This window comes from Artibeus jamaicensis, unplaced genomic scaffold, assembly GCF_021234435.1.
Source record: "Artibeus jamaicensis isolate MK-2021 breed Jamaican fruit bat unplaced genomic scaffold, CSHL_Jam_final contig_477, whole genome shotgun sequence".
NCBI classification, from domain to species: Eukaryota; Metazoa; Chordata; class Mammalia; order Chiroptera; family Phyllostomidae; genus Artibeus; species Artibeus jamaicensis.
Window position 1 is genome coordinate 3,969,528 of NW_026521854.1, and position 144,179 is coordinate 4,113,706.

At 44.5% G+C, this 144,179-nt stretch overlaps 2 protein-coding genes and 1 pseudogene across 3 annotated transcripts; 1 reads left to right on the forward strand and 2 right to left on the reverse strand.

Moving 5' to 3' along the window:
* Window positions 1-472: 472 nt before the first annotated feature.
* SLC39A14 (solute carrier family 39 member 14) lies at window positions 473-41,352 on the reverse strand. 2 transcript variants are annotated; one of them, XM_037152617.2, is made up of 9 exons: window positions 41,190-41,352; window positions 14,217-14,494; window positions 12,449-12,635; window positions 9,397-9,566; window positions 7,340-7,462; window positions 6,465-6,653; window positions 6,169-6,376; window positions 5,065-5,249; window positions 473-3,582 (listed from the first exon to the last, which is right to left on the reverse strand). In XM_037152617.2, the coding sequence occupies exons 2-9, from the start codon at window positions 14,478-14,480 to the stop codon at window positions 3,436-3,438; spliced, it is 1,473 nt and encodes a 490-aa protein (XP_037008512.1). In that variant the 5' UTR covers window positions 14,481-14,494; window positions 41,190-41,352; the 3' UTR covers window positions 473-3,435. The 2 variants fall into 2 exon arrangements, with proteins under 2 accessions (XP_037008512.1, XP_037008513.1); XM_037152618.2 differs by lacking the exon at window positions 9,397-9,566 and adding an exon at window positions 11,514-11,683.
* An 8,960-nt stretch (window positions 41,353-50,312) lies between these two features.
* PIWIL2 (piwi like RNA-mediated gene silencing 2) lies at window positions 50,313-113,290 on the reverse strand. The gene is made up of 21 exons (XM_037152849.2): window positions 113,255-113,290; window positions 112,975-113,113; window positions 112,029-112,235; window positions 111,318-111,428; window positions 105,028-105,145; window positions 104,201-104,325; window positions 103,306-103,386; window positions 102,891-103,004; window positions 92,225-92,413; window positions 91,556-91,640; window positions 90,828-90,917; window positions 87,237-87,377; window positions 86,094-86,207; window positions 84,705-84,893; window positions 82,600-82,701; window positions 81,916-82,032; window positions 81,310-81,398; window positions 80,272-80,377; window positions 53,771-54,024; window positions 52,785-52,892; window positions 50,313-52,164 (listed from the first exon to the last, which is right to left on the reverse strand). The coding sequence occupies exons 1-21, from the start codon at window positions 113,265-113,267 to the stop codon at window positions 52,008-52,010; spliced, it is 2,649 nt and encodes an 882-aa protein (XP_037008744.2). The 5' UTR covers window positions 113,268-113,290; the 3' UTR covers window positions 50,313-52,007.
* Window positions 113,291-131,609: 18,319 nt separating this feature from the next.
* LOC119054728 (heterogeneous nuclear ribonucleoprotein C-like) lies at window positions 131,610-132,511 on the forward strand (annotated as a pseudogene).
* The last annotated feature ends 11,668 nt before the right edge of the window (window positions 132,512-144,179 follow it).

Genomic DNA, 144,179 nt, shown 5'->3' on the forward strand with positions numbered 1-144,179 from the left:
GAAGGAACGAGCAACAGGCATTGGGGAACCTCTAATCGATGTGGTAGTAAGACTGCATTAATTATTTTGCCTTACTACTTGTTTTTAGTGTCAGGCAAGTTCCTGGTCCTATGACTAGAGAGAAATTAGAATTTAAAGTCTTATAACAGGGCTTTTGCCTGTAAGACATACAGGAGAAGTGGTTCAGAAGAACCAAATGTACTTCTCAAGTTTTTATTTTGGATTTGCAACAAGGGGGAAGTGCGATGGAAAGCTCTTCTTAGGAAAACACCAATTAATGAAACCACAGGCCTTGTAAAGATAAACTAGTCATTTAAAGTGAGTGTTATGATATTTAAGGTTCTTCCTAAAATCTCTCCAAATATAAGCTGTTCAAGTGAAACAGAGCCTCTAAGGCAGTGAGACACCACTGCCACCGTGTGTCTAACAGGCTTCACTGCACCCATATCATTACAAAAGACCACACTTAAGATTCAATAGTTACAGAATATAGCTTTATTTATAGAATCTTACAAATAAAACATTTAAAGTTCATATAACTTATTTTCTTTTGTAGTTTATCCTCCTAACTCCTGAGTTATTTTTAAAAATACTGTGATGGAACTGCAGAATTGAAAAAGGAAATATGAATAAAAACCTGACCCCTCCTGCAAAAAAAAAAAAAAAAAACCCAAAAATCAGACTTTTTGTTTTTAAGCATATTTCCTGCATCCTACCATCTCTTTGGAAGAGGACTTACTAAGAACAGGTCTTGGGACACCCGAGCAGAGAAGCCTTCTTTATCCAAACCCTGGAGGAAGGATCCGGGAAGGAGCCCCAAGGTGACACGAGGCACAAAAGGCCTGTGGGAGCAGGGACGGGAAACAACCTCATGGCAGGGTGTGAGCTGCAGCGGAACCCTGATCCTGGTCTGGGGCTCCTTCGAGGGACACAGACTCTCCTAGCGATTGTTAATAGGAGCTGGTCCATCTGGAGAGAGAAGGGTCGAAGATGCAAATGTCCCCAAAACGCTCTACCCCTTAGACTTCTAAAACATGCAGATGCTTTTAAACCAGCAAATTCAATGCTTAAAAGTCCAAAAGAAATTGCCACACTTTCAACTCATGAGGCAAGCTGGTTGCCAATGGCCACATACAATCAGCTGCATGAACTAAGTGTTTCCCCCCCTCCTCAGCCCCGGCCCGGACCGGCCTCTGGACTAAGGACAGTTGACAGAAAGTCTCCCTTTGAGGCGGCTGTCTATGAAAGGAAGGCTCTTCCTACAGATGTGCACGGAAAGGGAAAGCATCCTACTGTTTCATACTGTACTTTTAATTTGCTAAAGATTATATTTTTGAGCTCTTCTAAAACTAGAAACCAACTAACCCTAACTTAGTACTTTACTCCAAGAATAATTGTATTTGTAAGGAATGGTCTATAGGGAATGCTAAAATTATAAATTTAATACATCAATGTGAATTAAGGGAAGCAAAATCTTCTGAAGCCGTAAAGATTGAGTGTTATTTTCTGCTAGCTCCCGAAAGCAATTTGAGGAAAATAAAACAGAAAAGACACAAAATCAGTAACAATAACAATGATGATATAATACAAAGTTAGATTCCAACATTCAAGGCGTTGGTTCTTTGGTAAAACTGGACCATAATCCTATCAGGAGACAGTCCAGGTACTGAATCTAGAATCTTGAGAACAGTTTTTCTCCTTCAGCCTGTTCTGAAATCTACCCAAGTCAACAGGCCTGAGAAGGAGAAAAACTTACAAAGCATTACCAGCAGTTTTCCTGCTCGTGTTCTTTTCAAGAATATTCCTGTTTTGAGGGATGTTTTCCAAGAAGAAAAAACAAAACCAAGGCTGCTTTTGAATTACTGAGTAGTGAGAAGTGTCTGGGAAAGGAGGGAAAGGCTCACAGGTGTTGGCGAAGAACCAGCACTCATCAGTCACGCACACAGTGCAGTTTGCAGCTGTGGGCACCACAAAGAAAGGCTTCTGGAGAGACGGGCTCCCCAAAGTGGCTAAAGAATCTCACATTATCAATATGATAGTAATAAATCAATTCACCTAGTGAACCTGGAGATTAGTTCCCCCTGAAGCCCAAGTTCTGAGGAGAGGGCTCTGCGGCACCTGAGGCTGGCCTACAGTCTCACAGACAAGTCTATCCGCCCACTTTTTGAGGAGAGTAGGCAATTAATATTCAATACAGGAGCCGCCCCTCCTTGTCTGGGGTGAGGGAGGAAGGGTAACCTAGACTGTACTGCCGAAAACCCACCCGCAGCGTCATCAGTAGGCCCCCTGTTCTGCACACATCTGCAGAGCCCAACCAGACTTCTGGACCTTACACCTCAGAGTTCTATTATTCGTATTTTTACTCATGTAATTAGCAAATCCTAAATGGCGTCTGCACGGATTCCTTTCCTGGCACCACTGTCAAAGAGCACAAGTTGCACTCCAGTTCTATAAGTCCACCTGCCACTTTGCAGCAGACACGTTGGCCAGGGGAGGTAAGTGTGCGAGGTATCCCCTCTCACTCCAGTTTCGTGCATGTGCTCAGAATGTGCTTCTAGGGAGGCAGCCAAGAAGTCTCAGAAGGAGGGAGTGGGGAAGGGGAGGAGGGAAACAGAGAAACCCTCTCTGCCCTCCGCTCCTGTTAGTGTTGTTCGGAGAGGAACGGCGTGGGGGAACGGGGAGGGGGTCCGGGCCACTGAACCGACACACCGGCTCTTCTGGATGGCCGGGAAACACCAGGTGCAGCCACAAAACTGACATCAGCACCCCAGTGGGCACGGGTGACCATCAGGACGGCGGCACACACGGGCCTCACTTCCCCTCTCACCCCGCTCAATCCGCCCCCTCCCGCCCTCTGTCTGCTCCCACTTTCAGCTCTCCTTGAGAGAACAGGCAACTGAACAGACTGAACAAATGGGAGGAACTCCTGTCTCCTGTACCTTTTCTGTAAAAAAATAGGTGAAGAGGATCCATTTTAAAATGGATCATCTTGAGGTCCAGGATACACAGTTAGATTGGCCCCAAACTATAGATTTGCGTCTGCTATTACTAACCAGGTTATGGCTGCTGCCTATATTTTTGCATTGTAGGGCAAAAGATCCCAAATTTCCCAGCAATGGTTTGAAGAGAAAGGGGCCAGGGTAACCAGAGAAAAAAATTAGGTTTGTCTTCTAAGCTGCATTCAGGTCCCCGAGCTGCTCTGAGAAGGAGGGAGAGGAAAGGGAGCGAGGTACGACCTGGAAGCTGTGACCAGAGCAGCTTCTTACTAGGACAGAACATTTAAAAAGCAGCTGACGTCAAAATGCAGGAATCCAGTCCGTGCCACAGTTTTTAACAGAACTGCCTCTCCCAAGGCACTCCGGGGCCGCTGAGTCCGAGGGCCAGGGGTCAGACAGCCGAGGGCCGACGTCCACTTGCTTGGATCCCTGCAGGGCCCTACCCGATCTGGATCTGTCCTGAATACATGGTGAGAAGCAGCATGATGGTGAAGCCGGTCAAGAGACCCAGGTTCTGGATGACAAAGGGGACCAACATGCTGCCCTTCCATTCGTCCTCCTGGCAGACTTCATTCATCTCGGGGAACTGGGAAAGGAGAGAGGACAAGTGCGCTGCAGCTCCTTTCTCAACCTTGTGAGCCCAGGAGGACTCAGTGCCATGTAGACGTGATACCTAACACCTGTTCTCATATTGACTCCGTTCACATTTACACTGCAATTAATATATAGCATATGGCTACTATAACACTTAATATTAATGGGGTGAAATTATATATATCTGTCTTTATGAAGAAAAGTCACAGCCATAGTCTCTGGAACTCAACTGGAACAGCCTTTCTCCAAGGTGGCTACCACTGAAGCTGACCCTTGAACAACATGGGGGTTAAGGGCGCTGCCCTCGTGCACTTGGAAATCTGCATGTAACTTAGCTGTCCCTCAGTATCACAGGAGATTGGTTCCAGGACCGCCCCCCTGCACCATGGATTCCAAAATCCGTGGATGCTCAAGTCCCCTATGTAGAATGGCTTAGAACAAGGCATACAGTCAGCTCTCCACACCCTTGGATTCCCAACCACAGACAAAAAGCAATACAGGATTTTATTGGGAAAAAAGATCCACGTACACGTGGACCCACTCAGTTTAAATTCTGTTGTTCAAGGGTCAACTGCACTTTACAGCTACAGAGGTAAAACAAAGTACTATACATGCATATACTCCTGGATGTGTTTAGATACTGGCTAAAAATAACTGCTTGGATAAAATAAACTCTTCACTGTGATCCTTAAAAACACCTGCAAAGATCTTTCTGCCATCAAAATGTTACAGTCCCGTTTGGGAAATCGAGCAATTGTGTAAGGGGCCACAGAGCGGCGCTGTGGCTCCGGGCCTCTTGCTGCCGGCTGGCAAGGCAGGTGAGAACGAGATCTTCCAATTCAAGTGCTGCAAAAAAGCAAAAAACCCCAGCCACGGGGACAGCGCCCCACAATAAAGGAGAGAATCTAGAATCTAGGCTGGATCTTGGTGGTCTACTCTTGTCATCTCATCAAAAATATTATTTTCAAAGACCATAGAAAATAATTCATGCAAACGTGCCAAAGAAAAGGGCATGCCCACTAACAAGTTCAGTTACACCAAAGATGTGACAAATCAGGCAATTCATGAGCAAACTCAGATCTACTTACAGGTTACACCAAATGTTAGCGCACAGCACAATGTGCATGTTCAGACTCCTGACAATGCCACTCACTGGTCTTTAAATATCTGTCCTGTAATACTTACATTTTTAAGTAAGGACCCTGGACTTGAGTTTAGTAATTGTTTTCTTTAAAGACATGTGCTAAAAGAAACATTAGCTTTTTGTTCTCTAAAATCTAATGTCCTTCTAAAAAGTATGGATTTGTTCACCTTAAACAAATAAATGGTGTGGTATGCGAGCGACCCCTCCATGAAGCTGTCATCAAAACCCAGCTAACTAATGTCTCCTCAGCTGTCCCCCACCCAGTGACTTCAATGACCTAGTCCAGCTTGGTCACGTGCCTGTGGAATAAACTGTGGAAGACAGACTTACCATGTCAGCCAGAGAAATGTACAAGAACATTCCTCCAGCCAGTGCAAAGATCCAGTTGGCAGAGAAGTGGCTGCCGGCCACGATGCCAAAGGCCAGACCCACATAACAGCAGCAGGCAGAAAGGAAGTTGAAGAACAGCGCTTGCTGGAGGCTCATGCCAGCATTGAGCAGGATGACAAAGTCTCCTGGAGTGGGGAGGACAGAGGGGCGGGTAAGGACGGGCATATGAGGGCAGACTGCTTCCAAGTCTGGCCAAAGTCGGGGTGAAAATCAGGAAGCCCCAGATAGGAGACAGCAGTGACTGGACAAAGGTGCCCCTCTTTGTGTGTGGGAGCAGGCTCATCTCTGTTGGCAAAGCTGGCCATGTACATCCAGCTGAGCAGCTGATGATAATACAAAATAACAGCCAATGAGCCACAGCCCCGTTTCTCATCTGACTGACAGTGAAATAGAAGGTGCTTCCCTCCTCACAACCACAATGAAGGGTATTTTTAGGAAACAAAATTGAGACTGAGGGAAGTTAAGTAATGGGCCCACAATCACAAAGCAATAAATGGCAAACCCAGGACTTGACCTTGAGTCTCCGAGCCTCCAAAGTCCAGGCTTTTTACACTCCCTCTGATAAAATGAAGGACCTCCCACCCCGCGACCTCTGGCTCATCAACTTCTTCCACCCACCGGACCTCTGACACACATCTCAGTCTCTGGGAGAGTCACAGGATGTCAGAAATAAGGTGCACTAGGCACTTGGAAGAATAGTGTATGGCACACAGGAAGTCCTTTCCACCGCTTCCCCTGTTCATTCTCATGATAACCCTACACGGCAGGTACTGGTATCGCTAGTGGAGAAGTGAGGAAACTGAGCCACAGCACAGGGCGCCACAGGGAAACAGACATCCTTGTAAAACACTCCATTGTTTTCAATGACCAACTTCCTATGATTAATTCAACTGTTAAGAATTAGTGGTTAGGGTTCACACCACGTAAAGAACGTATAAATGAATTACAAGCACGTTGAAGGGGAGAGGAGTCGGCCACAGGAAGGGTGCCGGCACCAATAACGAGGCAGCCGAGCGGCCCGGGGGTGGGTGCACGTGCACTCACCCAGCTCGTGTGGGAACTCCTCACAGAGAATGGCCACTGAGGTGCTGATGCCTTGGAAAACGGACACGGTGAAGGAGGCTCCAATGGCCAGGCCGTCGATGAAATTGTGGAGGCCGTCGCTCAGGGTGATCATCCAGGCCAGAGTGCCGATATCAGAGTAGCGGACGCCCTTCAGCCAGTAGCAGGCACTTTGGGAGGCCTGCAGGTCCTACAAGGAAGCCAGCTCAAGGTAGACCTGAGTCATCAAGACCACTGCTGCCTGAAGGTCCCCACCCAGCGCCAGATGGCCCGCTGACCTGGACAGAGAGTGAGCCCACGATGACTTTCTCATCCATCACGGGGGCCTTGCCGTCCAGCTCACTGCCACAGTGCTGAGGAATCATGTGGTCCAGGTCCCCATTCTGCAGCTTCTCCGTCACCCCCTCCTCCTGGTCCTTCTTGGAAGGAAGTGTCTCGGGAGCATAATGACTATGTCCGTGATGATGCTGGAGGGACAAGGAGCAGTGAGCGCAGTGCTCACCCAAACCATACAGCTTCCTGAGATCTGCTGAGCCAGCGCACCAAGCACCAGCAGCAGAGACAGCGCCAGCGGTGGCAGGCACAGAACCCTGGGGACCGTTGTTGGCACTGAACCAAGGTGAACACAAGGGCCTGGCACAGGAGGGAGACCAGAGCAGTGACCGCAGGGCCCCTGCTCATCCCAGAGAGGCGGCACTGCTCAAAATATTTACAGCTCCTCCTTTGCAACAGCTCATTTTATTCAATTCAGCAACTATTCTGGGAATGACTGCATAGCACGCACATAAGGCATCTTCCTGGGTTTATCCTATAATAACTGGCCTTATTTCTGTGTTGTCATACTTCATACACAGGACTGGTCCATACCTCTCCTTAAGTATGAAAGTATGTTAAGGAAATCATTTGGAATAGAACAGAAGGGATACGTTACTGCCTGGCAGAAGGCACACAGGCCAGGTCTGGTTTCTGGGCTGCCCTTGCCCCCTCTCTTACCCTCATGAGGTGAAATGGGGTGTTGACTCATGAAATCTGGCTCTGCCCCCCCCCCCAGCCCACCGCAGCAGTAAGGAGCTGAGCCCACCACAAGACACAGGCATTTTGGAGACAGACACCTTCCCCAGAAGCATCTTCTTTAATAACAACTGAGCCTCACCTCATCTTTCTGCTTAAGGAGCATCTTCAAGATCTTCTCTGTGAAAAAGAAAAGATAGAAACCCCCAAACACCATTGCGGACTTGGGGACGTAATAATCCTCCAGAGGGTTGAAACCAAACGCCTGTGAACCCAGGAAAAAAAAATGAGTTTAAGAAAACAAACCACCTCCATGGGTCCCCTCTTGTCTCTCAGCCACTTCTGTGGCTGTGGGAAAGGGCACGTGGGCACAGGGGGTGACTGCCGTCTCCCATCTCCTTGCCCGAGAATGCTACCTCCTGATGGCTCCCGAATGTCCCTTCACCAGGCCTGCCTAGGTTCCCTCTCACTTAGTTTCTGATGCAACAGACAGATCATCTTCAGAACTGTACTGTCAGGAGGACAAGCTGGAGACGGCTCTGTCTCTGCTTCTCCATTTGCTAGACACTGCTGGCAAACGCCAAACTTAAAGAGAAGGCCCTTGCGCCTATTTGCACCACTCTCTCCTGTCCCTGCGTGATCTGCCTGTAAACACGAAGGGAGGCAGTGTAATTATACCTTCTAAAACGGGAACTCTATTCCCCAGTTAAATACCGAGAATTGCGGCATCTTCCTGACCGCAGACCTCCTGGTGACCACAACGCCAAGAAAGCAGACAGTGTTCCTGCACACGTCAGTGTGGGGGTTTGTCTTGGGCTCCTTCTGGAAACCCTACTTATTATGGGGGGGGGGGGCGGACAGAACCCACTGCGGAGCGGGCTGGAGTAGAAATCAGGAGAATTCCGCTCCCAGGGTTGCTCCGGACTGGTGGCGGGGCCATGGGGAAGGGTCCGGTGACCCACAGCTCAGCTTTCTGACAAAAAACCCCTCTTCAGGGGTTGCACTCCAGCCTCCTCAGGAACAAGTCCCGGAGAAAAGTGACTGTCAGAACCAAGAACTCCGGGTTGCCTAAAAGGTTAGTGTTTTTCCTGTGTGCTTTTAAGGGACAAAATGCAATCTCTACGCACTAGTCTAGTTTTCGAAGAGACACAAAGGGCAGCAAGTTCTGGAGCGGAAACAACACACGCGGGCCGACTCTCCAGGACAGTGAAATCGTCTCAGGGAAACGTGGGAACGTTTCCTACGGTGCTCCACGCAAAGCCACGGCGGGCGCAGGGCAAGAGCTGGCTTCGGGAATGGGAAGCCTGGCCTCCCGGGTGCAGGCTCTTGGCCAGGTCAGGGTCCTCATCTGGTCAACGCGTAAAACACACTTGTTCTCCTGATCTCACAGTTTATCTAAGGATCAGCTACGAAAACACAGGCCCACATGTGGGAAAACAAAACGTAGGCAGCAGCCTGTGGCGTCACCCGTGTCCTCCCACTGCGGCTCTGTCCTGGCCTGTCGGTCACCTGCGGAGCAGGCCGCCTACTTGCTGCACGAGCCAGTCTCCCGGAGACACCACCAAATCAGATGCAACTTCTCCGGGGCCATCTGCCTAACTGATGCAAGGCCTGCCCTTCCTCCTCTTTTGTGGACGATTTTCTCACTAAGCTGGGCTGAGGGACAAACGTGCCTTCAATGTATGTGACGCCAGACGGTTCTATTTGGGTTGCCTTTGCCTCAGAATGCCCTAAAGAGGACGGATCTTTTTATTGTGACCTACGGAATCTGTGGAGATGTCTGTTTGCTTGTTGTGTGCTAACAGCCCTCAGTCAGAGGCTGTAAGTGATCTTCCTACACTACACCTGCTCCCCAACAGCTGGACAGCACTCGCCAGGCACCAGGCACTTCACGAATGTTACTCACGCAACCCTCACGGCACCCCCGTGAGGTCGGGCCCACTGTCGTCCCCATTTAACATGATGAGCACACGGAAGACAGCGAGGTGAAGGGACTCTCCCGGCTCACAGGTCTCGTCCACAGGAGAGCTGGTGTTTGAGCCCAGCCCTCAACACTGCGCTCTGCCTGTCTCAGCACCACTTTCCTAAAGGAAAGGGCGTCTTCTCCCTGCCTTCTGCCGACCAGGAGGGTCCTCCCGCTGTGCCCGCTGTCCCCAGGAGACGAGGTGCTCCTGGGCGAGGAGCCCTGGCTTGCCATACCTCGGGGATGAGCTGGAAGAGGGCGTTGGAGTAGAGGGTGCCAATCGCCAGAGCTATGAAGTAGAGCAGCAGCCTCTTGTAAAAGGTCTTCTTCATGAAGGGCACCACGCTGGCCCCCATGAGGGAGCAGAGGGAGATGACGGTCACGCAGAGGAGACCGTATCCCCACACTGCCGTTGGGGGAGAGCCAGCCCCACCCACAACAGGGGGAAGGGCGAGCGCCCCGTGGCGCGACACCCGCCATTGAGGGGCAAGGAGATGGAGGGGATGGGGAGACGATGAGGAAGGTCGGGGTGGATATTAACAAAGGTGACAAAGAGAAAAAATCAGAGACAAGGAGGGAGGGAGAGAGAAATAGAAAATTTGTTAGTGATTCAAGTCCAGTGAAATTTCCTTCAATCCATTCAGAGGAAATGAAGAGGAAGTCAAGATGGCCTTGGAACTCTGTGGCTCCTGCCCCCACTGCCCTCGGGCCGGTGCGCCTGCCAGCTGGTGTGACTGGCAGGGCAGGTGCTGCTTCGTCACACAGCCAAGGTGAGTGCAGGCTTATCCAGAAGCTGCCACAGACAGCAGCCGGTGGAGCCAAGGGCCCTCTTTAACAGGAAACAAGAGCAGCCGGAGAGAGACTGATCACTGAGCTGCCGTGTTTGCTTTGTGTATCCGCCCTGTGCCGGATAGGCAGGCGCCTGCACCAACACCTGCACCGGTCTGATGTCTGTGCAGGAAACAGCAAAGTGCAGGTGAGGTGGTAGAGTACGAGCTGGGCCTGAGAGCCATGAAATGCAGATTTTTAACTTCCCGAGGCTTTTTTGTTTGTTTGATTTTAGGGAGGGGGTTGTGTCCTTTTGTTCTGAGAGGGCTCAGGAGCAGACAACAGAGTTCCAAGATCACCCTGCATAGCAAAGGTTTCCTCTACCATCTCCTAGCATCACACACTCCAGCCTGGACAAAATGAGCCAAGACGAGATGCTCCCGGTGAGCCACAGGGCTGGAGTGTGAGCAATTACTGTATTTCCATTCAACAGGCAACAAGGTATTTCATTTAACTTAATTATAAAAAAATTAATACATTTGACTTTTGGAGCTGAAAAAAAAATAGCCCAAGATGAGGCCTCCTCTGAAGAGTGCTCGCTAGGTTCATGGGGAATTTTGAGGCAGCATGGAGATGTTTACCTGAAACTGGATTCCTTCCCCCACTGCTGGGAGGGAACAGGCAGGGCCTGGGCACAGCACTGGGTGCCTCTGCAGGCAGAGTCTGACTGGGGAAGGCAGGGGGCTGCCACGCGGGCTCCCTCTGGCAGGCCCTGCCCCCACCCCAAAGGAGGCCCCCCACGTAATCACCGCCCGCCTGTCCTGACAAGGGTAGCAGACCGTCAACTTGGGTCTTATTTTTTTTAGCTCCTCAGTGGTCACAATTAAAAAACAAGATTAACAAACATTTCCAAATAGTCAAGTAAGGACACCAGGAAACCAGTCCCATCAGGAGAAATTCAAGATGCAGGCCTGGCAGGAAGGGCATAGTGTCCCCTCCTCACTGATCTCGTTCTTTTCATTTAGTTTGTTTTTGTGGAAAGCCTTCTAGGTTTGGCGCTCTCTGCTATGAATTATGGCCTGCTTCAAAAAAAGAAAGGATCGCTCATCTTTTAGGCCAGTTCTACTTATCAGCTGGCAACCTCTTTTCCTTCCACCACCTCATTCCAGAAGCATCATCTCTCGGTGGCTACCCGAGCACAAGAAGGCCTCCACGTAGCTCAGAGGGGCACAGAGGCCAGGGGTGTGGAGAGAGACCACTGCCGCAGCTTTCCTTTCGAGCCCTGCCAACTGAGCCTAGGAAAGGCACTGAGGCGGAGAGGCTGAGCCTCTGCCAGGAAGGCAGAGGTCAAGAGCCTTGCACCTGACATCACCTGAGGAGGCAGAGGTAACCTGGTGCCCCAGGAAGGAGCAAAGGCCCTTGAGATCCAGAGTCAGAAGTCATTGGTGTGCCCTGAGACGAGGGAGAAGTTAATTGGTCAGGCGCAGTTGCCAGAGGCCCTGGAGCATGGGGTGGAGGGCGTGTGGGCAGGACGGCTCTGCTGACGCCCTGCGGAAGGAGGCCGCGCACGTGGGGTCTACTGCACCTCTGGGATGAGCTGGAAGAGCGCGTTAGAGAGCAGCGTCCCGATGGACAGGGCGATGAAGTACGTGAGCACACGGCTGAAAAACGCCTTCTCTGTGCACGGCAGGACGAGGACTCCCAGGAGAGAGGCCAGGTTAATCACTGAGACACTGAGGAAACCAAAGCCCCACACTGCGGAGGAACAAGAACAGACGAGGACCCCCATTACCGAGGGCAGGGTGCTCCTGCGGCAGGGGCACAGAGAGGTCTACCAACCCCTCAGTAAATACGTCTTGAGTCTGTCTCTTGCAGGTGCTGTGGAGAAGCCTAAAAAAATACAGCACAGTTGCTGTCTGGAAGAAGCTCCCCTTTTAGGTGGAGGCAGGTGAAAACAGGAAAGGTTAGGGGTTAAAGGATGACAGCAGGAGGCAGTGAGGCACTGCACAGGCAGCCTGCGCCAGGTGGCCAGTGCCGGCAGCTGCACTGCACCGTGGTGTTGCAGGAGGACGGCTCTCGTGAGAAGGGGACAGGTGCACTAACAGACCACGGTGGGTGTGTCCACTGGCCTGGAGCAGAGGGTCCAGGAGGTGCGGGGGAGAAGGATGGAGTGGGCGGATGACAGACCCTGTAAGGTCTGAAATGTCAAACTGAAAAATCAAAGCACTGGCCACCTGGGGGTTTCATGAAAACTAAAGTGGAAAAGTGGCCCTGAAAAGCAATTGATAGTCAGACTGGTCCAAGAGCCCAATAATGAATATTCAGCAGCAACTTGTCCCATTTGATGACATGCTGAACCAGTCTTGTGGTGCGAAGACACGGGTGGAACTGTCACTTTAACTGATCCCCCCTGATGTTGATAATGTGGTCACCAGTTAAACACTGAGCAAGCAGCACTATTGATCAGCCAAGGGCAAGTGAAGACAAGCATGGACACCAGGTCCTCCTGCCCCGGCTCACCTTCCACCGGGCTCGGCCCCGCTGCTTGCGTCTGCTCATCCTCCTTGTCCTCCTTATTCTCAGAGGTGCAGGCCTGGGAGTCCAGCTGCTGGAGGATGGTGGGGCAGAAGTCCTGGAATTCACTCCTCCCGATCCGGGACTGGTCACTGAGGTTGTGGGCAGCAAAGAGGGCTCCAGAGCTGAAGCACTGAAACAGAGACGAGGGGCAGAGAGCCTCTGAGAGCCCGAAGCCATGCCTTGCCCTGGGCAGTGACAGACTCAGCCTTCCAAGGAAAATAAAAGAGGACAGAATTGTCCCCATTTCCGTAAGACTAATCTCCAGCAGTAAGAGCAAGGTAGTCCTTCAACTTGAAAAACTGATAAGTTATCTTGAAGACTGCCAGCGGTCCTTGAATACCTGACATACAACATCTGTAAATGGCCACCCAGAGCAACTGAGTTGCAATAATTACGAGCAGGATGTGGCTTCTAGAAAACATGATGCTACTACACACCTGAAGATCAGGCTTCACAGAAAGTCTGGCTGCACATCGCAATTGCCCAGGGAGCTATTATACTGAAACACAGATTCCAGATACTTCTCCAGAGCTACTACTGGGCACCGGCTTCCATGGAGCATGGGTGGGCCGGCCAGAGGACATGAGCCCTCAGTCCCCTTGGAAGGCAGCAGGGAGTGGCTTTCATACACCGTCCTATGAAACACGGCCGCTTTCCTTCTAATTATACTTTATATACGTCAGTCTTCATCTGACTTTGGATTTATGCAGGTCTGTCCCACCGTCAGCCTTCTGGGTTGTGCAGCCAAGGGAGCTTCCCTCCAAAGCTGAGAGTTCCGCTGACCCCGACACTGCTGTGGTGCTGCGTCGGCCCCTAGGGCAGCCTCCTCCCTCACGCAGACATGCCCCACGCCGTGTGGCTCTGCACCCAGGCCACATGGGCCCCTGATCTCTCCGAGCTCCACTCTCCTTCAAGTGGGAGCTCCAGGACACCTCCCCAGTGAACCTCCGGGGACTCACTTCTGAATCCCACAATGACCGTCCAACCAACACTTAATGCTTCACTTCATGTCAGCTAATTTTGTTCCTGGTTGATTGAGTCCCCCATCTTGATAGTAAACCCCCTAAATGTGACTAATTTTTTCTATATCTCACAATACTCAGCACAGCAAATGAAGCAGAGATAAAGAGCCGCAGCTGGCTGACTTAGAGCTGGCTGCTCAAATATCTTCAGATTCAGATAAGCCAAGATGATAAGGAAGAAAGAACAAGAACTAGGAGCCAAAAGCCCTGGGCCTTAGTCCTGGTCCCTCTAGGACCTCACTGTGGGACCCTCAGTGTTCTATCCCAGAGAATGAAAATTTTCCACCTGCACCTACGGGTGCTGGGAGGCTCACCTCGGGGGGGGGGGTGGTGAAGGGCTTTGTCATCTACAAACTCTATTAGAAGCGGTCAAGGTCCTGGGATCTCCAGCTTACCAGCAGCTCCAGGGGATCCCAGTGATCCCAACTGTAGGGGAGAGTCAGGAGGACTGAGGCCCCCCACTTCCTGGCTGCCCTTCAGTAATGGCTTCACAATGCCCATGCAGGACAGCAGGCCTCGCTGCTGGAGACTCAGACTTGCTGACCCAACAACAGGGTAAGAGCTGGCTTCTCTGGTCTGTCATCAGGGCCTGCCCACCCCAACCCTGCCTGCCCCGAGCAGCTCCACCCGGTGAACAGCTGGACTGTGGACTGAGAGGACAGAGTGCTGAGCAGAGCTGTGAGCCTTACCGTGGACAGGTTCCTTGGTCCCTCTGGGGGCCAGGTGGCATTGTCCCGGCCCACCCCCACAACCAGGTGGTCGAGCAGGGCTTTCAGCTGCTGCAGGGTGAGGCTGTCCCCCTCCCCGTAGCGACGCATGAGGTCCTGCAGGAATGAGGTCGCATTGATGGCTGGCGTCCCCGTGGACACAGCGTGAGTCTCAGGAGTAGCTGTCCATAAGCTGAGCAGGGTCAGCAGGAAGCAGCTAGGGAAGACTGGGTGGAACAGCTTCATGATGACGAATAAGCCTGTAAGAGCAAAAAGCCAGGTAAGGGTGGGGCTTAAAAACCCACCTCTCCTTCCACTGTCCCACCTGCTGACTCTAAAAGGACGTGTCTCTGCTCAGACTCTGAATCCGGTCAGGGTCAAAGCGGACTCCTTACCCCTCCTCCAGCGCCTCTATCTAGCTTTCCAAAAAAAGCCTTCTTTTGCAAGTAGAGCATGCAAAAAGACAAATTCAACAGGTTTGACTAAATTTAAGAAAGTAAAAGACTATGCAGCTGGGGTTTTTTAATAAGCCCTTATCTTTTAGAGATATTGAAATAATCATGTAAATAATATCTGGGATTTGCTTCAAAAAAACCAAAGGAGAGTTGTCTGCATGAGAGTGCGGACCAGGAGGCCACAGGGACAGGAGCTGGTGGAGCTGGTCACTGTGGAAACCGAGCAAAGGGCAGACGGCAATTCACTGCACTCTTCTTGGATATGCTTCAAATTCTCCAAAATAAAATATAAAAAATTAGTATCTTTGGTCTGTTGAGAATCCAGATGGACCAGATGGAAGATGCTACTGTGACTTACTAAAATAGCAAAACAGACTTTGCACAAAAGATATAAAACCAAATGTTAGTGAGGCTGAACAACCAGATAAGATATGGCCGGTGGCTACATAAGTAACCTGGCTCCTGAAGTCGTAACAGAAGTATTTAAATCCTCTGAATCTGTAACTGGACTTGTAGAATTTACACCAACAGGAGCAATTCAAAAATAAAAAGGCAGAAGGATGTGTTACGGTGAGGCGAACTAGAACATATCAACTTCAGAGATTACTACGCAACTCTAAAAAAGGAGACTCATGAGCTTAATGTTAAGCAGAACAATTATTTAAAAGAATTAAGAACTGAGAAAGAATGAGAAAAATAAAACCTTTAAGATAGTAGGGCTGACGATTTTTCTTTGTTAGCCATTTGTACAGTAATAATTTAATTAGCGAAATAAGTATCAGGAAGGGAAGGAAAACACGACTCCTGTGAAATCCAGAGGCAGGAACCTAGCCCCTAAAGCCCATCCCACGGCCCCCGGGCTTGAGGCCTTGCCACGGGGGGCTCCACCTCTGGGCCTTGGCTCATGATGGGGGGGCTCACAGGGGAGGCTCAGGCTCATTTGCATCCTGGCTCTGCCACTCACCAGCCGCCCCATCTCAGGCCAGGTAACAACCGCATCAGCCTTCTAGAGTCACCGAGAGCAGTGCCGGCCCTCAGTGTCTGAGATCTGGCTCAGATTTCCTCAGTGCTGCTTACCCAGTGTGCCCCTGGCCACGTGACTGAGCTTCCTTCTTACCACACCTCAGTTTTCTCATCTATAAACCGCGGTCTCATCTGTAGCACTCACTGGGTTGCTGCGAAGACTAAATGCCATGAGCCATGACAAGTCAGTCACTGAGTGCCTGGACTACAGAAAGCACTTGATAAAATGTGACTACTACTCTAAGACGTATTAAGAGCAAAGCTCTTCTACTTGGACTCCCGCTCAGTGCAGAGAGTGAGCTGCTAATGGACCAGTCGGAGACACCCCTGTGGCTGACTCCACCGACCCCAGGCCTGTGGTACACCATCATACACGTCCCCAACCACGGACATGTCTGGGACATTCCAGGCGGCATGGGGCACGCACAGGCCTGGGGACATGAAACATGGCTCCTCACGGAATATGCTCTGAGTCACACACATGGATGGATTAGGTGTCAGCAAAAACAATGCTTTGTAAAAGTGTCACTTGGAGACTAACAACTCTCAAATCTCCACCAAGAACCAAAAATTAAATTTTGGTATGCAGGCAGGATCTTAGTCCAAAATGGCTAATCCCACTGTACAAAGAAAGCTGTTCTCTGCCTGACCACACTCATCTGCCAAAGGCCCAAGCTGAACTGTCAGAGTGAAGAGCTGGGTGGGCTCAGAGGGGAGAGGCAGAGAGACGATGGGGACAGCTGCTAGTGTCACCCTGGCGCACCCTGCTTGGCCCTGACAGTCGAGACCCCCTTAGGGGAAGGTGGGATGCTTATCCAGGTCTCCTGTATGAGGAGACGGGGTTCGGAGGTGAGGAAACAGGGCCCACAGTCAGCGAGCAGAGCAGTGAGGTCAGAAACAGAATTTTTCATGACAGAAAGCCAGGTCTGAAGGACATTAAGGCCAGGGCTGTCTTAACCACTGTCCCCACTGGGTGGAGACAGAAAAATGTACGTCCTGGGTCCCTGGAAGAGCCACCAAACCCTCCACACCTCTGGGCAGGTGGTCCCCAGATTCTGTCCACCCCAGCAAGGCCCTGTGCAGGGGGCCACAGGCACACCTCAGAGGCTGGCTTCGCCCTGGGACTCCTTCTGTAACATCACTTCAACAACTGCCCTGCCTTCGCTGTATTTCTCAACTATATCTGCGGTGACTTCGGAATATCAGAAAAACAAACATAAAAATACTTAAAGTTCATAAAATATGAACTTTAGCTGGATCTGGACAGGCATTCACACCGAGGTTGGCATTTATGAAGTACCTGCTCCTCACTGACACTGTGGCCCGTGGGCTCTGGCGAGGGGGCCTGGAGCAAGCGGACCGTCCTGCCTGGGCAGCACGCTGGCCCCACCCCCTGGGGTCTAAGAATCATGGGGGGCGTGGCAGCGAGAAGTCCTGGTCCAGGCACCTAGGGCTTGCTAAAGGCACTTCAAATCCAAGTGACCCTGATGTTTGGCAGACACAAAAGGGGAGCTTTCTGCTCTAGTGCAGATTTTTCTCCCCCTTAACTAGAAGTTATTCTTAGAAAAAAAACCTTCATAAATGATTCTTTGGAGGAAAGAACAAAGAGAGGAAGAAAGCCTGGTGCAGCTGATGGCAAGGCTGGGTAAGTCCTCTCGGCCGGTGGCTTCGGCTGCAGGAAGAAGCCGCTTCTACTAAGGCCATGGAAGTGGAGGGTGGCATTCGAGCCCTCCCGAGGAGCTGAGCCAACTGCCCTCAAGAGGAGCATGTGGGGCCGGTCCTCAAAGCGAGTCGGAGGGACACAGGCTCGAGGGTGCCGACTGACGGCTCAGAGGACCGGGCTCCTGCTAAGGCGAAGCTGGAATCTCTCCACTCCTTTGTCCACCTGCGTTGGTTCGAAGAAGTAAATTATTTTAGTGTCATAGTTCTGTCTCCCAGGCGCCAGGCCCAGCCCTTCCAGGGGAAAATGAAAGACCCAGGAGGAAGTCCAACCCTCTGCAGAACTTCCAAAGTCTCCTCGGTGTCCTGGAGGCTCCCATCAGCCAAGGCCAGCCCTTCCCTGGGCCCAGAAGGGTCTCATCCTAGAAGCAGCACTCTGTCCTGTGGACACACCCGGATGCTGCACTGACCACCCTGCACCTGTTTCTGGGCCCGCCTCCCCTCTCAGAGAGGGACGGTCACTTCTCTGGGGTGACAGAGCAGTGCTGTGCCATGATGCTTGGTCCAGAGGCTGGACACGGATGTGAGTGGAACAGACAACAGGGCCGTGGAGCCCAGGAGCTGCTAGGCCTCCAGACACGTCCCGCCACCCTTGACCACCAGGCAGCCCACCCTTCTCCTCCACTGGGGTCTCAGGCGGCAGGGTGGCAATCCACGCAAGGCAGTCTGAACCGGGTTTTAACAATGCACTTTATTTAAAATTGAGAAAATGCTGATTGCCACACCAAAGAATGAGCCCAGGGGGTGGAGGGGTGGACAAGGTGTTGGGAGCGGGTGGGGGGAGGGGGAGCTGTAATGTCAGGAAGATGCTGAGCACCAGCCGCTGCTCACTGGCCTCAGTGAACCTTCTTGAGCCTTCTTCCCCTCAACTGTCTTTATCCCTGCCTGACACCGGAAGGGTATAAAAAGAGGGTCTAGTTCTTTTATATTCCTCTCTGACAGACAGCACGAGTCCCTGAAGCACCTGTGGCCTCAGCACATCCTCCAGGGCTGGGCCCATCAATGCCCCAACTACCAGGCAGCTCCCAGCCCAAGAGCTTCAGGAAGACTGGCCTTTCCCCAGTCCCCCCCCAACTCACCAGAAGGCCAGGAATTATCAACCTAACAGGACCATCTCCCCAGTGGACATCCCCAAAGGCAGAGGGGCTCTGAATGAGTCCAGAGGCAACATTTCTGAGCCTCCTGGAGGAGGGGTGCACAAAAATTCCTGAAACTGGCAGAAAACAGACAAAGCCAGGTCTAAGGGGGAGGGAGGGGCGTGGCCCTGAGGAATCCAAACCCCCTGAATTTGTCTTTGATGCAGGGGGTGCTACTAACAGGGCCGTGCCGTCCTTGGCAACAGGACAGTGGAGTTGGTGTAAGAAGTCCGACTCACTGGTCTCACCAGGTCTGTTTGCTCCATTTGGAAAGAAGAAAACAACCTGTAATTTTATAAGTATTAGGGAAGATAAAGTATGTTGAAACACTATAAAAATAAAGATTTCTGAGTTAAGATGGAGAACTGAAATGGAATCAAAATTTTCCTTCCCCTGGTAATTAACACTTGAATACAAAAAAAAATAGTATAAAACAAGCAAGCAAAAAAAAAAAAAGCCACCTAGAGCAGCCCAACAAGATAACGGGCAAACCGTGATGCAGTAACTTCAACACCATAGGGGAGGAGAGGAATGTGGGAGGCACCTGAACGGCTCATCTCCCAGGCTGAACAGCCACAGTGGGGCAGGGGGTGGGGAGGAGCCACAGTGATGAAAACAGAACCAGGAGAATCCTCACTAACTCCCCCCTAATCTGGACAGTAGCAAATGGCCAATTCCTTTTCCTCCCCAATACAGGAGTGGTGGGAAAGCTGCTGGGAAAACGACAGGCGGGTGCCATTCAAAGAACAATGGGCTGACTCTCTGAGAGAAGGCTGGGCTCCGAGGTCACATACTGAATTGGGGGAAACTGCCCAATTCCAGTGAGTACTCTCCCCCCTCAGCAGAAATGGAACGCGACGAAGTGAGTGGGCTGAGCCATACCACGGGGGCTGTTACCCAAACCCCAGAACAGAAGCCGCCCCACCTCCCCACCCCGTCTGCACACCATCACCGTTCCTTTAGGCTGCGAAGAACAGGTCACAAACACCCAGCTGTCAGCACTGCTGTGGCTGGGGTGGGGACAATCCTCCTCGGCAGCGTGGCGGGAAGAAAGGCACTGCCTTATTTTAGAGGCAGCGGAGCCAGAGCCAGAGAGCACTAGCAGGAACTGGAAAAGAACAGCAGGCTGGCAGCACAAAGGCCACCAACTAACTCCCAACGGCCGCGCACACTGCAGAGTGACTTAATCAGCACACCAGATGCCACCGACCAGCTCGAAGACAAAATGAGGTAACAGGAGATGCAGGCTTGCTAACAAAACAAAATCACTGAAGAACTAAACAGTAAATCATAGTAGGCAGAACAAAATCCTGTCAGTAATTTAAAATAAAAGCACTGGCACAGGAAGGTTTGAGGCCACCACAGCGGACGCAGAAGTCTGAGACAAATGAATGCAAATGCAGCCACGCACCACCTAGCAACAGGCAGTTTCGTCACGGTGTGAACGTCAGCGTGCGCTCACACCTACCCAAGAGCAACAGATTGCTCGGCAGGGAGGGAAAATCACTTCCCTGTACTGTCTGGGTTCTCGGCTGAGACACCCTGTAATAAAAGACAAACTGACAGAAGGGAAAAAAAACACATAATCTGCTGCACACATGGGAGAGACCCAGGAAAACTGAGTAAATCACCTAAAATGGGGGAAGGCACCACCTTAAATGACCACCTCCAACTGAAGACAATGGCGGAGAGTCAGGTACAGGCAGGGAGGTTGCCAGGAAAAGTGTGGTAAACCAGGGTCAGGTTGTTAAAATTGTTATGCAAATTCAGGTCTCTGCCTTGTACGCTGGTGAGAGTTTCTGGAGATAAGCGCACATCCGCCCCCCACTTCCCTGTACAGTGAGGGAGACACCCTCACCAAGGCGGGCTTCGCTTACAAATGGGAATGTCTTTTCACAGAGGGTAACTTCTACTTGGTTCTCAGAGCTCGTTTCTCCTGTGCCTGCTGTTTCCTAAAATTTGCCAGCCTAAAATAATCGTTATGCCACGCCGACAAATTTGTGGGCGAAAGATTCTACCCCCTACAGCTCCTAGGCTATAAACCCGCACCGCAGGTTATTGTACTGAACACTGTACTGCAGGCAACTAACTGCGCTACAACGTCAGGAGGTTCTCAGCTTCGTTACAATCCTATGGAGCCACTGTCGTACCTTCGGTGGGGGGTTGGCTGTAAGGTCACTACTGGGCCGGGGGCTGTAACCAGACAAAGACACCCACGTGGGGCTCACCGGTGTTCCTGCAGCAGAGACCCTGAGAATGAAGTGGAGGGCATTTCCTAGATAAGTAACACAAGCGTTCCCTGAAAGGGAGAGAACAGAATCTGAGACTGAAATAATACGCCATATTCCGTATTAACAAAAACGTGAGGCCGGATGCTCCACACAAAGTTCAGTGAAGCTACTGAAATGTTAAGAGACTTTTTTTTAGGTATCCAGAGGATACTTTTTTTTTTTTGCACCGAAATATTTTATTATAAAAATTGCTAAACATACTAAAACTTCTTTCCAGTGGCAGAAAACTCAGGATGCCCTCACCTTCCTCACGGGGACATTCAGTAGCAAAAGAAAATGCAACAATGTTTACACAATTCTGAAAGAAAGAAAATACGAACCACAGAGAAGATGCCCATCTAAGATGCCCTACGAATTTGATAAAGACAATAGGCAAAAATTCCGAAGCATGACAGTCAGAAATAGTCCCCTTCCAGGGTGGGGGCTGGTGGAAGGAGAATGACATAAAATGAAATGCAGCTAATTAATAGAGAGATTGTTTATTAAAAAAAATAAAAGAGCCCAGAAATGCAGAAACCATGGTAAGACAACTGATGGTAAACAATAAGTTGCTTCAAATAAAAAATAGAAAACAAACCCTCCCAAAATGACAACAACAACAAAATATATATATACATATATAAAACAATTATGGGGATTATGGTTATAAGGAAGAATCTAAATGTTATAAAAATGGACAACTTAATAACAATTAAAACAACCAAAAGACGGGACAAAAGGAGACTGAAGAGGTGAAAGTGGGAATGTCCTAATTTTTCATGGCAAAGTCAATCCATACTGCTGAAAATGGAAACGTGGTTGATTTTATAATCAAGGCGTTAGAATTTTCTAAATATGGTGCAAAACTTAGAGGTGGTAAAGGCAATAATTAATAAAGTTAAAACCAAAAAGTGCCAAGTATTCGACAGCTAATGAGTGCATTCGCCATGTTGCTGGTCACCCAGCGACACGGCCCACCTGCCTCATGAGCACGGTCCACAGGCCTCTCTCCTCTCCGCCGGGCGGGGACAGCTCCAAAGCCCAGCCAAGCGGCCCAGAACTCAATGGGCCCTTTCTTCACCCGCCTCTGCCGGCCCCCCCACCTAACTGCTCTCCAGCATGCCCCAAAAGGATGTGTTCTCTTCTCCGGACCCCACACCCAGAACCTCAGCCTCAAGCTTTGGCCCAGGGTGGGAGATCTCGACAGACAGTACAGGAGGGCTGCCAGGGGCACCTAAAGGCAGCAGTCCACTTCCTCTCCCCTCCTGAGACCTCTCATTGCTGGGAGGGATGGGACGAGGAAACATAAAGAAAACACTGGTAGTGACCAAGAAGCAAGGAACAAAATTAGAACCAGCAGCCTGCCGGCTCACCGATCATATTTACGGAGCCCCCCACTGCGCTGTGACAGGGAGGCTGGAAAGGGGAGAGGGGGGTCAGCCCAGGGCAGCCAGCGCAGACGGCAGGGACAGCTGACTTAGCCACCCGCTGAGCCCAAGCGAGGACCAGCAGGGGGGACGGGAGTGCGGCAGCCTGGCTCCACCGTCCTAGCTGGAGCCCGAGGTTGACGAAGCAGAGAAGTCTTCCAAAACTAACTGACTGAGTCAGGCAGCCCAGCGGGCGGGAGCCAGCCAGGGCTGCCCCAGCCAGGGCTGCCCCACCCAGGGCCTCCCTCTCCACCAGAGGCTCGGCAAGAGCCACCACTATTCTCATCATTATCCAGCAACATTTCCCAGACACCCAGTTGCAAAATCTGAGCTGCTGTCCCTCTAAGTCCATTCCTGTTTGTCAGGCCACGGGGCCCAACATGTGGATTAGGAATGATGGCACTACTCACAACTACCACTTACATCACCCGCTGAAAGCAAAACTCCCTGACTTGCTATTCAGGGTCAAAAATAATAAAGTGAAATGGATGGTCTAGTGGCTAAATCATCAGACAGTATGGCAAGGTGGGCAGCCCTGGGGTTTAAACGTGGGGCCTGCCACTAACTTGCCCTGTGTCCCCAGCACAATTACACTGTGCTCCGCCCAACCTGTGAGGGGACTCCGATAAATGAGAGGGCTCAAAGGTCAGTGTACAGTGCACACACTGGGTCTGTTCCTTCTGTTCCACGTCCTCCAAGTTCTCAAGCCTACACCCTCACCTACACCTGCCTATTCTCAGTGCAGCTCAGTTACCTTTTCTTCCAAGAGGCCTTCCTAGACCATTCTTTGAGCTTTCTTCTCCAACTACTCTGGACTCCTAACTACCTGCTCTCCCATGGTGCCCCTCCAACAGGTTTTTGTTCTTTGAAGGCAGGGAGGGCCCTCCCCTCCCCTTTCCTGGCAACACAGAGGGGAGAAACAGAGAATTTCTGCAGGAAGGTTGGAAGGCTAACCTGTTTTTGAACTGATGTCTGTCTGCATTGCTCCCAGGGTGTGCTGAGCAACAGGGAGCTCAGCACCCCCCCCCCACGGGCATTCTAACTCTCCAGAGCCCACAGACCAAGGTTAACCCTGGAGGGAGCAGGACCCTTATTATTCTCTGCTTCTTGAGACAGAACAACCTCCATTCCTTCAATGTGACTTATACTCATTGAACTAAAAGCTGGCTACACCTACCAGCCTTTTACAAACTCAGTCCAAGAGTTCATTCCTTTAACAAACACCCCTGCCTGCCCGTTTCACACCGGGAATTGTGCAGGCGCCCTCGCAAGGCAGGGCCGGTGCCAGTTCAACAAGTGACTTGCAAGGACGAGGACAACAGGGTTATGCTTTGATCGGGCTCAGTCAGGCATTCTGAGCAGGAAGGAACTTCGCACAGGGTAGCGAACAGCTTTGAGAATCATCAGGAAAGCTGGAGAAACAACCTCTAGACTGAGCTTCCAGGAGCTGCTCCCCAGGTCCCAGTGCAGAGCCAGGCTGCTGAGGAGCCAGGGCCCTGCCACCGGCAGGAAGCCGAGGCCCAAAGAAGTGGCCTGCTGCAGAATCGTGCTGCCCCGGCTGCGATCCGCACCAGCAAAACGCCATGTCCCAGGGCCCATCTGGAGGAAGGGGATGGCCACCCACTTCAGACCAGGTTAAGGGCAGCTAACTGGCAGAATCCAAGCTGCCTTGGGAACTTTAGTGCCAGGATGTCTAGAAAGTAGAGTTTTCGATTTTCCTTGTCTAGTCGGCTGCACTATAATTTATTACCCACAGTAGCATACTTGATAGTGAAAGGAGGCACTGTTAATACACATGCCAGGACGACAAGAGTAAACGGCACAGCTTCCTGCATGTGGGCGCCTGGTGAACAAGCCCACCCTCCCCCCACCACCCCCGGATTGGGATGAGGCGGAGCACAGGAAGCTGCGGAGAACACAGTGGGGCAGGCAAGCCTAGTGCCAGGGGGTCAGGCGCTAGGTTCTTTCCTCCCACAAGACACATCTCAGCAGATACCTGAAGGGCAGTAAAGGTGGGCCAGGTGAGTGGACAGTACGGGAAGAGGCAGCTATGTTTGGAAAGACTCAGTGAACATGCGCATCTGACAACTTCAGAGTCCCGTGCTGCCAGGCAGACGCGAGAGGATGTGGCAGGCACCAGGGCAGGGGTGGCCTGTAGGCCATGGTCAGGTGACTGGACTTCATCTGGAAGGCAGTGGGGATCACTTTCAGCGGAGATAGAGTAACCATGTGGCTGCAGCGTGGAGAACAGACTCAAGGTGGGCAAAAACAGAAGCTGGGACCACCCAGGAAGCTCTGCGGTGTCCAGGTGGGGAACACAGCACCCGGCGTTGTCTGAAGAGCAAGGCTTCTTCCTCCCAGCTTCAGCCCAGCCTGGGGCGCCTACCCTGCCCTGCCCTGCCCCGCCCCAGCCTGGGGGCTGAGTTTTCCATGACAGAACTGAATAGGCTTCTCTTTAGTGGCTGCAAGGAGAGAAACAAGCCCCACCACTGTTCTCAAGACCCAAAGTATCAGAGTGAGTTTGAGAGAACCAGTCCACCCCCATCATTTCCTAAATCAGGCTGAGACAAGTCTACGTACCTCTCTTTCTGTAGCAGGAGGGCCATTTATAAATGCCAACTCCAACGCCTTGGCAGCAACACTCTGGGGGCATCTGCCAACAAGGGCTTCTCACAAGAAGTCTTTCTGTGCTCCCTTCTTCCCAAAACAGGTAAGAAGAATCCCTGAGCCCAGGCTCCCTCTGGGAGGCCCTTCCTGGACAGTGGACGTGATGAGACGTGAGCGCCAGCAGGCAGAGGCACGCCTGGCTCCCCGGCAGCAGCGAACCTCCCTCTCTACCAGAAGCCAGGCCCCAGGGCAGCCCCACAGCTGGACCTGCAGCAAAGCCTCCACCTGCCCCATGGCCAGCCCACCCACGGCCACCCCCATTCCCCCTCCCCTGCCTCAGAGCCCTCCTGCACCACTACCTCCCCCGTAGCTTTCCCAACCCTAAGCCAGCTCAAGCCCCCAACTCCTTCTCGAAGACTCTGACCACAGCTGTCTCTGCAGCTGAGACGCTGAGTTCTCTGCGGTTCTCTCTCCAGGGAAGTGGTTCTCAAAGTGTGCTCCCTGGACGGCAGCACACCGCCACCTGGGACCTTGGGAGAGCAAATTCTCAGCCTCGCCCAAACCAGCTGCATCAGAAACTTGGGGGTGGAGGCCATCTGGGTTTCAGAAAGTGCTCCGGGTGACCGTGGTCCCCACAGAAGCCTGAGGACCACTGCTCTCAGGGAAGACCTAGTGCTTTCGGGAGAGCTCTGGGCTTCTTCACCAAAGACGGCAGCGAGGGCCCTGCTATCCAGGGTGGCCGCTGCTCACCGGCGTGTGGCCGGGGCCCTAAGGAGAAAGGAATGGGCTGCACTTTCAATTTCTCAGTGACCATAAATATTTACCAGCAGAGCAATAAATGGGCCTGATTCCCATAAAGGTTACTGGGAAAAAGAGAGAAAAATACCAGATTTCCAAACTGGAGTGAGAGAGATGGCAGGAAAGGGCGTTGAGTAACTGCATGCCTGAATCATAATTCCTCCATTTCCCTGCCCCTGTCCAAACTTCCCAAATGGCTCAATCTCTGGCCCAAGATCCCTGGGGGGACCATCCCTGCCCCTCACTGTGGGCCTCCCTAAGTGACCACAGCACCCCCCTCCCTCGGATTCCGGGGAAACCACTACAGCCACTGTCGGGTGCCACTCACACCCAGTGCCACACCCCTCCGGTCCACGCCGCACTGCGGGATGAAATCACTCTCCTGCTGACACACACACCGCAGCCCTCGGTGCTGTGGGCATCAGAAACACTCCAAAGAAATGCATCACTCCCGTCCACCTGGTGGTCAAGCGGCCCTCCAGCTAGGCTCCTGCCACCCTCCCCTCTGACCTGCCGTTATTCTCCTGCCCTGGACCCTGGGCTGCATCCACAATGCCCCACTCCTGCCCTTCCTGTCTCCACACCCACCCACAGGACTAGGACGTCCAACTAACATCTGTTAGAAGCATCTGGCAGAAAGCTGAGCATTTCTGCATGTGTTCCAAGCACCCTCCCCACAAGTGTGAAGGGCCTGGATGTTTAAAAATAAAAAAGGATGACCTGCAGAAAGAAGCACCACCTGACCTACCCCGAACCCTCCCTCCCCGGCTCATGCCCCGCCCCGCCTGGGAAGGAGTCTCACCTTCCTCGGAATCCTACCACTCTGTCTCAAGGGTGTACTGTCTTAGAGCGACAGTTCCAACACTTCCAGCTGACTTTCTCGGTTGTTTCGTAACAAGCCTAGGAGGCTGGTAAGGTCTAAATAAGTACTTGCCACATGAATCTGTAAATATAAATGCATGTAGAACAGATACACCATGCTTTCTCTAGAGGCTGCAGAACGGCTGGGACAGATCTCACTGCAGGTGCAGTACTTGGGGCCACGGTGCCTTCCCAAAGCTCCTCCTGTCCAAGGTGCAGGGAGAGCACGAGGACCTGAACCCGTGCCCTGCGGGCCCTCCCATCTCTGCCACGGCCACGGCTCTGGAGAGAGGCTGTCGAGAGTGCTCACAGGTGGATTCCAGAGCAAAGGCATCTAGGTCTCTGGCTCCTGTCACAATTGGATATGGAACAGGGCCAGAAAAAGACCCGCATGGGCAGAGGGGCCCTTCCTCAGCCCAAAACACCCGGTCAGGGCTATGGGCACAGCGGTGCAGAAGCAGCAACTCCGCTAACAACACAACAACTGGTGCCACATCTCCACTGCCCTGCCACTCCCCTGCCTCCTACGAACTGCTGCCTATTAAAACCGGATGAACATTCTCCCCAGACTTAAGGGCTTGCCTCCCTGGTTAACACCGATCCCCAGGGGCAATCAGAGTGCTACCTGGGAAGGGTTTCTGATTCTCGCCTGCAACTCAGAATGCTCTGCTGGGGGTGACTTTCTCCCCAAACAGAGAGAGAACTAGAGATGCACAGGAGAATTCTTATGGCAGCACCTTGCCCAAGACAAAAGCCTTGCAGGCAACCCGAGAGCCCACTGGCAGGATAGCAGGTGAATAAGCGAGCCCGTCCTGACGTAGGAGTCACATACGACAAAGTGAACAAACTGAGGCGATGCTGACAATGAACTCAACTCATTCCTCACGTCCTCTCCTCTGGGAAGGTCTGGGAGCAACTGCAGTCTGCAGGGCCTGAGGACGAGAGCCCGCTCCAGTCTTCCTTGTGCAGCTGACAGACCACACAGGGCCTGTGGACAGAGGCCATGTTGAAAATCTAGCTGAAATAAAATCGCTTAACCAGCCTTCCAGCTTCCACGGGCACCTACCCCCACACTGTCAGGGCTCCTTCTCTGTTCGTGTAACAGAGACATGTGTGGAGTGCCCGAATCTTCAGTGGAGCCTCAACAGCAGTCATCCTTTTAAAGCACGAATCTGATCACAGCACTTCCTTTGCTTTAAACCCTCCAATGGCTCCCCAGTGTAACTGGAATAAAATCTGATCTCCTGTTTCTGTCCTCTAAATCACGGTGACATCTGGTCCTTGCTGACCCCACTGACCTTCTAGTTGAGCCCTCCCTCCCTGGGGCCAGCTGCCCCGCCATCCTGCTCACCCTAACCACACAAGGGCGTTCTGACCCCAGGACCTCTGCACGTGATGTTCCCTCTGCCTACAGTGCTCCTCCCCTAGGCCTTCATACCAGGTCTCTCAGTGCAAATGTCACCTCTTCCACGCAGATGGCCACCTGGTTAAACAACAACAAAAAGAAAAAAGAGCCCCATTCCCAGTCATTCAGAATCCCAACCACCTGGGTGTATTTTCTTCTTAGCCTATTAACACTTTCTAAAATAGTATTTTTCTTTTGTTGACATAGTTGATATCTGTCCCCTCCTACCAGACTGTAAGCTCCACAGCAGTGGAGATTTGGCCTCTCCTCCCTCCTGCAGGGCCTGGAGGAGGGAGATCTGCTGAGCTAGCGAGTTAATTCCCCTGCCCACCCCTCAGTTTCAACGTTACCATGCTTTGCCCCTGCCCCCAGCTGAACTACAAGCACTCTCAGGGGGCAGGACCCCTTCTCCTGAAGCTCCAATAGAATCGATGACCCCGGAGAAGCTGGTCTGGAATTGGGGTACAATACATAAGGTAGAAAAAAATTAAAAAAAAAAAACTTAAAGGTGGCGTAGGGGTTCCAGGAGGGAGGTGGTGGCAGAGGGGCAGGCCCAGGCAGGCGGCCTCCCCTGCCCTCCACCCTGAAACCACAGTGCAGGGACAGGCAGCCCTCTGACAGTCCTGCCGAAAATAACACACTCACTCTCCCCTGGCGGCAGGGGCAGGAGAGGAAAGGAAAGCCCCAAAGAACAGGCTGTTTCTAGAATTTCTCAGCTGCTCATGGAAACTCTGAGTCCTGGTCGCACTGCTCACAGCCTCCCTCACCAATGACACACATCCTGAACCGCCTCGGGGCGGGGCTCCCAGGCTGCTGCCCAGAAGGGGGAGTGGTTGAGGAAAGCCAAGGTCACAGGCTGATCTGGCCAGCAGCGCTGTGCACACACCAGGGTTTACCCAGGGTCAAGGCCTCTGCTGTGGGAGGTACCTCTGCTGTGTCTGCTGGATGTTGGGGGCAGCCCATGCGGGGGTGGGGGCTGAGGGGGAGCAAGGACCGGGACAGAATCCCTGTTCCTGCTGCTGGTCTGGCTGCCCTACAGGACGCCCTGGCCAGTGGCCCGAGTCTGGGGGATGGGTGACTTTGTGCTTGTTGCACCTTTCTGGGAAAGCTGATGAGAACAGCCAGGGCTTGCTGCCCCAGGGACCTGGTCTCCCGAGACCTTGCAGGGCCTCGCAGACGGAAAATCTCCAACACTGGGGAAATGGTCAGCACAGAAATGCGTATCTGCCCATCAGTGTCCCTGGGCCCCGGCTGGAGAGCTCAGCACACAGCACCAGTGAGCCAGGGAAAGGAGGACAAAGGCGGCATGGGACGCCGGGGCCAATCACCTGTGGCTCACCTCCTGGGAGGAAAAGCGGGGCCAGCTGCCCCGAAGGAGAAAATGACAGTCCCTTAGGCCTGGCCCGGAGGCTTCCGGCTTCCAGGAAAGGACAGCGCAACGGTTCGGCCTGCTCCCTGTGATTTAAAGGACTCTTGACTAAAAGGACGTACACATGCCACCCTGTTTCTCTCACACGAGCCTACCTTTCAGGCTTCCAGTAAAAGACACAGAAGAAACAGTGGTTTGGGAGGGCAGCCCAGCCGTCCTGGGGGTGGCGGGAGCCCTCCAGGGGAGCTGGCTGCCACCCCCGCGCCTCCCAGTCAGCAGGGCACAGGGAAAGGCCCTAAGGGGTGAGGGGGTGAAGGGGATCTTCCCAGAAGAAGAGACTGAGAGATCCGGGAGCAAGTTGGCTGGGGAACAGTCCCTGCCCCCCAGGGCAGCAAATGTTCCCGAAGAACTTACGACACAATTTGCTAAACTATCCCCTGAAGGTCCGACTATTTTAATAATCCCACTAGCTGTGTATAAGGATGCCCGATCCATAAGCTCCTTGTCCACGCCAAGTACTGAAAGTGTTCCACACTTGGCCACACTGGTTACAAATGACTCTCGTGATTCCCTTAATCGACATTTCTCTGACCACCAGGGTGACTCGTCACTTCCAGGTTTGCCGACATGCACAGTCCTTCCACAGTTGCCTGCTGCGGTCCTTTGCCCATCTTTTGCCACCATACATTCATTTTTCTTACCAGTATGTATGAGTTCACTGCATGGGCTAACGAAACAGTAAGCTTCTGTCACATATTACAGGTATCTTCCTAATCATTTGCCTTTTAATTTTGTTGACTGGTTTTACTGAAAAAGTTTTTAAAGAAATCAGCCCTGGCTGGTGTGGCTCAGTGGCTTGAGTGACAGCCTATGAAGCAAAGGGTCGTCAGTGTGATTCCCAACAAGGCACATGTCTGGGCTGCAGGCTGGTTTCCAGCTGGGGGTGTGCAAGAGGCAATGGGTGCATCTCTCACATACCAATGTTTCTCTCTCCATTCCCTTCTAAGAATAAGTAAATGAAATCTTAAAACAAAAAGAGGTAAATATATTGCACTTTTAAGGTTTCTGTTTTTAGTAGCATGACTGGAAAAACTTTTCCCACCCTGAATTACAGAAGTACACGCACATATTTTCTTGCCTTGAAAAAAATGTAAACTTCTAATTCACGTAGAATTTAATTTTGGCACAGTGTGAGAAAGAGAATCTAACTTTTTTAAAACAGCCGATTCTCAAATATTGTTTAATGAAATGTCAATTTTCCTTGTAAACCTCAACTGTGGAGTCTATAAAAGGTCAGAAATAGGGGTACAGGGCCCTGGCCGGGGGCTCAGTTGGCCAGAGAGTCGCTCCCCGATGCACCGAGGTTGTGGGTTTGATCGCCCGAGTCCGGGCACATGTGAGAAACAACCGGTGAACCAATGAATGGGTAAATAAGTGGAACAACAAAATCGATGTTTCTCCCTCTCTCTGAAATCAACAAATAAAAATAAAAAAATAAAAAAGAAAGAAAGATAGGTAAAGTCGACTATGTCCTTTGCTCCCAGAGGCCACAGGTAGCTGGTCCAGCCACTGCCAGTAAGTACACATCATGGGTGCCACCTCTGTCCCTTCCTCCTTCCTGCTCAGAGGTACAGGCTGCAGAGCAACAACCATGAGAACAAAGTCCACTGTGTGAAGGACGGCACGGCAGACAGATCCGCTGGCGAGAACCCGGCTCCTAGAGGCTCACTGTGTGGGAACACGGGCCTCCCACGCTGCTGTACAGGCTGTCTCCCCACCAGCATCGCCCAGATGCTGCTGTTTACACCCAAACACCCCTGGAACTGATCCATTATCTTTTCGTCCTTAATTGTACGAGAACTGCCAGGATTACTACCGCCTGCCAGGCCCTGTGCTGAGCAGTGTGCCTCCGTATCTCAGTTCAGCTTCTCAATGAGTGTGAGAGACACGTTCTGCAATACTGCCCTAACCATAAGCCCCGGCGACAGCTTTCGTGAGTGGGGAAAGCCGCAGTGTCCATCAAGGAGACACCTCCCTGTTTCAGAAACATTCAAACAAAAGGCATGTTAACATTCAGCAAGTAGTTTACAAACTACAGCAAGTAGTTTACACTGAGTCTAAGTAGATTTCCTCAAAATCCCACAATTGGTAAGAAATAATACCACTGTTGGTGGCTCTACACATATTGAGGTATGTTTTTGGATGTCTCTGCTGTGTTCCACTTATCTATCCGGTGCCAACATCGCACTTTATTTTTTTAATATTTATTTTTGATTTGATTTTAGAGGGGGGAAGGAAGAGAGGTGGAAACAGAGATGTGAGAGAGAAATACTGATCGGTCACCTCCCACATGCGCCCGACCAGGAACTGAACTGGTGACCTTTTCCATTTGTGTGATGACGCCCAACCAAGCCACACTGACCAGAGCTATTTTTTCTTTATTACTGTTTTTTCTGTTATTTAAACCAATTCCAACTTCCCTACTCTCTTTTTAAAATTGATTTTGGCTATCCTCGTGCATTTATTCTTTCGGTGGGGGGGAACCTCAAGTTTTAAATCACCTCCTTAAGTCCCAATACTTCACTTTGGGAATTCATCCCATGGAACTGATCTGAATGTAGGAATTTGGCTTTAACAATGTAGGGACGTGAATGCACAATAACAAATACCCATTGAGTGCCAGGGGGAAATGCAGTGAGCACCACAGACAACAGTCCCTGCCCACAGAGTGTGCCGTCTCGGTGCTCCCCACAGTGAAACCTGCAGTGGGAGGGGTCGCTAATGCCAGGTGACCCTCCCCCCCAGCTACACCTCTTTGAGAAGAGACAGCAATTCAGGCTCTGAGTTAGGCCCCAGTGTGAATCCTGAACCCACACTGACCAGCTGCAAGGCTTGGGTCAAGACCCAACCTCAAAAGGATGTATTTTCCTAATTTAGAGGAAAAAAAGCTACTAACAGTTCCTTCCTCACAGCAATTAAGGAAATTAAATGAGATGCTGAGTATAAAGAATAGCACCTGATGTATAGTAATTGCTCAGCAAATGCTAGTCACCTGGAAAAACGATAAGGAAAGTCGCCTGTGTGCTAAATGAAAAACAAGAACTTACGAAACTCTGTACAGTAGCACACCTTTCCCTAAAATGTGTGCATTTACAGAAAAAGGCTAAAACCTGTATGATACACTGTTAAACCCACAGTAAGTTTAGTGATTCCTTATCTTTTTATTCATCTGTATTTTCTATAATGAGCATGTAATGCTTTCGGAACAAAGTTCATCTTTGAACCTGGTTAGGAAAAAGGGAAGGCCTGACGCTTCCCATAAGGACCTGCACTTGGAGTCTGGAGTGGAGTCCAGCGCTGACCTGGCTGCCCCAGGGACAGGGCCCCGTCTCGGTTCTTTTGAATCAGACCTTCCTGGGTGAGATCCAGTATCTGTACTGCGATCAGCCTCGCACTCCTTCAGGGCACTGGTCTGACATTTCAGCGCTGCTGGACTAGACACGGGCCACCTACAACATCCTGTGACCTATCCGAACTCTTTGAAGTCAGCTCCCCCTTTCCTGTGAATGGGCCCAGCCTGCAGGGAAAAGGACACTCACCGCACAGAGGCAAGCTGCTGCTGTCGCAGGTCTGGACCCTAAGGCAGGGCCTCGGGAGCCAGCTTTGTAAGCTTTGTATTTCTACCTACTTGCTTCTCAGATCTGTTTCAACATGAGGGGAGCAGGCAGCCTGAGGATAGGCCCTCGGCTCAACAGCAGCCAGGCCTGCTTTCTGTCTTAGGTGTAAAAAGTAATCTGCCACTCTGGCGCAGCTCCAAGAACCAGTTTACAAAGGCCGTCCCCTAACACCCTGAGTGCGCTGGGTTGGATAACGTTCCCCGAATCCACATCTGTCCAAGACTGCAGAAGGTGATATTTTTGGAAACAGGGTCTTTACAGATATACCTAATTAGTTAAGATACCAGTGATTGGTATCTTCACATGAGAAAGGAGATTTGGACACTAACACACAGAGGAGAAGGCCATGTGAAGACAAAGGCGAAGATGTGGGGGGCGGGGGGGGTTCCTGGTACTGGCCAAGGAACACCTGCAGCCACCCACCAGAAGCTGGAAGAAGGGAAGATTCTCCCCTAGAGCTTTTGCGGGGGGAGGGGGGGTACGGCCTGCTGGCACCTTGATTTTGAACTTCTGGCCTCCAGAACTATGAAAGAAAGAATAAATTTCTACTGTTTTAAGCCACCGGGTTTGTGCCAATTTCTTCAGACAGCCCCAGGAAACTAACATTTTGTGCCAAGATGAAGACCTTGGATCTCATGCAGCAGTTGGCAGAATCCTAAGATCACCACCAGTGACCCTCTCCCTCAGGAGTAGGCAGGACCCATACGTATGAGATATCGCTCCTGTCATTGTGTTACGTTATCTAGCAAAAGCATTCTGCTAGTGTAAGTCCACCAATTTAGTTGACCTTCAGATAGGGAAATTATTCTGGATGGGCCAGAACTCATCAGGTGAACCCTTAGAGGCACAGGCTCCTCCTGGCAAAAGTGATCTGAAGCATGAGAAGGATTCAACTGGGACGAGAGCAGCAGCTTTTCCAATATGAAAGCCCAGTGGACACCAATTTGACCAAGCGATCCACGAAAACAGCACCAGGCCTGAGACACACTGACACCCCGCATGCCCCGATCCAATGCTCTGAAGAGGATGCAACACCACTTTTGTGATAGTCTTGCCAAAAATGCATGACCTCATTCTAAGAAAGAAAGCAAGAGGGACTGTTATAGGTCGGAGGAGACTAAAGATAAACAGTAACTGAATGCCGTGTGGGACTGTGGATCAGATCCTGGAACAGAAAAAGGATATTCATACAAACACTGGTGAAATTTATTTATTTTTTAACCCCCACCTGAGGATGTTTTTATTGATTTTAGAGAGAAACATTGATGTGAGACAGAAACATTGACCATTTGCCTTCCACAGATACCCCGACTAGGGACTGAACCTGCAACCTTTTAGTGTACGAGAAGACGCTCCAACAAACCAAGCCACCCAGCCAGGGCGAAATATTGGTGAGATTTAAATATGGCCCGTGGCTAATGTGCTCGTGCTGATTTCCTGTTCTTGGTAACTAACCTATGGGTGAAGGATAGAAAGGCACTCTGCTATGTTTTTTTTACAATGTTTCTTTAAGCCTAAAATTAGTACAAAATAAAACATTTACAACCAAAGGAAATGGCTGAGTAAATTAACAGAGGTTGCTTCAGGGTTGAAGGATCACAGATTTTCTCTCCCATGCTTCTCTATATGCATCTTTACAGTCAGTGGGCATTGTTTGATGACCAGAGGGAAGAGGCTGGAACAGGTGGGCTGCTAGTGCAAAGGGTATTGGTCTGGGGCCAATGGAGCTGCTCTCGGGGGGAACAGTTTGGACCCCGAGACAAAGGGCTGCTGAAATAGAGCAACAAGTCTTCCATACGGAAACAGACACTCTTGGTACCTTAGACCCGAGCCCTTCAGAGTTGCTGGACCCAACCTAAATTTCTTCTTTAAAAAAATTTTTTTAAATTTGTATTTATTTTTACAGAGAGAGGAAGGGAGGGACAAAAAGAGGGAGAGAAACATCCTCATGTGAGAGAAACATCAATCAATTGTCTCTCACGCACCCCCAACCAGGGACCAACCCACGACCCAGGCATGTGCTCTGACTGGGAATCAAATCCGTGACCTTTGGGTTCACAGGCTGGTGTTCAACCCACTGAGCCACACCAGCCAGGGCCCAACCTAAATTTTGAGCCACATCACTTGTCCCTCTACCAGCCACTCTGGCCAGGAATGAAGACCACCCTTGTCTCAGGAATATACATCTTTATGTAGTTCATTAGTCACACAACTCTTGTCAGGACTCCTGTCCTCCTTCTCTCTTTTCCTCCTAGCTTTCAAGGCTTGGCTTAATTCCACCTCCAGGAAGCCTTCCCACACCACTCCTGTCCCCGGTGGCCTTCCCTTGCTCCAACACCCTTAAATGTGTCTTGTCTGTCTCACTCAATGGAATGAATGCCCCTAGACAGCATTAACTTCCCGTGTGTACTCAGCTCACCTCCACACGTGTTTTACAAGCAGCTTTGGAAGAGAGACAGTGTTTTGAGGCCTTCGAAGAGTAGAGGCCATCTCAGCTGAGCACCACAGGCTGGACAGTGCCCCCAATCCTCCTGTACCTCCCCGCTGTGCACAGCCCCTCTGCTGCCACGAGCCGAGAGTTCACTGACTGGGGGGTCTGTGCTGCCTGTTCCCCAGACTTTAATGCCACTTCTGCTGGTTTTATGATTATAAGTAGGTTCAATAGTAAGAGAAAGAGAAATGCAGAAAGAAGTTTTGGTTTGCAGGCCAGTGCTCAATCCACTGAGCCACACCAGCCAGGGCTTGGAAAGAAGTTTTGACTCCCACAAAATTAAAGGAAGTGCTGTTATGCCTGCAGTGCTGAAACTGTGATCTGGGACGCATGATGACACCTGAGTCACCAAGGCCTGGTCAGGGGCCTGCAAGGCAAAAGCGGTTTCTATTATTATATTAAGGTGGTAAAAACTTTTTCATTCTCACTTTTCAGAAGTTGCCAGAAGTGGGATAAATGTGTGCCACATAGTCTTTTGAGTTTTCTAGAAATTTATAAGATAGAAGTTTAGGGTATAAATATATGAACTAAAGGGGGGGAATGGTGGGGGAGAGGTGTACAGGGTGGAGGGGAATGGAGGGGGGGAACAGAACAAATGTAATGCCATAATCAATAAAATAAAAAAATTTAAAAATTAAAAAAATGTTTTTAAAAGAAAAAAATATATATTTTTTCTTACAGAGATTAACTCATTTTATTCTCAGGAATTCAACTAAGTGTTTATCATCAACTTTCCATCATACCTGTTATAATTCTTTTCATTATCTACCAATAATTATTTTCAAAATCTTGAAGATCTATAAGTGTAAAAACTTTATTTTGGAAGTTATTTTTCATAAAAATATACTTTTTTATGCTAATATGCAATGACCTTATTTTTGTTATTTTAAATGAATGAATATATATTTTTAAAGATTATTCATTTTTAGAGAGAGAAGAAGGGAGGGAGAGGGGGAGTGAAACATCAGTATGAGAGAAACATCAATTTGTGGCTGCCTCTTGTACACGCCCCGTCAGGGGACCAAACCCACAGCCCAGGCACTTGCCCCGACCAAGATTGGAACTGGCGACCTTACGCTTTGTGGGATGACACCTAATCAAGCCACACTGGTCAGGGCATTAATAACTATTTTTAAATTTGTTTTAATTTTTAGTATGATAGCCCTGGATGGGTTGATCAGTGGATTAGAGCGTTGTCCTTGATACACCAAGGTTGGGGGTTCGATCTTGGGTCAGGGCACATAAAAGAATCAATCAATAAATTCACAAATAAGTGGAACAACAAACTGATATTTCTTTCTCTCTCTTCTTCTTTCTCTAAAATCAATTCAAAAAATTTTAAATAATTTTTAGCATGATAAATATCAATGGGTATATTGATATACCCATTGTCTTTGCCACATAAGCAAAGACAACATTAAGGAATCCTAGGATCAAAAAGTTTAAGAATTGCTCACCTAGAAGGATGTGTTACAGAGGGAAAAAAAAGGATTAAGTTAGGTTTGTGTCTTACAAAATTAGGATTCTGCATGTGGGCTAGTTTGCAAATGTCTTGTGAATTCTTGCTTTATTTATTTAATGAACATTAACAGATGTATAAATCCTTTCCCCAGCATTTCCACTTCTGCAATTTCTTCTTCGGTTACATTTGCACACGTAAGAAACACCAATTGTGCAGTTTTCACTGCAACACCGTAATGACAAGAGCCAGGAAACAACCCAGATGAGGGGGAGAGGGAGGCGACAAAGCTGATTAGAAATAGACTGTACTTCCACATTCCGGAATCACATGAAGTTATAATGAAAGGATGATAAAAGTACTCCATGTGCAAATATGGAAAGATGTAATATAGTCGGTATAGTTGGTAGGTAAAAATAAGATATGCTAAACAATGTGTCTGAAATGCAAACTTGTAGCATGACTAAGATGTTTCACTGAATAGTGTATGTGACTTTTTTTAAAATCCTCACATAAGATATATTTACTGATTTGAGAGAGAGAAGGAGAAAAACATTGATCAATTGTCTCCTGTGTGCACCCCAAAGGGGGACTGAACCTGCCACCTATGGGTGTATGGGATGGCGTTCCAATCAACTGAGCCACCCAGCCAAGGCATGTATGTGACTTTCTAAACTTTTACACTGTTAGCCTTTTCATCTTTGAGCTATGTGAATATGTGGCCTACTGGAAAACATGTAACTAAAAAATGAGAAATTAGCCCTGGCTGGTATAGCTAAGTGGATTGAGCAAGGGCCTTCGAAGCAAAGGGTCGCAGGTTCGATTCCCAGTCCGGACACACACCTGGGTTTCAGGCCATGCTCCCAGTAGGGGATGCATGAGAGGCAACCACACACTGATGTTTTCTCCCTCCCTTCTCTCTAAAAAAATTAAAATTAAAAAAAAATGAGAAACTGCAGGTGATACACATGGTGTGATTTTTATATACAATTTTCAAGTCTCATTAGGAGATGTGGAGACCCAAAGAAAAGGCCTTGGCCCTGAATCAAAGTTTTGGCAAATAAAAATATATGCACACACTTTAAAGGTAAAATCAATTATTTAAAACATGGACTTTTCTTTTTATCCCCGACTTTCGGCTGATGTTTATTAACTACTAATACTGAGTACATTGACTAAGAGCCCCTAGGAACCCCCAGTAATAAAGTCAGGACAGTCGCCTCATTCCAGCAAACCCCCACCTCGCCAGGGCCTGACGACAGAGAAAGGTAGGAGGCCTTGGAACGCAGTCAGATCTCCAGTTTCCAAGGCAGGGAATTGGTTTCCCATGGCTGGTCATGCCAAGCTCCCTCTCAGGCTGGTTCTGTAGCCGCCCTTCCTCCCGGCTTGGTGGGAGGCCCAAGAGCCCACAAGGATCTGTGCCTCTGGATCTCAGCTGGGCCCAACAAAGGGCCCCCCTGGGCGCCCCGATTGTTACGGTAAGGGTGGGGATGAAGCAGCTGAGGCGTGGAGACCGTGGCGAGGCTGCCCTGCTTGTCTCCTGGGAGGAGAGCACGAGGCCCCAGCTGGCAGCAGACTCTGGACTCCTTATCTGCCGGCACTCTGCCAGCCCACCAGCCTCGAGGTCAGAGAAGTCCTCTCTAGACATCTAGTGAGTCCTGGCTGGGGTCCTGTGGCCTGACCCTTCCTCATCCACACTCTCTACCCTCCCAGGTCCCCAGGGAGTCTGGAAAGAGGAGGAAGTAGAGGACTTCTCCCGGAGAAGCTTCTGTAAGTGGCTCCTTCCTCTTCACATGTTCAAAGAAAAGACTAGGATCATCAGCAATTTCATTTTTAGGAATCAAAATGGACCCTTTTTTTGGTCTTTGCCATCAAGCCTCTTGGCCGCTAGCAAGCAAGGTAATTTAGGATACCCGTTAAACTCTCCAGATCCCATTTCTTTGGTTGTAAAACACTCGAAGCTTCCCAAAGTCCCTCCAGCTCAACATCCAATAGTCTGTGGTTCTGCGAAATGCCCCAGCATGACTGGATTCAGGCATCGAGAGCAAACAGGCTGAATTATCCCAGAAGAGTGGGGAGAAGGCCCCCATTCCCACACATATTCACAGCACTACTAACGCTTAGTTCCCAAGATCCTATAAACACTGGACAAGGATTAAGATTCCTCTCGGAAGAGAGTAGGTTGAAGCAAGGAAGGAAAGACAGAGGAGGGAAGGGCGTGAAAACAGAAGCAGTCCAGTGACTGATATATATTGCACCTGCTCACAGTCAGTCCTTCCTGCCTTTTTATCAGCCCCGAAGAGAAGTGTTTCCATTACCTGAAAAAATGAGAGTAGCTCCCAAAACTTAATGGTGGTGAGGGGACAAAAAACCTTTTTCCTTTGCCCAGCGAACTTGTGGAACAATCCCGGCAGGCCACAGAAAAGAGGCTGACCCAGCAAGTCAGTGAGATGGACCGCCCTGCATCCCACTCCTACAACCCAACACACTCTCTCCTTCTGGACTCCTAAGTCAGCTACTCCGCCCAGCAGAGGTTACTGTGATGTTGCAGAGGAGGAAGGGGTGGGGAGACTACTACTCCCTCCAGGCACAATCACAACAGGCTGAAGGGCAGCGGAAACAGGTCCAGCAGTGACGAAGCCAGGATTTGAACACAGATTCACCGGGCTCAAAAGCCCGACACTCTCCCACCACCACCTTTGGCAGAGTGCTGTTCTTTCCAAACTCAACTGAACACAACACTGGGGCTGCTGCTGCACTGCTACCTCATTCTTCATGTGTGAACGTACCCCCTGCCCAACCACAGGTGTGCTGGATGGAGCTGGGCCGAAAGCCCTCTCTGCATCCTGCCCTGGCCAGTGCAGAGCCAACCAGACTGGGGCCTGTGACATGTACTGAGGGATGAACGACCACACTGAATCATGAAAGTTCTTCTTGCCCAAATGACAACACCAGCCATCCTGTGTCTGTTGCTCTCTAGTCAACCTGCGAGCCGATGGCAGGAAGAAGCACTAGTCTATCTCCTGGAAATTGTATTCCCACACAATTTATGAAAAACTCACCTGGGTCTCCAAGAGGAAATAGAATATGTGTTTTTTAATTCCACCTGCTACAAGTTATGATTCTAGACCTTCTTTCTCTTGCTTCACTAAGCTCCTCTCGGTTTTTACGGCCCTTGTTTTAAGAGATAAGGATCAATGGATAAGAGACAAGGGATCTAGTCTGACCTCAGCACTGACCCCTTTCCACGAAAGTAGACAGAGTGAGGAGCTGAGGTGGCACAGTGTGGCCAGGCCAGTCCCCTCTGTGCACCATCATCACTGCCACCCAGCAGCCTCTCCAAGCAGCCTGGGTTTCCTGGGGAGGAGTGACCAAAGGCAAACCCAAGCCCAGGGTGGCTCCTGGAGGAAGAGTCCGGTCAGAGCTGCCCCTGCCCCCACCTCCTCATGCCCCTCACGAACCATGCGCACAGTTCTCTCAAACACCAAGGCCCTGGCAGACACTAGATCCTCAAAACTGTAGCCACGATTTAGAGCTGAAGAAATTTTCTTGGCTTACTTGGACCTCAGGATCACATGGCGAACTGCTTGGATGCCTGTTTTGTCCTATTGCCATAACCATCCGAGAGAGGGCAGCCTAAACCGGACCACCTAAGTTGGTCGGTACGGACCAAAAATAGCTAAAAATCCCTGCCTGCGAGGCAAGCTAGGTCGGAGGTAGCTTAGTCCCTCCTTCGCAGTTCTCCATCTCCATACCGGCCAGCAGGAAGATTTGCGTGATTTTTCTTCAATTAGGATGATCTGGCTGAGGTGGGGTGGGGTGGGGACTACAGCTGCTGGAAGGCAAAGTCCGGACACCAGTGCCCCATCCCAGACGCCCCAACGGCTGCCCATCTCCTCCCCACTTTTTCTGTCCTCGATTCGGCAAGCTCCAGGAAGCTTCCCCGAGGCTGCAGCGCGGCTTTCCACGTTCTGGGACCTTCTCTGGCTCCCACCTCACGCGCTCTCACTGGACCGCAGCTGCGACCTCTCTTCCCCTCTCTTATAACCTCGCAGTGGCACCTTGGCCAGGTGTCGCCCCCAGGCGGCGTCCGGGCCCGTGTGCGGGTCCTCGGGAGCGGCTTTCCGGTCCGGTCCGAGGCTTCGGGGACTGCGGCCGGGCCCCCACCCCCATCCCTACGGGTGACCCGAGCCCGGAGGCGCGCTGCCGCATCCCTGCCTCCCGGCGCGGCCCGGCCTGCACGCCCTCCGCCTCTCACCTGAAGGTGGGGCGGACACCGCCGAGCCCGCGCAAACTCACAAGCCAGGTGCTAGGGCGCTCTGTGGCGGCGGCGGCGGCGACAACGGCTCCGTTCTGGCGTCCGCGCTAGCAGCCCGCTCGCCCTGGCTCCCCGGCCTGCGTCCGTCCCCGCCACGCCGCGCATGCCCGGCTATATACCCTGCGCGTCAGCCTCGCCCCGCCCCGCCGGCTGCCGCCCCACCCTGCGCTCCCCAGGGCCTGCCACGTGGGGACCTGGCCCGCCGGAGGGCTACGTGCGGGAGCCACGGGCCCGCCCGCAGCGGGCCAGACTCGGGCCCGCGCCGGGCCGGCCAGGGCGTGTCAGTGCCCTGCTGCGCCTCGAGGCCCTGGGCTGAGACCCTAGCTCGCTGAAATCCCAGCTCCTGTCTGAGCTCCCTCAGGGTCATCTCCTAAGTGGGAGGTGAACTGCCTTCTTCACTCACGGAGGCCGCATGGGCTTTTTCTTCCTGGGGAAAGAAACCTCCGTTAGGACTTCCCCGCCACCCCCACGCCCGTTATGTGGGAAGTTCTCACAACCTACCTACCACCCGCTAGGAGTAAGGCTGCTGCTCACCTGGCATGCATGTGTCTATTTTAATACATCTGGTTAATATAAACAGCTTCTCTTCCCTCCCCAACCCAGTTCTGAAATACACCCTAGGAGACGCACCCAGATGATGGCTCTTCTGTAATTTGCCACCGGCCAAAGAAACAAAACTTCCTGTTCCCATGCCTAATAAACCATATTAACACTTTTCGAACTGCACATCACACCACTGCCCTAAATGATCGGGCTCTTGAAGGGGACAGATTTCTTAACCCAAAGCAGAGAGAAATGTTTGTTTTTGTTTGAGGACTGTCTTAGAAATTTCTTTGGACTTGAGAGAGTCCTATCGAGATGGCTATCAGGCCTTAAAAATGCTAATTTCTTGAGAAAATAAGCCACCCATTAAACTCTCATTGTTTTGTTCCGCTGGACACCAGTATTATTTCCTCTGCAGCTAAGCCGGCTGCCAGCTGGGTCTAGGGGGCCAAAACGAAGGGCCTTTGGCCAGAGCTGTAGCTAGTTAGTACCTGTGGCCATGACTGGTACCTGGCTGGCCCTGGGTCTGCATTTGCAAGGGGAGGGGCACCACATCCCACTGTGCAGATCCCAGGGAGAAACTGCCCGTGATGGCCGGGTTCTTGGAAAAGAAAGCAGACAATCTCTGGAGCAGGTGACAAGAAGAACCCAAGGCTGGATGGCAGCTTGCCCTTCAGGGCTGGGTAGCAAGGGGAAAAGAATGCACTGAAGCACAGCCAGAACGGGCAGATTGTTTCTGCTGCTCTCAAAGAGACTAGCTAGGCCCTGGGTTTTTCTCAGTCTATTACCCTCACCCTACAATTACAGTGCTCCAGGTGGGTAAGGGATGGGTGATGTTACTCTCATTTTCCAAGAGATTTCAAAATAATATTATCTCTTGCAAAATTTCCCTCAGAACCCTGTCATCTTTGTAATAACCCTTTATATTTGTGTTTCTTGGTTAAAGGTGGGTATTTTTCAGACATTGTGTCATCTGTTAGGGATTCCTAATCCCATCTCCAATGGGGCTGTCAGAATTGGTCCAGTCTTTACCACCCTTCCTGTCCTTCAAGTTCTGGGTAAAGGAACGAGAAACGCACCAGAGATTAAATAAAACAAGCATGTTTCCAACACCCAGGGCTCTGAAAAGTATGAGGGCCAAAAATACATGTTACAAAGGGGTATGAATCTCTTCTGAAAACTGAGGTCCCAAAGCAACCCAATGGCATTCCCAGGTTGGGCGTCCATGCCCCACGCAGGGGAGTAAGGCAGCTGTCAGAGAGATGGCAGAAGAGGCGGGGCGAGACACCCACCACAGGGCCTATCCCAGCCTTCTGGTGTGTTTGCAGCCAGAGGAAGGGTACAGCTGCCAAAGTCCACCAAAGCTGATAAGCTATCAGTAATCCATTAGGGGAACACAATTAATTATTAACACAACTTGAAATCAAAAGGTTTTAACTCTCCATACCCACTCCTGCACAAAATTCTACAGGTTTACTCCAAGACCATCCTCGTTGCTGAAGAGTTAGTACTTATTTTTTCATACTTAGTGCCCAGATTGGGGTCCCAATTCTATCTTTTTCTCTAATATGCCCCCTTTCCCTCTTACTATCCCATTTCCACTTGTCAAAATCCCAACTCTTCAACACCACCTCCCTTCTGAAAATTTATTTTTCCAAAGCATTACTTGGCCTTCCCTTTCAAATTTTTTTACTGTAACCCACATTTTAAAATATTTTACACTGTCACTCCAGTACAAATAGCAAACAAAAATTTACAAAATTTCTTTAGTATGTGTAATATACTAATATTTTATATTCTATTTCAATTTTTTAAAAAGTGGTAACTCACTAAATTGATTTCATGACCCATTACTGGGTCGTGATCCGCAGAATTAAAACATTTTATATGGTTTATGCATTTCCCCCCTGAAATTATTTCATTTCTATCCCTAACTTACTTATTAGACCTTAATCTGTCTCAATCACCAAACATTTCTGTGAATACCAGCATCCCCTAACATGACATCTGGCACATAACAGATTCTCAATCAGTATTTGTTGGATGAATAGGCTAGCTCACTAAGTTGGATGTTGGGCAATCTTTAAGAGAACAAGACACAAAAATCTGACATTTTCAGGACTGTTACTTCCCTCTGGCAAGATACCACAGCTACCTGACAAAGGACATGCAGACAGGTTTCCTGTAGCTGAGGGGAGTGGGCGGTCCTTGGGAAAGGAACAAGAGAAATGAGTGCCCCAGCCCTGAGTGTGCACAGGGTGGGACTGGGGACCGAGAAGATTAAAGCACCTCTCTGGTGGATATCAGCAAGGCAGGCAACCTGATCTGCAGGGGCTGCGGCAGAGCCACTCTGCAGCTGTGAGGCTAGCTTGAGAGGGACTGAAGAGAGAAACCAACAGCCAACCAGGTTTTGATGATACTCTGAAGGAGAAAAATGACTTTTCTGTGTTTTGGCATGACTTAACTGATTTAAGAGGATAAGAGGGAATGTGAAGGTTCTAGTTTACCTGAAATCATGTCGGAGGCCCGGAAGCCTACTCTCTGACAGGCAAAAAGAGAACACCTCGAGAGGCCTGTCATCTCTGTTGTCATCTGATGGTTTTGGCAGGAAAAAGACAATTGGCAAGAGTAATGCTTGGTTCAGTAGCAAGTTACCTATACAAATGTGTTCATTTAAGATACCCAAATTGTTGTTTTTAATTGTTCACATAATTCCCATATAATCCATTTTCTTTCTAGATCAGTAGTCCTCTTTCATTCTGGTTTTAGTAATTTGAGTGTTTTTTCTCCCTTGGCATATCTAGCTGCAGGTTTGCCCATTTGTCACTCTTTCCAAAGAACCAACTTTTAATGTTGATTTTCTCTATTTCATTAATTTCTGCTCTGATCTTTATTTTAAAATATCATTACGTTCGTTCATCCTCACCTTTGAATAACTGTTTCACTGGAAACAGAATTCCAAACTGACACTGCAGTGAGTTCTTTTCTTAAGCAACTATTGTTGCTAATGATAGCCTGCTGTTGAAAACTTTTCTTTGTAAGCAATCTTTTCCACATGTGCTTGTTTTTTAAGACTCTCTGTCATTGGTGTTTTAGAGTTTCACTCCAGCAGGCCTAGAGTTCAGTGTTCTTTCTGTCATCCCAAGAGTTTCTTCAGGTAGAAGATTCACATTTGTCTCTAATTCTGTCTTCCATATTGTGTGGCTCATTCTTCCTATTTTAACTTGGAAGAACTCCTATTAGAGAAACGTTGGACCTTCTTATTCTCTCCTCTCTACTCTTCCAGTGTTCCCATTTATACCTCTCTGTGCTGCAATCCAGTTGACTTACATTTGTTTCTACAGGGCTCAAGGTGCTCACCAGTCTGGACCAGTCTTCATGGTAATTTTTCAGCTTGTGGTCCTTCCACATGCTAGTAATACAAGTTCAGCCTACATACATCTGTACGTAGGCCAGGCTTGGGGAGTTTTCATAAATGCCTTTTTGCCTTTGAGTTTTCTTGCTGCCGCCCCTGAATGGTTGGCAGGGCCTCTTCACTCCCTTCTAGGTTCCAGCTCTTTTCAAGTGGATTTCACTCCAGCAATCATGCACCTTATAGGGACTGTGGCCGCATCTTCTATCCTTACCTGTAATGAAAAACCTGAGTGCCACACTTTATCCATAGCCCTGGGGGCTGGGTTATCATCATCTACTTCCATCTGGCTGCCTGCTTTAATACCTTGATATTTTCCTTCCTGCCTCTTTTCTTCCTTCCCTTCTTTCCTTGTTCCATTTACCCCTGATTCAGCTACTTAACAAAAAAGCTCTTTTTTCCTACTTTGGCAAACATGTCAGTAGGGTCTGTTCAGTATGCCATGTTCCCAGAAGTCTCCCTATTTGCTCATCTAAATTTTTTAAAAATTTTACTTTATTGATTATGCTATTACAGTTGTCCTAATTTTCCCCCTTTTCTTCCCTCCACCCAGCACCCCCTCTCCCTTAGGCAATTCTTCCCATAGTTCATGTCCATGGGTCATGTGTATAAGTTCTTTGGCTACTCCATTTCCTATAATGTACTGTACATCCCCATGGTATTCTGCAACTACCGATTTGTACTTTAAAAAAAAATTTATTTCTAATTTTTTCCACTTTTATTGTTGAAGTACAATTTATTTGTCCTTCTTAATCTCCTCACCACTTCACCCATTCCCCCACACTCCCCACACATCTGCCAACCATCAGTCACTCTGTATCTATGATTCCCTCTTCTTCTTGTTTGCTTAGTTTGTTTTTTAGACTCAATCGTTGATAGATTTGTTTATAGCCATTTTATTGTTCTTAGTTTTGATATTCTTTTTATTAAACAAGCACCCCCTTTAACATTTCATATAATAATGCATTGGTGATGATGAACTCTTTTAGATTTTCCTTTTCTAGGAATCTCTTCATCTGCCCTTTGATTCTAAATGTTAGCTTTGCTAGGTAAAGCAATCTTGACTATTATTCCCTGCTTTTCATGACTTGGAATACTTCTGGCCAGTCTCTTCTAGCCTACAAAGTTTCTAGAAGAAAATCAGCTGACAGTCTTATGCAAACTCCCCTGGAGGTAACTAACTGCTTTTCTCTTGCGACTTTCAAGGTTCTCTCTTTAACTTTGGCATTTTAATTATGATGTGTCTTGGACTGGGCCTCTATGCATCCATTTTGGTTGGAACTCACTGTGCTTCCTGGACTTACATATCTCTTCCCTAATTTCACCAAATTAGGGAAGTTTCACTATTTTTTCCAATACATTTCCAATTTCTTGCCCTTTCTCATCTCTTCCTGGCACCCCTATGATACGAATGTTGGATCTCTTAAAGTTGTCCCAGAGGCTGCTTATATTATCATTTACTTGGATTTTTTCTTCTTGTTCTGACTGGTTATTCTTTGCTTCCTTATGTTCCACATCACTGATTTCATTCTTGGCTTCATCTACTGATGTTTCCCTATAAATTGCTCTTTATTTCATTAGTGTATCTTTTGTTTCTGCTTGGATCTTTTTTATGCTATTGAGATCCTCAGTTCCTTGAGCATTCTTATAACCATTGTTTTGACTCTGCAGCTGACAGATTATCTCCATTTCATTTAGCTTTCTCAGGAGTTTTGATCTGTTTTTATTTGGGCCATGTTTACTCATTCTAGCAGCCTCTCCATGTCTGTTTCTATGTATTAGGTAGAGCTGCTTTGATTCTGGGTCTTGGTAGTGTGGCCTAAGGTAGTAGGTGTCCCGTAGGGTACAGTGGTACAACCTCCCCTTTCACCCAACCTGGATACTCGAGGTGTGCCCTTAATGTGAGCTGAGTACACCCTCCTCTTACAGTTGAGCCCTGATTGCTGTTGGTAGATGAATAGGTAGGAATCACCCAGTCAGCTGCAAGGATTGGCTGTGATCACTTATCAAAAATCTCTGCCCTTCATGGAGGATCAGCTGTGCAGGGCAGGGTGGTGGTGCTTGGATGTGGTCTACAGCTGTCCAATGGGTATGCTGGCCCTGGGGTTTCCTGGTGGTGCAGGCCAAGGTCAGCTCCCACCTGTTTTGCCCAGGGCCACCCTGCCTGAGCTTTAGAGCAATCTGACATGGCTGCTACTTGAGCTGGCCTTGGAGATTTCCAGGTGAGGTCAAGTTGTGACTCTAGGCTGGTCGCTACTTAGTGCCAGGCCTGGGACTCACAGATGCAAGCTGTTGCTTGTTAGATAGGATTTAGGAAAATGTGAAGCAGGAGCCAAGACTAGCCATTCATATAAAAAAGCAGCTTGGGTGGGCCCATAAATTGGGTGGGGCAGAGTCTCTGGGGATCTCCAAGGTGAGTCAGTGTTAGCCAGGTTGATAGAGTCAAAACAGGACACCAGCTTGCCAGCTCTGGGGGCAGGGGGAGGTGTTAAGAAAAGAAACAATGACCTCTGTGCACTTTGATGCCAAACAGTTCAGCTTCTCCCTATGTGCCACTGGTGCCTTTCAAGTTGCTTACCCCAGGGCTGGAGCTCAGAGGAACTGAGTCTGAATAGGTGAGTCCATGTGCAGGTTCTTTAAGAGGACCTATTTGGGGCTCCAGAAGTTTCTTCCACCAACTCAACCCCGCTGGTTTTTGTAGCCAGAGTTGGGTTTATCTTCCTGGCACTGGGACCCTGGACTGGAAGGCCTAGTGTGGGGCTGGGACTCTTCACTCCTGAGTTATCCCTCCTGATTTTTATCCACCACACATGGGTGAGGGACCAGCCCACTCCAAGTCTGCACCCCTCCTACCAGTCTGGATGGATGTGGTTTCTTTAATTCTGTAGTTATCAGACTTCCATTTCAACTTGATTTCTGATGGTTCTGAGTGATGGTTGTTCTATATTTTAGTTGTAACTTTTATGTGGTTGTGCTAGGAGGCAAGCCATGTCTGCCTATGCCACCATCTTAACCAGAATTCTCTGTATTTAATTTTTTAGAAGTAGTTTTAGGCTAACAGCAAAACTACATAGAAAGTAGAGATTTCCCATACATAGCCAGCCTCCCCCACTATTAACAACCCCCACCAGAGTGGTATATTTGTTACAATTGTTGAAACTCCACTCACATAACATAATCATCCAATGCCCATAGTTTACATCAGGGTTCACGCTTAGTGTTTCCCATTTTATGGATTTGGACAAATGTATGACAGGTATCCACCATTGTATCATACAGAATAGTTCCTTGATCTAAAAATCTTCTGTGCCCTGCCAACCCTCTTCTCTAACCCCTCTTTTTACCATCTCCACAGTTTTTGCCTTTTCCAGATTGCCATATAGTTGGAATCATACAGTGTATAGCCTTTTCAGATTGGCTTCTTTCACTTAGTAATATACAATTAAGTTTCCTGCAGGTATTTTTGTGGCTTGACAGCTCATTTATTTTTAGCACTGAATATTTCATTGTCTGGATGTACCAGTTTATTTTTCCATTTACCTGCTGAAGGGCATCTTGGTTGCTTCCAAGTTTTGGCAATTATGAATAAAGCTGCTATAAACATTCATATGCAGGGTTTTGTGTAGATATAAGTTTTCAGCTCATTTGAACAAAATTACAAAGAGTGTGATCACTGAATCATATGGCAAGAGTATATTTAGTTTAAGAAACTGCCAAACTGTTCTTCAAAGTGGCTGTACCATTTTGCATTCCCACCAGCAATGAATGGGGGGAGTTCCTGTTGCTCCACATCCTCACCAGCATTTGACATTGTCAGTGTTTTGGACTGTGTGTACTAGTATCTAATTTTAATTTGTAATTCTCTAATGACATATGATGTTGAGCATCTTTTCATATATTTACTTGCTAGTTGTATATCTTCTTTGGTGTGAAATATACAGTTGGCAAAAAGATCTGTCTGTTCCGGTCTTTTGCTCAGCTTTAATCAGGTTGCTTTCTTGAGTTTTAGAAGTTCTTCGTATATTTTGGATAAGAATCCTTTATCAGATCTATCTTTGGCAAATATTTTTGACCAGTCTTTGGCTTGCCTTTTCATTGTCTTGATTTTCCTCATTTTTTTAAAAGAAAGAAAAATAAGTCCAGACAGAAGTCACTCAGATACTCAGATAGAGAACCACAGAGAGAGAGAGTAGGATCCTCTCCAACAATCCCAAATCACTGAGAAATTTCAGACACAAATTTTAACATTTTCAACATAAACAGCTAGTCATTTGGAAAATATCTTTTTTACACCACTCAAAAAAAAATGCTGCCCAAGTTAAAAGGGCCCTGTAGCACTGTATAGAAATTAGATCCTTTCTGGCATGAGCTCAAAAGCACTGCATGATTTAGGAATGGAAGAATGGGGTGTAGTAATGCAGCAAACAACCAGGGTGCTTTGGGAAGGTACCGTGAAGTACACGCAAAAAGGGGCAAGCATTAGAAAAAGAGGAGGGAAACCGGCTCTCACGTAAACTAACAGAAATTGTCCAAGTAGAAAAGAGGTTCAAAAAACACCACAAAACACACACATACAAACAAGTGTTTCATTTGTTCCATAAGTAAGACTGTTAGTGTCTTTTCTAAAAATCTTACTATCCACATCACAGTGAAATCACCTAGCTACTAGTATTAGAGCTCCACCTTTATTACTTGCATGACAAGTAATAAATTAATAATTCTACCAAGTGTTGTGGCTCTCAGAAGGAAAAAAAACACTATCAATGTATTGACGCCATCATTTCAAATACAACTACACATTTATACAAATTTGTTTTTATTTCCTACCTGGTGACACAACCATTTTGCATTAGACTGAAAAACAGCCCCAATTGGTATGGCTCAGTGGGTTGAGCACTGTTCTGCAAGCCAAAAGGTCACCAGTTCAATTCCCAGTCAGAGCACATGCCTGGTTTGAGGGCCAGGTCCCAGGTTGGATGTGTGCAGGAGGCAACCAATCAATGTTTCTCTCCCTCACTTTCTCTCTCCCTTCCCTTCTAAAAATAAATTTTAAAAGGCTGAAAAGCAAAGCAAGAAAACCAAGAATAAAAAGTAAAGGTATGTTTGTATTATATTGAAGTATTTTTTATTACGTAAGAGAAAATGAGTATTAAGAGATCCAACCTCCAAAGAGCAACTCCAGATGTTTCCAAAGAGAAAACTGACAGAGACCAGTGCTCCAATTTGTTTGATGCGATGGTTTTTAAATTCCAGGTCTTCCCCTGCATGCGCACCCCACACAAGACCAGGGTGCACTTGAGGACCGGCAGCACCCAGAGCTCATCAACTGCTGCTGAGCTCTGTGACAAACTGACAGTTTGCTTGGTTTTCTTCTCAGGAGTTTTCAGCTGAAGTTCCTCTTCTTACACACTGTCATATAAAATGGGAATTTCTGACTTATCCCCTCCTGCCATCACTCCACAAATTAAGCAAGTAAAAATTTGAAAAGGTTAAATAAAATTAGCTTTTAAAACCCAGTTAAAGCACAGTAAGCATGAACTAACTCTGAAGGGACTGAAAGAATATTTTAAAACAGGGAAAATAAACACAAAAACCAGTGCTTCCTCCAAACACTGAAACCCACAGGCACAGTGACAACTTTCTCAACTGAAATGTCTGCACTTTGGCAGAAGTGTCATGCTTTCCAAAGCCAACTTCAGCCTGGATTCAGAAAATTTCCTAACAAAATGAGCCAACATCCAGGAAAAAGTTATTGAGTTAGGAAAATGAATGATTCAATTTACAAACATACAGCAACAGAAAAGAAGGCCACACAACCGGGAGAAAGGTTCAAGAAGAGCTCACCCCCCATCATAAACCTTCCTTGTGGTTTAGTTTCACCTGCTCTGATTCTTAAATTTGAAAACAAATTTATGGCCTTGGCCAGGTAGCTCCGTTAGTTGGAGGAGCAATGTCCCAATGTACCAAGGTTGCAGGTTCGACCCCCCAGTCAGGGCACATATAGGAATCAACCAATGAATGCATGAATAAGTGAATCAAGTCAATGTTTCTCTCTCTTTCCCTCTCTCTCTAAAATTAAAAAAAAATTAAAAACTGCAAAAATAAAAATCAGTTACGAAGAACAAAGGTGTGGTGGGCAAAGGAAGAAATCGCCATGGTCTACTGTGAAGTAACTGAAATATACAGAAAGACATTACCTGGCCTCTCGCAGGAGAGGCCTGAACTGCCTTTCAAGGCCTGCTCAGGTTATTACAGGTGCCACACACGCAATCCCCAAAGATCAGACCAGCAAGGGTCTGATTATACCACCAGCTGGTTTTCCTAGTGTCTTTTGCATTTGCCAGCAGCAGCAGTATCTTGAAAAACTTTGCCTCATAGGCCTTGTTATTACTTTTCCCAGTTGCTCAAATAAAGTAACTCCGCTTTAAGAAATTTGGCAGTGACTTCATTATCACTTCCGTGCCAGAAATAGGACCTGCTTAGTGGGCAGAGCCAGGTATGACTGCTGCTTCTGCAGCTCCCGTTGGCCCTGCAGGTCCTTCAAGGGTTCCCGTGCACAGTAGCACTATCACCCTCATTTACTTTACAAAGACAACCAGGCAATTTCCAGCTGATATTCAGAATGGAACTTGCTTCTTGGTGATACCAGGTTTAAAAGAGAAAAAAATAGGCAAAAAAGGCATCTTATCCTACTAGGTTGGTGAAAGGGAAAACATCAACTTGAAAACCCCTGGATCCTGCAGGAGTTGAAGCTGGGCTCAGAAGTCTAATCCCTCTAAGCAGCCCATATCCGGGTGACCCGGTCACAGGAAGAACAGGTTCTCGCACAGCTGGATGGCTGGCTCGTGATGCAAGATCTGTCCTGACAGGAAAGCCAGTTTGTGGGCATACTTGCAAGGAGCTGGAACTCGGATGGTGCCAGGCCAATTCCAGTACATGTGGCACAGTTTGAAAGTCAACCTGCAGGCCAAGAAGAAAATATGATCCTTATTACTTCCCACTGTCATTCTGGGATGCGGTCCTGCACTTGTGGGTGTGGACTTTCCAGAAACTGGGGCACCAAGAAATACAAGATGTACCTTTTTTTAATTTATTTTTTTACATGACACAATTTTGGGAATCATTATTTTTAAGTGCAATTGTTTCTGTTTCCACCATTTGTGAGTCTGGAAGACACAAGTAAATTCCCTCACTTTAGGTACCCCCTGTTTTTAGATCAAAACAAAGACAAAAAATATATTTTTTGCCTCAAGGAGAGGCTGCAGAAGGGTTAGTGCCCCAGCAAATTATTTATATAGTCTGAGCTTAAGGGTTTTGGATCTCAGGGTTGGCTGTATTTCATAATCATCAAGAACATTTTTAAAAACATAAATGCCTCAGAATACTCAGGGGTGAAGCCTGGACATCAGTATATTTTTTAAGCTCTTCCAGTAAATTTAATGTACAACAGAATTACCAATTACTCCTAAAAAAGACAGCATTATTATGAAAAACGTGAAGAAAGTCAAGGGGTAAATACTCCTGGGGCTGGGCAGTGACTCTGCCATAGAGTGAGAAAGAGGGAGCACTGGTCGGCTCACCTCTGCATGTGATCAGGGCTCAGGTTCGCAGTGTTGAGAACGCACACGTAGTGTGTAGGAATGCCGCAGCCCTGTCGTACGTGGTGGGCGAGGAGGTAGAAATCCACCCTGCAAAGGAAAAAGGACAGAGCAGTGATGTGGTTGGGTTTGACCACACAGAGGTGGAAAAGACCTGGGTATCACTGCAACTCCTTCACCTAAGGCTCAGTGAGGTAAAAAAAACTGGCTCAAGAACACACAGGGACCAAACCATAATTAGAACTCAGGTCTACTGACTCAACAGGCTATTCAAGAATCACTGTAGAAACTTCCATATCTGTGTGCAGAATGTTAAGCATGGATCTTAAAAATGTATGCTCAACATTTTATACCTAAGAGGTAAAAACTTTTGTTTTTTTTCTAATAGTTTTTAAAGCTTTATTTATTTATTCATTTATTTATTGAGAGAGTAGAAGGGAGGGAGAAAGAGAGGGAGAGAAACATCAATGTATGGTTGCCTCTCACACGCATCTGGACTAGGGACTGAATCTACAACCCAGGCATGTGCCCTGACTGGGAATCAAACTGGCGACTTTTTGCTTTGCAGGACAATGCCCAAGCCACTGAGCCAAACTAATCAGGGCTAAAATGTTTTTCTTTTTTTAAAAGACCGAACCATCTTTCAATTACAGTTTACACGCAGTATTATTTTGTTTTAGTTTCAGGTGCACAGCATAGTAGTCAGACAATCATGTACTTTGCAAAGTGTTCCCCACTAGAAATAGTATTTCCAGTATCCACCTGGCACTATACATAGTTATTACAATATTATTGACTACATTACCTATGCTGTACTTTATATCCACATTAAAGTTTTATTTTTTAACAGTAAAATCTCTGAGGATTCCATTCTACATCTCTCTAGGCAACCTGCCCATTGCAATACCCAGGGAATGAATAACTTCTGCAACCTATTCCTGCTAAAATGTCACAGTCTGTCTACTTACCAGTCACAGCTGGTGATTGTATGATCGACCACGGTCCCAGGGGAGGGAGTTGCAAAGTGCTCGGTAGCAGCCAGGTACAGATTGGTGCTGATTTTCTTCTGAACTACAAATACCACCATCTTGGGCTGGTAATTCTCAAAAGCTTCAAAACACTTCTGTAGTTGAGGAACCTCATAGCTGGCAACTGTCCTTAGCTGGCCATCAGACACTCCATCGCGGTACACCACAATCTTCTCTGGGAGACAGTGATTCACCTGAAATGACACCTCCTGAGGTGAGAGTGGAGCCCCCAGGTCAGTGCCCATGGGCACTGAGTGGCTTGCTCAGGGCAGCCTGGAGACACTAAGGAGTGTCAGAGGGCAGGGGAAAGCTCTGGTCCTTCCTACACTTCCTCAGGGCAGTAAAACAGGCCTGGTACAGCAAAGCCATCGATAAAATACAAAAGCCAAATAAGCAAGTCGTTAAGTCACATGATATGGCTCATCCTCAAACAGTGTGAATAAAGTTGGAAGGAAGGTAGGAAAATGATGGGCTGAAATCAATCTCCTACTTGGATTTAACACTAATTACCATCCAGACCACAAACAAGGTGAGCTGTTAGAGAACTTCTACCGCAGACCCCTCTTCCCACAGACCCAACATCCTCACATTTTTAGGCATCAGCAACATCCAAAGCTGCTAACAAGCAAAAGGGTACTTTGCTAAATATCATCCTACAATCAAGTATAATGTGAAACAGTTTTACTATAACTAAGTAATTAACAGTCATGGTAAACTGTCCATGGATTCAAATCAAATTAAATGTTCTCATCGTGTTTGAGTCCAGTAGTTCAAAAGAGTAGTTCCAGCAGTCCATTTTACACTAGGAGTTCTCTGAAAAGTGCTTTCATTTAATTCACAGTTAGTGAGGTTTGATTATGAATGTTATTCCTCTAGGTTTTTGTTCACAGTTCCACTCAAAAACCCAAATTATCACTGAATTAAAGATGCGCATACTACACATGATTTATAGGTTACTCTACACAAAAACTGAAGTTTCATTTCAAAGAACCTTTTTTAAAAAATAATCAGCCAGAGCCTTTTTGGAGCCTAAGTTCAGATTTCAAATATTTCATGAACGTTCCTTTTTTCAAAGCCACTCAAGTATGACATTTACAAACCTGCAATCATCTTCACGCTCCAAGACTGGAACTACTGCCCCAGTTTGCAGCATGTTTTTTGTCTGTGTTGTCTTGGCCATCTAGTGCCTCTTCCACCTTTTAGGGAAGAGGCTTTAGTTTCCTCCTGCCTCCAATGGGAGTCCAGAGGGACTACTACTCAAGGTGTCTTCCCCTAACCAAACCCAGGCTTTCTCAACCTCGGCACTACTGATATGTGGGGCTGGTTAATTCTCTGTTATTAGGGGCTGACACTATAGGATATTTAGCAGTATTTCTGGCCTCTACCCACCAGATGCCAGTAGCAGGTTCCCCCAGTTATAACCCAAAATATCTCCAGACAGTGGACACTAGGAGGACAAAACTGCCCCAGCTGGGAAACACTGCACTAACCAAAGGACACAGAAGCGAGTCGAGCCGTGCACCCACAGACCACTTCTCCCTAGCCCTGAATCTTGAGCAGAGAATAAAAGTCACTTGGAATTTGGTCTCTCTGTGCTAGCGCCTCTTCAGGTCTCTGCTTCTGGCAACCCTGGCTCCCGTCTGTTGCCCAGCTGGATGCTCAACCTTCTCACCAGCCCTCTAAGACTCTCCAGGACCTGACCAGTGAGCACATGTGAGAGCACATTTCTGCGACTCCCCAGAAGCCCCTAACTCGTCTGCTGTGTTAACAGGTAGCTGCCACAGGCGCTTAGATCTAGAAGAAGCTCTGATGTCACAGAGGAGGGGACAGACAGGAAGGACACAGGATCTGGGCCAGGAGACCTGGACTGACCAGGACTGCTATTTTTCAGCTACGACCTTGAAGACTCGGTTTCCTCAGTTGAAAAATGGAGGTAAATGACTACCTTACCTTCTTCTTAGGGTTGTTAAGAGGGATAAAGTAAAAAGTAAAATAAATATACACAGGGTGGGGCAAAAGTAGGTTTACAGTTGTTCATGTGGAAAACAACACAATAACTAATAAATAATAAACAAGAATAAACTCTGTGTTTTTGTGTACTCACAATGGAACCTGCCTTTGCCCCTCTCTGTATATATATAAGATCAAGAAAATACAGATATTCCTAAGCACAGACAAGGGAAAAAACAATATCAATGGAATGGAAAAAATAGAATCAAATTCATTTCAAGTATTCACTGATATCAGGTCTCTTTAAAATGTGCTAATCTACCACTGAGTGAGAGACACTATACTTTGCCCTATGTAAGCTTCCAGGAAAGACGTAAGCTTTTCTTTTCCAGGAAAGCTCCTGTTATTGAGGAGCTTAAAACCTACTGATAGTCAACAATGGTAAGTTTTCTAGCCATCTGGTCCATTCTCCGCACTTCATAAATGATAAAATTATGTTCTAAGGAGGGGTCAGGATATGCCATAATTCACAATATGGACACGCAGACGTTAAATGCACTGTATGTTATTAAACCAGTATACAAAGCAGTAAGTTAATGAGCGCCTTGAAGGCATGAGTGTACCTGTTAGGCTTGGTATCCTTAGCACTGAAGGCAATGGCAAAGGTCAAGCAGGAAACAAGTATCTGCTGGAAGTTGGAGATGTTCTCAGGTGGATGGCTCCATTCATTCACAGCAGACACACTTAACACCCAGTAATTATGAGCCACTGTTCCAGCCTCATACAATTAGAAAATTACTTCAGTACCACCCAAATGTTCATGTAACTCAAATTAGAATCAGGAGACGGATACCTAAAGCAAATGCTCTCAATACACTGTAAGTAACAAAATTAAGGTATAAGTAAAATGCTGTGAAAACAGAGAAATATGAGACATTTGTTCTCTGGAGGGAGAAATAAATATTACACCTCAGGAACAGGCATGATGAAAGAATTAGCAGACAATTCAGCCCAATAAAGAAGGGTAAAAGGACCCAGGTAGAGCATGAGCAGAGGCCTAGATTGTTGATAGACAAGGGTTAAGTAAATGTCTGAGGACCAACCTACGCAACAGTCCCAATTTATTCTGGGACTGATCCTGGCAATGACCTATAAAACAGACTGAAGATGGTTAAGAATGAATGAATAAATGAACACTTCCAGTTCAGGATATCCAAAGATACAGAAAACCTCCATTCCCAGGTAACACCAGAAAATCCAAAACAATATAAAAAGCACACATTTGGGACTGTCCAAGACCAGCAGATATGAAAGCCTTGATTGATGGCTGCATGTCCAGAGAGGAAAGCCTTCACACGTGAATAGTGGATTTCTAAAGCTTTCAAGAAACAAATGCCAGGCATGAGTGTGGGCAGCAGGACAAGGAGGCCTGAGGTCTGGGAAAGTTCACCAGGTCAACAAGAGGACAGACAGACAGGACTCTGGAGACACAGCTGAGTAGGAAGCTACAGGTATCTGTCTGCCCACTTAAACAACAACTACACTGACAGAATCTGTCTACAACTATCCGGGAACTCTGGAGTCTGCCGAGGGCTTGCGACCTCCAAGGGAAGACGTAGAGGGTAAACTGCAGTTAGTATTAGCAATTTGCACAGAGGCAGCCCCCCATCCCCTACCGTCAGCCACCTTACCGGACCCCGTCTTACAAATATCGGGACCTGTGCTCCAATTGTTGACTGCTGCCCCTGATCCCAGAAGGGTGGACAGAGAGGCTGCCGGCCCTTGCTCCTGTACTTCCCCTGCCAGCTGGAGGGACTCCCAGGGGATTTCACAGGCAGAGGCCACTCCTCCCTGCCCTCATTCATTCTGTCCTTTTCAGCTCTTAGGGGTCAGACATTAAAGACCAGGACATTACAAAACAATTGCATCTATGGGAGAAAACCGGAGAGTGACCACACATGCCCAGGGAAAGGCTCCGCAGGGACCTGGGAAGACCCTGCACGCACACTGCTGGCTGAGCCCCGGTGCAGGCACACATGACCGCAATTTTTTAAAACAAACCAGCAAACACTGGGGAAGGACAATCCGGTTTTCAGAGTTACCACATTAAATATCCAGTTTTCAACAAAAAGTCACAAGGCATTAAAAAAGTAGGAAAGTATGGCCCATTCGAAGGAAAAATTAAATCAATAGATATTGTTACTGAAAAAGATCTGAGAGCAGATATGTTAGCCAAAGATTTTAAAACAACTATCTTAAAGATGCTCAAAGAACTAAAAGGTATGCAGAGAGTAAAGAAAACAATATGTTAAAAAATGGAACTATCAAAAAGGAGAAAACCTAAAAATTAACCAAAAAGAAATTATGAAGCTGAAAAGTACATTAACTGAAATTTTAAAATTCACTAGACAAATTCAAAGGCTGATGTGAGCAGGCAGAAGAAAGAATCAGTGAACCTGTACAAAGGACAATGGAAAGTCTTGAGTCTGAGGGAAAGAAAAAAGAAGGCAGAGAAGACCGCCTGAGAGACCCGTGGGACACCGGCCAGTCAACATGCACATTATGAGAGACCCAGAAGGGGAAGAAAGAGGAAGAGGGAATATTTGAGGAAATGATGGCTGACAACTTCCCAAGTTAGATAAAAGACGATAATATATATATTCAAGAAGCTCAATAAATTCTAAATATTGTGAATTTGAAGAGGCCTACACTGCCCTGACAGGGTAGCTCAGTGGGTTAGAGTGTCATCAGGTTTGATCTACAGGTTTGATCTCTGGTCAGGGCACATGAAAGAAGCAACCAATGAGTGCATAAATAAGTGGAACAATGTTGTGGACCACTCTGCCTGGTTTTAGGAATTGTAAGTCTCTACCCCCTGTGGCTAAGGATGAACGAGTGACCTCTGGAATGCGAGCCGCAGGAGACAAAGCCTGTCTCTGGTAGCAAACGCTGCCTGCTTCCTCCCTGCCCCCAAAGCTTGGTCGGAAGTCAATGACGGGTAAGACCCCTCACATTGGGGGGGCAATCTAAGCCAGACTTGATCACTTGGGAGGCCTTCATGGAAGGACTGGGGGGGGGGGCTGCAACAAAGAGGGATCAATGGACTCTCGCCCTCTCCCCCACCCTCTGGCTTTGGCAAAGCCCAAGTCCCCATGTTCTCTGGGAGAAGCGCTTCCTGGCCCTAATCCCCTTAAGCCTGAATACCTGATGGGGAGAGGTGTAGCTCCTTGCCTTGCTAGAGCTTGTCCTGGGGAAAAAATCTGGCACCACAAAGACTTCCTGATAAACCTGTGAAATCTGCTCTGCTAGATGAAGAGTGCTTTCATTCATATGTTAAGGGTTTGGGCAGGAAACCCTAAAACTCTGTTCCTGACAGACTCTGACTTGGACTAAGTCCTCAGATGTCTTTGAAATGTTATCTGCTGTTTGATCCTTGCCACCCTGTATTCCTGTGTATTACAACTCAATAAAAGGCTCTGGAGGAGGGCGCTCAACACCTTTTTCCCCTGAGAAACCAGCCACTGCTCAAGGCCTTTTTCCTCTGGGAAACTGGCTACCTCTCCCCCCCAAGCAGATCATGTCTCAGTTATGTTTACTTTTATCCGTGGCACACGGGGGGACTTGCAAGGAAAGTCAACCCCGTAGAACAACACATCAATATTTTTCTCCTTCTCTACCTAAAAATAAATGAAATAATTTTTATTTATTTATTTATTTATTTATTTTTCTCGAAATAATTTTTAAAATAAAAAATAAAGAAACTCACACCAAGATACATGATCTAATTTTCAAAGTCCAAAGATAAAGAATCTGGAAAGTAGCAAGATAGAGGCAAATCATCACATAAAAGGGATCCTCAATTAGATTATCAGCAGACTGTTCATCAGAAACTTTGGAGATCAGAATACAGTGTGCTGATACATTCAATGGACCAAAGGGAAAAACACTCACCCAAAACCTTTACCTGGCAAAACAGTCCTACAAAAGTAAGGAAGAAATTAAGACATTCCCAGATAAACAAAAGCTGAAGGACTTACCAATGAACATGCTGTACAAGGATGAAAAGAAAGAATGCTAGACAGGAACATGAAGCAATGTGGAGAAATAAAGATCCCAATAAGAAAAAAAAATACATGAACAATTATAAAATCAGTATAATTGTAACAATGGCTTGTAACTATACTTTTTGTTTTCTACTTGATTTATAAGACCACACATTTTTAAAAAATCTGTTAGTCTAAAACCTAGAACATTATTGTAACTTAGGATTTCTATGTAACTTAAGAGACAAATAGATTTAAAAGAATTGTTAGTTTACATATTGGGACATATGATGCATAAAGATGTAATTTTGTGACATAACAAATGAAAGTAGTAGAATTTTTATATTGTTATTGAAGTTAAGCTGCTATAAAGTCAAATTAGAGTGTTACAACTTTAGGATGTTAAATGAAATCTCCATAGTAACCACAAAGAAAATAGCTACTGAACATACACAAAAGGAAATGAGAAAGGCATTGAACCAGTTCATTACAAAAAATCAACTGAACACAAAAACAGTAATGCAGTAAATGAGAGAAAAAAAATCTATAAGGTGTATAGACAACAAACAGCAAAATGATAGAAGTCTCTCCTGATCAGCAATTGCTTTAAATGTAAGTAAATTAAACATTGTGACCAAAAGACAGACATTGGCAGAATAAATAAAAACACAAGATCCAACTGCCCTGCCAAGTGGCTCAGTCGGCTGGAGCGTCATTCTATACACTAAGGTTGCAGGTTTGCTCCCTGGTCAGGGCACCACCCAGGGGAGGCAACTAATGACTGCTGTCTCTCTCTCACATTGACGTTTCTCTCTCTCTGTGCATAAAAATCAAACAGATCCTCAGGTGAGGATTTAAAAAATTAAATTCAAGAAAAAAAACCAGGCTCAGTTAGAGACAAACTGATCGAATGTGAGAGAATGGAAAAAGATATTCCATTAAATAGTTATAGAAAGAGACCAGGGTTGGCTATATTAATATCAGACAAAATAGACTTTAAATGAAAAAGGTCAAAATACTTTAAATAAAAAAGGTTATAAGAGACAAAAAGGATCATTATACATTAATAAAAGGCTCAATAGTGTGAGAAGGTGCAATTATTACACAGCTAATGACAGACCATCAAAATATATAAAACAAAAACTCACAGAATTGAAGGGAGAATCATCAGGGAAATGTAAATCAAGACTAAGAGGCCATTTCACACCTTCTTAAGGTGGCTAATAATTGGGGGGGGGCAGAAAACAAGGATGTGGAGACACTGAACCCCTTACAAAATGGTGTAGCCACTGTAAAAGAGTATGGCAGTCCCTTGGAAAATTAAAACTAGGCTAATCATATGACCAAACAATTCCACTTCTAGACACATATGCTAAAAACTGAGAGCAGTCTTGAAAAGATAAAGGCACACCCATGTTCACAGCAGTATTATCACAATAGCTACAACATGGAAGCAACACAAATGTCCATCGACAGATGAATGGATAAGCAAAATGTGCTATATTCATACAATGAATTTTCAGCCTTAAAAGGGGAGGAAATTCTGTTATAGCCGATGACGTAGAAGAACTCTTGAGAATGTTATGCTAAGTGAAGTAAGCCAGTCCCAAAAAAGACGAATGCTGTATGATTCCATTTATATGATGTACCTAGAGTGGTCAAATTCATGGAGACAGAGAGCAGAATGGTGGCTGCCAGGCACCGAGGGGAAGAGAGAATGGGGAGTTGGTGTTTGATGGGCACAGTGTTTCAGTTTCACAAGATGAAAAGAAATACAAAGATGGACAGTGGTGTGGCTGCATATTATGAATGTATTTAACAGCACTGAACTGTACACTTAGAGATGGTTAAGATGGCAGATTTTGTTATGTGTATTAACTCAATTAAAACATTGGAAATAAAGGAAGAATAAGAGACCAGGCAAGCCATCAGCAACTGTGGTTGCAGAAAGGGCAGGCTAAAGTCTGGAAGATTCCTCAAGACAATAATCACTTGCTTAAGATAACGCTCCACCCCAATCTCTTCCCAATTCTGCAGCAATGAGGGCAGTGCAAGCGAACTGAAGACCAAAAAGAACCAGTACTCTTACATTCTACAGCGGCCTGCCACTTCTAATGCCAAAGGAAATACCTTGGCCCACTCCCTTCCAGTTCTTGGGTCAAACACTAGTCATGACAGGTCCAGCCCTATGGAGTCACAGCCACATTAGCACCCGCGGGAGCTGAATTAACCTGAGCTAAGTTCAATCTTCTTAAACTCAAGCCAAATAACAGGTAAACTTTCAACATCTGGTGATTAGTCATCACGAAAGATAAAGCTACACCAAGAACGCAGATTAGTTTTGATTTTCATACTTGAGTGGAAGGAAACATTGGCCGGCAGACTCACATGTAAAGACCTAAGTGTTCCTTAGATAAAAAACCTCAAGAACTGTTGAACTAGTGATATAAATCTAAATACTAAATATTAAATTAAGCCACAGATGGGCTTACGCTGCCTATGAGGCTTCAGGTGGAAAACCAGGAGAAACCTGCAGCTGAGGACAACGGGAAAAGCTGGACGAAATATTAAAAAACCTAAGTAAAGGTTTTAAATCTGGGTAGCACGAGAGGAAGAATAGAGGTCTAGGGAAATAAGCCAGGCTTGTAAATCTTTCTCTGGCAGCTGATTTTGCTGATTCCACCAAATTACCTCCTTTTAAAACTAAGAGGTTCAGGAATGCTTTTTTTTTAAATTTTTTTTTAAAGATTTTATTTATCTTTAGAGGGGAAGGGAAGGAGAGAGGGAGAGAAACAACAATGTATGGTTGCCTTTCATGCATCCCCTGATGGGAACTGGCCTGCAACCCAAGCACGTGCCCTGACTGGGAATCGAACCACAATTGTCTGGTTCGCAGGCCCGTGCTCAATCCACTGAGCTACACCAGCCAGGGCCAGGAATGCTTTTTAAAAAATGATGTAATTTGCTAAACCATCAAAGTTACCCTTTTAAGGTATAAAATACAAATGTTTCCACACTATAAAACTGTGCAAAAATCACCACAATCTAACTTGAGAACACGCATATTCACTGCTACAAAGGTGACCAAAGGCGATCTTATACCCATTAGCAGTCACTTCTACTGCTCCCAAACCAACCCCCAGAACATAGTACCCTATTTTGTTTCTTTGGATTGGATATTCTAGGCAAACAGAATAAATCAAATGTGGCCTTTGTGACTAATTAATTTGACTCAATATAATGTTGTTACAGTGCTTCCATGTTGTAGCATTATCAATCCATCACTGGTTTCATCAATAATCATCTATTGCGGGATGTGTCACCTTTTGTCTGGCTATTCATCAGTGCACCAACATTTGGACTGTTTCTATTTCTCACTATTATTAATAATACTGGTATAAACACTTGTGTGGAAATTTCTGTGAGGACACATTTTTCTTTCTTTGGGGTATACACCTGGGAGTTAAGACACCAGTCACGTGGTAACTCCATGAGAACGTCCTGAGGAACTGCCTGCCAGGTTGCTCTCCAAAGCAGCTCCACCGTTTCCAAATCCCACCAGCGATGCATGAGGGTCCTCATTTCCCCACATCCCTGACAGCACTTCCACCTTTTTAATTTTAGCCATCCTAGTGTGTGTGAGGTGGTATCTCACTGTATGCTTTTAAATTGAGACTTTATTTTTTAGATCATTAAGCCAGGTTACAGTTGTCTACTGATCTCTGTGTTTATTTCCATGAACCTTTAGTTAATTATTGTTTCCAAGTTCCAAGTTCACCTCAACTATGTAACAAAAATTAAGGGTGGAGTGTGTGCAAGCTTAGCCAGAATGAGTGAGAAAAAGCATAATCCTTTAATTCAGTGCAGAAGTGAAGATAGGAATCAGCCCCAGAAAGGGCAGGCAGATGGAAAATCTCTGGGGAGGAAGAGTTAGAGAGAGTCCAGCCACTTCTGTCCCACGTGGATGTTTTCCCATTACTGCCAAACCGGAGTGATCAGCGAAGCAGCCATTTATTTACACAAGGAAACAAAAAGAGCATATGACCAAATCTCTTAAGTGCTATGACAGGTACTGCTGTGAGGATTCAGACAATTAAGGGCTCACAAGCTGATTAGGAATCAACTCATTGAAAAGGTAGCACGTGTCTTGAGAAGCACAAACCAGCCAAAGGAAAATACCAAGTGAGGCAAGTGGAAAAGAACCACCTATTGTGCAAAAGAACAGGAGTATGTCAGGAGATTCTTATAAGAAAAAAAAAATTAAAAACCAAAAAAAGTTAAAAAAATTTTATGTGTGTTTAGTTATAAATGTTCCATTAAACTCTGCTTTACCTACATCTACAGGTTTTGGCATGTTGTGTTTATTCTTATTCATCTCAAAAGTTTATCTCCCTCTTTAATTCCTTCTTTGACCCATGGTTATTGATGATTATTGTTTAATTTCCATATATTTGTAAATTTCCTAAATTTTTTTGAATTTCATGTTAATCCTTTTAAATTGAGTCTTGTTTGCCTGACACGTGGTCTCTCATGAAGAAATGTGTCATGTACACTTGAACATGTATTCTTTTGTTGGGTAGGATGCCCTAACAGATGTCTGCTATGGTGAGGGGGATCATAGTGTTGTTTGAGCCCATTTTTTCTTTTGTTAATCTTTTCCTACTTGTTTATCCATTACTGAAAATGGGAGTTTTGAAGTCTTCAAGTACTACTGTTGAATAGTCCATTTCATCCTTCATTTATGTTTTTTTGTTTCATGTATGTTGGGTCTGCACTGCTAGGTTCACATATGTTTATGTCATGTCTTCCTTGTGAATGGACACATTTGCCATTATAAAATGTCCTTCCTTGCCCTGGCTGGCATAGCTCAGTGGATTGAGCACGGGCCTGTGAACCAGAGTATCGCGGTTCGATTCCCAGTCAGGGCACATGCCTGGGTTGCGGGCCAGTTCCCAGCAGGGGACTCATAAGAGGCAACCATACATTGATATTTTTCTCCCAATCTTTCTCCTTCCCTTCCCCTCTCTCAAAAAATAAATAAATAAAATATTTTTAAAAAAATGTCCTTCCTTGCCTTCAGTAACAATTGGTACCTTAGAGTCTACTTCCTCTGATAGTATAACTAGACGAGCTTTCTGTTGGTTTCTATTTGCATGGTGTATCTTGTTCCATGCAAAGTCTTGTTCAAAGACTTTCAACTTAGTCTTTGAAACTAAAATGTATCTTCTGCAGAAAGCATACCTACGGATTTTTACTTAATCCATTCTGTTAATCTCTACTTTCCAAATAAAGTGTTTAGTCTGTTTACACTTAATGTAATTACCGATTAAGCTAATATTTACATCTGCCATTTTACTGCTTGTTTTCCACTTGCTTTATATATTTTTGTTCATCTATTTTCCCGTGACAGCTTTATTTTGTATCAAATAGACATTTTCAAGTTACCATTTTAATTTCTTTATTGTGATGTATTTTCTTAGTGTTCCCATTGGGGATTACAATTAACATATTGACTCAAAACAATTTCATCTGGTTAATACAAAATTAATTGCATTAATATTTTTAAAAGTTTGCTCCTATTTGGCTCCATTCCCTCTCTTTTCTTATTCTCATACAAATTACATCATTAAATATTGGATATGTATCTACTCAGATTTATATTTATGGCCTTTTGTATTTGTCTCTGAAATTACAGAAGAAAAATTAAAAACAAAAGTGCATTTTTGCCTTTTTTTTAAAAGACTTTATTTATCTTTAGAGGGGAAGGGAAGGAGAGAGGGAGAGAAATACCAACATATGGTTGCTTCTTGTGTGTCCCCTGCTGGGAACTGTCCTGCAACCCAGGCATGTGCTCTGACTGGGAATCGAACTGTGGTTGGTTGGTTTGCAGGCCCGCACTCAATCCACTGAGCTACACCAGCCAGGCCCATTTTTGCCTCTTTAATATTTATCTACACAGTTGTCTTTTCTGGTGGCATTTATTTCTTCATGTGGATGAGAGTTACCATCCAGTGTCAATTCATTTCTACATGAAGAGAGTATCTTAATTTTCCCATTTTTTAAAAAACTGAAATATATACAAATCACATACCATAAATTTTGTTATTTTAAATTGTACAATTCAGTGTTTTAAAAAATATTTTATTGTTTACATTACTACAGTTGTCCCAATTTTCCCCCCTTTGCCTCCCCCTACCCAGACCCCAGCCACTCCCTCAGGCAATCCCCACGACTGTTGTCCACAGGTCATGCATCTATATGCATCTGGCCGCTCTAGTCCCTATGCTATACTTTCCACCCTCACAACATGTCTGTAACCACCATTTGTACTTCTTAATCCCTTCACTTTTACCCATGAATCCCCCAATCTCCCTCCCATCTGGCAACCATCAAAACATTCTCTATGTTTCTGTTTTTGTTCTACTTATTTGTTTTGTAGATTCAATTGTGGATATATGTCTATTTATTGCCATTTTTTGTTCATATTTTTTATCTTCTTCTTCTTCTTCTTCAAGACCCATTGACATTTCATATAATACTAGTCTGGTGGTGATGAACTCCTTTAGCTTTTTCTTATCTGGGAAGCTCTACATCTCACCTTCAATTCTAAATGCTGGTTTTGCTGTGTAACCTTAGTTCTAGGTCCCAGCTTTTTATCACTTTGAAAATTTCTTGCAATATCTTCTAGTCTGCAAATTTGCTTTTGAGAAATCAGCTGACAGTCTTATGGGAGCTCCCTTGTGGGTACTAACTGCTTTTCTCTTGCTACTTTTAAGACTATCTTTAACCTTTGGCATTTTAATTATGGTGTGTCTTGGCGTGGGTCTTTTTGGGTCCAACTTGTTTGGGACTCTTTGTACTTCCTGGACTTGTGAATTTCCTTCAGCAAGTCAGAGAAATTCTGTCATTATTTTTTCAAATAGATTTCCAATTCTTGCTCTCTCTTCTCCATCCACATCTCCATGATATGACTGTTGGCAAAATTAAAGTTGTCCCAGAGGCTCCTTACGCTATCATTTTTTTTCTCTTCTTGCTGTTCAGACTGGTTGTTTTTTGCTTCCTTATATTCCAAAGAGCTGATTTGATTCTCACCATCAACCACTCTACAGCTGATTCCCAGTAAATTGTTCTTTATTTCAATTAGCGTATCTTTCCTTTCTGACCCAATCTTTTCTGCTGTTGAGGTCCTAAGTTCACTGAACATCCTTATAACCAGTATTTTGACCCTACATCTAGTAGACTGTCTACATTTTTAGTTCTTTTTCTGGAGTTCTGTTCTGTTCTTTCATTTGGGCCATGTTTGTCTCCTCATTTTGGCAGCCTCCCTGTGTTTATTTCTATGTATTAGGTAAAGCTGTTACATCTCCCAGCTTTGGTAGCCTAATTACAGTAAATGTCCTGTAGGACCCACTGGCACATCCTCTGGTTACCCAAGCTGGGTACTCGAGGTGTGCCCAATGTACGGGCTGTGTACGACCTCCTCTTGCAGTTGAGCCTCGATTAGTGTTGGCATGTTGAAGGTCAGCCACTGCCCGTGTTCTGTCCAGGGTCACACAATATAAGCTACAAAGAAACCTGCAGATGACTGCTATTTGTGCTGGGCTTGGAGGTTCCAAGGCAAGGCCAAGCTGTGAACCAAGGTCAGCTGCTGTTAGTGCCAGTCCCAAAGCAACTTAATAAGAGGTACAGGGCTCACTAAAGCCAGGTAATACTTGTTTGAGAGAATTAAGGAAAATCTGAAGCATCAACTAAGACAAGCCGCTCATATGGAAAAGCCACAGAAAACACCTTGGGTGGGCAGGGCCTCAGGGAACCACCAGGTAGGGCAAACAGTGTGAGCCAGGCTGAGAGTATCCGATATGGTGCCCACTTGCCAGCTCTGTGGAGGGCTCAGAAAAGAAAAATGGCCTCTGCCAGCAATTCTGTCTGAGAGAAAGCTGCCCCCCATTCTCGTCCTGATGCCAGACAATTCAGTTTTCTCTATAGTTCTTTGAAACCTTTCAATGTGCTGCCCCCACACATGGAGATCAGATGGAGTGAGTCCAAGTCTGCGTGTGGACCCTTTAAGAGGAACTGCCTTGGACTCCAGAAGTTTGTCTTCTACAGCCTTAACCCCTGCTAGTTTTTACAGCTGGAAGTTATGGAGACTTATCTTCCTGGCCATGGAACCCTGGGCTGGTGGGTGTGGTGGGGTTGGGAATCCTTGCTCCTGAAATACCCCTCTGAATTTTATCTACCACACATGGGTGTGGGACCAGCCAGTTCCAGGTCTCCACCCCATCACTAGCCTGGATGCAATTTCTTCTTTAATTCCGTAGTTGTAAGACTTCCATTGAGCTTGTTTTGTGATGGTTCTGAATGATGGTTATTCTACAGTTTAGCTGTAATTTTGATTTGGTTATGCAAGGAGTCAAGCTGTGTTTACCTACACCACCATCCTGACCAGAAGCTCCATGTTTTTTAGTACATTCACAAAAGTATAGACCTATCAACACTATTTAATTCCATAATTTCTTCATCATGCCTAGAAGAACCCGCTACCCAAATAGGAGTAACTCCACATTCCTGCCCATGTCCTCATTCTCTGAAAACCAGTAATCAATCTCTTTTTTGTTTCAATGGATTTGGCTACTCTGGATATCTCATAGAAATGGAACAATATAAATGTGGCTTTTTATGTTTAGAATTTCTTTCACTGAGCATATTATCAAGGTTTCTCCCTCACTGTAAGATAGCTTTTCTTGGTACAGAATTCTTGATTCTACCTTCTGTACATCATTTTTAATATGGCATTCCACTGCCTCTAGCTTCCACAATTTCTAATGAGAGAAGTAAGCTCCTCACCTTATTGAAGATGCCTTGAACATAGTAAGTGGCTTTTTCTTGGTGCTTTCAGAATTCCCTCTTGGTCTCCCAGCAGTTTTACTGGGATGTGTCTAGGTAGGGATAACTTTAGGTTTTCTTACTTAGTGTTCGTTGGGCTTCTTAGATGAGTTGGTTGTTGTTTTTCTTCAAATTTGGGAATTGCAGGCTATTATTTCTTCCAACATTCTTTCCCCCCATACTTTCTCTTTACTCACTTTCTGGGAATCACATGATTTTTACGATGCTATGGTTGATGGTATCCCACAGATCTTTGTCTCTATTCGTTTTTCTTCATTTCTTTTTTCTTGCTTTTTCATACACTGGATAAGCTCATTTGATCTATCTCAAGTTTACTCATTATTTCTTCTGCCTAATCAAATCTCTGTAAAGCCCCTGTAGTAAAATTTTCATTTACTATATTTTACAATTCCAGGGATTTCTATACAATTCTTTTAAAAGTTTTTAAAAATTATTCTTACTGATACATATAATTCATATACTATTTAATATGCCAACTTAAAGTGCAAAATCCAATATCTTTTAGTATATTCACTAATATGTACAACCAAACCAGAGTCTATTTTATAACTTTTCAATTACCTCATGAAGAAACTCCATATTCATTAGCCATTACCTCCCTACTCTCCCTCCCAACTTCTCCCTACCCTAGTTAGCCTCAAGCAACCATAATGTACTTTCTTTCCTGTGTATTTCCCTGTTATGAGTATTTGTCATAAATGAAATCACTATGTGATCTATTGTGACTGGATTCTTTCTCTTAGTGGAACATTTTCAAGGTTAAAGTATTGCTTGCTATTTGTCTCACATGTTCTACATTCTTTTTCCTTCCTTAAAACTTTATTATTTTTTTTTTACTATTTTCTCTTCCTCATTGGGTAGTTGTATACTTTTTTATTAATCTTATACTGGCTACCCTAGAAACCACAACACAAAACTTCAGCGTATCAAAGTGTAATATAAATTGGTACTTTCACTTTTACTCAACAATTCAAGGAACTAAAAGCACTGAAATTTCAATGTAGTCCCATTTGTTTTTTTGTTTCCCTTGCCCCAGAATATAAATCAGAAAAAAATATTACTAACAAATGTCATAAGATTTTTTTTGTAAAGACTTTATCTCTAGAGGGGAAGGGAAGGAGAGAAAGAGTGAAATATCAATGTTTGGTTGCCTCTCGCGCATCCCTTGCTAGGATCTGGCCTGCAACCCAGGCATGTGCCCTGACTGGGAATCAAACCACGGTTGTTTGGTTTGCAGGTCCGCACTCAGTCCACTGAGCTACACCAGCCAGGGTTCAATGTCATAAGATTTTACTATGTTTTTTTCTTAAGAGTTTTATGGTTTTGAGTTTTACATTTAAGTCTTTAACCCATTTAAACTTTATTCTTCTATACGGTATAAGAAGGTACACCTTTATTATGTACAGTAAATGAAGGTACACCTTCATTATATACAGTAAATGAAGATTAACTTCATTTACTGTATATAATGTGCCCAATTTTCCTAACACCATTTATTGAATAGACTTCTTTACCCCACTGTCCCTGCCACCTTTGTCATATATTAACAGACTATATGACTGTGGGTTTATTTCTGGGCTCTCTATTCTTTTGCACTGGCCCACAGACATTTTAATACCAGTACCATGCTGTTTCATTATAGTCTTATAGTATAGTTTGGTATCAGGCAGCATGGCATCTCTAACATCTCAAGATTGCTGTGGTTATTTGGGGTCTTTTGTGGTTCCATATACATTTTTGGATTATTTATTGTAGTTGTGTGAAAACATCATTATTTCGATAGGAAATGTAGTGAATCTATAGATTGCTTTGGGTAGTACAGACATTTTAATTATGCTAATTCTCCCTATCCATGAGCACAGTATATACTACCATTTATTTGTATCTTATTCAATTTCTTTCTTCAGTGTCTTATAATTTTCTGAGTATAGGTCTTTTACCTCCTTGGTTAAATTGATTCCTAGGTATTTTTTGATGCAATTGTAAATGAAATTCCTTTATTTAGTTTCCCTTTCTGACAGTTCATTCTTGCTATATAAAAATGCAAATGATTCTTGTATATTTATTTTGTATCCTGCTACATTACTGAATTCATTTCCATTCTAGCAGTTTTATGGTATAATCCTCAGGGATTATACCATCTACAGTATAATCTATAATACTATCTACAGTATTAGGTCGTGTTCAAATAATGACAATTTTACTTCTTCCTTTCCAATTCGGATGCCTATTATTTCTTCTTTTTGTCTGACTGCTGTGGCTAGGACTCTAGTAGTGTGTTGAATAAGAGAGATGAAAGTGGACATTCTTGTCTTGTTCCTAACATTAAGGAAGACACTTTTAGTTTTTCCCAGTTGAGTATGATGTTAGCTGTTGGTTTGTCACATATAACCTTTATTATGTTGAGGTATGTTCCCTCCAATCCCAATTTGCTGGGTTTTTAAAAAATCATAAATGGGTGCCAGATTTTTGTCAAATGCTTTTCATGCATCTATTGGAATGGTAATATAATTGTTATCCTTTTGTTTAGATGGTGTACCATGTTAATTAATTTATGAATATTGTACCAACCTTGCATCCCAGGAATAAATCCCAGTTGGTCATAGTGTACGGTCTTTTTTAAGTATTGCTGAATTGAGTTGACAAATATTTTGTTGATGCCTTTTACATCTATGTTCATCAGGGATATTGGCCTGTAATTTTATTTTTGAGGGGGGGTGTCTTTATCTGGTTTTGAAATTAGGATAATGCTGGCCTCATAAAATGAGCTTGGCATTTATTTTCCTTAAGCACTTTATAGCTATTATTTTATTATCTTGCTTATGCTGTTTCCTTTCACAGGTTAGCTATTATTCCATTTTTTGGTCCTTTAATGGGAAATTCTTTTATTTTCCTTTGACTGATATACATATGGTCTTTACTTTCACCAGTTTTATATAAGTGTACTTCTTAAGTTTACTTTTATTTTTAATACATCCTGTTTGGGATTTGTTAAATTTTTTGTATCTATGCCTTCTATCTTCTATCACTTTTGGAATATTCTTTACTATTGTCTTTTCAGATGGTTCCTCTTACACCCTCTCTAACCTCCCAATGGGATGCTTATTATGCATATATTATATTTTAACTTCATATCCTCCTGTCTGTTGCCCTATTATATTTTCTAACCTTTCATATCTCAATGCTTCAGTCTGATTTTTTCTTTTTTAAATTTTATTTATTTTTAGAGAAGAGAAGGGAAGGAGGTAGAGGGAGAGAAACATCTATTGTGGTTGCCTCTTACATGCCCCCTACTGGGGACCTGGCTCACAACCCAGGCATGTGCCCTAAACTGGGAATTGAGCTGGCAACCCTTTGGTTTACAGTCCAGCACTCAATCCACTGAGCCACATCAGCTAGGGCTCAGTCTGATTTTCTTATCTATTTTTCAGTTGGCTCACTACTTCAATTAAAGTCTACACTACTGTTACCCATTTTTTAATGCAAGGAGTGGTGTTTCCCCAAAATTTGTATGTTGAAGTCCTAACCCCTAGTTCCTTTGCATGTGACTGTATTTGGAGATGAAGGCTTTAAAGAAGTTATTAAACCCTGAATTGCGTGGGTCAGTTGGCTGGGTGCCACTCTGCCAAAGCAAAAGGCTACTGATACAATTTCCAGTTAGGGCACACGCCTGGGTTGTGGGCAGGTTCCCAGTAGGGGTGTGTGCAAGGGGCAACTGACAGATGTTTCTCTCACACATCGAAGTTTCTCTCCCTCCCCCTCTCTCCCCTTCCCTTATCTCTAAAAGAAATGAATAAAATCTTTAAAAATATTAAATTAAAAAGTTATTAAGTTTAAATGAGGTCATTGGGATGGGCCCTAACTAAATATAACAAGAGGAGATGAGGATACAGATACACAAAGAGTAAAGACCATGTACCAGAAAGAGAATACAGTATCTACAAGACAAGGACAAAGACCGCTAAAGAATCCAAACCTGCCAGCACCCTGATCTTGGACCCCCATCCTCTAGAACTGTGAGCAAATAAATATTTGTCCTTCAAGCCACCCAGCTATGGTATGTCGTTATGGAAGCTCTAGCAACCTAATATACCCATCCATTGAGTGAATTTGTTTAGCATAATTTCCATTCTAGAAATTCCAATTGCTTTTTTAATAGTTTCTAATTCTTTGCTAAAATTTCTAATGTTATCTTTTATCTCTTTGAACACATTCAGTGCACCTATTTTTAAATGTGCCTGACTGCTCAATTAATTGAGTTTTCTGTGGATCGGGATCGATTATTTGTTGTTTCTCTTGGTCTTACTTAGTGTCTTCATTTTCTCTCCATGTGTTATTAGTTATTATCTATTGTTTACTAGACATTGTAGAAACAGTTTGACGCCTAGGATAATGTTAATCTTCCTTAACTGATTCTGGCAAGTAAGCAGTGAAATTAATAGCTCACCTAAATCCATAGATAAGGACTGAAATAAATCATAGTTGGTCTACCAATAGTTTTTCTTTACTCCTGGTTTTTAGTTCTTTAGATTCACAGCCCAAAGAATGGGGAGTGTGCTCAGGACCACCACTGCTTTGGGGGCCCTGGTCTCTAGTTTTTGATCCCTAAAAACTTTCAAACATCCTGCAAATCTTTTCAACATTTCAGCTGCCTCTTCAATAATTAGCATATGTGTAATATGCTAATGTCTAAGCTTTCTGTCTTTTTGTATCTTGGCTTTCTTATTCTTTTTTGCTTTATTACTCTTCAATTACACTTCATATTACCTATCACATTATATATGTATATATATAAATTTATGTATGTGTATATGTATATACCTATACTTATATATGTACACATAATGCATGTGTACATATATATGTGTATGTTTAATGTATTTCTTTTTAAATATTACATGCCAAACACAGTATTTACAATACTGTTAACAGAAATACTGTAGGGCCTAGAATGGTGTTCTTCACACAGAACAGATTTAAGTTTATTTGTTCCCAGTGTGTGGAGTTTTAATACTATGAAACACTTGGGAACACTAGCACTCTGTGTTATTGTACCTGATTTTATGGGTTGAAATACTTCTAAGATGAGCCATAGTCTGCTCTAAGGGCTTATATACCTCTCAGTCACCCTTAGATCTCAGATGAAACACTCCTCAGAGAATACTTCTTGAATGTGAAAGGACCTCCACAAATCTGTTCCTCCATTTAAGCAATAAGTACACTGCAAAACTGGTCAAAATAAACTTCTTCATAACTACTAATAGTAACCAAAAACTTTCAACAATTGGAAGAGCATTTATACAATAAAAAGGACTGCATCTCAGTAAGAACAATGATTTTGTTGTGTTTTACCTTGCTCTATGCACACTCCCTTTTCTCTGAAGTAGCTGTTATACCTGCAGCTTCACTACCAACCATGTTAATGTAAAAGTAATCTACTAGTCCCTAGAGGGGGCAGAACAAGTACCAGACATTTAAAGAAGTCTTCGTGCAGCCATTACCTGGTTACTAAGCTAAAAAGGAGGAGGTTTTAGTAGCTATGCACACTTCAGACTACAGTGATCACAGAATCAGGCCAAGAAACTCATGGAACAAGCAACAGTAACAGCAATCTTTGTGTGTGGAGATAGAGTTGCCACATTATATTAAAAAAATACCCATTCTTCAATAAAAATTTTTGAGACATACCAACAAATAAAGTATGGTCTATACGCATGGGAAAAAGTAAACAATAAAAACTGTCCTATAGGTTGGGTTTTACTAGACAAGTACTTTAAACCAACTATTGCAAATACTATCCAAAGACTAAAGAAAACCACATCTAAAGACCTTAAGGAAAGTATGAGAAGTGTCTCACCAAATAGAGACTATCAATAAAGAGATAAAAATGATAAGAAACAAACAGAGCCCTGGCTGGTGTAGCTCAGTGGATTGAGCCCGGGGCCTGTGAAGCAAAGGGTCGCCGGTTCGATTCCCAGTCAGGGCACATGCCTGGGTTGCAGGCCAGGTCCCCAATAGGGGACACATGAGAGGCAACCACACATTAATGTTTCTCTTCCACACTTTCTCCTTCCCTTCCCCTCTCTCTAAAAATAAATAAAATATTAAAAAAAAAACAAACTGTGGTGTTGAACAGTATAACAACTACAATGAAAAAATCACTAGAGAGGCTTAACAGCACGTTTGATCAGGCAGAAGACATAATTACAAACTATTAGATAGGTCAATTGAGTTTATTCAGTGGGAAAACAGAAGGAATAATAAACAAATGAAGCCTCTGAGACCTGTGAGGCACTGTCAAGCATACCAACATAACAGGAGTCTAGTAGGAGAGAAAAGGGGGCAAAAGGAAAATTTGCATAAATGGTAGACTAACAATTTCCAAATCTGAAGAAAAAGTTAACTGCACATCCAAGAAGCCTAAGGAACATGAAGTAGCATGACTCAAACATGATCTGAAACATCAGCTCTTCCCTGGGTATTCAGTTTAATGGCCAACGCTGCAGATTTTCAACTTTCTATCCTCCATAAATGTTAGCTAAGTCCTTAAAATAAATCTGTTTATACACACATAATACCCTATTGCCTCTGTTTCTACGGAGAACCATAATACAGAATTAGAACAAAGGAAGAGAGAAAGAGACTACAACTACACAGGGACAGAGTTTTTTTATATTACCGAAATTAGATTGGTATTAGTCTGAACAAGACTGTTATAAATTAAAAGGCAGAAAAAATATTTGATAAAATCCAACACACTTTTAATATAAAAACGCTCATCAAATTAGAAATTAGAAGGAAACAGAATAAAGGAAGTTCATGGAAAACACACTGTTAATATACTCAATGGTGAAATACTTGAAACTGTTCCCCTAAGATCAGGAAAAAGACAAGAATGCCTGTTTTCACCACTATTATTCAAACTTGTACTGAAAATTCCAGCCTAAGCAACTAAGCCAAAAAAAAAAGAAATGAAAGGCATCAAAATTGTAAAGAAAGAAGTATAACTACCTCTATATGCAGATAATGTAATTGTATTGTCCCAAAGAATTTTCAAATTCCAAAGAATTTTTTAAAGGGTAATAAATAAATTCAGAAAATTGTAGGGTTAAGGGTTACATGCTAAAACAAGTTGCATTCCAATAAACCTGTAGTGAACAATTTAAAAGTGACATTAATAAAATCATTTCATTTATAACTATAATTGCATCCAAGAGAATCAAATACCTAGAAATAAATTTAACCAAGGTGGTAACATACTTTTACATGTAAACTATAAAGCACTGCTGAAAAATTAAGGCAGACCTAAATACATGGAAAGATACCTTAGGGCCATATATTGCAAGACTGAGTATAATGAAGATGACAGTATTTGCAAAACCATTTACACATTCAATAAAAATCTTATTAAAATTCCATGGCTTTTTTTGCACAAATGGAAATGCATATACTCAAATTCATATGGAATTCTAAGTGGCCCCAAATAGCTAAAATAGTATCAAAAAAGGAACAAAACTGGGAGATTCACACTTCCCAATTTCAAAACTAACTAAAAAGAAACGGCAATCAAAATAGCATTTTACTGACATGAGGATGGACAGCAGACCAATGGAATAGAATTTAGAGTTCAGAAATAAACTCGTACAGCAGGGATAAATGGTGCAGAAGGAGCCTTGACTTGGGGTGGTGAACACACAATATACAGATGATATATTGTAGAGTTGTATACCCAAAACCTATGTAATTTTATTAAATGAATTTAAAAAAAAGAAAAGAAATCCAAACACCTACAGCCCATTGATTTTTAACAAGAAGGCCAATACTTTACCATGAAAAGAGAACACAGTCTCTTCAGCAAGAGCTTCTGAGACAAGCAGATAACCGTACACAAAAGAATAAAGTACCTCATTTCACATTAAGTTTACCTCCAAATGGATCAATGACCTAAATATAAAAGCTAAAGCTGTGAAACTGTTAAAAGAAAATACAGGAGTAAATCTCAGTCAGATTTGGCAACAGATTCTTAGATTTGACACCAAAAGCATAGGAACAAAATAAGAAAAAAATGAAATGGACTTTGTCAAGATTTAAAACTTCTGTGCATCAAATAACATTATCAAGAAAGTGAGACACCCTACAGAAAAGGCAAAAATATTTGCAAATCTTGTATCAAACAAGGGCTCTGTATCCAGAATGTTTTTTAAAAAACCCTCTTATAACTCAACAACAAAAAGACAAATAGCTCAATTAAAAAGTGGGGAAAAGATTTGAAAAGACTTTGCCAAAGAGAATATACAAATGGACAATAAGCATATAAATATCGCTGGTCATTAAGGAAATGCAAGTTAATTTAAAAATGAAAAGTAAAAAGTGTTAGTGAGCACGTGAATAAACTGGAACCCTTGTACATGGCTGTGAGGAATGTAAAATGGTGCAGCCACTGTAGAAACCAGTGTGGGAGTTTTTCAAAGTTAAACACAGAGTTACCATATGACCCATCAGTTTTACTCCTAGGTATGTACCCAAAAGAACTGAAAATCGGCACTCTAACAAATACACAGACAAGCATCTGTGCAGCCACAGTATAGTCAAAAGGTAGGAACAGTCAAAATGTCCATTAACCATGAACGGATAAACACTGTGAAATATACGTACAGTGGAATATTCTTCATCCATGAAAAGTAACAAAGTACTTATATATACAACTTAGATGAGCCTTAAAAATATGCTCAATGAAAGAAGCCAAAAACAAAAGTTCACGTATTTTATGATTATTTCTATGTAATAGATCTGAAATCAGCAAATTCATAGAAACAGAATGCAAAGTAAATGTTACCAGGAAGTAGGGGGGGAAGGTGAATGGCGACTAATTACCCCGTCCCAGGATCAGAAAGTGGCTGGAACCAGCAAGCGACTCTCCTGGGGTACTTGCCTGAGGTGGCACCCGGCCCATGAGTGAGTGGACACTGGGGGCTGCAGCAATGTGGAAGTGGGCTGCATCTAGACATACGTCTCCTGCACCCTCTCATGTGCCAAATACCAGTAAGAACTGCTCCGTGTGCCCAGAGGAGAAACAGAGAATGCAGACGGCATTCCCCGGGGCAGACTCCGAAGGAAAGGTCCTGCGCAGAGCTGGCAAGCTGCACTGACCCTGGAGGCTCCAGGGGCTACAAACAGCTCCTGGGAAAAACAGACACCTTTTGTGGGTGGGGCTTTGCATACCTACTGGTAGATACTACTGCACAAAATACTAAAAAAGGACTAACGCAGAAAATATTTCACCAATTTAGCTCACCAAGTCCCATTTCTTCAGACTAAAGGACACACTTTTATTATCAGAGTAACAGTTGGACGGAGAATTAGGACGGGCCACTGAAACACTCCGTCTGGAATGGAGGGAAGAAAGAAAGGTGTGAGAGCTGGCTACCACAGTTTTTCATGTGTGCAGTCACACCACATGTGAGTGGCGGCCCACCAGACGGGTTCTCCCGGTCTATGGGACCCAGGGAAGGGGCTAGGGTGGGGCGGATGCAGATATCAGCACACTTTTCTTTGCTTTCCCCCACAGCAGTGTGACACTCTTTTTCCTACCTGGTATAGTGTTTCTTGGATCAAGGCCACAACTGCAGGTGCCAAAAGCTGGGTGTGTACTCCCTTGCTAGAGCGCCTGTGGCCAAGCCCCACTAACAGGGTGGCTCACACAACAGAAATGTACCGTCCCACAGGGCTGGAGGCGAGAAGTCCAAAGTCAAGGCACTGGCAGGGCTGTTTCCTTCTGAAGCCTATGAGAGTCTTTTCCATGACTCCTTGCTCCTGGTTGCCTCGGGTGTTCCTTTGTGACCCCCTTGTGTCTTCACATTGCTTTTCCTCTACATGTATGTGTGTCTGTGTCCCCATCTCCTCTCTTCATAAGGACACAGTCACACTGGATTAGGGCCCACTCTAGTGACCTCATCTTAACTGGGTCACCTGCGAAGGCCCTATTTCCAGTAAGGTTACATTCATGAGTAGGGCTTCAACATCTTTTTGGGGTGGGGGGCACAATTCAACCCATAACAATCTCTAAGCCATAAGTTTGAACTATATTTTTTAATCTTTATGTTAGAGTTCCTAAGGGCCTGACAGGGTAAATAAACTGTGCTTTCACCCTCTCTGGCAAAGCTGAGGTTCACTGGCTCCTCCAAATGTCCAGCATATTCATAATGACATTAGTCAACAAACAGAATGCAGCAGGAGTGACACTGCATGACCTTCCAGGCTAAGGTATAAAAGGCGACATGACTTGCACCTGCTCTCTCAGTCTCCTGGAACACTCACGCACTGAACCCAGACGCCACGCTGTGAGGACGCCCAAGTGAGCAGCTGTGGCACGGCCGCATGGAGAAGAACTGGAGTCCACTGTGCCCCGTCCAGCTTCCTGTGAACACCACAGATGCTCCCTGCATGTTGCTAAGTTTTAGAGTAATTTCTTACACAGCCATCAATAACCAAAGTGTGCTCAAGCAAATTACAACCCAGAGGGAAAGATACATAATGATACAAGAAATTCATATAAGGCAGGATGTGCTAATCACTACACAGAATATAAACTAAGGGCTTTGGGAGAGGAACATAAAAATCTGGCAAAGGGCAAGCGCAGGGGCAGGGGCCCAGGGTGGCAGGGAGTAAAGGAAAAGACTTCACAGAACTTTTGAGTATGGGCCTAAAAGACATAACTTTGAAGGAAAACAACAATGACAAGAAAAAGGAAGGTGTGGTAGAATTTGGCAGCAAAGTAACGTATCACAGGGACTGCCTTAGAGACAAAAATTCAACTTATTTCTACATAATTTACAATCAATCCTGAAACAGTATCAAACTATTTGAAGGACACTGTAAGAAACATTTAGTCTAAAAGAAACAAGGAAGAGTTCTAGATGCTGAGTTTAATCACATGAAATTATTAAATTTCTTTTTGATTAATCTCCATGCAAAGGCCTAAGTCTGACCCTAAGAAATGAAAGTTACTCACCAGTGCTTGCTTTGATGTACTGGCCAAGACAAAGCCTAGTATTCTGCTTGTTCATTTTCCCAGACCCTGTATCAGCTTAATGACAGCAATTCTCTGTGGTTAGCATTCCTGTGAGTTCTGTGGCTAATATATAGGGAGGCATTTGTCTTGAACCCAAATGAAAAGAGCCAGCGCCTAATGACAGCCATAAAGCTGGGTAAATCCATAAACTGCTTTAATTGCTGAAATTTACCCCCAGTCTCCCTGATAAGGGCAAAAAGACTCTGTCTACAGGCATCAGGCTGACAACCTGGGAAATAATCACTATTTACCAAACCAAATGAAAGCATTCAGCTCTGTAGGCTGCTCTGTACAAGCAGCAGCCAGAGAAAAGCCCTGTCAAGCTGCCTGCTCAGCAATGACCAACCCTTTGGTTTGCTTAAGAGACTCACCTTCAAGGTGGGATCCCTCCCACCAAATCAGACTGGCTCTGGAAGTGCTCAGGTACACAGTCCTTCAAACCCTCAAAGCTTTAGGATTCCCATTCTCCTCACCTCATAAAACTTTTTTAAGGAGCCCACCAGGCATAGCTTCAGGCTGTCCACAATCTCTTGATGCGGCATCTGGAATACCACTCGTGAAAACCACTTTGTGAGGGTGCTGGGGTGGAGGAGTAAGGAGAGAGAAAGAGGAAAGCATGAACACACACTCACAGAGGAAGGCCTGCAGCCTGAATGGCGGCACGCACGGGCGTCTCTAAGCCCCAGTGCAACAACAGGTAGCAAATTATTTATGCTACGCAAGAAGCCACACGTGACACACACTGGGACTGGTGTGTGTGTGTGTCATACACAGAATGTAAAAATATAGGCATAGTTGTGGATACTTGCCACAAAAATGCTTCCAGCCTAAAAAACTGGACAGTACTGAGACCCACCAACACAGGACTAGCGAAGCCCACTGTGCTGTGGCACCCAACCATCTCCCCACAAGAGTTAAAGACAACTGGTTGAGAATTACTTGTATTGATATGGAGAAATGTCCAAAACATACCGTTTAAGCACAAAAATCAAGCTGAGGAACAGTATACAAGTACTGTGCCACCTGTACATGCATACACACAGCACCTCTGTGTGTCAGCACGTGCACAGAAGAGAACCTGAAAGTATATACACGTCAAACCTGACATAGTGGTTAAAAGAAAATAAACCATAAAAAAACTCCCTTTTACATTTCAGCAGGTATTTGCATGGGCATGCCTTAACGTTACAGTCAGAACAAATAAACAAAAACCCCTTCACTTCTAGGGGGAAAAAAACACCACTGACAAGACACAGCCCCCATTCTGACAGAGACTGCACGGCAGCCAGGGAACAAACTTACACATGTGACAAGTTCGATAAAGAGACCGTGTAAACTAATACTGTAGGAAGATGTAAGAGGAAGGAGTTGAATATACTTTCATGTATTAGATAAAAGAAAGTATACTTTTACTATAATATGAAATACTCAAAAATATTGGCTGTATTTATAATAAGATTAGCTATTGAGACGAGGTAACCGAACAAAGTGGCACGAAGCAAGGTGCTTACAGGTTGATGCTCGCCACGAAGCCGACCACGGAGCGCATGCCCCTGTTGGGGTCATGGTAAACATCCATCCCGATCACCATTAACTGTTTCTGTTAGGAAACAAAAAGTGAATGAAAAAAAACCATCTTTAATTACTATCTGAACCCCAAAGCAACATAAGAACAACTTCTGGGAAAGGCACACAACACAAAGTCATAGATGTGGATCAGGGACAGCACCCTTTTTCTGTGGAGGACTAGAGGGTAACTGGTCTCAAGCTTTGCGAGCCAAATGTCTCCACAGGAACCACTCAGTCCACCGCAGCAGCACAAAAGCAGCCACAACAGTCCACAAAGGAGTACAGTATCTCCCAATAAAACTGCACTTAAGGACACTGACCACTGACTTTCACGTAATTTTCATCTTCCAGAAAATATTAGCTTTACTTTTATTCCACCATTTAAAAAATGCAAGAACCATTCTTAGCTCATGGTCTACACAAAAACAGGCAAGGAGCTCCATTGAGACTACTAAGCACTGAAAGTAGGCTAACCCCACAAGGAAAATAGGTAGGCAGGATTCTCTGCAGAGCTGACTTGAATGAAGACATATCTCAGCATCACTCACCAGAGGAATATCCACTCCCCAGAGCTCACCACCTAATTTACAGTTAATCTGAAGTAAAATTTTCTGTGCCACACTCCGAAGCTTGGTTGGCTGACCAATGGTTCGGGCATTGATGACCTATAACACAGGGACCAAAAGGTGTGGGGAAAGAAGACACTGTCAACCTCTCAGACAAGGTAAACAATCCAAAGTATATATTCTATTTGTTTGAGAAACTCCAGTTAGCAGCTAATATACTCTGCATTAATAGTTCTAACTGTAGGGTTTCTAGGCACATGCGCGCGCGTGTGCACACACACACACACACACAATACAAACTCAAACTAAAATTGAAAAACACAAGCAAAAACCTTCAAAAGATCTCATGCAGAGTAAAAATTTTTTCAACCTCCAGATGAAAACAGCTTTCCCCTCTTTGAGTGAAGGCTGTACTCTCAGGACCCAGTCACGGGAAACCACTTATAGAGACTCACCCTCTGAACACGCCAAAGTACTCATCTGTGAACCCGAAGGCAGCCGCCCGCCTTCTCCAGGTTACTGTGATAAGGGGAATGTTTTGTAGGAGGGCCTACACATGCTGCTTCTAACAGTTACTTCAGTCTTTTTGCACACACATACCCGCTCTTTTTCAAGCCCCAAGGGAGGCTGGTTTCCACCTGCGCCTCCTGCCCGGCTCCCACTCACCTGTGAAGGCACTGGAGCCTGCACACAGCACAGCTTTTTAATGGCCCCATAGAGATCGTCACGTGTGCCTGTGATGATGCACACGACCATCTGAATCTTCCCCTAGAGGAGATCAAGTATATATAAGTCAGGCTTGGGAACTCTGACAGGGCTCCAGTCAGAGGCCGTCTGAGAGTCCGGTAAGCCAAGGCCCCTTTAACGCAGAGAGAGGACTGAAATAGAGGTGGTGGACATTCTAATACAGAAAAGGGTCCCTGAACCGAATGTTGGGACCAGGGCTTCTTTGCACAGATATGTAATATGTTACCAAAAATTACTGAGAGCTAAGTATTTCATTTATTTATTAGGAAGCTTAAGATACCTGGAAAAGGACCAGACTTGAAAATATGCAAAGGTTACTTATTACATGCTGCTTTCAATTCTCTGCAATGTTTTTACCACTCTCTTTAGTGAACTAAGCACCTTATTGTACCCACATCACACAACTTTGAGGACACATGGAATTCAATACCTCAAGAAACGATTCAGGGCCAAATGCAGGTGAAAATAAAGCTACTGCCAAATCCACACGTAGCACTCTTTCTCTCTGGTTAGAAGAGAAATGATAATGCCAGCAGCACATCCCATATCAGCACCCTTGACCCCTCACTGCTTCAGAGATCCAGCACTAAAAATAGAGAATCTTTCGAAGTCTGAATAAATAAAAGTAGCACTCCAGTGAAATAAGTTGGCCAAAACGGCTATTAAAGATAAATCAGTAGTAGTCTATTGGAAATCAAGATCAGTATTAGATAAGACTTCTCAGAGGACGTTCCAGCAATCACATCAAAAAACTTCCCAAGTCACGTGGAATACAGGCTGCACATGGGCAGCCTATTATGGGCTTGGATCTAGCAAACAGATGTGGCTTTTCAGTCCCTAAAATGATTCATAAGGTTCTTTTTTTATTATTAGCACTTTAACATAGGGAAGTGCACATATATGCAAATCTAGGTTCTCGGCTTCTATTGAAAAAAAAATCAATTTGACAAGCTGGACTTTTGTCTGCAGTCATGGGGTTTACTCTTTTTAGTTCATCACAGTCCCCTCCTGGCCCACTCGTCTGTTACTCATCTGGCTCCAGCAGACATCTGAGTTTGTGACCCCTAACGAAGAGAATAATAAAACAGAATGCCATAAAGATTACAGAGCAACAGCAATGCCAAAATGAGCTGAATCTGGTACAAATTATGAATGAAATTCATATCATCACTGCCTGAAAATTGCTGGCAGTACATGCTCAGGAAGAGAATATGAGAGGCTGTAAAATGGGGGAGTGACCGACTGGGTTGTTCCTATGGAAGCAGGGCAGACTTTACCAATGACCAGGCACAGGGGTGGGGGCTGCATAGCAGAGCACAGCAGGCATGGGAAGTTGGGAGGAAATTACAAAGAGAAAGAGAACAGGAGTGTGCTGCTATAGATGGATACACCCAGAGTGGTGGGTCAAACACAAAAAGTTAGGATACCAAGTTAATCTAATTCTAATACTGATCCCAGAAGGACTAATTACTTCCAAAAACTTTCCTCTGCTTTTGTTTCTTCCTTAATCTTCTTCCTCTGTTTCCCTTACATACAAATAAGAGCTACAGGCCTGAACTACTTGAGTTGTGAGGACTGTGATCTGCTCAGCTCCAGTGATCCTGATTGGCCCTGAGCTGATGGGCCACCTGCCAAGTTCATCACTAGAGCAATTTGAATCTAGAGCCAGAGCAAACTGGAATAGCTCAGTACTGAATCGTGCAAGAAGGCACCCGGCCCAAGAAGTTGCTTTCTGAGCACGAAATGTTCTATATAGATAACAAACAAAGTTAAGTCAGCTATTCCCTGAGCCAATTACGTGATGAACAGAACACTAGTATGAGTGTGCCAACATTGAATAAGAGAAGCGAAATTAACTGACAGGCATAAAGGCTATTTTTGTCAGTATTTCACATGCACATGAGTAAGACACAGGTTTCTAAACAGCATCACAGCAGACTGATAACCAAGGTTTATTTAAAATCAAGTATTCGAAGTATTTTAGAACAGACATCCTATAAATCTACTCAAATTAAATTGATTACCTCTGCTCTCAGCATGGATTGAATGGTTCTGATATAGGTCTCAGTTCGATCATCCTTTAGTTCAACCCAGGCTGGTGGACTCATGCGCATGCCAATGGGGCCAGCTATCTTCTCTAACATGTTAACCAGTTCTCGGGCCTGGTCCATAGCTCTCTTTGGGTAAAAGAGTGCCCAGAAATGCATGGGGACCTAGGAACAACCACAGGCTATTTTCAGTACTTCCCATAATTTGAACGCTCCAAACTCACACCACAGAGATGTTATTAGAAAATAAATTGCTTTTCACTCTCTTGGCCTGAGTCTTGCCTTATCTACTTCCTATTACCAACACGAATGTGTTTGTAATACTATACAGGGCATGGAATACTATACGGCAATGAGAATGGAAGCTTTACAGCTACACCTAACAATATGAGTGAAACTCACTAATACAAGGTTGAAGAAACAAAGCTGGACATACAAGAATGTTCACTGTATGGTTTTGAGTACAAAAACAATCAAAACAACACAAGCTCTCTCTCTGGGGAGCACACGTGAGCCTTTCCACTCCAGCTCTTCTCCACCCCCCAACCCCGGCATTATTTTTGCCTCTCTCTAAGTTCCAGGGGCCTTTCTTTTGCCTCTATAACTTCTTTCCTGAGCCAACGCAGCCCAGCCAGCTCACTTCTCCCACCTCTGCAACTTTCTAAATAAACTCTTTCAATGTGAAAAAACCCCAGCTGAAACAAATCTATGCTGTTTGAAGTCACGGTAGTGGCTACTCTAGGGGTATGTGAGGGTGAGACGCAGGGAGGAACGAGGAGTGTGGATGGGGCACTCCTGGGGCTCTAGTGGAGTTCTGTTCCTTAACCCTTTGTGTTGATTACACAGGTCTATTTAACTTGTGAAAATCCATCAAGCTATACACTTAAACATGTAATTTTTTTCTTTAAGTGTACTGCATTTCCATAAAAAGTTTAGAGACAAATGTGTGTATTTTATGTGTGGCCATAAGGACCAGGTTAGCTGAAAATATTTAAAAATAATTACACATCATTTTGTTCTTTCGTTCTCTTGGTAGGAAACTGTTTTAATTTTGTTTGTTTCATGAATAAAAACACCTCCCAAAATCCCTCAGGCAGAAAGAGGGGGAAGAGAAAGGAAGAGTGTGTGGTAGGCTGGAGCTACATGAATTACCGAAGCAATTTATTTTCTTTTTCTAATACTATGGGCTTACCTCTAATAACTCATCACCTTATTCTCTTTGAGGGAGCCTGTTTAGTAGATGATTAAGGATGGGAATTCAGTTGGAACTTTCTCTCAAAATGAAGACACTAAATCTTCCTCCTTCCTAATTCCCATCATTTCAGGAATATTGGTCCTCCCTCCATCACACTGAAAGTCACTTACGGTCAAGATGGAAAGGTCTCTGGTTACTTCCTTAGTCCAGTTTACTTCCTGTGATGTGATAAATGAAGTATTTCTTAAGTTAATTCTTTCCATTGGCAGAACACGTCCTTCAATCTAAACAGAAAGAAAATACCTATGATCTGAACCATCTGCAAACACCATCTAGAAAACCGCTGATACTGTTCTCCCTGGGGATTGCTCAGCTCCCCCACACAGACTTGCCCTGTTACTTCCAACATGGTCTCCCAAGAAAGGGAATAGAAAATGCTGTCTTTCTAAAAGCAGAGAATGCGTACAAAACAATTATAATTTCAAGGTGAACAGGAACATAATCTTCGAATATAGTTTAAGGGAAAAATTGAAAGTAGAAAATTAAAGGTAAAATTCTTAATGCTGAACATAAACTAGTATTCTACTTTATACACAGGAAAATTTGAAAGGAAAAAGCATAAACATAATGAAAGAACAACTTAAAGTTAAGAATAACAAATCAGTTAGACCTAAATGTCCCAAAATAGGAAGATAATCAGGTTGATGATATATCAATACAATAGACTATTTTTGCAATCTTTAAAATCATTTTGCAACTATAATCCTGTTTTTGAAAAAAAAGAAAAGAATGATAAGGCATGCATCATAGGAAACTGAGTAAGTCCATACTCAGCAGTGATTACCTCTGGGGAAGTAATTATGGAGAATTTTTACTTTCCATAACTTCTACTGTTCAGTTTTTTAAAAAACATTAACATACTTTATAATCAAAAAAATCTTAACGGTTTTTTAAACATTATAAAAGTCTATTTAACACAATGAATAACAATACTCACATTAGAAAAGTATAAAGAATCAGACTCACGCTTATGAAAGTAATTTGTGCTGGAAAACTGAAAATGTGGTACCGTTTAAGTTAATAACCCTTTTGCTACCTAATGGACTGGAAATTAACAGCTAGGATCCCTGGAAAATACAGAGAATGAATCTGTAAGAAATACTAGACAAATTAAGTCCAAGAAATTCAGATATATGACTAGGACCAAAAAAAAAAAAAAAACAACTCTAAAATAAAGATAAGATAGGAAGCTACCACTGAGTCTCACAAAGATCAAATCACTGGTTCCTACCCCATCACATTTTCTGGGTTACCTTATGTACATCGTTCTGCAGATAGAGTCCCCAACGTGTTAGTTCATTGTTGGCTGTCTCATTTTTTGAAATTTTCTGTATCAAGCTTTCCAAAGCACTATGGTGCTGTTTGGGGCTCAGGTTGATGTGCTGGGTCAAATCCTAAATACAATTAAAATGAAGATAATTAGTTTTAAGTATTACTTTCTTCACTAGGATGTTAAATAAACCCCAACGAGTCTTCAGTGTTTTCTTTTTTCTAAATATATTTTATTGATTACGCTACTACAGTTTTGTCAGTTGTCTCAGTTTTTCCCCCTTTGCCTCCCTCTGCCTGGTAGCCCCCTTCCATCCCACAATCCCCCCCGCCCCCCCCCGCCCTTAGTCCATGGGTCATACATGTAAGTTCTCTGGCTACTTCATTTCCTATACTGTCCTTAACATTACCCTGTTTCGTACCTACCAATTTGTACTTCTTTATCCCTGTACCTTTTCCCGATTCTCCCCCTTCCCCTCCCCTAGCTAATAACCCTCCAAATGATCTCCATACTATGATTGTTTCTATTCTGCTTGTTTGCTTTTTAGATTCAACTGTTGATAGTTGAGAATTTATTGCCATTTTAATGTTCATAGTTTTGAATTTCATTTTCTTATATGTATGTCCCTTTAACATTTCATATAATGGCTTGGTGATGATGAACTCCTTTAGTTTTACCTTGTCTGTGAAACACTTCATCTGTCCTTCCACTTTAAATTATAGCTTTGTTGGATAGAGTAATTTTGGATGTAGGTCCTTGCTTTTCATCACTTTCAATACTTCTTGCCAATCCCTTCTAACCTGCAAAATTTCTTTTGAAAAATCAGTATAAGACTATACTCCTATACGGGAACTCCTTTGTCGGTGACTCTTTGCTTTTCTCTTGCTGCTTTTAAGATTCTTTCTTTAACCTTTGACATTTTAATTATGATGCATCTTGGTGTAGTTGTCTTTGGGTCCAACTTATTTGGGACTCTGTGCTCCCTGGAGTTGTATGTCTATTTCCTTTACCAAATTACAAAAGTTTTCTTACACTAGTTTTTCAAGTAAGTTTTCAATTTCTTGTTCTTCCTCTTTTCCTTCTGGCACCCCTATGATTTGGATGTTGGTATGTTTGAAGATGTTCCAGAGGCTCCTTAGTCTATCCTCATTTTTTGAATTCTTTTTTTCTTCTTACTATTCTGATTAAATGCTTTTTTCTTCCTTGTGCTACAAATTGTTGATTTGATTCTTGGCTTCATCCCCTCCACCGTTGGTTCCCTGTAGATTTTTATTTCACTTAATGTAATATTCATTTCTGCCTTGGTCATTTTTTATGCTGTTGCTGTACCTAGTGAGTTATTTGAGCATCCTGATAACCAGTGTTTTGAACTCTGCATCTGATAGGTTGCTTATCTCCATTTTGTTTAGTTCTCTTTCTGGAGTTTTGTTCTGTTCATTCATTTGGGCCATATTTCCTTGTCTCCTCAATTTGGCAACCTCCCTGTGTTTCTGTGTATTAGGTACAGGTGCTCTGACTCCCTGTCTTAGTGGCATGGCCTATTATAGAAGTACACCTGGAAGTTTTGTGGGGCAGAGCCTTAGGTAATTGCCAGGGTGGGGCAACCCATGTCACTGCTCTGTGGCTCTACATAGAGGGGGGCAGAGAGGAGACAATGCTGCTGCCTGGCCTCTGGATTTTTGCTTGGGAGGAAGCTGTCCCTGGTGCTCAACCTGTTGCCAGCTACTTCAATTTCTCCACTGGTATGCCACTGGTGCCCTCCCAGCTATTGCTCTGGCGCTGAATCCCAGAAGGGTTGGGTCTGCGTAAGTCCCAAGATCCTTGTGGGCCCTTTAAGAGGAGTCTCCTGAAAATGGTGCAGTTTCTTGTGCTATTTGTGCAGTTTCCCAACCCCTACTGGTTTTTATAGCCAGATGGGGATTTATCTTCCTGGCACTGGAAACCTGGACTGGTGGTCTAATCTGGGGCTGGGATCCCTCACTCCCAAGATATCCCTCCCAATTTTCATCCACCATATGTGAATGTGGGACCACCTGTTCCACATCTCTGTGCCTCTCCTTGTGTCTCCGCCCCCGCCTGTCTGAATGAATGTGGCTTCTTTAAATCCTTGATTGTTGGACTTCCATACAGCTCGATTTTCTGACGAATCTGGCTGATATCTGTTTTACAGTCTAGTTGTAATTTTGCTGTTAATTGTGTGAGGAGGAGAAGCATGTTTACCTACACCTCCACTTGACCAGAAGCTTCAATGTTTTCATAAGAAATTCCATTGAAATCTACAGAAATTTTCAAGTATCTCTAAGAACTTTAATAAATATCTCTTGGTAATGTTAATAAGGTATAAGATTAAAATTTTAATCATAAAAGAATTTTCAATGTTTTTATTTCTCTCTCTCTCATGACATCTACGTCTTACCTCTTCTACAATGCCATGTTCTGAATTTAAAATTCCTACAAGATTCTATGAAACAAGAGCAAAGGGGGTGTGATTTTACCTATTTAATATCTGGGAAACATAACAGAATGGAAAGCCACATCCAGTCTTATACTTTATGCCATATTGCAGCAGTCACTTAACGTCACTTTTTTTGTCCGGAGGTTAGCCAGTAACAGGTGCTTTCCAAATATTTATTGCTGAATAAATATCTAACAAATGTGTAAGAAGTGTATGAGAAGATTCTGAATCAAATTACATGAATTCTGTGTTTATTTATCTGTTCTTCTGGGAGTAACCAATCACACAGCTGTTACTCCCTGAGAGGCAGTCCAGGTGAGTCTACGAAGCTATGCACATAGCTCTGTGGTCATAAAGTCATTAGGCAACTGGGAGTTGTAAGGAAGGACCCTTGACCCACAGATTAAAAGCAGAAGTATCAGAAGGTACACATGAAAGAAATCTCTTACAGGAATTTGAAGCACCATGTCATGTCCAGCCCTTTATGATGTTACTAACAATCCTGTGTGGCATCTGAGGACAGCATGGTCTAAGGATTAGACGGACAAGAGCCGGAGGACTGAGGCAGCAGTGGGTCTCGTGCATGGAGCAAGCCAGCAGCCACAGACAGTGTGCAGGTGCAGCACTCAGCGTCTGGACTCATCTCCTCCTCAGCTATTTCCTACACATACTGAGCCTAAAACTTCCAGGATACCCCAGGCCCATAAGATCAACTTCTGTCCTTTTACCTCATCCTCTGCCTTGTTGACTTTCTCCTACATCATCTCCTCCATCTCTTCAAATAAACTGGACTTATAGAAATGTTCAAAACAATTCAGTGCTCTCAAAGAATCTCATTTATGATCAAATAATCACTTTGCAGTCATCCACTGGATTGGTAAGGGAGAATTATTTGTTTCCTTTTACCTTACAATCCAGTCACCCTACTGTTCTAACATCCTTCAAAAAGAAGCTCAGACTGGCTTTTTCAGCATGGGGGAAGGGACATGGACCATGTTTAGAGAAAAGAAAACTGGAGCTTGGGAGGATGGACTTCCCCAGGTAAAGACGTATGCCTGGTACGGGTCTAGCTCAATCTGCTGTTGAAAAGGCCTCCTGCTCAAAGCAGGCATTTCTCACCTTCATGGCCCTGTAGTCCTTTTTCATCTTCTCAGGGATCCCAGTCATGAAGGAGAGCTCAGGCAGCAGCAGGATTTCACCTTTTAGCAGCTTTGAAGAGAGATCGAGGAAGGGAAAATAAGGCAGTAAAGGAGGATTCTGCTCCCCTGCCCTGTATAGGAAATGCCATGACCAGGGCTGGCCCAGCAGGGCTATCACTGGCCAACTAGGGAACAGAAAACCCTGGAGGGCAGCAAATCGCTGCAAGTATTTTACCTCTTTCCCCTCAGTCACACTTATAGCTGTTGTCTTAGATAAAGGGGAAATATTGAAATTGTCAAAAGGAAAGAACGAACTAGAAAAAAAATTCTGTCTCTCTTGAGCCTCCTGACATCCTATCAGGCTGGTGCATCTACCTTATCTTACCCTGTCAATCTCTCGAGTTCACACTTAAGACAGAAGAGTCAGGTGTCAAAGCACTTCCCCTCTAGCCCCAGACCTCTTAAAATGGCCAAAACTTCCCTAATGAACCCACTGTTTTGATCTTCTTCAGCAGAAAATCCTCGTGATTCCTTAACCTAATCGTTCACATGACTGTTTTGCTCATTATGGAGACCTCAAAAGCAAACCCGACAGAGGTGGCACCTCCAGCTAGAACAAACTCTGCAACAGTGTCTCCAGCTATGCTCTAATCATTGCTGCTTGGCCCCCAAGGCCATGAAGAAGGTTGATGGACTCCCCCAACTCACCATCCCCTGGCTATTTTGTCTCTCACTGGGTCTGTGGATCAGCAGTGGCTGCTCCTCTTCCTTAATTGTGATCCCATAGTTTTTGCTACAGTAAGACAGAGGCAGGAAAAATTTCAGGATCAGCATCACTATCACTACGCTTATAGCAACATAGTCTGAGTCTTTTAACCAGGTCTGAAGTACAAATTTTCATAATATCCTTGTCAAGGGCCATCTTAAACTCATCACAGCATATTTATAACTGGAAAAAGCAGGCTCAAATTACTGCTGCAATTAAATAAAGGAGGAATAGGCTAATGGTCAAGAAAAAAATTTGTTTAAAACTGCATCAGGCTAAAGGGTTTAGGCAACTAGAAAGGTAAAATGATAGTCAAATGATTAATGATTTGCATTTAATCTCTCTGACCACACTTCTAACCAAACCAGCAGAGGAAACAGAATTCAAAAGTCCTGAGAATAATTCATGAATTAACTTCCAAAAGTACTAAAAGTAATGAAACTGTACGGGTGGCATACTGAGGTCCAATCTCATTAATTCTTAGGCACACTGCCAACCCAATTATTTTAAGTGTCCCATTTTATACCTCTATGGAACTCAGTTATCTTGATGCAGAATGGTAGTCTGTGTCCCCCCACCCCACCCAGCCAAGCGCAATTTCTTCTCTCCACCTGTAATATTCCAAGAATGTGACCTCCTTCCCATCAGACAAGGTGAAGGTATCTTTTGGAGTCTTATTCCAATCCACATCATCAATACGATAGGTACGGTTGTTGTATCGAGTTATAACAATATTGCCAACCAGAAGCTTAGTGCACTCATCCTGAAAATTTTCCTTGTCCTGCTGATAAATGGCATGCCTTTGGAAAGAGACAAAAGACTTGTGGATCACATTTGCCTACACAGAGCTACATGAAAGGGATCGGGAACGCAAATAAGTACTTCAGGAGCACACTCACAGCTATCAGCACCAAAAAGCTCCACCTGGTCCGCCCCTTTTCTTTTTAACATTACCAACAAAAATAACAAAAATACTGAAAGGATTAAAAATTAAATTAAAAACAACAACTACAAATTAATAAAAATCACTGTATTCCTTAAAATGAGGTACTTCATTCATCAAAATGATCACTGTTTTCTATCATCATTATTAGGGTATAGTCTACAGAGGGTCAATACAAACCCCTTTGAACTACACCTGCCCCTCCTAGCTGAAGGAAGAAACTGCGGTACTCAACAGAAGGGCGGCACTGTTGAGGATGCTGAACATGCAGAGATGGAAAGACTCATGCAGACAAATGTACCCTTGCAGTCAGCTCTCTAATGGTGCCGTAAACAAAGCAAAACTATGTCTTAATATGCCCAGGGAGTCGAGCAAAGTTTACAGAGGAAGCTGATACCTGAAGAAGCAATGTGCCAGGCACAGGCACCAGGGCAGAAAAATGAGTGACACTCCAGGCAGAGGCAGTGGTATGCAGGGGACAATCAGGGATCTGGGACTGGGGAGGGTGACTAGGTTTAAGAGGGACAGAAGATGCTAAGTGCAGGTTACAGACACATAGATTCCAAGTGTGAACTGCCTTTTAAGTTAAGAAGCAGAATCTGGACTCTTCTCTGTGGCCAGCGTCACCAGGGAACGAATATTTCTCAGGAACACAAGTTCCTTGAAAGGTCATGAGAGGGTGAAGAAGGTTCCACAATTAAAAACACTAAATCCATTCTGCATATTTTATAAACCCTTTTTTGAGATCCACAACATGTATTACCAGATCAGGCTAGTAAAAGAAACATATTTAGTTTCATTTACCTCCAATGAAAAATTCTTTTATTTTCTATTTATTTTGAAATAATTATAAAATCAAAGGAAGTTGCAAAATTTGTATATAGATCTCATTACAGAACCAATATTGGTGCAATCTTGTTAACTAGACAGACCTTATTTAGTTTAGCTTCTTCTCTGAAGATTTCATTTCTTCATTTTTAGAGAAAGTGGAAGGGAGAGGAAGAGAGAGGGAGAGAAATACCTATGCATGAGAGAAACATGGATTGGTTGCCTCTTGCACACCCTCAACCTGGGACCTGGCCCACGCACAGGCTTGTGCCCTGACTAGGAATCAAACCAGTGATGTTTCCGTTTGTGGGATGATGCCTAACTCACTGAGCCACACCAGTCAGGGCCCTTTTCAGTTTTTACCATTTTGTTCTGCATACACTGATTTGCATGTATGCGGTCCCATGAAATTTTATCTCATATGTAAGTCTGTGTAGCTCCTACCACAATCAGTCACGAAACTGCTCCATATCACTATAAAGCAACTATTTCATGTTACCCCATCATAGTCATGCTCCTTCCCCTTCCCTCATCTGTGTTCTCTCTGTATAGTTTTGTCATTCTGAGAATCCTGTATGAGTAGAACATCATCACGCAACCTTTGAGAATGACACTGTTCACTAAGCATAACGACCATGAGACCCACCCAGGGTGTTGTGTGTATCAATAGCTTATTTGTTTTTATGCTGGGCAGAATTGCATTGTATGGGGGTACCAGAGTTTGTTTAACCATTCACCTGCTGAAAGACATTCTGGTTGTTTCCATTTTTTTTTTTTTTTTGCTATTACAAATAAAGATGCTATGAACATTTGTGTCTCAGTTTTTGTGTGCATTTGAATGTTCATTTCTCTGGGAAAAATACCAAGAATGTGACTGCAAGGGTCCTATGATTAAATGCATGCTTCATTGTATACAAAACTGCCAAAAAACTCTCTGGAGTGGCAGAACCATTTTACATTCCCACTCGCAGTGCACGAGGGACAGTTTCCCTACATTCTTCCCAGCATTTGGTACAATATTTTCACTACAGCTTATTTTAGTTACTCTAAAGGGGTGCACTGACATCTCACTAAAGTTATAACTAGCATTTACCTAATGGCTAATGACACTACATATTTTTCCATGTACTTATTTCCCTTCTAAAACCTTCTTTGGTAAAATATCTATTGCCCATTTTCTCACTAGATTGATATTTTCTTTCACCTTTACCATAATTTTGTTTAAAAAGTGTTACATGTCCATTGTAAAATAAAAATAAAAACACAATTATAAAACAGAAATTAAACATGGTTTGCAATCCAGTCTTCAGAGAGACCTACTTTCCTTCCCTCAGATTTCCTTAAGTTTGTGAACACTAATAATTTTCCAAAGCAAGTGTGTAATCAGTCATATACACTGTTTCACAACTTGTTTTTACTTAAAAATATCATTTGGATAGTCTTTCATGTTAATACAAATACTGAGTTTCTCAGAACAACTATCTCTAAACAAGTCATTTTTGATCCCAAAGAACTGAACTATGCCAGCACTGGTTTTGATTTATGAAGACAATCTGGTATAGGAAGAACCTATGAACACACCAATGTAATAATGATCATAAAGAATTAAAAACGTAGGTGTAATAATGACATTATGATCATGTTTTTAAATGGAAGTCAATTTAGCAGATGTATACTGAGATATTTATGAAGGAAACATGATGTCTAGGATTTGCTTCAAAATAATTGTTCAGAGGAGGAAAATGGTAAGAGATGAAAGGAAATGAGGTTGTCCATGAGGTGGTAATTGCCGAGTCTATAAAATGGGAATGACAGGGTTTATTATACTATTCACTCTACTTTTGTAAATGCTTGAAATTTTTCACAATTAAACACTTTTAGAAGTCAAGAAATATAATTAAAACATAAATACTAGAATACTGGCAAAAAGGGAAAATTTTTTTTAAAAAAACCAAGCTTTCTAATTCTAGAAAAGAAAACAGCGTATAACTGTAATTATTTTCATTGATATTCAAAAGGTTATTGAATATATGAAAAGAGTAATTTGAGAGCAAGAGATTGCTTTAAGGAAATAGAGAACATGACTGCCAACTTTTAGAAGTCCTAGCAAAGGTAATGGAGGCAGCAAATCTCAGTATGGAAATCAAATTTATAAATTAAAGAAAAACACAGGTTTATGCAATTTTTTAGTATTTTGAGAAAATGACAGAGATGAGTATGATAAAGGATACTCAGATGTAGAAGACAAGTCCGAGAGAGAAAAGATATGTATAAAATAACTTATGGAAGAGAAATAAAGAAATAAAAAGTAAGCTGAAGGGTTGATCAAACTGGAAGGGCTCAAGAAACAGTTGGCAAATTAATGAAAAATGTCCTGGATCTAAAAAGTTCTGAAAACACCATATTTCAAATATCAAAAGAGATAATGAGTAGAGTTTCTTCTGGGGAGATGAAAGTGTTCTGGAATTAGATGGTGGCCTTATTTAGCTTTCACCATTTTTTTACGCACAATGATTTGTGCACATACTACACGCCAGGGAATTAAGCACTTAATAATGGTACATTTTATGACACATTAATTATAATATGACCTGAGGGCAGGGGCGGCAATGCATGGCAAGTCAGGTACAAATGGCTAGGGGGAAAACCAAAGTGAGGCTACCCTAACGCAGTCCAGGTTGGGGCAAACTGCAGATCGGCTAGAAATTTAACAGACAGAATCTGGAAAACAAAGATATAGAAGGGCTTATGATAAGTTCACCACACATCCCTGGCTGACTGGGAAACTTACATATACTCAGGAAAAAGCCCAGACAGATGTGAGAACTACTGTAACTTTGAGTAAGTTCTACAGATTCATCAGAGGATGGAAGCCTTATGGGCTCAACCTGTAAGGTACAACTTCAGCCCAAATTACTGTGTGAACCGGTAAGCTACACAAAAGTGTAGCCCCAAGGAAGGGAGGTTAAACTAAAAAGACAAGGATAGAAAAATTAAGCAGAAACATCAGTAGCTACACACAGCAGAGGATAAAGAAACCACAATTTAAGTATGGACAAATCAGAATTTTTTTAAATAGAAAAAGAGAAACAAAAAATAGAATCAGAAAAATAGAACAAAATCCAGATTTGCTACAATATAGTATCTGAAATGTTTAGTTTTCAATTACATGCTATTAGATACATAAAGAAACAGGAAAGTGTGACCGACAATCAGGAGAAATAAAGTCAATTGAAACTTATCCTGAAGGGCTCGGATATTAGACTTTGCACGCAGAGAATTCAAAGCAGCAATTACAAATAAGTTGAAATAACTAAAGGAAAATAAGATGACAGTGAGTCAACAAATATGGAGTCTCAGTAAAGTAATAGAAACTAAAAAGCAAAACAAACACAAATTATAGAATTTGAAAATACAATAATCAAAATGAAAAACTGGTATGATGAGCTCACCAGCAGATTTAAAACAGCAAAATAGCCCTGGCTGGTGTGGCTCAGTGCATTGAGCACCGGCCTGCGAACTAAAATGGCAAAATAAATAGTCACAGACATAAAAATAAATCAACAGAGGATATCCAAGCTAAAAGACAGAAAAAGATTCAAGACAACTGAAGTCTCGAAATCCTGTGAGACAATATGAAGAGTCCTAAAAGCATGTTATAAGAGGCCCAGAAGGAGAATAAGAACCAAAAATAATCTTAAAAGACACAGTGGTTTAAAACTTCCCAAATTTGATGAGAAACATTAACCTATAGATCCAAGAACCTCAACAAATACCAATTTTGCTACACACAATGAGAGCCACACCTAGACACATCATGGACAAACTGCCAAAAGCCAAAGCCAAAGAGAACACCTTGATAGCAGTAAGAGAAAAATGATGTATTATTTTAAACTTTTTAATTAAGATTTTATTTATTTATTTATCTTTAGAGGGGAAGGAGAGAGAAAGAGAAACATCAATGTATGGTTGCCTTTCGTGCGTCCCCTGCTGGGAACTGGCCTGCAGGGGACCAGTCTGCAACCCAGGAATATGCCCTGACTGGGAATCGAACCGCGATCCTCTGGTTCGCAGGCCTATGCTCAATCCACTGAGCTACACCAGCCAGGGCTAAAATGATGTATTATATACAGGAGAAGCAATATGACTAACAACCTACTTCTCACCAGAAACAACTGAGGTCAGAAGGCTGTATAATGACATGTTTGAGGTGCAGAAAAAAATAAACGTCAAGCAAAAAAACTATATCCAGTGAAACTATCCTTCAAAATGAATATGAAGAATCCAGTCACAAAAGACCACATACTGTATAATTTCATTTATACAAAATGCCCAGAGCAGGTTAATCTATAGAGACAGAAAGCAGGTTAGTGGTTCTTCAGAGCTGGGAAGGGACATGGGAACAATACAAAATACGTTCTCCAACCACATTAGTGTTAAGACTAAAAACCAGAAACAAAAACAGGAAGTCTCCAAATATTTGGAAATTAAATAGCATACTCAATAATCTAAAGAAAGCATGAGGGAAATAAAATAACTTGAATTGAAAGGAAGCAAAACTAGTATATCAAAAAATCAGAGGCTGTAACTAATGCAGTGGCCAGAGGGAAATTTATAGCTCAAAACCGTATGAGAAACAGCCCTGGCTGGTGTGGTTCGGTGGATTGAGCACTGGCCTATGAACCAAAAGGTAGCAGGTTTGATCCCCCAGTCAGGGCACATGCCTGGGTTGCAGGCCAGGTCCCCCCACCTGGGGGTATGTGATGGGCAGCCAACTGACTTATCTCTTACACACCTGTGCCTCTCTCCCTCTCTTTCTCCCTCCCTTCCCCTCTCTCTAAAAAATAAATAAAATACTTTAAAAAAATACGACTGAAACACAGAAAAAGATTTGTACAGTATATGGAGGAGAGACTATGATTGATCAAATGTGTCAAAAGTGGTTTCTCACCAGATGATGCTCCAGGGTTGGTCAGATAGACCAGCTGAGGTTGATAGTGATCAAATCAAGACATTAATTGAGAACAATTAATGTTCTACCATGAGGTAGAGAGCCAACACACTCAAAATATCCAAATCAATAAAGTTATTGGTGAAAATGAAAAATGTCTTTTATTTCACTGAAAAAACCATATGGACTTTTTGGCCAACCCAATATTTCTAAATAAACAAAAACTGAGAGAATACGTCACCAGCAGATTCTATAGTAAAGGAAATACTACAGAGGGTTCTTCAAGCAAAGGAAAAATGATCAGATTTCTAAGCAATTAAAAAAAGAAGAAGAATATATAAGATTTCAGAAGACTGGAGGAAAGAGAAGCTCCCAAAGCTTCCAAGGGGATGTGGGGATCGGAACCTACAAAGATTCTGGCACCAAAAATCAGAACAGCTTCAGATTTCTTTCAGGGGCAACTCAGAAAGCAAAACAACAATGGAGCAAAATTGCAATGGCATTTTTGGAAAGTTCAGCAAAAAGATTCTAAAATTAATTTAGAAAATAAATGTGAGACTAGTTATAGAAAAGATAAAGGAAGATAAAAATATAAATGAGGAAGGCTTGTGTTACCAATATTAAAATAAATTACTAAATTACAATAATAAGTTGTTCAAAGTGTAATACCTATTCACTATTTAACAGATAAAGTTGGGAAAAAATATGGGAAAAGAAAAAGAAGGGATGAAGCAGTATCAAAAGCAAGTTTTGAGCTTTCCCAAAAGGTATAAATAAGGTTAAAAAGATAGAATGATGGCACAGGAAACGGCTGCTGACTGGCAGAGAGGGTAAGTGGAACAACCTGGGAATAAGATGCATTCAAATAGAACATTACTATGAGAACACCCAAAAAGTTCAATTTAAATAAGGAAACAACAGTTTCACTGTGAAAGAATATGCAAATGTAAATAAAGATTATTTTTTTTAAAGGGGCACTGGAGTAATGTTTTAAAAATTCTGAGGAAAAATTGTCTCCAACCTAGAATTTTATGCCCAAATTAAGGTAAAATAGACATTTCAAACATATAACATTTCCTGCAATGCAACCTTCCCCCCAAACAAGCAAGTAGCCCCAGGATAAAGTAGTCGTGGATCCCGACGGCAGACCTGCTAGAGGGAAGGGAGCCCTCACTGCAGCCTGGAGGAACCCCAGGGCCACGGCTGGCCAGTGGCCTCCAGAGCAGCCAAACCAAACCAAAGCGTCAGGTTTTCACAGACTCCGAGATTTCTAAGATGACACTGAATGATGTGGGGATGGGTCACTACATGCATTATTGAGACCTCAATAGCAACATATACAACTTAACCTTGTTTGGCAAACCTTGGTTAGGTCACTATCCTTTGAGAAACACATGACCCATCCCTGGGCTGTCCCTGACGTGGACAGAAACTGCTGGTGTCTGAGGGTGAAGCGTTTCTGACCTCCAGAAAAAAGGCTGCCTTTTCGTGGTCTCCAGTGGTTCGCAAGAGCAGAAAGGGCACAGGGGAGGAGAGGTGCAAATCCCCAAGCCTGTAACAAGCAGTAAGGGTACCGGGGAGGACTCAGACAGCAGAACCCCACGCCTGACACCATGGTCAGCCTCTCGGTGCCTGAGTGCTTGGACACTGCAGCTGGACTAAGAACCAGGGTCACAAACACCCCAGGGCTCACGCGTGGGACATAACGGGGCGAGGCCTGACACAGAACTTCTGACTCTCTTGCAGAACAGGTGCTCAGAGCTAGGGGTAATTAATTCTATTTAGACAATCCAAAGAATAGAATTTGGGGCAGGGGAGGATGAAATTGACAAAATAGCATTGAAATGTAGCATGAGGAGAATTTGAAGTTAAATTAGTGGCAAGTACATAAATGATTATGTACTTAGAAAATGAAGAAAGACAATTTTTATATCCAAGTTAAATAATTGTGCAGAAAACAAAAATAATCATAGTATATACTACATAGCTCACCTATACATATAGATTTTGCATTGTTACAATAAAATAAGACTTTACAAAAGTAAAACTTTAATAAAAAATAGAATAAATTTCAATAAATGGAAAGACATGCCATATCTGTGAATAGGAAGACTCAATAAATATCCTCCCCAGTCAAGGACAATTACATGTCAATGCAATGACTTTTTTCTTATTTTCACTCAATTACTCAACTGATCACACAAAACAGTATGTGGGTGGCATTCACTATGAAAATTTTGAAAATGAAATTCCTTAACAAATATTAAAACATAATAAATTAAAATAATTAAAACAACATCACATTGGTTTTAACCAGTGAATCAGAATGAAGTACTCAAGAAATAATTCAAAGTGTTTTAGAATATGACAAAGGTAGTGATTTAAATCTAAAGAAAAATATTTTTCAATAAATCTTCTAATAGCACCAAGACAATCACGAAGATCCCACCAAGATCAATTCCAGAAAGTTAACACTGGAAAACATGAAACATAAAATAACTAGACCTATCTAGGCAGAAAGGTGAAGGCAGAAAACATAAATAGTAATATTCTCGAATGCTTACTATATTCTAGGAACAAACCAGGGCTGGGTGTGCCCTGTGAGAGAAGAAACACAGCCCCCCCGTGATCAAGAAGAGACAGCATAAACCATTACGAATTCCACCTAAAAGTCTGAGCCACCCTCACCCTCTGCCGCACCCCACATCAGTGACAGAATTGGCTGAACACTGCTTCCAAAACATATCCCGAAGCCGAGCTCGTCTCAGCACCTCACCTGCTGCCTCCCTCATTCCCCCAGAGGATCACAGCAGCCTCCAGGTTGGTCTCCCTACTTTTTCCCAACCTACGAATTTATTGTTTTTATATTCCAGTCACACCACTTCCCTCCTTGCTACAAGACCTGCATCTGACTCTGGAAAAAAAAAAGCCAAAATCCTTACACTAGCCCCACAGAGCCCTTTCTCCTCCATCTGCTCCATCCTTCCATACTCTTTCCTGGCTTTGGTCCAGCCACATTACTTCCCTGACTCTTCAGGAATGAGCCAGGCATACTTCCGTTTTAAGGCCTTTATCCCAGTTGTCTCTCTGCCAAAGTCCCTTTTACCCATACAGTCACCTGGCTAACTCTCCCTTCTGGCAAGAGTTGGCTCAAATGAGGTGATCGCTCTACTTAAATTAGAGCTCCACTCCCACCCACGGACCTCCTCCAGGGCTCCTCACCTCCCCAACCCTGGGTCGGCCTCATTCTTGCTTCTCTAGCTCTTTTCACGTCTAGTATACGATATAGCTGACTCACCATGCTTGTTATTTATCGTTTTTTGTGACCTAACTACAACATAAACTCCATGAGGAAAGGGATTTTTCTTTGTTTTGTTAACAGATATGTCCTGCAACTCTGGTATATGACCAAAGCTGAGTAAAAGAGTGAATAAGTTTATCAGATAAGCAGAAATTTATAAACCTAATAACACCCAGTAGTTGTACACAGCTGGTGGGAAAATGAACTGAATAAATAAACTTCCAGAGGGTAATTTGTCAATATATTTTAAACATCTTGTTATATTAAATACGTAAAGTCTTTAAAATCTTCAGCCTTTAAAAAAATTGACTTGAGAGAGGAGCGAGACATCAATTTGTTGTTCCACCTACTGCTGCATTCATTGGTTGATTCTTATACGTGCCCTCACGGGGACAGAACCTGCAACCTTGGCACATTACTAACCAACTGAGCTACTCAGCCAGGACATCAAATGTTCAGCCTTTTCATTAAGTAATTCAGTTGATTAGAAACAAATTCAGTTGGTTTCATTAAGTAATTCAGTTGAGCATCGTCCTGATACATCGTCCTGATACACCAAGGTTGTGGGTTTGGACCGCCCCCCGTCATGGTACATACAAGAATCAACTAATGAATGCATATATAAGTGGAATGACAGATTGAGGTCTCTTCCCCCTTCCTCTCTCTAAAAATCAACAAATGTAAAAAAAAGTAATTCCACCCTGGCTGGTGTAGCTCAGTGGATTGAGTGCGGGCCTGCAAACCAAAGGATCGAAGTTCAATTCCCAGTCAGGGCACACGCCTGGGTTGCAGGCCAGGTCCCAGTAGGGGATGCACGTGGGGCGGCCATGCATTGATGTTTCTCTCCCTCTCCCCTTCCCTTCCCCTCTAAAGACAGATAAATAAAATCTTTAAAAAAAAGTAATTCCATTTCTAAGTACATAGTCTAATAAACAAATCACAAACGCACTTCATGTAGCCATGATGAAAAATACATATCTATACTTACTACAGTAAATATTTCCTACAGTAACATCTAAACAAAAACTTAGGGTGTATTTGTATTAAATTAAGCCAAGCCTTCTTAACCAAGAACACAACTCCCCCTCTAACTTGGCAGGACTTAGGCAATGGCACACTTGCATTCAGCATTCTTCATCTGTTCTCCAATAAAACCTGAAGAGAACAATGGCTATTCTGTATCTATTACCAACTAGTACTGAGCTTTTCAGAAACTTATTAGCTTATTAAAGGTAGATTCCACCATTCACTCACATGACGTTCAGCACAGAATCATTGCGAATGACCTTATGGGAGACATCAGCTAGCAGGAAGAGACCACCATCTGTCCTCCGAATGCTAGCTGCATAGCCTGGCCAGATCTGCAATCTGAAGAGACAGGTGGGCTTTACCTTAGGGTTTTAAAAGAATCACAGATAATTCCATGCCTTCATCTGAAACAATGTTTGGAACAGATACTGTCCTTCCCTAGTTAACAATGAGAAAGCACCAGGAAACAAATTCAATTAAATCAACATCATGGGGAACTTACCAAAATACTAAACTATGGAAGAGATTAAACTGAAAAATTGTATTAACTATCCTAAAATGCTGCTGAGATTTTTGTCCTAAAGATGGTGATTTCAATGAAAATTTTATTTAAAGTGAGAAAGAGGAACATGCCACCGACCTGTGTTGCTGCAGTACCATAGCATCTGTCGGGTCATAGAAGTTCCTCCCCACAAGCTTCATATCTAAAAGTTTCATTACCCTGAAATAAAGAGCAAGAATGGGTTTTCTAGCAGAAGAATCCAAAAAATCAGGCTCCATTACTTCCAGCGCCATTCCCTCCGGAGGCCTGAAAGGTCAGAACATCGGTGCCTCGGCACACACAAAACGTAGCTTTCACGATGAGAACGCTCTTGACAGGAGTGAGAAAAGTTGCCTTGACATCTATCTCAGGGTGTATACAACTGACTGCAGCTTTTCCTATTCACTAAGTAACCAAGAACTGAGCTGATTTCCCAGGCTTAATTTATATTATTTTCACCATTAACTAAAAAACTCCCAAGAGTCAGCTTCTCAATTTACAGCTATCAGTCTGGCAGAGGAAGTTTGTTCCAGACAGTTCAGCTTACTAGACAGAAATTAGATCTTGTGTTTCTTATTAAAAAAAAAGGTGGTTGGGGGAAAAAACATTAAGAAAATTTGGGAGTCTAAAAAAGTTTAAAAGTTATGACCTGTCTGTATCTGGGAAAAAATTCTTCCAACAAAAATTTTTACACACTACCTTTTCAAGTAGCCCCACCACTAACACAATTACATGTGCAATTTTCAACACCTGTTTTTCAAGTTCCTCAACCCATCCCCCATCCAACTACCTCAAACCTACTTTCACATACCCAAATCTGGTCAATCACTTGAGATAACCTTTGAGTAACTTATCCTGAATGACATCCATTTATTTATTAAATGTTTCCAAACTCATCTCTATACACACTGTAGTGCAGTACCACCTAAGCTTCTTAAAGAGCATTGTTGTAAGACTGAGGGTAAAGGAAATAAGACATCAGCTGTTTTCTCACCGACGAAAAACAACATTGTAGAAAGGAATGCACAAGTCGGAACAGGGCTCCAGGATCTTGGTCAACTGAATCTTAATGCTGATCTCAGCACCATCGGTTCTCCTTTGACTTTTTAACTCAAGAACCTAACAAATAAATATATGCAAGTAAAAAGAAATGACAAAACTACCAAGCTCTAATCTAATCCAATTGTGTCTCAGAAAACATTAAAATATTTTAAATATGTTTTCTACTTCCCACTCATTTTGCTGCTCACACCGGACAAAATCACAGCATGACAACTAGGATTTAAGATTGGATTTAGTGATGCCCTGGCTGGTGTGGCTCAGTGGACTGAACACTGGCCTGTGAACCAAAGAGTCACCAGTTCGATTCCCAGTCAGGGCATGTGCCTGGATTGCAGCTCAGGTCCCCAGTAGGGGGCACACAAGAGGCAACCACACACTGATGTTTCTCTCCCTTTCTCCCTCCCTTCCCTTCTCTAAAAATAAACAAACAAATAAATATTTTTTAGAAGAATGGATTTGGTGAGAGATACCTAATGGAGAACTAGCAAAACATCCCTTTAAATTTGAAATCTTAAACCATTCCTTATCATTGAGGTCAAAGGATTCCAACCACTCCTCTTATGCAAGAAGGCAATTCTTATAAAAACTCAAATGTAAAGTTTCTCAGTTTGTCATTTCTTTGTCAAGGAAAAGTCTGACTTCCCCCTAAGAACAGGAAAGTACAATTCAAATGTTCAGGAAGTTTATGATTTCCTATCACTCAAAGCAGCAGAACATCCTTAGGTTTCATCTGAAAGTACATTTTCTGTTTGGTCTCACTTGTTGAAGTTTTACAGGCAGATAGAGAATGGATCCATCAAAAGCAGTGACATTTCCGGTGACAGCTTGATGGTCCTTCAACATGCCAAACCTCATGCTTTTGCACTCCACATTGGGGCTAGAAAATAACAAAGAGATTTTATTTCAATTTCATTCAAACAGTTAGAAAAGCAGTGTCTGTAACTACTGCTCCATCTAGTGGTCATATTAAAAATTCAAATACTCTGACTAAAAGCTTTGACCCAAGGAAGTATAATCGCTCACAAGAAGTAAAAACCACCCATGATTTCCACCCCCAAAGACAAATGCCATAACATTCTTCCAGAGTTTAGAACACAAGGTCAGAAAACCTTTTCTGCAAAGGGCCAGGCAGTAAACAGTTTAGGCTTCACTGGCCGTACAGTCTCTGTTGCAACAACTCAACTCCGCTGACACAGCACAGAAGCACCAGAAACAATATGCAAATCGATGAGTATGGCTATGTCCCTGCAAAACTGTATTATGGGATTTTCCCTAACCATTTTCACTCATGGAAATTTCAACTTTTTTTTTTAATTGATTATGCCATTACAGTTGTCCCTTCCCCCCTCTTCATTCCCCTCCACCCTGCACCCCCCGCCTCCACCATTCCGCCCCTTTAGTTTATGACCACGTGTCTCAAGTCCTTTAGATTTTATATTTCCCATTCTATTCTTGCCCCCCATCTACTTTCTATCTACCGTCTATGCTGCTTATTTTCTGTACCTTCTCCCCCACTCTCCTCCTCCCACTCCCCTGTTGCTAACCCTCCATGAGATCTTCATTTCTATGTTTCTGCTCCTGATCTAGCTGTTCTTTTAGTTTGCTTTTGTTTTAGGTGTGGTTGTTAATAACTGTGAGTTTGCTGTCCTTTCACTGTTCATATTTTTTATCTTCTTTTTCTTAGATAAGTCCCTTTAACATTTCATATCATAAGGGCTTGGTGATGATGAACTCCTTGAATTTGATCTTATCTGAGAAGCACTTTATCTGTCCTTCCACTCTAAATGAAAGTTTTGCTGGATAGAGCAATCTTGGATGTAGGTCTTTGGATTTCATGACTTGGAATACCTCTTTCCAGCCCTTTCTTGCCTGTAAGGTCTCTTTTGAGAAATCAGCTGACAGACTGATGGGAACTCCTTTGTAGGTGACTCCCCTTATCTCTTGCTGCTTCTAGGATTCTCTCCTTCATTTTAATCTTGGCTAATGTAATGATGATGTGCCTTGGTATGTTCCTTCTTGGGTCCAACTTCTTTGGGACTCTCTGAGCTTCCTGGATTTCCTGGAAGTCTATTTCCTTTGCCGGATTGGGGAAATTCTCCTTTATTATTTGTTCAAATAAATTTTCCACTCGTGGCTGTTCCTTTCCCCCTTCTGGTACCCCTATAATTCGGATGTTGGAGCATTTCAAGATGTCCTGGAGGTTCCTAAGCCTCTCCTCATTTTTTTGAATTCTTGTTTCTTCATATTTTCCCGTTTGGCCATTTTCCTCTTTCTGTTTCACTCCCTTGATTTGAGTCCCAGTTTCCTTTTCATCACTATTGGTTTCCTATGCAATTCCCTTCATTTCAATTAGTTTCACCTTCATGTGCTCCTCTAACTTGTGACTAAAATCAACCAGTTCTATGAGCATCCTGATCACCAGTGTTTTGAACTGTGCATCTGAAAGTTTTGCTATTTCTTCACTGCTTAGAGTTATGAGCTTTGGGGCTTTGAGATCTTGAGCCATTTTTGGTCTGTTCGTGCCTGTTAAGTATGAGGAGCAAAGCCTTAGATGTTCACCAGGGCATGGCCGCAGGGGGGGGGGCCACCCAGGTCGCTGGGTTGTGACACTGTATGTGGGGGTGGGGTCAGAGTGGGGAAATGGCAGCCCCCTCTGCTGCCTCCTGCAGCTGGGGCCTGCTCGGCCCGTCTCACCACCAACTCCCTCGCCAGTCTATCTGCACACGAATGCGGGACCACAGTCAACCCGCCGCCCTGCGCCCTCACTGGGTCCACTGGTCGCTCACTGGGTCACTCACTGAAGCTCACTGGGTCTGCCCTTTGCAACCCCATGTCTGGGATCCATAGGCCTGAGTCCGTCTGACCGAGTTTTCCTGAGCAACCCTGCTCCGCCAGCTGCTGGCTTCGCCCCTCTTACTGGTCAGGCTGAAGCATTCGTTGTTATCAGACTTCCGAAAAGTTCCATTTTCTGTGTCCTGGCTGTGTTTTCTGTTGCTAATATTTTGTTATCTCTAAACTCGGAGGTGTGAGAAAGCACAGCGTCCCCACCTATGCCTCCATCTTGGCGGAAGTCCTCAGAAATTTCAACTTTTTATTTATTCATTACCACAAACCTTACAGTTCTGAAAAAGTCTAATAGCTTGTTTGCACCACGAGTGTCCCATTATAGCACAGTAACACACAACCTCGTTCCACAGCTGCAAAGTTTAAACCCAAGGCCAAAAAGGGTCATCACACATGTTCAAGTAAATGAATAAGGATTTAAAAAACCAAGTGGTAATCCCATGTAGTTGTCCCCAAAACCCCACACTTACATATTAACATTGTATTTCAAACAGTTTCTTCAGAAAAATTCTTACATGTGCATATATATGAACACAGTATTCAAAGATGTCTTTCCAGACCCCCTTCCTGTGGTACAAGGAAGCTACAGGATGACCCAGCCACTGTGACACATCCTCTCAGAACTCTCTCAGGAGCCGGCATCCTTCGTACATGGCAGCTTCCAAGGTCCAGATGTACAATCTTGAAATTTATAGAACCCATGTCTTCTCCTGGTCAAGGCAGAGACCTATGAAGACTCTCACACCCTTTTCTGTTTCATTAACATTTGTCAATCCATTTCCAGGTAAAGAGTTCTTCCCTCTCGTTAATGCTCAACTTCCCTTATGTTCCAGAACAGGCCATTCCAATACCTTCCACTCTCCAAGGTTCAATTTCACCCACTCTTCTAAATCCTTCTATTCACCTGTCATGTGTTCTCAGTTCTGTTTTCTTGCTGCATAGAAACCTTTAAAGCAACACTCTTCATTGTACCATTTCTCATTCCTCTTACACACTTTTAAAGTAAGTGGCTAATTCTCTGGTTATTCCTATGCTCTCCTTTGTTCTTTTAGTCTAGTTTTGTCTCCATAACTCTATAAAGTACTGGAATATCCCCAACAGTCCTCTTCAAAGTAAATTGCAACTTATTTTTCCTGTGGTCAAAGTTAACCACCTCCTCCCCATTTAAATGGGCCCTTCCTTTGGTCTTCATAATCATCTTCGGGGTTGTTCCCTCTAGCTTCCTTCCTTCTCTTTCACTCCACTTCTTACTCATGTACCAATTAGTAGCTGTCCTCCAAAAATTCAGTCTTCTGCCCTCGCCAGGTAACTTGGTTGGAGCATCGTCCCATACACCAAAAGACTGCGGGTTCAATCCCTGGTCAGGGCACATACCGAGGCTGTAGATTCAATCCCTGGTCGAGGTGTGTATGGGAGGCGACCAATCAATGTTTCTCCTTTCGCACATCAATGTGTCTCTTTCCCTTCCTCTCTAAAATCAATGATCATATTTTGTTTTAATTCACTCTTCCATCTTCCTAGTTTCTCCACATATATTCCAAAACACACATTCATTTTCACACTTCTAGCTAATGACTTTCCTAACATTTTAAGAGAGAAGATAAACTAATATGAATTCTTAATTTAAAAGAAGTAATGGTTAACCCTAAAGTTATCAATATGACAGTAAAGTTATTTTCTCTGATTTTCTCACCATCAAACTTAACCCTGGAGGACTTCTGGCCAAGATGGAGGTATATGTAGAGACACTATGCCTCCTTGCACAACCAAATTTAAGGACAACAAAGATTTAGAAACAAAAGCACAACCAGAACAGACAGAAAATTGAACTGTACAGAAGTCCGACAACAACAAACCATTCATCCAGACTGGTAAGAGGGGCGGAGTCAGTGGCGGGCGGAGAGGGGTCCCAGCAGGAAGAGGCAGTGGTTAGCAGAACAGGGTGTGGGGAAGAATCCGGCAAACCCAGTCAGGCAAGCAAGGCGGCTGGATGACCATGGACACACATTCACATGCAGATAAACCAGGCAAAAAATGGGCAGTGAGACAGACCACGCAACCCAGGGCCCCAGCACTGGGAAATAAAGCCTAAAAGCACTGATTGAAAAAACTTTCGGGGGTCAAGGTGCCGGGAGAGGCTCTCAGGCTCACAGGAGAGTTAGTTGGAGAGACCCACAGGGTCCTAGAACGTACACAAGCCCATCCACCCGGGAACCAGCACCAGAAGGGCCCAATTTGCTTATGGGAAGCGGCAGAGAGGACCAAAATCTGAGAGAGAGAAGAATAAACACCATTGTTCCTTCCTGACCCGGCCCCCACTTACAGAGTCACAACCCAGCAACTGGGTCACCCCGCCCTGGTGAACACCTAAGGCTCTGCCACGCATACATTACATGAGCAACCTGACCAAAAATAGCTCCATCAGAACAACTCAAAGCCCCAGAGCCAATACTTTTAAAGCAACCAAGAGATAGCCAACCTATCAGATGCACAGTTCAAAACACTAGTGATCAGGATGCTCACAGAACTGGTTGATTTTAGTCACAAATTAGAGGAACAAATGAAGGCTACACTAAGTGAAATGGAGCAAAATGCACAGGGAACCAATAGTGATGGGAAGGAAACTGGGACTCAAATCAATGGAGTGGACGAGAAGGAAGAAAGAAACAACCAAACAGAAAAGAATGAAGAAACGAGAATTCAAAGAAATGAGAAGAGGCTTAGGAACCTCCAAGACATCTTTAAACATCCTAACATCCGAATTATAGGGGTACTAGAAGGACAAGAGGAAGAGCAACAAGTGGAACACTTATTTGAACAAATAATAAAGGAGAACTTCCCCAAGCTGGCAAAGGAAACAGACTTCCAGGAAATCCAGGAAGCTCAGAGAGTCCCAAAGAAGTTGGACCCAAGAAGGAACACACCAAGGCACATCATCATTACATTAGCCAAGATTAAAATGAAGGAGAGAATCCTAGAAGCAGCAAGAGATAAGGGGACAGTCACCTAAAAAGGAGTTCCCATCAGTCTGTCAGCTGATTTCTCAAAAGAGACCTTACAGGCAAGAAGGGGCTGGAAAGAAGAATTCCAAGTCACGAAATTCAAGGACCTACATCCAAGATTGCTCTATTCAGCAAAGCTTTCATTTAGAATAGAAGGGCAGATAAAGTGCTTCTCAGATAAGGTCAAGTTCAAGGAGTTCATCATCACCAAGCCCTAATTATATGAAATGTTAAAGAGACTTATCTAAGAAAAAGAAGTTAAAATATAAATAGTAAAATGACAAGCTCACAGTTATCAACAACTGAAGCTAAAACAAAAAAAAAAACAAACTAAGCAAACAACTAGAACAAAAACAGAACCACAGAAATGGAGATCACATGGAGGGTTAGCAACAGGGGAGTGGGAGGAGGAAAGGTGGGGAGAAGGTACAGAGAATAAGTAACATAGATGGTGGGGAGAAAATAGACAGGGGCAGGAAAAGAGTAGTGTGGGAAATGTAGAACCTAAAGAACTTATGACCCATGGACATGAACTAAAGGGAGGGAAGGTGGGTGGAAGGGGGTGTGGGACTCAAGTAGGGAGGACCCAGGTTTTGTGAGACATCCATCTCACACCATTAGGGGAGAGGGACTCTGTTTAAGAAGACTACAATTATTACAGACACAAAATAAGTTAAAAGGTCATGGAATGGGGTCCACTGAAGTATAAGGCCCTGAACTTAAGCTTAACTTCATAGTAAATCACCTCTAATCTCATGCATAAAACTGTACCTATTAGGTTAAAATCTGAACTTGTAATATAACTAAATTTAAAAAATTGTTTTTTAAAAGATTTTATTTATTTTATTTTCAGAGAGGGGAAGGGAGGCAGATACAGAGGGAGAGAAACATCAATGTGTGGTTGCCTCTCACACACCCCTAGTGGGGACCTGGCCCATAACCCAGGCATGTGCCCTGACTGAGAATCCAACCTGCCACCCTTTGGTTCTAAGGCTGGTGCTCAATCCACTGAGCCACACCAGCCAGGGCTAAAAATTTTTTTTAATGTTAAACTTATTGCATCTAAGGATCCTCATACATGTATTATTTTGGAAGTAGGAGAGAAGTTCATCAGGAATCATACTAAAAATATTTAGTAATTCCAGGTGAAAGATTTCATTACTGCTAAGTAGTGAACAATACAGAGAAAAAAGCTATGAATACCTGAAAGTCACATGATACTGATAAACTGCTTCATTATGACAATGTATTTTGATAAGGTTCAATCCCAAAGGTTGAGGTTTTCCTTTTGATCCTTGCTTCATAAAAAGCTCTCTGAAAAAATAAAAAACAAAAGCACCCACACATACCACAAACATACACAAAAAGGTAAGTAATATTTTATACTTTACTTACAGATATACAAAGCAAAAATTGAAGCATACAAAAGCAAAGTTTGAAGGCTAGTAGATAAATGACTAGTAGCCAGTAGACAGAAGGCTAGTGACAATCTCTAAAGAAGCAAGGTCACTCTATTTGTCCTAGATCACTGGAATAAACTAGGCCAGCTAACTAAGAACATAAGAATTAATTATACAGAGAAAAATGAATTATGTGATATTTTTCCTGAGTGATTTCCTTATCTTCACCATGACAAAGAACTCTCTACATCTGAATGAAGAAGGAAATGGGAAATCACAAGTCCACTCTCTGGTACATACTGTCTATGTATCGCTAATCCCATTTCCCTTCAGTAGGGATTGCCCCACCTCTCTGTCATTCTCCCCATGAGCGAAAAAACAAAGCGAACAACTCTGCAGGACCTACCACCCATGGAGGACTTCAAACACAACAGAAACAACATTTATAACACTATGAGAAGCCCCGCCACCCCCACTGCACTCACAACCAGAGACAGCTGAGTACCCGACTTACTTTTTTTGGTGCTCTGCAGTCCCCAGTGGAAGGTGATCCAGAGAGCGTAGTGAGGACAGGGGCAGCAGTGGCAGTGATGGCTGTTGGGCAGGACCACAAGAAGGCACGTTGACAGCACCAGGAGCCTTGTACACGCCTCTGCCTATGCCACCAGCTGCTCTTCCCAACGGCAACACAGGCATGTCCAAACTCCCTCTTCCAAGCATTCTGAAAAGTTGAAAAGAGGCAAATCAGGACCTTCTGAATCATGCTTCTACCTCTGACCCATCTAAATGATTCCAAGTCCACATTCTCTTCCTGGAGGAGTCAATAAGAAGGATGAAAGCCTTGGGATTCTCTCCAAGACCAATATGCCAACTTGACTCACTCACCAACTGCTACTAACACTGCCTCTCAGGGCCAAGCTTTCACTGCAGAATTGAGGTGGGGATTTGACTCCCTTCGATTAAAGAATAACTACAACAGGTTAACTTCATGAAGTTGTGAAGTACCCAGTGGAGCACTACTTTTTTGCCCTTTCCAACGACTAGCTGAATCAGTAGCTACTAACTACTCTTAGAAAGTATTCGTTGTTTAATATAAAACCATGCAGAGTTTGTGAGATAATATAACCTTTTCATTTTCTTACATTTTTTATTTTAAAAGAAATTTTTTTAGTCCTCACCAAAGGATTTGTTTTATTGATTTTAGAGAGAAAGGGGGAGAGAGAAAGAGAGAAACATCTGTCAGTTGCCTCCTATATGAGACCCCACCAGGGACTAAACCCACAACCCAGGCACATGTGCCAACCGGGAATCAAATCTGCAACACCTTGGTGTACAGGATAATGCTCCAACCAACTAAGCCACCTGCCCAGGGCAATACAACCTTTTTAGGGTCACCATTTGGGCTTACTGAGATACTTCATCTGAATTTGACAATCTCCTGAGAAGTAACCTTTACCCACCTATTCCAACCAATGGAGGCTTCTGCCATCTTGCTATCCCCAGCTGCCAACACTGACGGGTCCAGAAAAGCAGGACGGGGTTCTTCTTTTTCCTTGTGCACCACACTGACAGACAAGCCTCGGCCTAAAATGCCTCTGCCTAAATGAAAGGATCAAACCTCAGCTATGACTGTGAGTTGAGCATGTTGTATAGTTATTTTTCTGAAGATAAACTGTATGAATTTAAGAATAAAGCGATCATACATACTACCACGTTTTCTCAAGTTAGTTTTCCACATACCTAAGGAAGGCATTTCCTGTTTCACAGGGGTCTGGGACTTTGTTTCAAGGCCTAGTCCCTGGAACATGGAGACCAAACCCACAGATTCCTATGGAAAGTCAAAGAATAAAGTCATTCCAAGATATAGTTTAAAACCCCAGAAACACTGATGGTTTTCTTAAAGTCTTGGTAAATAATATAAATCATCTTCTTTAAATTCTATAAATGTTACAACAAAGAATAAAAATATCTCATGTTTTTAAAAATGTCTAATTTTTTTAAAAAAACATGTAGTAACTATGTCATATATAGCTAAAGTCCATGATTTCATATATAGTATAACAGAATTAACTTTTACATTTTTCTGATTTATTTCCAGTATACCCAAGGTGGACCAGTACACTCAGGAGGAAATGAGTATATTGGTAAATAAATTTTCAAAAACACTGGATCATTTCAAGGTATACGGGGTTATTTTTAACAACCACCAACAAAAGTTACTATTATAGTCCTATAATAGTCTTAAAGTTTACTGCTATTACACTAGTTCAAACTGCCACACACAGACTCTACCAATTCATCCAAGTAATGATACAAGATTACTGTCATCAAATTTTCTTTTTATAGAACATTATATGTGACACTGCCAACTCTATTTAAAATTGTCACAACTGTGATATTAGGTTTCCCCGTATTTGCTAACTATTCTTTGAGATTTATTAATTACAGACAAATACCATCCTAAAATTTCTATATAATTAGGAGATTAAGAATGCACAGACAAGCAGTAGCAATAGCTGAAGATTCTCCTTTTTAAAAGATCTGGGCAAAAAGCCTTCTTAAAAAAATTCTTAATAATTATTACCTCAGAGGTAGGAGTGGCTGCTAATACTGCAAAACCAATTCCAGAGTAAAAATCTAAACACCCAGGAAGAGCAAAAGGATATACCTTTAAACCTATCATATTCATTCATATATATATATATATATATATATATATATATATGTGTGTGTGTGTGTGTGTGTGTCTGTGTGTATATATATATATGTATATATATGGTAGAGGACTAAGGCATTTACCCAAATCCATTTGGCATTCATCATGAGGCACTTTTTCTAGACTCACAACTAGAAGGGTTTGAAATATATGCTCAGAAGATGCAACTACTTGTTAAAGGGGGGGGACAAACAAACCCACCCTCATTTTCACATCTAGGCCTTCACAGTTTTCTAAGCACTATGAGATCCATTATTTTCTCTGATGATAAACTACACGCTGCTACTATGTGTCAGACACGGCCTTACCCTTTGTGCAAGCCCACTCTGTGAGCTTGGCTCCTCTGGTTTTCCAAACAGGCAGCCTCTGCCTACAGGTCTTGCTCTGCCCAGAGTGGAGGCCAAAGGTTTAGGAGCTTGCGGCCAAGAGCCTGGCATCCGTACACACTGAAACGGGTGCCCTGGGGAAGGGCCCCTGAAGGGTGGCCGGACAGGATCCATTAGAAGGCTGCAGAGAACACCGCGTCGATCCTGTTCTGGTTAATTACCTGCCAGCATTTTACAAAGATTAAAGATTCCCAATCGTTTTCCTTTTCCTTCAAGACAGACTCACAAAGTATTAAAGACAGACTTACCTTTGGTCAGACCAGTGATACAACCAGCCTCCTACATCATGTTCACGTCAAAAGTTTCTATTTAGCCCAGAATATTCTAAACACTCCCCATTAGCATTCTCTTAGAGGCTAAGTCCTCCTCGAATTTTTGTTTCCTACCCAAACAACCTCTTGGAGAGCTCAGTCCCATACGTTAACTACCTGTTTTAGGCAGAAGTACAGTTTATGTACGGGCATAAGAAAATTAATAGTTAACAGACATGCTGTAATAACGTCAATAAATACTTATGGGTTTGCTTTATTTCTGACCTTTTTCCTTTACCAGAGAGCTAATTTGTCCCAGCTCATTATCACATTAAATTATTACATCTCCTCTTTGATCTCCTTAGTAGCTTCTCCGCATATTGTCCCATTTCTCCCTATAAAACTTTTCAAACTCCACCAAACTGAGGTCTCCAGGGTACAGACCCTTTCTGCTTTGAGCCTACAATACCTGCTGAATGTCGGGGGAGATTTAACACTTTTTTCTCCCCAAGGTAACGAAATGAGGCTATTCTGGCCTCCCATATCTCAGGTACTCTTCAAAATCACTTTATAACCTACAGATTTCAGGAATCCTTCTTAAAGGGTCTTCCTTCATTGTCCTCACCTACTCCTGATCCTGAAGGAACCTTTCCTAACTGAAAACTTAAGCTCCTTCTTAACTTTTTTGCAAATCTGTCTTACGTGTTAGCTACAGAGAAATCAGGTTACGCAAGTAAAGAAAAGACTGGCACACAATTCTTAGCCAATACGATAGGTGGAGGGTCCGGGATCTGACGAAAAGATTTTTAACTCAGCTATCCTCTTTTACACTAAAAAACCAGGATACGTCCCCCTTCCTCAAAAACTCTCTTCTTTAATTTCTTAAACTCCTTTTCAGTTAGCCTGGCCTTTTGGCTCTCACCTTCCCAGCACCACCTGTGTAATCCAGAACAACAGTTACCTACCTGGGACACACTGAGATGCGCTATAACCCCTACCAATTATAGGACTTCTGGAATCTTCCTCGTTCCCCACTCCCCCTCACCCCTCCATCATCACGGATAACAGAGGTGGGCATTCCCTCCCAGGAGGCACTTCTTTGATTAGAGAGCACTGTAAGGTCCAAAAGGGAAAGGTCCCAGGCGGGGCCTACCTTCCCGCCTCCAGGTGCGAGTTCCTGGCTGGGCCATTAGGACTGGGGCCTACCTGGAAGGGAGCCCCCGCCCCTCCCCAAAGGCAACTCCCACCCGCCTGCCACCTCAGAGAAAAGCACCACCCCCCAAACCCGAGGTCCTGCCCCCGACTGAGGTCCAAGTAACACGAGAGAACACTTAAACCCCGCGAGAGTCCCCTCCCTCTCTAGGCGGCCACCTTCATACCTCCAGGAGGTCCGAGGTCCTGCGTCCGCCCGCACACGCAGCCTCAAATAACCACTTCCTGCTCCCGGCCGGCTTGAATCGCAAGGCCCCTCGCACCTCTGGGGGAGGGTCAGGTCGGCCGTGGGCGTGCAGGGCCACCGCGCCACCACGAGCTACAGCCGAAGCCCTCTGGCCTGTCCTGCTACTTCGGCCTCCCTGGCCTTCCACACCCACATAGACACCACTCACCAAGGCCCAGCCCTCGCCTGGCTCTGCAGGGCTCAAAAATACCCTGCACTCAACGCAGCAGCCGCCACACCCATGCGCCCACGTGCTCAAAGCCGAATTTCCGGTCCGCTCGTGGGCCTCGGCCCAGAGCCCATTGGCCAAACACGTGCCCCTCACAAGATCCCGTCATCTCATTGGCTCAACTGCAAAAAGAGCCGCTCCCTTTCTAGCAGCCTCCCTCCACTGGAGGTCTGTACCAAAGGGGTGCTAGAAATGGGGGTCCTGAAGTTAGGAGTGAACCAAAGCATTAAAATGTGTCACCTTAAAGGATTTTGTGGCCCTTTCGGTGGGCAACTCCTGTAAATGGATTAAGCTCACTCGCTCATGTTGAAATTGACTTGCTCCATCCTTTCCAGTTAGAGGATATAGGGATATAGGTGATGGGTAAAAAAGAGTAAGCTTGGGTTTTACAAACACCTAATTGCCTGAACTCTGTGCTTCACTTTCCCTACATATAAAATAGGACTAAAGCATCCATCCATAGGAATGTATGGAAATGCACATACATTCATGAGATGATGTATGTAAAACACTTAGCACAAATTGTCTGCAATAAATGTTGCCTATCCTTATTTATTGATTTCTAAATCTGTGAGCCAAGAAGAGCTTTCTTCAAGTTATATAAATTGGTGTTTAATTCTGCTATTATTGAACACTTTTACCCAAAGAAATAAAGATTTCTCCCCCTCTCCCAACCATTTTGGCAAATAATTGCACCCCTCTCCAAGCCCAGTTTGTCTGAGGTGGTTGGAATCAAGCTTCAGAGATCCTGGCTTACACTGTAGAGACCGGCAAATGCTCGGCATGGTGTACAGCAGAAGCATTTTCCAAGCCTCATGTATCTCATACCTTGTTTTAACCCATTCATGCAAGGACTCCCCTCTCCTTCCCAAATTAGAATAGAGTTTGAAAATTATTGGAGCGGAGGATTTTCAAAGCAGGAATCTCTTAGCAGAATACCTCTGTCACGTTTTGTAGATGTTATTTGTTTAACGTTATGTCATAATATTGTAAGTTCTACGGCACAATTTTATGTTATAGTAACATATAGGCAGAATTATTCTGTTGTTCATGCAAACATTTAATAGCAAGTACACTCAAAAACAGTTATATGAACTGTGCTGTAACCTTGATAAAGCCCCAGCTCCCTGTGGTTCTAGGTACTCTTACCAAATCTTTCATAAAAGATTCATTCCATACTTGGGAAGTAATATTTTAGGCATGGGATTGAACAGATCTTCACAATAGCAATCCTCAAATAACTTTATGAAGCCATCTGTTTTGTCATCTAAACCAGAGCGCCATTATAAAGGGCATATATGTACTGGGTTCCCTAGGTTTCTACATCCTGCCAAGAGGAGTAGGTGACCTCTGTGCAGTATTTGTTGCCAACTGGTACACCACACATACTGTTTATTTCACCAAAGGAAAACCTATATAGTATTTACATTGATTGGAGATAAAGATGTTCAAAGCTCTCTAAAGAGTGGATACCCACTTAGGACCTTCCAAAAGCTAGTCAACCTCTCCTGGAGTTTGTTTTCCTCATCAGGGCACTTCAACTGTCATTTTACCATCACTAGGATATCAATTAAAAACAACACACATATTATGCTGTTAAAGTATTTAAAATTAAATTGCAGATGATATTTTTATAACACAAAATTCCGTCCACATGATCCTGCCAGGCTTGGAAACTCAGGGCAAAGATGGTCCGTATAGCCACATGTAGTCTGGGTTTCCCAGGCACTCATGACTTCACACACTCTGGCCTTTTGGTCCCCATAAGTATTTCCATTCTGACCATGTATTTTGACTTGTTGTTGTTGTTCAGAAAATACAGTCACCAGAGCCACAGAAAGATTAAGGGAGAATATCACATTACCTGTTAGGCTTAGAAATTACAGAGAGGATTTAACTGAAAGTGGACCTATGTCTGTAGTGCCTCTGGGTTGCAGGCAGTGGTAAATTCTGATCCTTCCAAGAGAAATACACCCTCAACTTGGCTTCCAAAGCTACCACATTAAAAATATGTCAATTAGCCCTGGCTGGTGTCGCTCGGTGGATTGAGCATGGGCCTGGGAACCAAAAAACTGCGGTTCAATTCCCACTCAGGGCACATGCCTGGGTTGCAGGAGGGGACCCATGAGAGGCAACCATACATTGATATTCTCTCCCTCTCTCCTTCCCTTCCCCTCTAAAGATAAATAAATAAAATCTTAAAAAATATATGTCAGTTACTATGAGCTCACAAGAAAAATCACAAACACGTTAAGCTCAATGAGAAAAAGACAGCCCTGGCTGGTGTGGCTCAGTAGATTGAGCGCTGACCTGCAAACCAAAGGGTCACCAGTTCAATTCCCAGTCAGGGCACATGCCTATGTTGCTGGCCAAGTCAGGTCCCCAGTAGGGGGTGCGTGAGAGGCAAATGCAAATTGATGCTTCTCTCCCCCTTTCTCCCTCCCTTCTCTATCTAAAATAAATAAATAAAATTTTTAGAAGAAAAAAACACAACCCAATTAAAAAAGTGGACAGTAGATATGAACTTATTTTTCATCAAAGAAAAGATACAAATGACTATTAACTACATGAAAATGTGCCCAACACCATTAACAGGGAAATGCAAATGAAGACCGCAGTGAGATACCTCCTCACGCCCACTAGAGTGGCTGTAAGATGACGGACAATAACTGTAATGGTTAAATGTATATATCACCAGGACTGGGCCTTGGGGTGCTCAGATATCTGAACAGAAGCTGTTCTGAGTGTTTCTTAGAGGGTGTTTCTGGATGAAATTAACATTTGAACCTGGAGACTGAGTGAAGCAGATTGCCCTCAGTAATGTGGGTGGGCCTCATCCAATCATTTGAAGGCTTGGATAGAACAAAAAGGCTGATCCTCTCCGGAATAAGAGAGAATTCCTCTTACCTGACTACCTTAGAACCAGAACATTAGGGATTTTTTTGGAACTGGAACAAACTAAAGCACTGACTTACCTTGGACCTTGAGCTTGCCAGCCTTTAGAGAAACACCATCATCAGCTCTCCTGTTCTCTGGCCTTCTCACTCGTACTAAAACTACACCATGAGCTTTCCTGAGTCCCCAGCTTGCCAGCTCATTCTGTACATCTTAGGACTAGTCAGCCTCCACCTGAGCCAATTCTTTATATATCATGTGGGGGTCCAGAATGAGTCACCCCAAGATGCGTCTCTGTGGTATGCAGATTGTTTTGAGCTAAAGGCAACTTTTGTTGCAGACTCAAGAAAAACTTCTGCCCCTCATTTAACTACCTGAAAGAACTGGAATCAGGGGCTTGCCCATAATGTGAGATCATCAGAGACCTCTTTTGACTTATCCGTAGGGCAGGACAAACTTCTTTTTACCAAATATCTGTTCTTCTTGTCAATCTACGATGACTCTTTCCAGCCCTCCAGGTGCATCTCCTCATCCCTAGCTCAAGGTGTGTTACAGACCTCAAGCCCCTTTCTATCTCTGAACCTCTCGTACGGGTGGGGTTTCCCATACATGTGTATGTATTAAATTTGGTATTCTTCTCTTTCTAATCTCTTTCATGTCTGTATGTGATAATCAGACCAAGCAGACAGAAAAACCTTGAGGGTAGAGAAGAGTTTGTTATTCCCCCACAATCCTAATGGTTATGTTTTTCTTGAGAACCCTGACCAATATAGAGTTTGATGACACTGTGCAGTGGGGTACTGATGCCACAAATTCGTAAAAACGTGGAAGTGGCTTTGGAATGAGTGACAGGGGGAGACTGGAAGAGTTTTTAGATGCGTGCTAGAAAAAGCCTCGATTGCCTGAAGGGACTGTTAGTAGGAATATGGCCATTCAGTGTTTCTGGTGCGAGCTCAGCTGGAAGTGAGGAACATGCCATCGGACACTGGAGGGAAGGTGATACCTGTTGTAAGTGGCAAAGGACCTGACTGAATTGTGATCTGTCTCGTGTTTTGTGAAACATACAACTCGCAAGCCACAAACTTGGATATTTAGCTGAGGAGATTTCTAAGCAAAGTATTGAAGGTGTTGGCCTGGCTTCTCCTTACTGCTTCTTGTAAAATACAAGAGGAGAGAGATAAATTGAAAGGAAGATTAAGGAAACAGAAAGCAGAACTTGAAGATTTGGGAAGTTGTTGGAAGAACAAGGAAGTTTGTTCTAGAGAGAACACCAAGTGTGCGGCTAGGCAATCACTCCATTCAGAGATTATCCATGCTTAGCCATGGAGTTGATCAGCCACCTCTGCAGAAGCTAGGAGCCGAGATGAGATTATACTGGCAGAAACACTGCCACTTTGGGCCAAAGGGACAGATGCTGGATGAAGTAAAGGAAGGTTTTCTAAAGGGGGGATTTGGGACTTCTGGGACTCTACAGGACAGGACCACAGAGCTATTCATCATGCTTTATCCTTAAAAAAAAAAGGGGAGAATCACCCCTAAGGTGACGCAGAGATTCGCAGGGTTGCCACTCCCACCACAGATCCAGGAGCAAAGCTGGTTTCTCCTCGCAGGTTCACAGCTGGGTGCAACATTGCCTCAAGATGGCACATAGCTCAGCTCTCATCCACACCTGATTTTGATATCCAGATGAGACTTTGGCCTTGGAATTCATGCTGGAATGCGTTAAAGCTTTGGGGGTAAATGTATTTTGATGTGGAAAGGACATAACTTTGAGGGGATCAGAAGGCAGAATGTTACAGACTGAATTGATCTGTTGAAGCCTAACCCCCAATGTGACTATATTTGGAGGCAGGGTCTATCAAGCATTAATTAAAGTTAAACAACATCATAAAGGTAGGACCCTATTCCAAAAGGACTGATATCTTTATAAGAAGAGGAAAAGACACTAGAGATCTTTCTTTCTCTCCATGGTAACAAAGAGGAAAGGCCATGTGAGGACACAGCAAGAAGGTGGTTGCCTACAAGCCAGGAAGAGAGCCCTCACCAGAAATAGAATTCACTAGCCCCTTGATCATGGACTTCTAGCCTCCAGTACTGTAAGAAAATAAGTATCTGTTGTTTCAGCTGCCCCATCTGTGATTTTTGTTATGGCAGCGTTAGCTGACAAATATAATAATACCCATCAGCAAGGATGTTGCAGTGGAAGTCCCTGAAATTAAACTTTTAAAAAATATATTTTATTGATTATGCTATTACAGTTGTCCCATTTCCCCCCTTTCACTCCATCCTGCACACACCCCCCACCCATATACCCCCCTTTAGTTCATGTCCATGTGTCGTACATATACTTTTTTGGCTTCTACATTTCCCATACTATTTTTACTCTCCCCCTCTCTATCTTCTACCTGCCTCCTACCTTCTATGCTACTTATTCTCTATACTTTTTTCCCCTCTCTCCCCCCTCCCACTCCCCTGTTGCTGACCCTCCATGTGATCTCCATTTCTGTGATTCTGTTCCTGTTCTAGTTGTTTGCTTAGTTTACTTTGGTTTTTGTTTTAGGTGCGGTTGTTAATAATTGTGAGTTTGCTGCCATTTTACTGTTCATATTTTTTTATCTTCTTTTTCTTAGATAAATTCCTTTAACATTTCATATAATAAGGGCTTGGTGATGATGAACTCCTTGAACTTGCCCTTATCTGAGAAGCACTTTATTTATTCTTGTCTTCCTCTTGTCTTTTTCTACCTACTGTCTATGCTACTTATTCTCTGTGCCTTCTCCCCCCTTCTCCTCCTCCCACTCCCCTGTTGCTAACCCTCCATGTGATCTTCATTTATATGGTTCTGCTCATGATCTAGCTGTCCTTTTAGTTTGCTTTCGTTTTAGGCGTGGTTGTTAATGACTGTGAGTTTGCTGTCCTTTCACTGTTCTCATCTTTTTTATCTTCTTTTTCTTAGATAAGTCCCTTTAACATTTCATAGAATAAGGGCTTGGTGATGATGAACTCCTTGAATTTGATCTTATCTGAGAAGCACTTTATCTGTCCTTCCATTCTAAATGAAAGTTTTGCTAGATAGAGCAATCTTGGTTGTAGGTCCTTGCCTTTCATGACTTGGAATACTTCTTTCCAGCCCCTTCTTGCCTGGAAGGTCTCTTTTGAGAAATCAGCTGACAGACTGATGGGAACTCCTTTGTAGGTGACTGTCCCCTTATCTCTTGCTGCTTCTAGGATTCTCTCCTTCATTTTAATCTTGGCTAATGTAATGATGATGTGCCTTGGTGTGTTCCTTCTTGGGTTCACCTTCTTTGGGACTCTCTGAACTTCCCGGATTTCCTGAAAGTCTATTTCCTTTGCCAGATTGGGGAAATTCTCCTTTATTATTTGTTCAAATAAGTGTTCCACTTGTTGCTCTTGCTCTTCTCCTTCTGGTACCCCTACAATTTGGATGTTGGAACATTTAGTGATGTCCTGGAGGTTCCTAAGCCTCTCCTCATTTTTTTAAATTCTTGTTTCTTCATCCTTTTCTGTTTGGTCATTTTTTTCTTCCTTCTGGTCCACTCCATTGATTTGAGTCCTAGTTTCCTTTCCATCACTATTGGTTTCCTGTGCATTTTCCTTCATTTTAATTAGTTTAGCCTTCATTTGTTCCTCTAATTTGTGACTAAAATCAACCAGTTCTGTGAGCATCCTGATCACCAGTGTTTTGAACTGTGCACCTGATAGGTTGGCTATCTCTTGGTCGCTTAGAAGCATTGGCTCTGGGGTTTTGAGCTGTTCTTCTGCTTGAGCCATTTGTTTTGGTCTGTTTGGGCCTGTTACATATGAGGGGCAGAGCCTTAGGTGTTCACCAGGGTGGGGCGACCCAGTTGCTGGGTTGTGATGCTGTATGTGGGGGTGGGGTCAGAGAGGAGCCATGGCATTTATTCTTCTCTCTCTCCAATTTCTGTCCCCTCTGCTGCTTTCTGCCAGCAAACTGGGCCCCCCCCCCCGGTGCTGGCTACTGGGTGTTTGGGCCTGTGTACCCTCCAGGACCCTGTGGGTCTCTCCAACAAACTCTTTGTGAGCCTGGGAGCTTCTCCTGGCACCTCGACCCCAAAAGCTTTGGTCTCACTGCTCGGTCCTTTGCCTGGTTTATCTGAGAGTGAATGCATGGCCAAGGTCAGCCAGCGCCTCGCACCCTCACTGGGTCCACCCGTTGCCACCCCACACCTGGGATCCGCCCACTGCCGCCTGCACTCCTGGGTCAGTCAGCGGATCTTTCCTGCATGACCCTGCTCTGCCAGCTGCTGACTCTGCCCCTCTTACCCGTCTGGCTGAATAGTTCGTTGTTGTCGACTTCCGTACAGTTCAATTTTCTATGTTTTGGTTGCGTTTTTGTTACTAAAACTTTTTTGTCTTTAAATTTGGTTGTGCAAGGAGGCACAGTGTTTCCACCTACACCTCCATCTTGTCCAGAAGTCCCACACAGGTGTTTTCAATCAGAGGTTTGAGGCTCTATTTCCCCTCACTGAGGTCCCGGGTTGTGCGGTCTGTCTTGCTCCCCAGTTGTTCCTCCCAGTTTATCTACGGGAGAATGTAAGACTGCCTGCTCCACCAGCTGCCGTAGCTGTGTCAGCCAGCTGCAGCCTTGCACATCCAGCTCTACAATCTGGCGCTGGGTCCTCCAGCCACCGCCTTGAGGGAGTCCTCCTCGCTCACCTGTCTCCGTCCCTCCTACCGGTCTAGATGAGTGTGTCTTCTTTAAATCCTTGGTTGCGGGACTTCCATACAGTTCAATTTTCTGTCACTTCTGATTTTTTTTTTTAATTGTTAATTGTCCTTCTTTCAGTTGTGCAAGGAGGCGCAGTGTGTCTACCTACATCTCCACCTTGGCCAAAAGTCTGAAATTAAACTTTTGATTGTAGAGCCACACAGTTCAAAGAGATCCATCTTGAATAAACATATTGTCAACTACACAACTAGATAAAAAACTATGAAGTCCTATGAAGTCCCACCTATGAAGTCCTCCTTTTAGAAATCCCTGGACAACCTAGATAACTGATCAATTTTTTTAAGTTAACTGATCTCTTGAATGCCCCAGCATTTCCCTTCCTGAACCCTAATTCCTACTCTTATGTTTTAAATTTGCCAATAAAGAGCAAACCTGTGAAACCCTAGGCCACCCACCCTCTATGGTAATAAAGGCAGAGCCCTGGATTCTTGCTCCCTTCCCCTGCTCCCCAGGACTTGTGAGTCATAATTTCTGCCTTTCTAAGTGCCCTGGTGGTTGTTGCTGAGGTGCATCTTGCCATTGCAGCAGGAACCACAAGGGCGGGGCCAACTACAACTTTTGGCTCTGAACAGGGAACTGTCTGTGGGGACTAGCCACAAGACAGGCTGAGACTGATATGAAACAGATGTGGCAAAATCCAGAATGCTAATACATGGCTTCTGGGAATGTAAAATGGTGCAACCACTTTGGGAAACATTCGTCAGTTTCTCAAAAAGTTAAGCCAAAAATTATTGTAGGAATAAAAATTTCCACTTCGTGATGCTTACTTAAGAGAAATGAAAACATGCATTACCACAAAATTTGCATCAAGTGTTCACATCAGCATTATGGATTGGAGTCAACGCCCAAAAACAACCTAAATGTCCATCGACTGGTACATGGATAACAAAATGTGGTATATCCATGCAATGGACAGATTCAGCAATAAAAAGGAACAGACTACTATGCCATGCCATAGAATGAGGCCATACACAAGGGACCATATGTTGCATGATTCCATTTATATGAAAAGCCTGAAAGAGACAAATAAACAGAGACAGAATGAAGAATAGTGGTTGCCTGGGGCTGGGAGTGGGAATGAAGAGGACCTGTTAATGGGCCTAAGGGATCTTATTAGGGGGATGAAAATGTTTTAAAACTAGTTTACGGTGATGTCTGTACCACTCATTAAATTTGCCCCAAATTATTGAATTGTACACTTGAATACAGTAAGTTTTATGATATGTAAAATATAGCTTAATAAATCTATTTTTAAAACTCACAGTAAGAAATAAACAGACACTACATTGAATAGGACCAGACCCACAAAGATTTCAGAAAAGAGTCAATGGACACAGAGTATAAACACATTTTTAACATATTTTAAGAAATAAAAGTGGCAATTAAACCATGAATAAAGAACAAAGGCTATCAATTTACTAGGCAGATTGAAAAAGACAGAGTTCTAAAAATGAGCAGTATAAAAACTGAAATTAAATATTGAAAGGAAAACTTTTACAAGAGAATACATGTGGCTTAAAGCAGACATGAATTAGAAGACAAATGTGAAGTAATTACCCAGAATGTGGCACAAAGAGATAGGAAAGTGACTGAGAGACATGGAGAGCACAGTTATGATGGAAGATCCAACAGAGTTTGGCAAGGAGACAATACTTAAAGAGTTAATGGCTGAGAATGTTTCAGAATTGATGAAAGATACAATACTGTAGAATCAGGAAATCCAGTCAAAACACAAAAATGAAGAAAAATGACTCCAGGAGGAAAGTCTGAGATGAAAAACAGAAATCATAGGTAAAGCAGTTGACTGAATAAAGTAATAATAATAGGGTCTAATAGGCGGTGGTGTAGCCTAGACTTCTCAGAAAGCAGAGCCTGACACTAAGGTTTCATCGTGCCAGGGTTTTATTGGGGAGTGTGATCCCAGAGAACAGGAGTGAGGGCAGGAGAAATGATGTAGGGAGGGAGACAGCTCATTCAAGGACGCATCCATCACAGAGTGGAATGACTGAGCAACAAACGGCTGGGGAAGTGGTGGAGAGATCCGGAAGTGCTGGCAGGTGTTCTGTGAGGACGGGGGGAGGAGCTGGGACTGACCCAGCTGTCTCCAGTTGTCTCCTAGTTGAGATTAAAGAGAATGGTGGTCAAATCAACACCAGCGCCACCCGGCAGGGGAAGGCCAACTCAGCAGTCAATTCAGTTTAAAGGGCTTGCAACAACTGGAGAGAACCAGAAGCTTCTGGGCAGTTCTGACAGACCAAGATCATTAATTTCCTTTGCTTTTTCCTGCCCGCCGCCCCCCCCCACGGGACTGAAGTGATCTCTCCCTAAGTCATTATTCTTCCTTCACTGTGTCCCATTCCAGTAACTATAAATCTACCATTTGTCACACCCAGACCTTTTTTCCAGAAGAATCAGGTACAACAGGAAAAAGGGTATTTTTATAAAATTTAATCTGTTGTGCTCCTAGTGTCCCAGTAATATTTTCATAACAACTCAGAACAAAAGAAATACCCAAGGGTTCCATTTATTAACTTGTCAAGTGCAAATACCTTAATATATATTTATGTTCTCACAACTTTGTGGCCATTTCATAAATGATACATGTAAATTGAAAGAAAAGATAATATTTTTATTCTATTTTTAAAAGATTTTCTTTAAAGAATTTGTTTATTTTTAGAGAGAGGGAAAAGAAAGGAGAAAGAGAGGGAGAGAAACATCAATGTGTGGTTGCCTCTTGTGTGCCCCCTACTGGGGACCTGGCCTGCAACCCAGGCATGTGCCCTGACTAGGAATTGAACCAGTGACCTTTTGGTTCCCAGGCCAGCACTCAATCCACTGAGTCACATGGGCCAGGGCTATTTATTCATTTTTAGAGAGAGGGCAAAGAAGGGAGAGAAATATCAACGAGGCATTGATCAGTTGCCTCTCGCACATGCCCCAACTAGGGACCTGGCCTGCAAACCAGGCGTGTGTTGTAATAACCAAGAATCAAACCAGCAACCTCCCACTTTGCGGGATGACACCCAACCAACAGAGCCACACCACCCAGGGCTTTTATTCTATTTTTAAGTAATCATAATTATTTACCGAGGGGATGTACTGGGTGCTGTACAACTTCTCAACCTCAGATTAAGACTGGACACTGCCATCCCCATTTCCTGGTCCACTCTGACACACAATACTTGCTTTTTATCACAGCAACCACAGAAAACCCTACTATGCAGAGGGTTTTCTGTGGAGAGATCATTATTAAAAGGATAACAATCTAAAATTGAAACCATGATCTGCCTTGTACTTACAGTCCACACAGCATCCTATAGATGCTGAGTATCACTGTGTTTCCCTCGAACATTTAAAGTAGTCTGCGGTGCTCTGTGGGCTGGCTGCTGCAGCGCCCAGGGACACCATTCCAGAACTTTGGGTCTAACAGAATTGTTATTCAGTTTGGGGGACAAGATTCTTGGGAGGAAATTCAAAATCAGATCATCACACTTGATATTAATTAATAATGTGAATGTTACCAAATTGTATAAATAGTTAATACTTTAAAAAAACTGAGTCAGCATTAAGTTTGAATCCCCTAGGCTCCTGTTTCGCTGGGCAGCCCCCAGAAGTGAAAGAACCAGCCCTGCTGTGAGCCATTAGGACAAAGAAAGAAACATCACGGCTACAAGGGAACCCCAAATTCTCAGAACAGGTCTATAAAACACCCCACCTTTTCATCTTGATGAGTACCCATGGGGTGGCTAAGAAGAAATGATCGCTTTCTAAGAACAGCCATACTTAATGAGCACACTGCCTTACTAATGCTCATGGACGGGGGGGGGGGCGGCGGAGGGCCATAGAGGGAGGGTCAGAAAGAATTTTAAGGCGACTTTTGAGAAGGCAGTTCAGTGCTCAACAAACCAGATGCATGTGGGAGGTGGGCAGTGAGGAAGGTCCATCAAATACCCTGAGTGGCTTGAGCCCATTGTGATCAAAGGCGTATCATTGTCAGACAGCAAATGTCCAGAAATATAACAAAGATCATAATGAAAGGCCACGATGGTCTGGCCAGAGTCAGTGGATTGGACTGAGACAGCAGCACTGCACACTGGACAAGTCAACCATGGTGAGCCACCACCAGCGGTCCCAGGAGGGGGCAAAGTTGCCCAGATTCACCTGCCTCTCCCTGTGCAGTGGGCCCCCCTCGCTGAGACACTTTTGTAGCGTCACAGGCCTGGAATGCAGTCAGAGGTGGTGCATCCGAAGCACAGAGACCTTTACTTTGGTGCCCACCGTACGGTGGTGGAAGTGCCGTGTGTCTGGTTCAGTGGTAGGTCTGGCAGCAAAGGTCTGGGCAGTGCAGGTTCAATCCACAGCTTGATTCGAGTGGTCTCATCAGAGAATGGCCCCTCACCATGGGGACCTACATGGTGACAGGTGGTTCCATCAACAGCCATGATTTGTTTCCATGGTTTGTGGCCCCAAAGAGGGAAGTCTATAGTTTAATCTGCCAGTCTGTAGTTTTCCAAAAGGCTAACCAAACAGCCAGGCCATGTCAACAGCCCAAGAGTCAGTAAAAATACGACAGATTCATAGACCTGCTGGCCGGAGCTGTAAGGATGGTTTTGAGTTCTGCCTCCTGAGCGGAGCGACCACATCTGTTTTCCATTCCACTCAGCTGGCACTGACACCAAGTGGCCACAGCAGCCCAGTAGAAGACATGGGTTCGCCAGACCACCAGTGAACCAGACCTGGGCATCCGGAGGACCTCTGTGGACTGAGAGGCCCATTGTGGAGTAGAGGAGGAGGTTTCCCCTAAAATGCTAGCTACCTTTTTTCATGTGAAGCTGAAAATGCCGACCGGCTCGGGCCAAGTCAGACTTACATTTCCACAAGTGAGGCATGTTGGGTTCTCCCCACATCATTATTTGTTGAATCCAAGTTTACCTATCCCCCAAACATCAGTCACAAGGCCTCTTTCTAGGGGTGTGCGTTTTAACACTCTTGGGTGTTCGGTTCTCACAGACCAATAGCAAGCTGAGAGCCACTTTTTAAAAGAGGTATATCTCTTGGCCATGTCAGGAAGGCAACAACCCCCTCCAGGGTTCTAGTCGGGAAAATGATCAATCGGAAGGATTTTTTTCCCAAAGAGGTCACAGGCTGTGGGATCCCACAGACAGCAGCACTTTTCTACAAGAACGAATTCCCGCTGGTGTAATCCTTTGGACATTCTGAGCATTCACAGTACACTCACAGAAAACACCGGAATCGACTGCACACTCAGCAGCAAAAGCCATGAGGACAGCACATGAAGTTGGCCCAAAGCCCTGCCCACTAGGTTGCTGTGTTGCAGCCTGTCAAGGCCAGACAGGTTCACAGCACTTGGGCAGATGGAAGCATATTCATGGAGCTGTGGGGATGCTTGACATGCCTTTATTCACGGGTGGACGAGCCATGCATGCTGCAAGCTGCATGTCCCCTGCATGTCCCTGTGTGTCACACTGCATGTCACCTGACCCTCGCTCTCTCTGAACATGGAGCCCCTAACTCCCTGATATACTAAATACAGACAAAGTCAGCAGGCAGCCAGAATACATTGTGTAACACTGAGAGATTCTGAGCGTCTGAGCCCACTCAAGGCTATGGGGACAGTTTATCAGACCCAGTCTCGAGGCTATGAGAACACAGCTTATCTTAGTTCCCCAGATATCTGGCTGAGGAAGCCAGACTGCCTCCATTTACCCTACAGTTGGTGAGTCCTTTCTTCTCCCCAGAAATGGGAAGGCCAGTCTTCACTAGGGAGGAAGCTAGCAGACTTGAAAAGTCCTTTTTACACTTGCTCAGAAATGTGGTTAACAAACCTTGTCACACACTTACAATGACATACACTAGTCATTCCTCTATTCTTTCAACAAACATTTATTTGGGCCTATTATGTGAAAGGAACTATTTTAAGCTTTGGGGATATGGTAATGAACAAAACAGTCTACTCTCACATAGCTTATGTGAGATATCAGACAAAAAAAGAAATAAAATTAAGTCAGATGGTGATAAAAGCAATGGAGGAAAAGAAAGCAGGAATGGGGCCTAAGGAGTGTCAGGGATGGGACATTGCTAACTTATGTAGGGTGAACAGCGAAAGCCTCAGAGACCTAACAGGAGTGAGGAAACAGAACACGATGGTGATGTATGCAGGGACTTCTGGTCAAGATGGCAGCATAGGCAGACATGGCTTGCCTCTTTGCTCAACTACATCAAAATTACAACTAAAATATAGAACAACCAGCACTCAGAACCATCAGAAATCAAGTTGAATGGAAGTCTGACAACTACGGAATTAAAGAAACCACATCCATCCAGACTGGTAGGAGGGATGCTGATGTGTAACAGGCTGGTTCTTCACCCAGAGGTGGTGGATAAAAATCCCAGAGGAATGTCTTGGGGGCGAGGTGTCCCAGCCCCACACCTGGTCCCCCAGCCCAGGATACCAGTGCCAGGAAGATAAGTCCCCACAACTTCTGGCTTCAAAGACCAGCAAGGATTGAGTAAGTGGTAGAAACTTCTGGAGCCCCAAGCAGGTCCTCTTAAAGAGCCCACACACGGACTCACCTATTCAGACTCACTCCGTCTGAGCTCCAGCACCACAGTGGCGGCTTGGTAGATACCAGTGGCATGCAGGGAGAAACTAAAGTGTCTGGCATCGAGGTGAACAGAAGCCATTGCCCCCTTTTTAAAAACCCCCACAGAGCCACAGAGCTGTCAAGCTGGTGTCATATCTGAGACTCCAGCAACCTGGATAACACTGTTTGACCCACCTTGGAGATCCCCAGATATTCCACTCCACCCAACTTACAGGTCCACCCAAGATGCTTTTCCATATGAATGGCTGGTCTTGGTTAGGCCGCACAACTTCCTAAACCCTATCAAACAAGCAACAGCTTGCCTCTGAGCCCCAGGCCTGGCACTAGCAGCAGCCAGTCTAGATGCACAGATTAGCTTCACCTGGGAATCTCCAGTCCCAGCACAGGTAGCAGCCATCTCAGATTGCTTTAAGACTCAGGCAGGGTGGCCCAGGGCAAAACACAGGTGGGGGCTGGCCTTGGCCTGTACCACCCAGGAAACCCAGGGCCAGTGCACCCATGTGGACAGCTGCAGACCACATCCAAGCACCACCACCCTGCCTTGCACAGCTGATCCTCCTCAGAGGGTGAAGTTGGTGATACATGGTCACAGGCTGAATGGATGTGGCCACCTTTTTGACCTCAATCAGCAATCGTCTATTCCACATAGAACCTGGGAGTAGGAGTATCTTCTCCCTTCTCCCTCCTGGTTACAAATCACTTGAAATATATGAATTAGTGGAACTTTGCTTGAGTGAGATTTTTTTGATCTTCAGCTACATTTTGGCTTTGTGAGGAACCCTATCATCAAAGACAATGACTAGCAATGTTACCAACAAGACAGACCCTCCCTCCATGAACTCCCGTGTATTCATTGGGAATCTCAACATTCCTGTGGTCAAGAAATCCGATGCGAAGGCTATTTTCTCAAAACATGCAAAATTGTGAGTTGCTCCATTCATAAGGGCTTTGCCTTTGTTCAATATATTAATGAGAGAAATGCCCCGGCTGCAGTGGCAGGAGAGGATGGCAGAGGATGATTGCTGGCCAGGTTGTGGACATTAATCTGGCTGCAGAGCCAAAAGTGAACTGAGGAAAAGCAGGTATGAAACGACCTACAGTGGAGATGCATGGCTCCTCTTCTGACTTGGACTAAGGCTTTCAGCAGGATCATTATGACAGGAGGCGCAGTTACCCTGCACACGTTCCCCCTTCTCCTCCTCCTATGCTCAGGCCGCAGTGCCCTGGAAACGCCAGCGTGCATCAGGAAACACTCACGAAGGGCCAAAAGTGGCTTCAATTCTGAGTGGACAGCAAGGACCTTCTTCCAAGTCTGGCAAGTTGAAAGGAGACAGTCTTCAGGCCTTTAAGAAGGAACGGACCCAGATAAAACAAAAAGTGGATTTTCCACTTTTCCACTGGAAAGCCTGGAAAAATTGAAAAGGAACAGAGCAAACAGGAGAGATGAAAATGACGTCAGAAGCGCAGCAGAGCAGCAGCTTCCCGAAGAAAGATGAGACTAATGCGAAGACAGAGTCTGAGGGAGAGGGGTGCAGATGACTCCGCTGAGGGGGACCTCCTGGATGATAATGACGACAATGAAGATTGGGGGGGAGGACCAGCTAGAGTTGATCAAGGATGATGAAAAAGAGGCTGAGAAAGGAGAGAATGACAGAGACAGCGCCAATGGTGAGGATGACTCTTAAGCACATAGAGGGGCTCAGACACCTTATCCCATTGTTCCTTTACCTAGGCGCTTGTCTAAGATCAAAATTTTCACCAGATCCTCTCCCCTAGTACCTTCAGCACATGTTCACTGTTCTCCCCACCCTTGTTCCTCCCGTGTTCATTAATTCATCTAGCCCTGCACCTAGTCCCATTTTCATTTCCTCTGATGCTCCTGATAGTGAAGTCTTACCCTGTAATTTGTGCTTTTAATTTTGATACCTCTTTATGACTTAACAATAAAAAGAATGTATGGTTTTTATTTAAAAAAAAAGAAATACAAATAGGCTCTGGATGGTGTGGCTCAGTGGACTGAGCACTGGCCTGCAAACCAAAGGGTTTGATTCCCAGTCAGGGCACATGCCTGGGTGGTGGGCCTGGTCCCTAGTTGTAGTGTTTAAGAGGCAACAAATCAACCTCTTGCACGCTGATGTTTCTCTCCCTCTCTTTCTTCCTCTCTTCCCCTCTCTCTAAAACTAAATAAATAAATCTATAAAAATATAAAATAAAACAGGATATGTAAGAAGGCAAAATACATTTAAAAACCAAGTACAAATAGGTAGTTACAGAACAGCCTCTGGGATGTAAAGTATAGTGTAGGAAATGGAGAAGCCAAAGAACTTATACATATGACCCATGGACATGAACACTGGTGGGGGGATTGCCTGTGGGAGTGGGGGGTGCTGGGTGGAGGCTCAGAAAGGGGGAAAATCAGGACAACTGTCTAGCATAATCAATAAAATACAATTTTAAAAAACATGAAGGTGTCTGGGGGAACGGGTTCTACATAGTGAGAAAATAATGTGGAAACCCTAAAGCTGGACCTGCCCACTCTGACCAAAGTAGCCAGAGTTGTGTGGCTGAAGCGGGCTGACCAGGAGAGTAGGACACGAGGTCACAGTGGTCAGGGCAGATCCCATGAGGTCTGGTAGATTGAACAGAAGTGGCTTTTACTCTGAATGATATGGGACATGACAGGATATTGTAACCGGGTGCAACCAAGAGGGAGGCCCCAACTAGGGATTTTTAATGGGGTCCAGAACTCAGGGTGTTCGGGAAATATTAGAGAAAATATATATATATATGATGTCCTTGCCCCTACCAGCCTGAGCTGGGGGATGGGACACATGGAGCAGGGCCATTGAAAGCTGTTTGGCATAGCAACAGCTTTGAAGCTAACCTCTGACATGGTCATTTAACATATCTATGACCTTTAACTGGTTTCATAGATATGTTAAATAGCTGTGGCCATGCTTTGAGCCAGGGGGATGGAAGTGACTTTAACCCAGGATGCAACTGGGAAGCAACTCCCCCTGGTTACAGCACTTGCATGAGAGCTTGGAGATGACTGGCTCCACACCATGGGGCCACGCCTGCTTGGACTTACTACGGCAGCCCAGTAAAGTTGGAAGAATACAGGAATGTCAGCAGGTGTAATTGATTTTGGGAGGAGTCGGAAATGGGGCTGTAGAGAAAGATTGGCGCAGGGATTTAAACCCTGTGTGGCAGCCATACCACGTTGGGACCACGTGGCTTTGGCAGAGTTTGGGACCATGCAGCTTGGGCAAGAGTTAGGACCATGCAGCTTTGGGGTGCTCCCTTTTGCCATGTGGCTTAGGAAGTAGGACAGACTTTGCCCAGAAGAAAAGGGGTGAAAGGACTCTTGCTGGTGGGCCCTGAGAAGGTGCCACATGGCTTTGGATTAACTGGAGATCGTGGTGGCAACACAGCAGATGGTGTTGGAACCAAGGCGCTGCCTGAAGCACAGACTTCTACTACTTTTCCTGAGATATGGCAGCTTGGACTAAGCAAAGGGGAGAAGGAAGGACTGTGTGTTCATGGGTATTCTAAAGAACTTTAGTATTTCAGTGGAGATATTAAGTCATTACTCTAAGTCCGCATAACTTTTAAATAAGTAATTCCTTTCCTTTTCACCAATCTCTGGCATTGAGAGATGTCTTTCCTCTGGCAGCGGGCAAAGCAAACCTAGTACAGTGGGGGGAACCCTGGAGGAAAAAGGGGGGATCCTTTCAGTAATAGTATATCGTTCATTCCCCCACCAGGTCTGTTCTGTAACAATATGGCACATTTTCCACGATCTCTCTGGCTGCCCTATTGAGAAGAGACTGGTGGAATAGTGGGTGGAGAGGGTGCAGAAGTAGGCCCATCAAATACGACAAAATCCCACAAGAAAGGACATTAGTTTGGTCAAAAGCCATAAAGCTAGAAGTATAACCAGAAAAGACACTAGCATTTGGGCTGCCTGTCACTACCAAACCCAATGACAGTGATTGAATCTTTACGCTTTATTCAGATGGCCAGTGATCTAAGATGGTGGGTTCATACCCTAACAGACCATCTTACCTTCTCTTTCTAGGCCAGACTTTTTACAGCAGGGAATAAACAAGGTACGGTGAGGGCTTTGAGATCCAGGGAGGATTAGGTGATAGAAGCTGCAACTTCCCTGTCCTGGGCAGTTAGCTGTTTCCAGGCGGTGGTCATTTGTCTCCCCCTGGAACACAAAGGCAGCCTCCAGTTGTCCCCAGGTGGTAATTCCTAACAGTGCCCCAGGAGGTCGGCTGTTTTCCCAGCAACCAGGATGGGCCTTATCTGTAGTTTCTGAAACAATAGCTTTAACATACACATTACTTGCTAGACTTAATAACTTTTTACCTTAAGGTAAAATTTTCCAAGTCTTGAGTCCCCTATCAGAAGCAGTAAGAAGCAACAACATTCTGGACAGATTTTTCTAATTGTTATTTTGGAAAATAGAACCAAACACCATTATCCCAGCTTTAAAAAAATAACAGTAATTATTCAATGGTATCAAATATCTAGTCAATATACAAATATTCCTGATTGCCTCAAGATTTTTTTTACATTGCCTAAGATAAGCAATGGCTGGATATTCAAGTAGTGAAAACAGATTTTATTCAGTGACTACTGACAGGAAAAAGAGATAGGTCCCATTCTGATTTGCAAAGAGGTGAGTGAGGATTTTAAAGGGAGAGTGAGAGGGAGGGGGTGGGGGAGGGGACAGAGCCGGGAGTGAGGTTGCTGAGGGTTGGTCACTGTAACTGTGACTAGGCCAGCAGCGTGTGCTGGCTGGAAATAATGGCAGTCAGGGTTCTATTCTCCCAGACACTGGGAGACAGAAGACATCGCTCCCTGATGATAGCATGTCAAACGAATGGTGTTTAGTTCCTTGAGACACACTCTGGAGTTATAGGTTATTCATATACATCTCAAAGGGACGGAGGAAGGATGCACAATTATAAGCCCTTTTAAGCAAAAGCTCTAATCAAGGGAGGTTACGGCCTTAGTTAAGTGTTAGCTAGAACAAAATGTAAAAAATTTTGACTGCCCTGATCTTTTCTAAACAAGAACTCAGAAGGGCCTGGGATGTCCTAGGGACGTGGCTCTAAGCTGCCAGAAGCCGAGTTACAGCCTGGTGTAGACTCAGTGCAGGGCTTTGGATGCAGCCTCCAAGATGAGTTTCCTGCAGTTCTCAGAATCACTATCTAAATAAAGTCCCCACATTGCCACTGAGCGACATTATCTCTTAATTTTGTAATCTATGTCTTCCTCTCTTATTCTTCCTTTTTCCCCTTAAAATTTGTTCCTGGAAGAAACTGTCACTTTGTCTTGTCGACCCAGGCAGGATTTTGCTGATTGGACTCACGTGGGTTATTTTGGGCCCTGTATTTCCCCAAATTGGTAGTTAGGGTTGCTGGCTTACTAGACATCCAGGAGGGGATGGGAGAGTAGGCAGGGGAACATCAGGCCAGGACACAGGAGAAGGGTCCAGGCTGAGACGATAAATCAGGAGTCACAGAGAGGGTTGGAAGCATGACTCTGGATGAGCTTGCTGAGGGAATGAGAGTGAAGGACAAGGGCAACACTGTGAGAGCCTTGGGCACTCCCATGTTTAGAGGGTGGGAGACATGGGGAGGGGCCAGGAAAGGAGATGAGGAGCACCTCCAGGGGGACAATAAGGAACAGTTGGGACAGTAAGTCCAGAGCCAAGTAAAGAAGTTATCTGAGGAAGGGAGGAGTGGTCACCTGTGTCAAATGGAACCGTGGGGGCAGTAAAACGAAGACTGCAAAGTCACTTTTCAGTTTGGCAAAGACCTCACCGGTGACCTGCTGGGTGGAGTGGAAAAAGGCCACTGGAATGAGCTCAGGAGAGGATGGAGGACAGGAAGTGGGGACAGGCAAAGACAACACTTTCAAAAAGTTGTGCCGCAAGGAGGAGCAGAGAAGTGATGACTGGGGCCAATGCAAACTTGAAGGGAAATTGGTTGTGTTCAAGATGGATCCACAGGAGCCTCCTTGTATCCTGTGAGGCTGATCTAGTGGAGGGAAACTGGAGGGTGCCTGTGTGTGCACACACATGTGCTAACACTTGTGCAGGGGGTTGCTGAGCAATACCCTTGAGTAGGTAAGAGGGGTCAGAGTCCAGTGCCCAGTGAAGGGCCTGGTCTTGGAGGAGCACACTTCACCCTCAGTGACAGGAGAAAGGCGGTGCCCTGGACAGTGATGCAAACAGACAGCGAGATGTGGCAGGGGGACACGATGTTCTCTCCATTGTTCCTGTTCTCTTAACCCACAGGAAGCAGGGTCATCAAGTGACAGTGAGAGGGGAGAGGTGCTGGGGGACTGGGGACTTAGGAGAAGGAGTCAGGAAGTGCTCTCTGTGCAGTGGGGAGTAAATGGACAAGAACAATACAGTCGATTCTTGGTCTCAAGGTGAGACCATTCCCCTTGGTCGTGGGTGTTTCCAGCCAAGTTGAAGCCCTCAGGGCAGATGCTGAGCCAGCAGAGATGTAGACTTACCCAAAAGTGGGGTTTTGTCAGATGAGTAAGACAGGCAGGGCAAGGGCACTGAGAGTGAGTGCCAGGAGGTGGTTACAGCTGCTCGTGTGTGTACCCTGCAGTTGAGGGCGTGCTTATGTAAATGAGGCACACTGGAGCTCTTCTCTGTCACAGTTGGGACCAGTGGTTGTTCAGTTATTCTTAAAGTAAGTCAGGGCTGCCATACTACCCACACTGTGCCTCCGCAGGTTTTTACAAGAGAATAAAATAAAATTCTGTCTGTCAAAGTCCTGTTACTTTGGGGCTCTACTTCCCATAGCTGAACCTGATCTTAACTAATGAATCTTAACTACTCAGCACCTTTTTATTCGATGCATTTATAGTTTAAAGACAATGAACACGGTGATGACACAGCTACCCTCTGGTGCAAGAGCAACTCCTACACACTGTGGACGGGCACGTGAACTGGGGCAAGCGGTCTGGAGGTGAAGTGTCACAGGGTGTGACTCAGCAAAGCCTTCTTTAAAAAAAAGATTTTATTTATTTATTTATTTACTTTTAGAGAGAAGGGGGCAGTGAGAAAGAGAGGAAGAGAAGTATGTGGGAGATACATCGATAGGCTGCCTCTCGCATGTCCCCAACTGGGGACCTGGCCTGCAGTCCAGGCATGTGCCCTGACTGGGAATCGAACCAGTGACATTTGAGCTACAGGCTGGCGCTCCATCCACTGAGCTACACCAGCCAGGGCTCCAGCAAAATCATTTTTAATGAAGAATCCTAAGGTAATAATTGAGGATACTGGCAACAACTTAACAATAAAAGTATTTATCATACAACTTATTTAATTAGTGAAAAACATGAGAGAACCAAGTGTCTGGGCGTTGGTGAGTGAGTGTTGGGTGAACCTGCAGAGTCCGCAGACGGCCTCCAGCGGAGCCGTCGCTGCCGTGCTATTCGGCGCAGAGCCATTCCCCAAACTTCCATGGTCGTCCTGTCCCGGGGAAAGTTTTCAGAGTCGCACTGAGTGTACAGTTAGTGTCAGGCACTGAGTGTGTTTTCATGTGGGATACACTGTTTTGAGGACATGGATCAGAGAGAACTTTGTTTTGGCAGCATATATAGTCACAGAAAGCTTTACATTCAAATTTTGACTTTGGGTGGTGGGCACACAATACAACATAATTTTTTTTTGTATTTTAATCAACCGTGGGGAATACAGTTGATCCACAGTCTTTTCCCACCTCTTTATTAAGAGCTGGCCTGGATTACGGGGGGTTAGGAAGGAAATACTACATTTCCCAGAGTCTCTGTGACCTTGGTTCCACCCACTGAGATTTTAAAGGTGAATATGCAGGTGCTCTCTCTACCACTTAAAGACTGTTTTCTGCTGCCAAAGCTGTGGAGTCAACTTGATTCTTGTCTCTCTCTACCCCCCGCCCCATGTCTGGTCTATCAACAGATCAAGCTGACTTTCCTTTTGAACTAAGTATCTTGCATCCAAGTGCCTCTTAGCACTTCCACTATTACCACACTGGTCCACACCGCTGCCATCTGTTGCCTAGGTGACTGTGGCAGCCTCCTAATTGGTGCCTCTGCTTCTACCCCTGCCTCAACACAGCAGCTAAGTGTGCCTTTAAAGTTTAATGAACACTCATTACAACTAACCATATCCCTTAGGATAGCCAAAGTTCTACAATGGATTCACAGCCTTTCATGACCTGGACGCCAAGCCCGCACCTTCCTCTACTGTTCTCCCATCATTGCTCCTCTAGTCAACAGTCTCCTTGCCAGTCTGGAATCTAGCTGTCCCCACTCCCATGTGATTCTGCTGGTTCCATTTCTCAAATGATGGGAAACTTGTTCTCAACAGGGCCAACCCCACTCAGAGACATGCCTGACTACAATGCACAGACTCTCCTTACCCTTAAAGAAAAACCCAAGCACATGTCAACTCCTAAATACCATGTACTGCTTATTGTCCATCTCCCTTACCAGAATTCAGCTCCACCGGGACAGAGATGGTTACAAAACCATTTGTAACAGAGGTACCCTAAGTTAGCACCATGGCTAGCACACAGTAGGCATACATTCTGTGTGGGGTTTATTCTTTAGGTGTACCAGGGTCTGACCTTTAGTTCTGTGATTCTGCAGAGGCAGCTGAGCCTGTGGAGACTTCCTGATCTCTGGACTGCAGCAATGCAGTGTTCTGGAACTTACTACCTCTGTCCTGACCCCCCTTCCTGATGCAGGTAGGGATGCAGCTCCCCCCACGGGCCAGTTCTCTGGCATTCTGATTCCTGGAGGACAACCTATGGCTTACTCCTCCAGCTTCCCAACCAGTCCACAAATCCTCATTTTCCTGTATTCACCTCTTCTGCTTAGAAACCTAGAATTATTCTATATTTCCACTCAGCACTGAAAAACACACAGGATTAGGTTGTGGGGTCAATGACAATCAAGACTGCATTTTTTTTTCTGACTGGCTGTGTCTTATGTGTAAATGAGCCAAGTAGAAGGAAGCCCAGCCCCTGCTGCGGCTACTGGGGAGGTGGACCAGTGACCAATCCAGTAAAGGGAACAAAGGACATGCTTCAGAAGAGCTGAGTCAGAAGCTGGACACACAGAGTGCTTACTAGAGCTGGCATCCTATCCCCATTTCTTCAGATGACATTTCTGAGTCCCGACTTTACTTTAGTCCCTATCTGCCATCAGAACATGGGCAGCTGACACAGCCCAAGGGGAGCTGTCACCATCACACCTGTCACTAGCTACTGCCAACCTAAGAAGGGGACTGCCCAGCTGTGAAAGCATCCTGCATTAGGCTGGGAGGGGAGCACAGGATCCAGTGCTGTGCACTATACTAACAAACCTTTTTTTCCTTTAAAGAGCCAAGTGTTGAGTGATCAGTTCAACCAGGATCAATTGGACCAGGAGGCTATCCAGACTCATGGATTCACAATTATAAGCACTTTTATTTTTACTTTTTTTAAAGAGAGAGATGGGAAGGGAGGGAGAAAGGGAGGAAAAGAAACATCCATATGTGAGAGAAACAAATCTGTCAGTTGCCTCTGAGGCGCCCCCAGCTGGGGTCCTGGCCCACAACCCAGGCACGTGCCCTGACTGGGAATCAATCAGTGACCTTTCAAGCTTGCAGCCCACACTCAATCCACCAGCCAGGGTGCATTTTTAAATCAATCAATCAATCAATCAATATTCTAACAAAGAAAGATCAGGAGTCTATGTCAGGTATGAGCTGGAACAAACAGCAATTTCTTTGACAGTTCTGATGTTTTTCAAACAGAAACTCAGAAGGGCCTGGGATGTCCTAGAGACGTGGCCCTAAGCTTCCAGAAGCCGAGTTACAGCCTGGTGTAGACTCAGCGCAGGGCTTTGGATGCAGTCTCCAAGACGAGTTTCCTGCAGTTCTCAGAATCACTATCTAAATCAGGTCCCTACATTGCCACTGAGTGCTGTTAGCTCTTAAATGTCTTATAATCAATCTATGGCTTCCTCCTTTATTCTTCCCCATTTTTCCCCTTACAATTTGTTCCTGGAAGAAACTAAGTCACTTGTCCTGTTGACACAGGCGGGATTTTGCTGACTGGACTCACATGGGTTATTTTGGGCCCTGTATTTCCCAAAATTGGTAGTTAGGATTGAGCTGCATAACAGACATCCAGGAGGGGACGGGAGAGTAGGCAGTCGGTCATCAGGTTTGGAGACAACTGGTTGTCTCCAAGGAACTGGTTGTGTTCAAGATGGGTCCACAGGAGCCTCCTTGTATCCTGTGAGGCTGATCTAGTGGAGGGAAACTGGAGGATGCCTGTGTGTGCTAACACTTGTGCAGGGGGTTGCTGAGCAATATCCTTGAGTAGGTAAGAGGGGTCGGAATCCAGTGCCCAGTGAAGGGCCTGGTCTTGGAGGAGCACACTTCACCCTCAGTGACAGGAGAAAGGCGGTGCCCTGGACAGTGATGCAAACAGACAGCGAGATGTGGCAGGGGGACACGATGTTCTCTCCATTGTTCCTGTTCTCTTAACCCACAGGAAGCAGGGTCATCAAGTGACAGTGAGAGGGGAGAGGTGCTGGGGGACTGGGGACTTAGGAGAAGGTGTCAGGAAGTGCCCTCCGGCACTCTCCCTCTGGGGAGCTGGCCTGTGTCTCTCACTTCCCCCTCTCCTTTTCCCCAGGGGGCATTTCCGTTGCCTTTCCCTCTCCTAAGCTCCAGGGCCCTTCTTTTGCTTCTGTACCTGTTTCCTAAGCCCACACAGCCCCGCTGGCTCACTACTCCTACCTCTGCAACTTTTAAAATAAACTTTTTCTTTTCATTTGAGTTCTTGGCCCTGAATTCTTTCTTTGCCAAAGTCAAGAACCAAAGTCCACTTTACCCGCCAATACCACTGGCAACAAGAGGAAAAGAAAAACACCAAAAAGTCCCTTAGGTTTTGACAAAGGGTTCCCTGACAAAATGTGACTGTTAATTAGGATAAAACTGTAAAGTAGAAATCAAGTAAGTCCCCCACAAGATGCCTGGGAACTAAGTGAAACCTCTTTACTGGAAGCCAAGGAGGGTCAGAAGGGACCAGCTCAGAAAGCAGACCTGACCCAGCAGGTCTTGGCCTATGCACGTCTTTCAAATGGCAACTACTACAGTCCCCTCTGGAATTATCCAACCCTTTCCCTGGGACACCTGGGACATTTCTGTCCTCTGCCTGCAATTGTGAAGTTGCTTTGAGATTGAGAAGATGAATGACCTGTCCTAGCGGCCTCCCAAGCATAGGACCCAGGATAAAAAGATCCTAAAACCTTCCAAAAAGAAACAGAGACTTCAGGCCAAGATGGAGGCGTAGGTGGAAACAATGCACCTCCTCACACAACCAAATTTAAGGACAAAAAAAATTTAGAAACAAAAACACAACCAGAATAGACAGAAAATTGAACTGTACCGAAGTCCGACAACAACAAACCATTCATCCAGACTGGTAAGAGGGGTGGAGTCGGCGGCTGGTGGAGAGGGGTCTCAACAGAGAAAAGCAGTGGCTGCCAGACCAACCTTGGTGCACAGGTGGCGGTTGGCAGATCCCAGGCGTGGGGTGGCAACAGGCGGACCCAGTGAGGGCGCAAAGCGACTGGCTGACCGTGGTCACACACTCGCAGATAAACCAGGTGAAAAAAATGGACAGTGAGACAGACCTCACAACACAGGGCTCCCACACTGGAAAATAAAGCCTAAAAGCACCAATTGAAAAAACTTTCGGGGGTTGAGGTGCCAGGAGAGGCTCCCAGCCTCACAGAAGAGTTTGTTGGAGAGACTCACAGGGTCCTAGAACATACACAAGCCCACCCACCCAGGAACCAGCACCAAAAGGGCCCAATTTGCTTGTAGGAAGCGGCAGAGGGGACCAAAATCTGAGAGAGAGCCCAACAAATACCATTTCTCCTTCTCTGACCCCAGCCCCAGTCACAACCCAGCGACTGGGTAGACCCACCCTGGTGAACACCTAAGCTTTCGCCCCTCATAAATAACAGGCGCAAACAGACCAAAACATATGACTCCATCAGAACAAATCAAAGCCCCAGAGCCAATACTTCTAAGCAACCAAGAGATAGCCAACCTATCAGATGCACAGTTCAAAACAGTGGTGATCAGGATGCTCACAGAACTGGTTGACTTTAGTCACAAATTAGATGAAAAAATAAAGGCTACACTAAGTGAAATGAAGCAAAATGCACAGGGAACCAATAGTGATGGAAAGAAAACTGGGACTCAAATCAATGGAGTGGACCACAAGGAAGAAACATCCAACTAGAAAAGAATGAAGAAATAAGAATTCAAAAAAATGAGGAGAGGCTTAGGAACCTTCAGGACATCTTTAAATGTTCCAACATCCAAATTGTAGGGGTACCAGAAGGAGAAGAGCAAGAGCAACAAGTGGAACACATATTTGAACAAATAATAAAGGGGAACTTCCCCAAGCTGACAAAGGAAATAGACTTCCAGGATGTCCAGGAAGCTCAGAGAGTCCAAAGAAGGTGAACCCAAAGAGGAACACACCAAGGCACATCATAATTACATTACCCAAGATTAAAATGAAGGAGAGAATCCTTGAAGCAGCAAGATATAAGGGGATAGTCACCTACAAAGGAGTTCCCATCAGACTGTCAGCTGATTTCTCCAAAGAGACCTTCCAGGCAAGAAGAGGCTGGAAAGAAGTATTCCAAGTCACAAAAGGCAAGGACCTACATCCAAGATTGCTCTATCCAGAAAAGCTTTCATTTAGAATGAAAGGGCAGATAAAGTGCTTCTCAGATAAGGGCAAGTTCAAGGAGTTCATCATCACCAAGCCCTTATTATATGAAATGTTAAAGGGATTTATCTAAGAAAAAGAAGATAAAAAAGATGAACAGTGAAAGGACAGCAAATTCAGTTATTAACAACCACACCTAAAACAAAAGCAAACTAAGTGGACATCTAGATCAGGAACTGAACCATAGAAATGGAGATCACATGGAGGGTCAGCAAAAGGGGAGTGGGAGGAGGAGAGGGGGGGAGATGGTACAGAGAATAAGTAGCATAGACAGTAGGTAGAAAATAGATAGGGGGAGGGCAAGAATAGTGTGGGAAATGTAGAAGCTAAAGAACTTGTGACACATGGACATGAACTAAAGGGGGGGAAGGTGGGTGGGAGGGGGTGTGCAGGGTGGAGGGGAATGAAAGGGGGGATGGGACAACTGTAATGGCATAATCAATAAAATATATTAAGAAGAAACAGATCACAAAATATTAGAAATGAAAGCAATTACCTTCTCAACAGTAACACTGGAAGCTAGAAA

Bases quoted from the DNA above. Each gene is read 5' to 3' on its own strand.
- SLC39A14 (XM_037152617.2), bottom strand. From the start codon at position 14,480: ATGAAGCTGTTCCACCCAGTCTTCCCTAGCTGCTTCCTGCTGACCCTG. The intron at 7,463-9,396 runs GTATGGCAAGCC...CTGGGTTCACAG, and splicing joins TCTTCCAGCTCATCCCCGAG to GCGTTTGGTTTCAACCCTCT. The intron at 6,377-6,464 runs GTCAGCGGGCCA...GCTTCCTTGTAG, and splicing joins TGGGCTCACTCTCTGTCCAG to GACCTGCAGGCCTCCCAAAG.
- PIWIL2 (XM_037152849.2), bottom strand. The intron at 105,146-111,317 runs GTATTCATAGCT...GTTATTTTCTAG, and splicing joins CAGTATCATGTGACTTTCAG to CCCCAATGTGGAGTGCAAAA. The intron at 80,378-81,309 runs GTAAGCACCTTG...CCTCCACCCCAG, and splicing joins TTCGTGGCGAGCATCAACCT to CACCCTCACAAAGTGGTTTT.